Source organism: Lactuca sativa, chromosome 9 (genome assembly GCF_002870075.4).
Source record: "Lactuca sativa cultivar Salinas chromosome 9, Lsat_Salinas_v11, whole genome shotgun sequence".
NCBI lineage: Eukaryota > Viridiplantae > Streptophyta > Magnoliopsida > Asterales > Asteraceae > Lactuca > Lactuca sativa.
The window spans coordinates 205,926,972-206,048,867 of NC_056631.2; the positions used below are offsets into that span (position 1 = coordinate 205,926,972).

At 38.1% G+C, this 121,896-nt stretch overlaps 5 protein-coding genes, 1 long non-coding RNA gene and 8 other non-coding genes across 14 annotated transcripts; 2 read left to right on the forward strand and 12 right to left on the reverse strand.

Annotated features, from left to right (window-relative positions):
• Positions 1-67,645: 67,645 nt before the first annotated feature.
• Positions 67,646-69,798, forward strand: LOC111910930 (endo-1,4-beta-xylanase 5). Its single transcript, XM_052767882.1, has 7 exons — positions 67,646-67,649; positions 67,694-67,740; positions 67,808-68,030; positions 68,113-68,279; positions 68,385-68,483; positions 68,569-69,348; positions 69,430-69,798. Exons 1-7 carry the CDS (start codon positions 67,646-67,648, stop codon positions 69,796-69,798), a joined length of 1,689 nt encoding a protein of 562 aa, XP_052623842.1.
• A 12,002-nt stretch (positions 69,799-81,800) lies between these two features.
• Positions 81,801-81,888, reverse strand: LOC111910941 (small nucleolar RNA snoR114). Its single transcript, XR_002856686.1, has one exon. It is a non-coding gene; the product is annotated as a small nucleolar RNA snoR114 (small nucleolar RNA).
• Positions 81,889-81,896: 8 nt separating this feature from the next.
• Positions 81,897-81,967, reverse strand: TRNAG-GCC (transfer RNA glycine (anticodon GCC)). The gene has a single exon. It is a non-coding gene; the product is annotated as a tRNA-Gly (tRNA).
• A 1,029-nt stretch (positions 81,968-82,996) lies between these two features.
• LOC111910929 (protein ALP1-like) lies at positions 82,997-83,899 on the reverse strand. Its single transcript, XM_023906727.2, has one exon. It carries the CDS (start codon positions 83,897-83,899, stop codon positions 82,997-82,999), a length of 903 nt encoding a protein of 300 aa, XP_023762495.2.
• Positions 83,900-84,974: 1,075 nt separating this feature from the next.
• Positions 84,975-85,063, reverse strand: LOC111910938 (small nucleolar RNA snoR114). The gene has a single exon (XR_002856684.1). It is a non-coding gene; the product is annotated as a small nucleolar RNA snoR114 (small nucleolar RNA).
• An 8-nt stretch (positions 85,064-85,071) lies between these two features.
• On the reverse strand, positions 85,072-85,142 carry TRNAG-GCC (transfer RNA glycine (anticodon GCC)). Its single transcript has one exon. It is a non-coding gene; the product is annotated as a tRNA-Gly (tRNA).
• An 8,169-nt stretch (positions 85,143-93,311) lies between these two features.
• Positions 93,312-93,382, reverse strand: TRNAG-GCC (transfer RNA glycine (anticodon GCC)). The gene has a single exon. It is a non-coding gene; the product is annotated as a tRNA-Gly (tRNA).
• A 747-nt stretch (positions 93,383-94,129) lies between these two features.
• Positions 94,130-94,201, reverse strand: TRNAP-CGG (transfer RNA proline (anticodon CGG)). Its single transcript has one exon. It is a non-coding gene; the product is annotated as a tRNA-Pro (tRNA).
• A 1,073-nt stretch (positions 94,202-95,274) lies between these two features.
• LOC111910922 (uncharacterized) lies at positions 95,275-96,492 on the forward strand. The gene is made up of 2 exons (XR_002856682.3): positions 95,275-95,813; positions 96,184-96,492. It is a non-coding gene; the product is annotated as an uncharacterized LOC111910922 (long non-coding RNA).
• A 1,428-nt stretch (positions 96,493-97,920) lies between these two features.
• On the reverse strand, positions 97,921-99,912 carry LOC111910936 (uncharacterized). Its single transcript, XM_023906734.3, has 6 exons — positions 99,732-99,912; positions 99,365-99,572; positions 99,202-99,272; positions 98,921-99,100; positions 98,745-98,838; positions 97,921-98,250 (listed from the first exon to the last, which is right to left on the reverse strand). Exons 2-6 carry the CDS (start codon positions 99,458-99,460, stop codon positions 98,035-98,037), a joined length of 657 nt encoding a protein of 218 aa, XP_023762502.1. The 5' UTR covers positions 99,461-99,572; positions 99,732-99,912; the 3' UTR covers positions 97,921-98,034.
• A 4,742-nt stretch (positions 99,913-104,654) lies between these two features.
• LOC111910935 (uncharacterized) lies at positions 104,655-109,248 on the reverse strand. Its single transcript, XM_023906733.3, has 18 exons — positions 109,083-109,248; positions 108,701-108,785; positions 108,474-108,567; positions 108,288-108,396; positions 108,176-108,214; positions 108,014-108,097; positions 107,859-107,920; positions 107,672-107,774; positions 107,426-107,578; positions 107,283-107,351; positions 107,135-107,191; positions 106,790-107,035; positions 106,636-106,719; positions 106,447-106,557; positions 106,293-106,363; positions 106,027-106,194; positions 105,852-105,945; positions 104,655-105,012 (listed from the first exon to the last, which is right to left on the reverse strand). The coding sequence occupies exons 2-18, from the start codon at positions 108,759-108,761 to the stop codon at positions 104,776-104,778; spliced, it is 1,842 nt and encodes a 613-aa protein (XP_023762501.1). The 5' UTR covers positions 108,762-108,785; positions 109,083-109,248; the 3' UTR covers positions 104,655-104,775.
• A 3,617-nt stretch (positions 109,249-112,865) lies between these two features.
• TRNAG-GCC (transfer RNA glycine (anticodon GCC)) lies at positions 112,866-112,936 on the reverse strand. Its single transcript has one exon. It is a non-coding gene; the product is annotated as a tRNA-Gly (tRNA).
• A 1,064-nt stretch (positions 112,937-114,000) lies between these two features.
• Positions 114,001-114,071, reverse strand: TRNAG-GCC (transfer RNA glycine (anticodon GCC)). Its single transcript has one exon. It is a non-coding gene; the product is annotated as a tRNA-Gly (tRNA).
• A 2,447-nt stretch (positions 114,072-116,518) lies between these two features.
• On the reverse strand, positions 116,519-119,850 carry LOC111910934 (pentatricopeptide repeat-containing protein At4g33990). Its single transcript, XM_023906731.3, has 3 exons — positions 119,673-119,850; positions 119,219-119,329; positions 116,519-119,108 (listed from the first exon to the last, which is right to left on the reverse strand). The coding sequence occupies exons 2-3, from the start codon at positions 119,242-119,244 to the stop codon at positions 116,681-116,683; spliced, it is 2,454 nt and encodes an 817-aa protein (XP_023762499.1). The 5' UTR covers positions 119,245-119,329; positions 119,673-119,850; the 3' UTR covers positions 116,519-116,680.
• Between the last annotated feature and the right edge of the window lie 2,046 nt (positions 119,851-121,896).

Consider the following 121,896-nt stretch of genomic DNA (forward strand, 5'->3'; position numbering starts at 1 on the left):
CGGAGGGTCCACACCGAGACACATGAGACCATAGGGTCCATGCTGAGTTATAGCGATGAGAGGCTTATTATTTGTGTATGTGGTATTTTTGGGAACTCACTAAGCTTCGTGCTTACCGTGTTGTGTGATATGTGTTTCAGGTACTTCTCAATACCGCGAAAAGGCGTCGGCGTGATTGTACACACTTGCTCGAGATTATGTTAAGGATTCTCGGATTTGACTTTTGTTTGTGGATTTATGTTGACATTTGAGACACTTACGGTTTTTATGAAATACAATATATGAGTTTTATGTGTTTTGAAAATGAAAAATTTGGTTTGAAAATTTACGGTGTTACTGATAGAGCTTATCTGATTTGCTTTTCTAGCCTCTTCCATAATAAGTTTGTATCGGACTGTAGAGAAATCCGGAAGAGGGTCGTTCTGTTGTACAAAAGTCGCAACTCCATCAAACTGGTATGTGACTCCAACAATGAGATGGAGAAAAAGAGTTTGACTAGGTACATAAGGGCATTGACATTGGCTAATTGATCTGCCAATACTTTAATTTATTGACAGTAGGCACTACCGTTTAGAAAGGATACTAGTTTTCTATTTGTCAATTTGGTTTAAAGGAAGATAGCCCTGGAGTTAGCATTATCCTAAAATATATTGGCTATTGCTGCCCATGCGTGAACGGCTGTGGGAGCTGACTTGAGAATGGTGTGGAGTAAGTCATTAGAAATTGTACCATAAATCCATTGGAGTACTATAGCATATACTCTCGACCAAGAAGCGTCGGGTGTCGATGTAGTTGTTTTGTCTTTGGCGGCTTCTGTTCCAGAGGTTGGCTTTTCCGGAGTTGGCGCATTATTTGGAAGGATGTGATCGATTGCTTGAAATGCCCAACAGTGAATTTTGAATAGTTCCACCCATGATGCGTATTGAGCGTTTTCAACACTAGAATGACTAGAATAAAATTATTGATGTTGGTGACGGTTGCAGCTGGGTGTAATTTCTCCATGGTAGAGATAAGAAGGATCAAGAGATAAATAGAGACAAAGAAGATGACTGCCGACCGGAGGAAGAAGGTTCTTGCGGAGTTTTGGGTTTGGACGGAGCTAGTGAGCGGGAAATTAGGAATCTCTCTGATACCGTATTGGATTATGCTCAATAATTGTCGATCCTTCTCATCATACATAATCATATATAGATATAAGGGTTTGTGAGTTTACACTTTAGCACCTTATAGAATGTAAACAATACAATTCATATTCTATTCTAATAATAGCCTATAACCTAGTTGTAACGTGTGAAATGTAAGCTTGGAGTCATCCATGAATCCCAAATATCATAAACCATAGCCCTAGATAAAGGTTCTTATATCCACATATGTCAACCAAAAATAACTACAAATGATTAAACATGATTCACATAAAGTTATTTTTGAATGCCAATAGCTGAAATTTTTGTTTCAACTATAAGCCTATCTTTAAACAGAAAGCCCTTCGTCTTGTCATGGAGTTCACTCAATTTCATCATATCTGCATAACCCCAACTACGAGCAGATTTGGAAAACCACACATCAGTTCCTGCGAGGAAGAATTGGAATATATACCAACCATCAAGAGCTAATATATACATAATAATAAAGGCAATGAACTATATAAATAATAAAACATCAACTATTCAAATAAACTATTTCACTATATATCACCTCAAAGTCATTAAGAAAACGGTGTGGTATTAATTGTATATATGGCTTTTACCTATTACTGAATGGTCATAGCCACCGTATTTTTTAACCCGAATTTCAAATTTTCCATAAACTCTCCAATCAGCAGGAAGCAACTCAGCTTCATGTACTCGTAAATAAATTGATAAATGTGTATCTGCTCTTGTTTTGTTTCCTTTTGGATAGAGTGATAGAGTCCTGGAAGCAACAAACAAAGATAAGTCATGTGATCATCCAAAAAATATAATGCGCACGTTTGTGTCCTCCTAATTCACAAAAAGAAACCAATGTAACGGATAATGAATCAGAAACCGATGTACCACTTGACTTTCCCAACTTTGAAAACCTCAGACACTAATTTTTCTTCTTTTACAGAGGAAAATTTTTCAATAGTCCAGGAGTACGTATTCATAGTCGGAGGAGGCTTTATCATCGATAAGCATCTGTCTTGTTGTGTACACAAAGGAACTACAAAAACCTCAGCAACAAAAGCACGCATGAATCATTAAATAGGTACCTTCCGCTACTCTCCTTAAAATACTTTAGTGATATCAGTTTGTCAAAACCCCATTTCTTCTGCTTCTCATGAAACCTTGTCACATTCCCATGATCATTATCTAATTAATGAACACAACAAAATGACTTCATTATATACATTTTGTATATATGCAGGCAACAAAAAGAAATTAATTGAATAGAGGATAGAAAATTTTACCATGAAAGCTTACGTACTTGTGACCTATATGATCATACACAAAAAGATTTACATAAACTTGGATTGTCCATCCTTTTGGGGAACTTTTAGTGTCGCATATTTTCAAATACAAAGAAATGTGATTGGCCCCATTTTCCTCCTTATTTACATTTGGATACAAATCGAGTCTCCTACATGTTTTATGAATCTTAAGTTCATGTATAAAAAAGCAGATATGGCAATAAATAGATGAACCACATAAAAGAACTTACCATTTATGACCACTCGCTTCAAAAATGTCAGATTTAATTTTTTGAGCTCCAGCTTCGGAAACAACAGAGAAGGACCCGATCTTTAACATATAGTGGGCCGGTTTGTTTTTTTCTGTTTGATAATAACATATCTGCTGTACAAAAACTGTGTTGAGCAATAGGTTAGATACTTTCACTTTTTTTTTAAACGTCAACCAAGATACTCTAAAATATTAATTTGACACCTTTTTTCTCTGAAGACTCCTTAATAACACGAGGATACCACGTGACTATAATCTCTTTGATTGATACAATACGTAGATGGACATTTTCTTTGCCTCTACTGATCGTACCTGGTATATAATTGTGTTCACTTAGTTTAATTAAGAAAAAAATGTCAATACCATGTGAATGTAACTACAATTAATGGAGGTTCTACCCAATCTAAGGACGCTATGAATCCAGTTTCTCCATCTAAAGCCAAAATTCATTTGGAGCACCGAATCAAGAAAATCCCATGAGATAGAACTATACTTCTTATCAAGATCAACTTTGATGTTATTCAAAGTTGATCTTGAATTGTTGATTCGCTTCTATCTCTTGGGACTTTTTTGATTCCTTGCCTAAAATGAACTTTGGCTTTAGATCTCGAAATTGGATTCATTGCATCCTTAGATCGGGTGAAACCTCCATTCTAGTTACTTTCACATGGTATAGTTAAGACAATTATATACCTGTACTATGAGAGGCAAAGAAATGCCCATCTACCTATTGTACATATTAAAAAACTTGTTATTGGTATCCACATATTATTAAGTCACCCCACACGAAAAAAAGTCGTTAAATATGGGTAGTTTAGAGTAACTGGGTCGTTGTTAAAAACAACCTATGGTAACTTGAAGCTCTATGCATGGGTTTTAAAGATGAACATTGGGATATATGTTTTATAGGGTTTTTTTTCCCTATTAACTGTTTTTATTTTTAAACAGTATAGAAATAAATGATGTTGTGGTACCTGGTAAACAAATATTAGATATTTAGATGTATTGTATGAAGAATTTTTCTTCTTGTATTGTGTCATTTAAGTGTTCATCTTTCTATAAACAATCAAATATCCTTCTACGTTTTGTTTCTATGCAACTTCCTACTCATTAAATCAAATCAATTAATAAGGTGTCAAAATAAAAAAAAAATGATTATAAAAGAGCATTAATGGATTTCATATGTTATTATTTTATATAAAAAAAGATCGGTAAGTACAAAAGATTGGAGGATATTAATTTCTGGTCTTTACATAATCAAATACATTCCTACATTAATCTTCTACTCATTAGATCAAAACAAATTTTAAAATAAAAAAATTGGTAGGAACAAAAGGTAGAATGGTATTTAATTTCTCTAACATGAAGGTTATTTGTGGGCAAATCGTGAGCAATATAAAGTAAAGCAGTAAATGACAGAGATGTAAAACATACAGATGTAGATCATTATGTTCACTTGTATAAAACTTTAAAATATACCTCCAGTAAGTTACTGTCAAGCACCAATGGTGGGAACTGCGGTACCTAGGTAGTGGCAGCAAGTGATCACCAACCTAGTTGGTTGTGATGCATCCTGGGTTATAGGCCTCAGTGGGTGAGGTCAAGAGTTCTACTCTTGGCTGAGCACATTTGGGGGATTTTCCCTGGATTGGCGTGGGTTCGATTCTTCGTTCCCTTTAGTGGTGAGTGGTGCCCCTTTTGGTGGCCCGCCAGGCATTTCTGATCCATCGGGTCGGGTTACCCTCTATTTGCCGGTTCAAAAAAAAAAAAAAAAAAAAAAAAAAAAAACCTAGGTAGTGGCAGAGAGGGTGGCGGTGTAAATGACGAAACAGCTGTGAACGGTGGCGACTCGCACAGAAAGAGGTCAAGATATCAAACTGAATGAGTTAGATTGTGTAGTCTACTTGATTAGTATTATTATTATTATCATCATCATTATTATTATTATTATTATTTGAGTTATCGTAACAAGAAGTAGGAAGAAAGGCAAAGATAGTAGGAGATTCTTTAGGAAAAATTGGGATTTGCTGGATTCGTTACACTCTTTTCAGTTTCCAGTGCTCATTTGTTTCTAAGGTAATGTTTTGAAACTACAAAAATACCACAATCCATGAAGCAGTTATCAATATTCAGAAAAAAAAAAAAAAAAAAAAAAAAAAAAAAAAAAAAAAAAGATTAGTCATGAATATACCAAAATATGCGGATATGTACAAGTAAATTAAAATTCCAATTTAAATATTTATTATAAATAACAATTTCCTTCGTAAAACTGAATTTGTGTTTTGCTAAATTGTATAAGGAGTGCTTATTAATCAAAAATTGTAGATCGTGTAACTTGGGGAAATAACATCATTAATTTGTAAAAACATGTAAATGTGCAAAGAAATATTTAAAATACAGATAATCATTCAAACCCTATTTTGTTCTATGGTGCCTTAATGGGCCTCTCGTTGATTTTGGAGAACCTCTGCGAAAAAAAAAATTGGCTCTTAAATATAATTTTTTATATATAAGTAAATTTCATTAATATTAGGATAAGTCGATAATTGTTAGAAAAAAATAGTCATAATATATATTATATTAATGGCAAAGCTCTCATAGCATTATTAGAAGCGGAAATGTTGAATTGTTCACCAACTTTTCATAACGAATACTTCCCAGTATATTGTTTTCAATCTATAAAATACACTTTCATATCGTATCAAATTGAGGGAATATATATATCCGGGGAAACCCATGTTTACATGATGCACACATTATAGGACACTAATTATATGAACTCAAAATACATTTCTCAATCCAAAATACTCAGCTTGTAAGTTCATAAGCAAACCATGTTAATCTTAATAACTTAAATTGTCTTAGATATGTACAAGATACAAACCTCTTCAAAACCAATTCTGAAGCTATGAATGTAACGTTTGGAAGTTCATAAGGTATTATTTATTTATTTATTTGTCTAAATCATATAAGTTGTCTTGGGCTTGGTGGATTGGAACTTTTATGTGGGCTTAATCGAGGTCGTACGTTGGACGTAAGTTTGGTGTATGCAGCGCGTAGGTAGATCAAATGGAATGCGGGGATGCACGTACGCGCCACGTACAAGGATGTACGCAACGTACATGTTCAGACCCAAAACCCTAATTTCTAGGGTTCAAGCACTATATAATGTCATTAAGTCCCAAGTGTTAGCCTCCCTATCAACCCATATTGTCCAAAAACCCTAATATCGAACCTTATAGCATTTTTGATGTGTTCTTGACCTTGTTGGTCATATTTTTGGTAGTTTGGTGCCTTTGAAAGGAGAAGAAGTTGGTGAATAAGTGTTGTTGGAGTTTGAGCTTGTAGATCCAAAAGTTTTGCACCTTCCTCAGTTGTAAAAAGGTATAAAGTCTCAATATTGGCCATTGAATGCTTTGATCTCTTTATGTTATGACTTATGTCTTCTTAGTCCACAAATTTGGTTCTTGAAGTGTATGGGTTACTTCAAACCCTTTGGCCTGTCCTTTCTGATGTATTATTAATAGGTTTAGATTCATACAAAATAGAGCTTTGGACGCTAGTTCTCTTTCATGCATGAGTTTTAGCATCTTTAAAGATTAAGAAGTTAGGGTTTTTTGGTTAGAAACTCTATTTAAGACCTAGATCTTATTGTGAACGTGGACACTTAAAGGAATAAGTCACGATTTAAGAAGTTGGTTCAACCAGAGTACGCGGGTCATACTCCTGAGTATGCGGCGCGTAATCAATAAAGTCCCCGATTTCCGTTTAGTTATATGCTAGGCATACTCAGCGTGTTGACCAATGCTGACTTTTGACCTTTTTCCGGCTGTTGACTTTTTGACCATGGATCTTGTTCGACTGTTTTGACTCATGAAGGGCATTTTGGTCATTTGACCACTTTAGGGTTGCCCTTGGAGCTTTTGGGCCTTACGGCCCATTAGTTGGTGCTTGTTGGGCCTTAGTGGGCTTAGTGGATTTGGGCCTTAGTTTTGAACAAAACTTAACAAGGGGTGAAATGGTCTTTTTACCATAGTTATGGACTGAAGATTATGGTTTTAGACCAAACCAGCAGCCAGGGATTTTCGTGTGATTCACAAGTCTGAGGTAAGTTTCCTCATCATGTGTAGCGGGTCGAAGGCACCAATGCCGACCCATGATAAGATATGTTATAATACTCATTGTTTGTGTGACACTAGTATGTGGATGTGCTTATGTAACACTCAAAACCAGAAAGGCCAAGAAAGGAAAGAAAACCCTAAGTCAAAGGGTCAACTCGTCGAGTCCAGGGAAGAACTCGACGAGTCGGAGCGGGATCCGGGGGATCGATTAAGTAACCGACTCGGCGAGTCGGCAACGAGGACTCGACGAGTCTGGTCTGAAGAGGGAAACCCTAAATCTGGGACTTTGTGCACTATTTAAGCATCTCATTCTCTCCTTTAGGGTTCCTTGTAGCCTCTCTTATCCAGAATACGAAACCCTAAGCCTCCATTGTTGCACGTTCAAGCTTTCTTGCCATTTTGGGTGATTTGAAGGAAGAAGGAAGAAAGGAACCGTTGGGAATTCAAGGATTGGCAGTAGATCCAGAGTTTGTGGGATTTTCCAAAGCATTTGAAGGTAATGAGTCGCTACCTTCACTCTTTTGCATGTAGATCAACCTTTAACATGAGATTTGGGGCTTTTAGGGCAAGTTTAAGAACCATTTAGAGTTAGAAGCCCAGATCTAAAGTTGCTACTTCAGATCTAAGTGTATCTTGGCCTAGAGAATCATAAAGCATCAGTCTATAGGTTTATTGTAAAGCCTCTTTGTATTAAACCCTAGTTTATAGAGCCTAGATCTCCTTAGCTACACGTAAAGTTTGCCACTTTACGTGAGGAATAGGCTTTAGAAGAGTGGATCTACAGTTTGGAGTCCATACATGACTCAAAAGCCTCTTAATATATGAAGGACTGAATAGACTCGGCGAGTCCTTTGAGTGGACTCGGCGAGTAGTATGAAGATGGAGATGAACTCGACGAGTTGGATGAACAACTCGGCGAGTCTGTTGAAGATTGCCTTGGACTCGGCGAGTCAAGTCGCGAAATCCCAACCCCTTCAAGTTAAGACTCAGATCAATGAGTTGAGTGGGGACTCAGTGAGTTGGTCTGGACAGGACTCGGAAATCGGTAGACTCGGCGAGTCAAGTCGCGAATGAAAGGATTCTGAGCGTATGAACTCGGCGAGTCAGTAGGCAAACTCGACGAGTAGGGTTGACCTGGAAGGTTGAGTTTGACCAGGACTTTGACTTTGACCAAAGTGGACTTAGTTAACTTTCGAAGGACAGTTAGACTAAGTGTTATATTGATATTGGTAGCTCGGGGAGCTAGTGGAGCAGCAGTTCAGAGAGAGTTGTCAGACAGCGGCCAGAGGGATTACCAGCAAGTTCAGCAGTACCAGGTGAGTTTCCCTTTGTGAGAATGGGTCTACGGCCACAATGCTGGCCCATGTAGTTATGAGTAGGAAGACCCAGGGGTTAGCCCTAGGCGCAGTATGCTAGTACAATATTTAGGACCAAGGTCCAATGATAGCAGGCGGGTGCCCAAGGAATGGTCTATATGATAGTTTATACTTGTTGTATGTGTGATACATTTATGTGCTTGGTAGGAAGGTGAGTGTGGGCGAGGTCCCGTATCTCTCCAATAGCAGAGTGTGGACAGTGTTCCATATCTCGCTAGTAGTAGAGCAAGGGGAGAGGCCCAAGTTAGGAAATAAATGAGTGTGGGTTGGGCCTGTATCTCACTATCAAAAGGAGTGTGGACGGGGCTCCATGACTCATTAATAGCAAGACAAGGGAGAGGCCCAAGATAGGCGAGGCCTTAGGACAGGATTTAGTAGTATATGTTCAATTATGTGTTATGTGTTATATGCTATTTGTATTATGTGGTTAGCGGGTGACGCCCAGAGACAGGCGGGGCCTAAGAGAAACAAATATGTATCGAAGCGGGGCTCGAAGCCAGGCGGGGCCTGGAGCGGCAGGGTTATTGTAGCGGGCGAGGCCCGGAATAGCAGGCATGGCCAAGTATGTGCAGTATGTGTTTATACAGGGTATGTGGTAGGTTGGGGGAACTCACTAAGCTTCGTGCTTACGGTTTTCAATTTTGGTTTCAGGTACTTCCGGTAGCGGAGGGAAGAGCTCGGGGGATCGCATGGCACACACTATTGATTAGTCAACATGGGACGTTTTACTCTGATAATGAAATTATGTTTTGGAATTAATACTCTGAATTATGTCATGCTTTAAAAAAATTTGGTATGGATTTTTGGGACGTTACAAGCTGGTATCATAGCCTTGGTTTGAGGGCTTCGGACATACTCTCGGGTGTGTCTGAACTCAAACTAAGGGATTGGTATAAAAGTTTTCAAAATACAGTTTTGTAAAAAGAGTTTTGAGAAAGGAAACAATTTTAGAAAAGCAAAAAGCATTCAGAAAGAAAAGAATTTCGATAAGAGAAAAGGGTGTGGTGCATGCACTCAGCTGAGCTAAAGTAAGTACCCCAAAATACCCATACAAGTTATGTTATGATTATCAGTTAGTAGAACAACATGCTAGATTAGGACTAAGGATCTAGGGAGGATGCCTTATGTGCCTGTTATATGTGCTTTTGAGCTGCGTGATAGTACTGATTAGACTGTAGTAGGGTAGCCTGTTTAGGTTATGCCTGAGTTATGAGCTTATGTTACATGCTAGTGCAGATTCTTGATATGAGGTTGTGATTGCTTGAGTATGTTATGGTTAGATTTTCCCTTGTCTAAATGCTGCATGCTTTGTGCATTGTGGGATTCTGAGTGATGGGAGTTAGCCATTAGGTGAATATGTCACGTCACATGTGATCATGGTTGAATAATCTCAGAGTGCTGGATTTGGCCCTATTGCGCAGCTCTTATCTGAGTCCAACCATTATAGGGACGAGTCTTTTACTTGAAGGATTAACTGAGCCTCATTACATGTGATGGTATTCAGGTGATGGCTAATTGGCATCACAAGGAGGCCTTCAGCGGTTGAGGACTGGTGTGGTTGGAGTCAGAGGTTTCCCTAGGGTAAGCCTAGGATGAGATAGTGCTAGGAGCAGTAGTAGTAGAGAAAGGGACCTGGTGGAGTCGAAGCAGTTCTTGAGGAAAGTACAGATAGATGTGGAAGGTAGTATGGGCCTGTACTACTGAAAGCAGAGGATCCGTACTCGATTTGGGAAAGGCCGAGATGAGACCGGGAAACTTATAGTGTGTGTGGCTGATCGCGCAGCAGTGATGAGTATTCTGATAGTCATTGTATTATGTTTTCAACATGGTGACATTACGAGAGAGACCAGTGGGCGGATCAGGCGCCGAATAGGGATCATGCTCGGGTTCAGGGGCCGATCAGCTCGAGGAGCGGATGAGGGAGTTGATATCAGCTGAGGTTACGCGCAGTATCCTAGATCAGACTCCTGTGATCTTTGGCACGGTCAAGGAGGGTATACTGGAGATCTTGGATGAGAGGCTAGGAGCCTTCCGTACAGAGATGATGGCTTTGATGGGAGCTCGTACTTTAACATTCCGAGAGTTTAGGGTTTGCAGAGCGCCAGATTATCACGGGGCTAGGGACCCCACTGCTAGCAGCAGGTGGTTGGCTGATGCTGCCAACGCTTTTCGTACGAGCCGGTGTCCCGAGGGGGACAAGGTTAGACTCGCCTCCTGTCTTTTGAAGGACAGAGTGAGGAATTGGTGTAAAGAGATTGTTCATGCTTTGGGGGATGATGTCGCGTTGGACGCCATGACATGGAGTGATTTTTCAGCCAGGTTCAGGGTTGAGTTCTCACCGACTATTGAGGTGCAGTAATTGGCACGGGAGTTTCAGGGTTTGACACAGACCACCGAAACTGTGGCGGAGATCACCGCCAAGTTCAGGGAGAGGGCTCTTCTTGTACCGCAGTATGTTGCGGGTGAGGATATGAAGAAGGCCCGATATCACGAGATGTTGAGGGTTGACATCAGGGAGTTCGTGAGCAGGTCCGGCTGTAAGACGCTGAAAGATATGATTTCTCGGGCTCGAGAGAGGGAGATCGATTTGGAACAAATTCGGAAGAGGAAGTCGGATGAGGTTCAGGTAGCCACAGGTTCGGGCAAAAGGCCCACGGGGTCATATTCGAGATTGAGGGATTACCAGGGTCGCGGTCGATGCAGGAGGTGCGGCAGGACGCATGAGGGTGCGTGTAGGAGTGGTAGTGGTGGAGATTCGGGTTGCTTTAAGTGCGGCCGGGCTGGTCATCTTTGCAGGGATAGTAATGCTACCACCACACAGGGATCAGATTTGATATGTTTTCACTACAGTCAGCGGGGCCACAAGAAGGCCCAGTGTCCCAGTTTGCTTTCAGCAGGACGGGTAATGGTACCTGCCCCGGCAACTTTGAGGATCACAGATGGCCGTCAGGGCCGAGCAGAGGCGCTTACGGTAGGAGGCAATGCTTTTCAGATGACTAGCATGGAGGCACGAGCAACGCCGAACGTAGCAGGTATGCAACTTTCATTTTCTGTTTTCTTTATGCATGATTATGTTGTTATGGTTCTGCATCGTTATTGGTATGAGTAAATTTAGAATTGTGCGGCTTGCTTGTGATTTAGTCATATGTCATCAACATGCCTTGGATATTAAAATGGTAGTTGGGGGTTGTGCCCCATGGAAGCAGGTTACCTAGGATGCAGTAACTATAGCATGCTTATATGGGACCTGGTAGTGTTCTGCTAGATTCGGAAAGGTGTTATTGAGTGATGGATCAATTAGACCCCTAGCTATGGCAAGTTCGGTTCTCCAGCAGATTGATTGTGGTATAGAAGAAAAGATCGGCAATTCTTCTCAAGCATTGAGCAGTGGGGTAGGCAAGATCAAAGTAGAGGAGAACCCTCCGAGTGTACAAGGGTAAGAGCACGCAGATCCAGAATGAGTACACGACATTTGAGAAGGAAAAGAAGTAGCACAGTGATTGATGGATTGAGGAGTTCATTGTTGGGAGTTTGAGAGACTTCCCAACAGTTAGTTCATGTAATCAAGATGGTTAGTATCAGGTTGGAGGATCGCCTGTAGGACTCGAAAGAGTTGGAATGAGGATCTTGAGAACGGTTAGCATAGGATGCTTTCATGATAGTGGTTAGTATCAGAGATAGCATGTGGAGCATGGTAGAGCGGCGGGAGAGCCGCAGCATTTTTCCAGCAGCGAGTTAGTGGTGGGAGGTGTTGTAAGACTACGGGTAAGCTGTAGCATTCCCTAGCAGCTTAGTTAGCGGAGAGTGGGTGGAGGCCCGTATCTCCTAGTTAGTGGATTTTGAGCGAGGCCCTTACCTCCTAGTCATCAAGGTGGGGATCAGATATGGGTAGTAGATGAGAATAGTATGGAGCTAGCCTGCTTAGCCCCAGAAAAGTGAGACCTTGGGAGAGGCCGCTCAAGGATATAGTTGGGTGAGACCCATGGGCGAGGCCCGTATGTGAGTAGCAGTATAGGTGGGACCTGAGAGCAGGGTTGCTCAATAGTATATTTGGGTGAGACCCGTGGGCGAGGCCCGTGAGTTTTAATAGCACAAGTGGGACCTGGTAAGGACCTTAGGGTCAAGTTAGGGGATCGAGGATCCCAGGACTTGTAGCAATAGAGTGGCAGAGTAGAGGGGGCAATATTAGATAGCCTAAGTTTCTTCAGAAGTCGCTGGGAGCGACTAGGAGTTTATGTTGGGGCTAGCGACCGGTGGGAGCCGGTAATCTAGATATTGATAGATCAGTAGGGAACAGGGTGGTCTCGGTTCATCCGGAAGGCGGATAAGGGACATCAGAACTTTTCAGTCAGTGGCAGTGGTGTTAAGAAGTATCCAGTGGGTACTGGCAGTGATGACCACATTGGAAGTAGCATGGGTAATGACTCGGTGAAGGATAAGTCCTTCACAGCGATAAGGGAGGTAATTGGTTATGGAACGTTGCCTTGGGGAGGTCAGAAGATGCACAAGGAAAAAGGGGGCGAACCCCTAGGATGCCCAACATAATTACTCGGGGAGTACCAGAAGGATTGTCAGTTGAGTAAGTTGTGTTCACAGGATGGTCAGGGTGAGGGTGGACCCGAGAATATTATCCGCAATGTTAATGATAGTCAGAATGGTCATGCGAAAGGCCAACAGAGGTAGCCAGCGGGTGTTAGGTTTCCCATACAGAGTGTTGGAGGCAGATCATAGGTCAGTTGGCCATAGCGAACTTCAATGATGAAGTTTAGTTTAAGTGGGGGAGAGTTGTAACACTCAAAATCTGAAAGACCATGAAAGGAAAGAAAACCCTAAGTCAAAGGGTCAACTCGTCGAGTCCAGGGAGGAACTCGACGAGTCGGAGCGGGATCCGGGGATCGATTAAGTAACCGACTTGGCGAGTCGGCAAAGAGGACTCGGCGAGTCCGGTCTGAAGAGGGAAACCCTAAATCCAGGACATTGTGCACTATTTAAGCATCTCATTCTCTCCCTTAGGGTTCCTTATAGCCTCTCTTATCCAGAATACGAAACCCTAAGCCTCCATTGTTGCACATTTAAGATTTCTTGCCATTTTGCGTGATTTGAAGGAAGAAGGAAGAAGGGAACCATTGGGGATTCAAGGATTGTCAGCAGATCCAGAGTTTGTGGGATTTTCCAGAGCATTTGAAGATAATGAGTTGCTACCTTCACTCTTTTGCATGTAGATCAATCTTTAACATGAGATTTGGGGCTTTTCGGGCAAGTTTAAGAACCATTTAGAGTTAGAAGCCCAGATCTGAAGTTGCTACTTCAGATCTAAGTGTATCTTGGCCTAGAGAATCATAAAGCATCAGTCTATGGGTTTATTGTAAAGCCACATTGTCTTAAACCCTAGTTTATAGTGTTTTGAGCCTACATCTCCATTGCTACACGTCAAGTTTGCCACTATATGTGAGGAATAAGCTTTAGAAGAGTGGATCTACAGTTTGGAGTCCATGCATGACCTAAAAGCCTTTAAATATATGAAGGACTGAATAGACTCGGCAAGTCCTTTGAGTAGACTCGGCGAGTAGTATAAAGATGGAGATGAACTCGACGAGTTGGATGAACAACTCGGCGAGTCTGTTGAAGATTGCCTTGGACTCGGCGAGTCTGTTCTTGGACTCGGCGAGTCAAGTCGCGAAATCCCAACCCCTTCAAGTTAAGACTTGGATCAATGAGTTGAGTGGGGACTCGGTGAGTTGGTCTGGATAGGACTCGGAAATCGGTAGACTCGGCGAGTCGAGTCGCGAATGAAAGGATTATGAGCGTATGAACTCGGCGAGTCAGTAGGCAAACTCGGCGAATAGGGTTGACCTGGAAGGTTGACTTTGACCAGGACTTTGACTTTGACTTTGACCAAAGTGGACTTAGTTGACTTTCGGAGGAGAGTTAGACTAAGTGTTATATTGATATTGGTATCTCGGGGAGCTAGTGGAGCAGTAGTTCAGAGAGAGTTGTCAGACAGCGGCCAGAGGGATTACCAGCAAGTTCAGCAGTACCAGGTGAGTTTCCCTTTGTGTGAATGGGTCTACGGCCACAATCCTGGCCCATGTAGTTATGAGTAGGAAGACCCGGGGGTTAGCCCTAGGCGCAGTATGCTAGTATAATATTCAGGACCAAGGTCCAATGATAGCGGGCGGGTGCCCAAGAAATGGTCTATATGATAGTTTATACTTGTTGTCTGTGTGATACATGTCTGTGCCTGGTAGGAAGGTGAGTGTGGGCGAGGTCCCGTATCTCTCCAATAGCAGAGTGTGGACGGTGTTCCATATCTCACTAGTAGTAGAGCAGGGGGCGAGGCCCAAGTTAGGAAAGGAGTGAATGTGGGCTGAGCCCGTATCTCACTATTAGAAGGAGTGTGGACGGGGCTCCATGACTCATTAATAGCAGGACAAGGGCGAGACCCAAGATAGGCGAGGCCTTAGTATAGGATTTAGTAGTATATGTTCAGTTATGTGTTATGTGTTATATGCTATTTGTATTATGTGGTTAGCAGGCGAGGCCCAGAGACAGACGAGGCCTAAGAGAAATAGATATGTATCCGAGCGGGGCTCGAAGCCAGGCAGGGCGTGGAGCGGCAGGGCCGTTGTAGCGGGCGAGGCCCGAGGTAGCGGGCGAAGCCCGAAATAGTTGGCGTGGCCCAGTATGTGCAGTATGTGTTTATGCAGGGTATGTGGTAGGTTGGGGGAACTCACTAAGCTTCGTGCTTACGTTTTTCAATTTTGTTTTTAGGTACTTCCGGTAGTGGAGGTAAGAGCTCGGGGGATCGCATGGCACACACCATTGATTAGTCAGCCTGGGATGTTTTACTCTGATAATTAAATTATGTTTTGGAATTAATACTTTGAATTATGTCATGCTTTATGATATGTTTTTATAAATATGGTTTTAGTAATGATTTAAACAAAAAATTTTGGTATTGATTTTTGGGACGTTACAGCTTGTACGCTTTCTAGGCGGGGCCAAATGATTATTCTATATGTTATTAGTTGCTATATGATTTGTATATGGGTAGGGCCCATTATTCGAGTTACGGAGGGGCTCGTTATACTCTTTGGGCGGGGCCCATTATACTTATTGGACAGGGCTCTTTATGCGAGTTAGGGCAGGGACCGTGTGACATCCCCAAAATCTCGGCCAGAAAAGACCGATTTTCATTTATGCTTTTAAAATAATTTCAAAGTAAATCCTTTTGATTTGAAAGAGTTGCAGAATTCGTTCCCAAAAACAAAACATGATAAAACAATTTTTACCAAAGCATTTCATAAAAGAAATGTATTTTCATTATATAATCAAAACTCGGGGTGTCATGTTCCGATACAAACCAATAAGCATAAACGATAACATTACAAGTCATTCAACAAATATATACATATACAGAATTGTAAACAAAACAACTTGATGGTTCATCCATCTTATGCCCTCGCGCCACTTCCTGTAATACAAATAAAACTGAGTGGGTCAGGCTTGGGAGCCTGGTGAGCATATAGGGTTTACAATCCACAATAAGTAATTATATTTAATTCCACCTACCAACAATAACCCAATTACCCATTCCCGTTATTCTCACTTTATGTCCTTAAAATAACTAACACAAGAGACCTAGTCTAAGAATATTTCATCGGGGCGACAACACATGCTTCGGGGGTTCCTTAGCAATATAAGTCAAATAAGGCAACCATGAGGGGGATGGAGTACAGCGAATGAACACCCGAGTTCATTAACACCTACAGGTGGCGAACCTGCTAATGTTCCACAAGACTGTCTAGAAAACTCCGGGGTCGTCATCTAAACTCCGCTAGATGACTGAATCAAAACAACAACGAGGCCTCTCATCTGTTTATTACACACCAACTATCTACCCATGTTCTACCCAACATATTAGTAGATAAAAATATACATTTTTATACATAGTTTAAAAACCTGTATAGCATGCTTTAATCAATACATATTCCACATAACAGATGAGACACACACATAACATGTATTTCATAGAGAATAAATCATATCTATGAGATAGAAGAAAGTGAATACACATTCACACACATAACCACAAAATTATACACATAATAGGCATTCCGTATAAAATACTTCATAATTATGCGTTAGAAGAAAGTAACTACACACTCACACATATAAACAACAATATACTTAATACACTCAAACCATATTTGTATTATTATCGTGTTTATGAAAGCTAGTATACACTCACTTGATCAGAAGATGATTGGACAACACTACGGCGTGCAGAAGTAGTAATCCTCAGCAGATCTGGAAGATCTTCCCAAAACTCAAACTTCTCTCGGGCAGAGCTTCGGCTCGGGAATCGCACTTCTCGGGATCTTTGGGATCTCGGGACTTGCTTTGGGGCTCGAGAATATTACCGGGGCTTCGGGGTACTTCTGGCATGCAAATCGATGCAAAACGGGAGAGAGAAGAGAGAAAAATAGCAAAAGAGTCGGCTGCCCTCGCATCCTATTTATAGGAGGCTGGAGCCTCGGAGTATGTGGGGCGTACTGCTCCGAAACGTCATTGCTTACGTATCTGAAGTGCTCGAGTGCGAGTGTTGACATTCCTCGGTGTACGCGGGGCGTACACGAGTACGCGGAGTGTACTTCGGATGAGTCTGATGACTCCTCTTCGGATAATGCCGTATTTTCCAATTAAATTTAAATACAAATTATTTAATAAACTTCGGAAATTCATATCTTCTTCATACGAACTCCGTTTTCGACGTTCTTTATATCCACGCGAAGGTGAGACTACACTCTACAACTTTCGTTTAGACTCCGTCGGCTAATTTTAACTTTATTTTTATTATTTATTTTTAATAGGCCGAGACAGAAAAAAACTTCGTTATAAATTCATAACTTCTTCGTTTGACGTCCGTTCTCGCCTAACTTTTCATCGTTTCGATACCAACAACGAGATCTTCGATTCTCGTTTAGATTGTTTCGGCTAAAAACTGCTCAATCTCAAATCGAGTATTTCAGGCTACATACCGTTAAGCCGAAACTTCGATAAATCATAACTTCCTCATACGAAGTCAGATTTGGGCATTCTATATATATTCGGAAACCTCGTTTCAACTACTACAACATTATCCAAAGATATCAAGTTTATTTTACACTTAAATTTTGACGCTTATTTTTATTCTTAATTAATCAAACCACATAATTAAGCAATTAAGCACAAAACACATAATACTCAAATAATACACTTTTATTATTTCAAAACGGCTTACAAAGGTTAACCTAGACTATTACATCAACGAAAATGCCTAGCCTGGAAACGCGGGCGTTACAGACCGTTATATCCTATGTGTGCTGGTATATAGTTTCTTGGGGAACTCATTAAGCTTTGTGCTTACGGTTTACAGTTTATGTTTCAGGTACTTCCGGTTCCAAGGGGAAGAGCTTGGGATGACTGCATCACACACACCACATTGATTCCGCACTTGATATTTCACTATGATTTTATGATATTTGATACACTTGTTTTATTTGGGATGTATGGATGATGTTGGAATACTGTTTTACTTAAATTAAAAATAAAAGAAATTTTTGGATTGTATTTTTGGGACGTTTCAAGTTGGTATTAGAGCCTTGGTTTGAGGCATTTGGACACATTCTCGGGTGTGTCTGAACTCAAACTACGGATTTGGTAAAGTTTTTCCAAAGGAACATATTTTAAGAAAAGGTTTTTCTAAAATAAGAAAGGGTATGGTGCATGCAATCGGCTGAGCTCAAGTAAGTTTCCTAAAATACCCATACATGTTATTTGATATGCTTGATCTGTGAATCTATGAATCGCATGCTAGTTAGGGCTAACGATCTGCTCAGTTTTGCATGATAGAATGCTAGGAAAGAAGCCTTTTTATGTCTATTGTGTGAGCTTGTACAATTACATGCTAGTGCTGATCAGTCAGTGATAGGATGGCTTGATTAGGTTATGCTTGGTTTTGATTACTTGATTCCCGAATGCTACCTGTTTTGTGCTTCTAGGAGTTCTAACTAACTTTAGCTAACTAGTAAGCGAATATGCTAAGTTACATATTATGGGAACTAGATAATTTTAGAAGGTTAGGTTTTAACTCTATTGTGCAACTCTTGTTTGAGTCCAATCGTTGTAGTGTGAGACCTCTCATTCAAATAATCATCTGGTTTTTGTAATACGTAATTGTATTCGTGAGCTAGTTAGAGGAAGTTAGCGGGAATTCCTTCTACAGCTGATGGCAAAGAGTGGTGTGGAGTTTGACCAAGGAAAACGTAGGATGATATCTAGTGTTGGGAGCCTTGTCTGCGAGGGGAATTGTTTGGATATAAAGTAACTTGGTTGAGTCAAGGCACTTCTTGAGGAATGTATGGATAGATGTGGAATGTAGTATGGGCCCGTACTACTGGAAGCAGAGGATCCGTATTCGATTCAAGGAGGACAGCGACGAGGCCAGGGAGCTTAAGGAGTTGTGATTTCCCAATATATATATATATATATATATATATATATATATATATATATATATATATATATATATATATATATATATATATCGATGTGTATTCTGATGGTTAGTATTGGTTAGCTTCTGGGTTTCATCATAAGCTAGTTCAGGAGCTTTTGGACCTTTTATGTCCTCAAGTGCATGCCTTTCTTTTCCTTGCTTGCTAGATCTAAGTTTCCATGCATTTATGGCTTGTAATGTTGGTTAGCATGCATGGAGTCCATAAAGTTGGCAACTTTATGGATTATGATTACATCTTAAGTCTTATATGTTCTAGATCTGGACTTTGGTCATGGTTTTGGACTGAAAGTTTGAATCTTGGCCCTTTTTTCCTTCATTTTGACCAAGTTGGTGTTTAAGTCATATATTGGACATATGGGACTAAAAAGCTTCGATTTTTATCGTCCTTGGGGTCAAGGAAGACCCTGTAGACTGTCCCATGTTAAGGCTTAATGGATTCGGAGCTTAATTCTTATTTTTAGTCAGATCTGGACTCACGACGTGAGCATGAAGAGCTCACACCGTGAGCAGCCCCTATGCATATTTGGACTCTTTGATTATGGGCTAGCTTGGTATTGGACTTGTCTTTTGGTTTGGGCTCATAATGGACTAAGGATTTTAGAGTAATAGACTTCTGCTTGGGCTTGCCTTGTTGGGTTTTCCCTAATGGGCCTTGAATGATGAATTGGGCCTTAGTGGGCCTAATATAGTTAGGTCTTGATTGGGCCCAATAGGCTTGGACCTTTGGGCCATCGAAAAAATCATTCGTTCAGAGAAGTAAATGGGTTTAGGGAAAGGCCCATGTAAGGGTTTGGGCCTAATTTGGAAAATTGGGCCATTGATGGGTTTTTATGGATTATATAATTTTGGGCCTTAGTTATGGTCTTGTTGGGCCAGGGGTAAAATGGTTATTTTACCCCAAGATTTGGATTATGGTTCATGGCTTAGAACTTAGTGGCTAATTGGATTTTGTGTTGGTAATTGTTAGTTTGGGAAGTCGTCAGGGCAACAGCTAGGGAGTTCGAGCAATGAGTTTCAACATTCGAGGTGAGTTACCTTCTAGTAGAAGTGGGTCTAAGGCCACAATGTCGGCCCACTAGTAGGAGTTGTTTCTTAGATGATTGTCTTTGTGATAATTGTCTGGTATGCCACTATCTGTTATGCTTATGTGCTAGTATGGTATGATGTTATGTGATAGTGGTAGTAAGGGGAATAGTCCCCATATCAGTTGAAAGGACCAAAGGGGTAGGTCGGGCACCGCAATATGCCTGACAATATGATTATTTTATGTTGCTATGTGGTAGTAGTAAGGGTGAAATAGTCCCCGTAACTAGTTGAGATCAACCGAAGGGGGAGGTCGGACACCCCGGTATGTATGACAGGAGTAGTTTTGGCACCCTGGTATGCCTAGCAGGGGTAGGTTGAGCACCCTGGTATGCTCAGCAGGGTAGGTTGGGCACCCAGATTTATCTGACTGGGGTAGGTTAGGCACCCCGCTATGCCTGACAGTATGTTATTTGTATGGTATATGGTATAATGGGGGAACTCACTAAGCTTCGTGCTTACAGTTTGCAACTTTGGTTTCAGGTACTTCATTTTCAAAGGAAAGGAACTGGCTCAATCATAGCGCATTACACTATGTTTTCCGCATATGAGATCTTTGGGATTACACTTTGATATTGTTTTATGATAACTTGTTTTGATTATTGACACTTTGGTTTTGACATGGGATTTTATTATGGATGTTTTATTATTGTTGGTTTTATGAATTGTTAAACTAAAAATGAAATTTTTGGTCTCTAATTTTGGGATGTAACATGGTGCCTTATTCAACTTATCAGAACCCGCCACCTGGTACATTTTTTGTAAATCAAACTGAATCATATATATTTTATCATTTAAACTATAATACTAGCACATGATTAAACTTTTAATACACTTTATCAACCAACTGCAGATGTTGAAGGAGATGGGAATGAGTGATGAGAATGTTAGATATTTACTCAGGATGTGGGGCTATATCTACACGACTTTGCTTGGGTGCTAATATGGCTTATGTTAATCTTTGCTTAGGTGCTAATATGGCTTATGTTAATCTTTGCTTGGGTGCTAATATGTCTGATGTTAATCTTGTCACTGTAAGTATTAATAAAATGTTTTCTACTTTAATTGCTTACCTTTTAGCTTTATGATTCATAACTCTTCATTTTATTTTAAAACGTAAATAAAGAGGTGGGTTGTTGATTTGGTTATATAGTTAGGGAAAACCTATTACTAACAATGTTTGTAACATCCCAACTCCCAGGTACTTCATTTATTTATTTATTTATTTAATGAGTGACTCGACGAGTAGGGTGTTCGACTCGTCGAGTAGAGTTGGTTTGAGCACGTGGGTTTAAAGACCGACTCGACGAGTTAGAGAATCGACTTGCCGAGTTAGCGTTGTGAGATTAAACCCTCAATCTTCGGGGTGGGGACGTATTTAAAGGAACTTATGTCCTCATTTCTGCCTCACCAGCTACCCAACTCCCCTGTGTGAAACCCTCATCGGCCATTGAGCTAAGAGAGAGTGTTTGAGCTAATATTTGAGTGTTTTGGTGAATCTTTTGGAAAGGAAGAAGTGAGATACAAGCAAGGAACAAGGAGAGGTTGTGGGATCTAGCATTCTTTCACTTGGAGCTTTTGTTGAAAGGTAAAGGACATCGCCTTGCTCATCATGTTGTTCAGATCTTGATAATGAGGAACTTTTGGGGCTTTTTCCATATTTCCTTGAGATTTGGTATGACTTGTGCTTGCCAAGCATTCATATGTAAGATCTGGACCTTGTGAGGTTCATAGAGTCCAAAGGTCCCAACTTTATTCATCCATGAAACAATTATTGTGCTTAAACACCTTAGTTGGAGCTTATAATGGCATTATGGAGCAAATATGCCATGTATGAACATAAAGATCGAAACTTTACGTGACATTCGGACCTTGGGAGGCTAGATCTAGAGTTTGGAGTGGTAGATCTACCTTAAAAACATCTGAATAAGATTATGACTTAAGGGACTTGGCGAGTCAATGAGTTGACTCGACGAGTCGGCTAGGGTTTTTTACGATGAGGCTAAGCATGCGATAACTCAGCGAGTTGACGGGTCAACTCGGTGAGTTGAGTTGGACTTCATGAGGGTTCTGGGGGACCAAAGGGACTCGGCGAGTCACATAGATGCACTCGGCAAGTCGGGTCAACATGGACTATTGACTCGAGTGTTGACTTCCATTCACTTTAGGGTTTGGTCAGGATAGGGATTATGGCGACCATGGAGGGTTAAAATGGTAACCATTCCAAGAGTTAGAGAGAGAGAGAGAGAGAGAAAGAGAGAGGATAACCTTTGGTTTATTATAGTTGTGAATAGAGTATTAATTAGAGATAATTGTCCTATGTGTTAGGCGGAGGCTAATTCGGAGATTTGTGTACGAGATTATTTGCTTGCTTTCTTTCGAGGTGAGTCTTGTCACTATACTTACCTAGAGTGGTAACCTTTGTGTGACTGAAGGGTCTTATGTGCTTATATTAATGTATTGTGATATCCTGCATTATGTCTTTGTGATTTATGTTGTGTATTATCCTGAGCTTACTGAGTTAGGACCAGAGGGTCCACCCGAGTTGTGGGACGGAGGGTCCTACTGAGACACATTGACCGGAGGGTCTTACATCAGTATAGCCATGAGAGGCTAATGAGATATGTGTGGTATTTTGGGGACACTCATTAGGCTTTGTGTTTATCGTGTTGTGTGATATGTGTTTCAGGTACTTTTCAGGATATCGGGAAGGCACCGACTCAATTGTACACATGAGAGAAAGATTTATGTTCTGAGGATCCTTGATTTTTTATTAAACAATTATGGAGTTGTGTTTTGATAACTTGACATTTGGGATTTGGTGAAATGTGTTTATGAGAATTAAGTTATTTATAAAACGAAAATTTGTTTGAAAAGTTACTGTGTTACAAGTTGGTATTAGATCCTTGGTTTGAGGGATTCGAATGTACCTTTGGGTGTGTCTGAACTCAAACTGTGGATTTGAGAAAAAAAATTCAAAAGAAATTAGTTTTCTAAAATGAGAAAGAGTTTTAAGAGAACACGAGTTATAGCAGTGTGTAAAACAGCCAAAGCCCGAACGGTGATTTCCGAAAATACCCTTAATTAATTGTGATATGATATATTTATGAGATATTAGTGATGTATGGTAGAGGATAGGCTAGGTATTTCATATTTTAGGGCTAGAGTTTCCTGATTTGTGATGCCTTAGCCTAGGAGTTGTTGCAGTGTGTTATGTGCCTTGAGTATATGCTGAGTAGGAGTATCTAGAAGGAATATTTTAGAGATAGCTTTTAGTAGTGGAGTAATATAGGAGAGATACCTATATGTGCTTTTGGAGGAATCTACTGAGAGAGTAGTAGATGCCACGAGGGATGGGGTTGCCCGAGTCGGCGATGCCTTTTGAGTTGTGGATAGAGCGAGAAGAGTTATATGCCAAAGTGGTTTTACGTGCTGGTGGAGGTCATTTGATGCCTGAATGCTTCTTGCTTTGTGCTTTGTGGAACTCTTGAGCATAGGAGTCAGCTATTGAGTGAATGTGACGATATTCAGGAGGTAGATGGTTGGCATCATGAGGAGTTCTTCAGCAGTTGATGGCAGAGAAGTGTGAGAACCTAGGAAGATCCTAGGGAGATACGTTAGTTAAATGAGTACATTGATAGAGGATAGTATTTGCTGGAGAGCGACCAAGTGCAATGGGATTGGTGATCGAGAAGGTTGAGCAGCTATTTAGGAAACCTTGGACGATCTGTGTGGAAAGTATGGGTACATGTGGCATGTAGTATGGGCCCGTACTACTGAAAGCAGAGAACCCATACTCGAAAGAGGGAGGATTCCAGAGGATCTAAATGGAAGGTAGTAGGGAGATAACATGGTTTGGGTACCATGATTCGTAGCAGAGTGTGTTTCCATTTTTACCAGTTATCTGATGACGGGTGTTCAGACCGGGAATGGATATGGTAAACTGTGGGGCCAGAGGGCCATGTCGGTTGAGCTTCGATAGAGTGTACCTTGTGAGGGGATTGAGTTTAGATCCTAAGGAGTTGACTGGTGGGCTGCCAGTTGGAGTCGTAGGACTTGAGGAAAAGTGGAGGTGATGCGCGGAGCAGGATTGCGGTCTGGGTTGAGTGATCGACCGATGGTTGAGATGTCACATCCTATGACGAAGAGTACACTATTTCCGCTTCTCCTGTGGAGCGAACGAGATAACAAGCTTTCGGTTCCAGAGTTTGGAGGTAATTCTGTGGGGTATCATATAGTTGAGATGTTTACACAAGAGTAATTGGGATATGTTGTTGCGAGGTATTTCTTATACTGTGAAAGAGTCATTGGTGGGAACTGAGATGGATGAGAACAAGGATTTGCCTTAGTTGACTAAGGCATACTTTTTAGCAGCAGATTCAAGTAATCAAGAAGAGTATACCAGGGCAGCGGCCCTCATCGCCTACGTTGGATATCGACTGTGAGAGTGAGGTCTCTTGCTTCTATGATGACCCGTGCGATGGAATGTTCGTTGAGGGACCGGAGACACGGTGTGTGATAGTGCATTACTTCCAAATTGAGAGTCATGGCTAATTAGGGACAGTTGGGATATTATAAGTCTTGATTCTGCTTGTGTATCAATCAAATACAATTGATGGTGCCAAATCCCAATCAATTGGATGATGCAAGATTAAAATAGAGAAGAAGGAGAAGAAGAATAACTTGAATCTATGATGTATTCAAAGATATGAGTTATGCTCCATACATCTAACAACCCAAAATACGACCCAAAATTTTTTGTTTAAATAATACTAAAGATATCAACCATTTATAATATATCGTGAAATCGTACGTCATAAATCCCAAAAAGTTATAATAGATGTGTCATGACAAAAGAACTGTATCAGCATAACATGGTAATTGAAATAAACTCCCAAGAAAAAAGCTAAAACTGTGGTGTGTGCAATGTCATTATCCCGAGCTCTTCCCTTTGCATGCGGAAGTACCAACCAAACTGAAACTGTAAGCACAAACCTTAGTGAGCTCCCCCAAACTACCACATATCATACCAAAATACATATAAAACATACTGGGCCCCACCCACTAAATCGGGCCCCGCCCGGCATTAGACCGAAGTCCGGAATAACTTGGGCACCGCCTACTACATCGGGCCCCGCCCGACATCGGACCGAAGTCCGGAGTAAACAGTATATAACATATCAAGAACATATAGCATAATCACATTCTGTATCGGGCGTGCCCGACCTACTACACATAACAAAACATGCATGAATCACAAAGACATCAAGCATACATACTACTGCATTGGACCAAGGACCGGAACTAGTGCCAACTAAACGGGCTGGCATTGTGGCCGTAGACCCGTTCCTACTAGAAGGAAACTCACCTCGTAATGCTGGCTGCTGAGGTGCTAAATCTGAGACTGTCTGACTGCTGCTACGGACTCCCCGGCTACAAATCCGATAAACACTAAATCAAATACTGATAACTAATCTCAGGGTAAAATGACCATTTTACCCCTGCTATGGTGTGGGTCACAAACATGGCCCTAAACCCTTAATTCCTTCTAAGACCTGCAATGTCCCACTAAAGGCCCACTAATGGCCTTAATTTCTACATTGGGCCCAAATCTCTCTATTGGGCCTTACCCTAGGCCCAACACCTTTATAGGCCCATATTTACCGACTTCTGATGACTCCTAAGACCCAAAGACCCTAAGTCCAAAACATAGCCCACACCGAGGCCCAAATGCTCAAAGTCCAATCTGGTAGCGTACGCGGGGCGTACCTCTAGGGACGCTGATCATACCGACTGCTGGCTTGTACGTCGTGCGTACCTCCTTGTACGCCAACGTACAACCCAGTTAAGCCAACTTTCTCTTAAGTGCTTAATCCTTCGATTTAGAATCTACAATTACAGATCCACGTCTTATTCTACGTCCTAAGCCATAAAGTTGCTTATTTGATGGCTTGGATGGCTCAAAGAAGCTCAAACTTCAAAGGCAATATCCTAACTCCATAGAATGGCTAGATCTCATGCATGGCCTCACGCAAACCTTAAAGGTCGAAACTTTAATACTAAGAAGGTGTTTGAGTCTTAAATGATGGCAATCCCAAGCTCAAAAACGAATTTTCATGATCAAGGTCAAACCTTTGGACCTAAAAATGTCCAAAACTTCAACAAATCTAGATCTAGCATATGAGGAAGAAAGTTCAGTGCTTTATACCTCCTTTTGGTGACAAAGAGTGAGTCTAGTCCAGATCTTTGAGCTCAAGCTCCTTCTCCAACATTTGATTTCCTTCTTCACCACTTCTTCCTCACTAAAAACTCTCACAAAGATAGCGTAAGAACGAGTTAGGGTTTTCTTGTGGGTGAGGAGGCTAATAAGAAACCAAGGAGGGAGGATATAATGGGGTTTATATAGCTCTTAAACCCCGAAATTAGGGTTTAGTGTCTGACCGTGTACGCTGGGAGTACCCTATGGTACGATGCGCGTACGCCTCCCACAACCCGCGCATCCGATGCCACTACACCCCGCGTACAATGGGTTACGCCCGATGTACGGCTCATGGGCAACCTACAACTCGACCCAAAAGTCTAAGGGTCCAATCCAAGATGTCAATTTCAAACATAGCCCAACTATTCACTTAACAAAATTTAATTAATTAATACCTCGAAAGTAGATCGCTACAATACACATTAGATTCTCAAACACACACTATCGGGCGTGCCCGACCTACTACACATAACAAAACATGCATGAATCACGAAGACATCAAGCATACATACTACTGCATCGGACCAAGGTCCGGAACTACTGCCAACTAAACGGGTCGGCATTATGGTCGTAGACCCATTCCCACTGGAAGGAAACTCACCTCGTAATGCTGGCTGCTGAGGTGCTAAATCGTAGACTGTCTGACTACTGCTCCGGAACTCCCCAGCTACAAATCCCATAAACACTAAATCAAATATTGATAACTAATCTCAGGGTAAAATGACCATTTTACCCGTGGTATGGTGTGGGTCACAAACATGGCCCCAAACCTTTAATTCCTTCTAAGACCTCCAATGGACCACTAAAGGCCCACTAATGGCCTTAATTTCTACATTGGGCCCAAATCTCTCTATTGCGCCTTACCCTAGGCCGAACACCTTTATAGGCCCATATTTACTGACTTCTGATTACTCCTAAGGCCCAAAGACCCAAAGTCCAAAACACAGCCCACACCGAGGCCCAAATGCTCAAAGTCCAATCTGGCAGCATACACAGGACGTACCTCTAGGGATGCTGATCATACCGGTTGCTGTCTTGTACGTCGTGCGTACCTCCTTATACGCCCGGCGTACAGACCAGTTAAGCCAACTTTCTCTTAAGTGCTTAATCCTTCGATTTAGAGTCTACAATTACAGATCCACGTCTTATTCTACGTCCTAAGCCATAAAGTTGCTTACTTGATGGTTGAAAGAGGCTCAAACTTCAAAGGCAATATCCTCACTCCATAAAAATGGCTAGATCTCATGCATGGCCTCATGCAAACCTTAAAGGTCGAAACTTTAATACTAAGAAGCTGTTTGAGTCTTAAAGAATGGCAATCCCAAGCTCAAAAACGAATTTTCATGATCAAGGTCCAACCTTTGGACCTAAAAATGTCCAAAACTTCAATAAATCTAGATCTAGCATATGAGAAAGAAAGTTCAGTGCTTTATACCTCCTTTTGGTGAAAAAGAGTGAGTCTAGTCCAGATCTCTGAGCTCAAGCTCCTTCTCGAACTTTTTCTTTCCTTCTTTACCACATCTTCCTCACTAAAAACTCTCACAAAGAGCAAAATCACACAAAGAGAGGGTAAGAACGAGTTAGGGTTTTCTTGTGGGTAAGGAGGCTGATAAGAAACCACGGAGGGAGGCTATAATGGGGTTGATATAGCTCTTAAACCCTGAAATTAGGGTTTAGTGTCTGACCGCATATGTTGGGCGTACCCTATGGTACGCTGCGCGTGCACCTCCCACAACCCGCACATCCAATGTCACTACTCCCCGCGTACAACGGGTTACGCCCCGCGTACGGCTCATGGGCAGCCTACAACTCGGCCCAAAAGTCTAAGGGTCCAATCCAAGATGTCGATTTCAAAAATATCCCAACTATTCACTTAAGAAAATTTAATTAATTAATGCCTCGAAAGTAGATCGCTACAATTCACCCCCACTTGAATCAGACTTCGTCCTCGAAGTCCGCTGCTACTGAATCTGATAACAACTCTGGGTAATGCTCCCGCATCTCCTCCTCGGACTCCCACGTCCACTCTGAACCCTTCCAGTGCTGCCACTGCACCTTCACTAACTGAACCACCTTGTTCCTCAAGGTCTTCGTCTTTCGATCTAAGATCGCAACTGGTCTCTCAATATAATTCAGGCTGCTATCAACTTGAATATCCTCCAAGGGTACAACTTTTAAATCGTCCACCAAAAACTTCCTCAAATGAGAAACATGGAAAGTGTTGTGGATCTGGCTAAGCTCTGTTGGGAGATCCAAACAATAAGCAACCCGGCCCACCCGGGCCAAAACCCTAAACGGACCAATGAATCTGGGGCCAAGCTTGCCCCTCTTCCGAAAGCTGATGACACCCTTCCAGGGTGATACTTTCAGAAGGACCATAACGCCCACCCGAAATTCCAAGTCCGAACGCCTCCTGTCGGCGTAACTCTTCTGTCGACTCTACGCGGTCTGCAGTCTGCTACGGACCTGTTGATCAACTCTGTGGTCTTGAGTACCACCTCAGTACTCTCTATGACTCTCTGTCCAACCTCACCCCAATAAATCGGCGTCCTACACCTCCTTTCGTAAAGCATCTCGAAAGGAGGGCGGTCAATGCTGGCGTGGTAACTGTTGTTATACGAAAATTCCGCTAGTGGAAGATACGTATCCCAACTACCACCGAAGTCTAAGACACATGCCCGAAGCATTCCCTCGAGAGTTTGAATCGTCCTCTCGCTCTGCCCGTCCGTCTGAGGGTGGAAAGCGGTGCTAAAAGGAAGACGAGTCCCCATCTCGTCATGAAACCGCTTCAAAAACCTGGAAGTGAACCGGACATCTCGATCTGACACTACAGATACAGGCATTCCATGCCATGCTACTACTTCGCGCACATAAATATCGGCTAGCTTCTCAGCCAATATACTCTCTTGGATCGGTATGAAATGTGCGCTCTTGGTCAGCCGATCCACTATGACCCAAATCGAATCAACTCCCCGTGCGGTCCTCGGAAGCTTCGTGATGAAATCCATAGTGATGTCCTCCCATTTCCACACGGGAATGTCTAAGGGATGCATCTTGCTGTGAGGCCTATGGTGCTTCGCCTTTACCTTCCTACAGGTCAGGCACCTCTCTATGTACCAGGCCACGTCCCGCTTCATGCAGGGCCACTAATAATTGGGTCGAAGATCTTTATACATCTTCGTCGGCCCCGGATGGATGGAGAACCGGGACTTGTGGGCCTCATCCATCAACACCTACCGTACTTCTCCCCAATATGGCACCCAGACTCTTCCATGAAGGGTCAATAGTCCTCGACTGTCATAGTCAAAAGAAGCTACTCGGCCCACAATCCTCTCACACTTCTGCCTCTCCTCCTTCAGGCCCTCGACCTGTGCCTCTCTAATCTGCTTCAATAATGGAGTAACCACCGTCATCCTCGGACATATATCTCTAATCGTTGCTGCCACCGCCTTGAGGCTCAGGGCGTCGGCGACAACGTTGGCCTTGCCCAGATGATAAAGGATCTCACAATCATAGTCCTTTACCACATCTAACCATCGACGCTGCCTCATGTTCAAATTTTGCTGGTCCATGAGGTACCTCAAACTCTTTTGATCCGTGTAATGGTACAGCAGACCCCATAGAGGTAATGTCTCCAAATCTTGAGGGCAAACACCACTACCCCCAACTCTAAATCATGCGTCGGACAGTTCGCCTCATGAGGCTTCAACTGTCTAGAGGCATAAGCTATCACATGCCCTCGCTGCATCAACACTGCTCCCATCCATGTGATCGAAGCATCACAATAGACTACGAAGTCATCCACTCCCTATGGCAGGGTGAGAATCAGTGCCTCACACAATCGCTGTCTGAGGGTCTCAAATGTTGTCTGCTGCTCAGGCCCCCAACGAAACACCACCGACTTTCTAGTCACCCGGGTGAGTGGAACTGCTATCTTGGAGAAGTCCTGGATGAATCTCCTGTAGTACCCTACCAAACCTAGGAAGGTCTGAATCTCTGATGGAGACCTCAGGACCTCCTACTGCATCACGGCCTCGATCTTGGCTGGATCTACTAGAATACCCTTCTGGTTGACGTGGTGACCAAGGAACTGCACATCGCGCAACCATAACTCGCACTTGGAGAACTTCGCAAAAAGTCTCTCCCTCTTCAGCGTCTATAGCACCTCTCTCAGGTGCTCCTCGTGCTGCTCCTGAGTCTTGGAGTAAACCAAGATGTCGTCAATGAACACTATCACAGACCGATCCAACATCGACTTGCATACGCGGTTCATGAGATCCATGAACACGTCTGGAGCATTGGTGAGCCCAAACGGCATCACCACAAACTCATAATGACCATAACGGGTCCTAAAAGCTGTCTTCTGAACATCCTCACCCCTGACCCAGATTTGATGATAACCGGAGCGCAGGTCAATCTTGGAAAACCAAGATGCTCCCTGAAGATGATCAAACAAGTCATCTATCCTTGGTAGTGGATAACGGTTCTTCATTGTTACCTTGTTCAACTCCTAGTAATCTATGCACATACTGTGCGACCCATCCTTCTTCTTCACAAACAGGATCGGGGCTCCCCATGATGAACTACACGTTCTGATGAAACCTTTGTCTAGCAGCTCCTGCAGCTGCATAGAAAACTCCTGCATCTCTGGAGGAGCCAACCGGTACGGAGCCTTGGCTATCGGAGTCGCACCCGGAATCAGGTCAATCCGAAACTCAACCTGTCTCTCCGGAGGTATCCCAGGCAGATCCTCTGGAAATACATCCGGGTACTCACGTACCACCGGTACATCGTCAACAGTCGCCTATCCTTTCCCCTGGGCATCCAAAACATAGGCGACGTACCCCGCGTAACCCTGCTGGAAGTAGCGTCGAGCTCTCGCTGCCGAGCAAAGAATCGGACCGCGTTGTGGCCTCTCGCCCTAAATCACTAACTCTCCCCCACTGGGAGAGCGAACCCTCACTAGCTGCAGCTCACAATCAATCACTGCCCCATTGGGGCTCATCCAATCCATACCCACTATAACCTTATTCCCTCGCATGGAAATGGGAACCAAGTCCATTGAAAAATGATCGTCAAACAACTGCAGTGAACACGCCCTATGTACTCTCGCGACCCTGACGATCCTGTCATCAGATATCTCCACTTCGAGTGGGTAATCCAGCTCCCCCGGAGCTCTGCTAAACCTCTTGCTGAGTGCAAACAAAACAAATGATCGGGTAGCCCCCGAATCAAACAATATTGTAGCTGAGATGCCGTTCACTAAGAACGACCTTATACGCAAATACATATATAACATTAGAAATGTTCAATAATAAATGCGGAGATAAAAGTGAATACATACCCGTCACCACGTCAGGAGTCACTTGCACCTCCTCTACTGTCATCTGAAAAACTCTACTCTTCGCCATTGGCGCCTCAGCTCGGCCCTGACGACCGTCCGTAATCCTCAAAGTAGCAGGGGCAGGTGCCGACACCTTCCCTGCTGCGGCTAAACTCGGACACTGGGACTTTTTATGTCCCCTCTGATTGCAATGAAAGAAAATTAGATTTGCTGTTGTGGTGGTGGTAGTAGTAGTTGTACAGTCTCTGCTCATGTGCCCAGTCCGGCCGCACATAAAGCAGTCGGGACTCCCTGCCTTGCACACCTTATCGTGCACTCTCCCACACTTGCCACACTGATTGTGGCTCTGTTCTCCCCTAGACCTATAATCTGACACCTTGGGATTTTTGTCCAAACTCCCTGTGCCAGATACCGCCTCTGGCTTCCTCTTCTTCTCCATTTCTAGATCAATCTCTCTCTCACGAGCCCTAGCAATCATGTCATCCAGCGTTTTACAGCTGGACCGGCTCACAAACTGGCGGATATCACTCTGCAACATCTCATGATAACAGGCCTTCTTCATTTCCTCATCATTTGCGTACTGAGGAATGAGAAGAGCCCTCTCCCTAAACTTGGCGGTAATCTCCGCCACTGTCTTTGTAGTCTGGGTAAGATCCTGAAACTCCCTGGCTAACTGCTGCACCTCGATAACCGGTGCAAACTCGGCTCTGAACCTGGTAGAAAAATCATCCCAGGTTATCGCATCAATAGTTGCGTCATCTCCGATAACATGCCCTGTAACGCCCGCAGATCCGGGCTAGTCAATTTAGAGGCAATAGGGGTCGAAAACGACTTTTCGAAAAAATTATTATTTATAATAAATAATCTTAACCAAGTTGTAGAATATTTCACAAGGTTTCCGTACATATAAAGAACGCCAAAATCCGAGTTATAACGAAGAAGTTATGACCCGTCGAAGTTTCGCGTCGGAACCGGCACGGCACCGGTAAGCGTAAATAGTAAATTTATGATAGAGCGAGATTTAGCCTTAGCGCTCTAAACAAAAGTCGTATAATATGTTAAACTAAGAACATCGATAAAAAGAACGCCCAAATCTGACTTCATATGAAGAAGTTATGATTTTTCGAAGTTTCGGATTAGCAGTGTATAGCCCGAAATTCGAATTTTAGATCGATTGATTTTTAGTCGACACAACCTAAACGAGAATCGAAGATCTCGTTATTAGTAGTGTAACGATAAAAAGACAGACGAAAATGGACATCGGATAAAGAAGTTATGAGATTTTAACGGACCAATCCTGTCCCGGCCTGTTAAAAATATAACTTTAAAAATAAAGTCAAAATTAGCCGACGAAGTCTAAACGAAAGTTGTAGAGTACATCTCCACCTACGCGTGGATATAAAGAACGTCAAAAACGGAGTTCGTATGAACGAGTTACAAATTATAATAGCATATTTACGTATTAAAATAAAGTATAAATCATGTATACGTACACATATATATACATATGTATATATCATTAGAAAGGTATCGACGATGCGGTCATTATAAGACTAATGTTGAGTTCTTTCGACATTAGTTTAGTACAAATATCATTAAATCCATTTAAAATAGTATTATAGAGGGGTGTTTAGTTGTTTATATAACTAAAAGGTCATTAAGTAATTATGGAGGGTAGTTTTTGAAAATTCAATTAGTATAAATAAGAGCCTTGGGCTCTCATATTTCTTGCACCATTCTCTTGATTCAAGAGTCTTTCTCTCCTTATCCCCCGAGCATTTCGGTCCCTCGTGATTCGACTTCTCTTTCTGTAGTTTTAGTATAGTAAGGTGAGCGCTAAAGCGCTGCACGAATCTTTCTTAGAAAGATTCAGCGACGAAGTTCTGCCCCTGCAGAGCCCGACTCCTAGCTAAAATCCCCTTGTAAGTAAGTTATGCTTACCATATTTTAAAATATAGTTTATATTTAAAATTAGTATTGTTATTATAAATTTATAATAAATATTAGAGCTATTATTATGACTTATATAAGTGTCGTTATAATATCTTTTAACTACTCGCGGTACGGGGAATCTGGTTTAAAGGGCCGCATAGGGTTGTTGGATTTCAGAAGTGCTATACGCCAAAATGGTCCTGCCCTCCGGTATTTTATGTCTGGCCCCTGTCTGTACATAGTGGTTGGAAAGTATTGTTTAAACGCTTATATAATAATAATAATAAGACTAATAATTAGTCACGGTAATATTAGACTAAAATATAATGGTGATAATACTAGATTTCGTCGAAGGAAATTATTTTAAAGTAAACGAAGCGCTGTCCAAGTACCGAGTCACCACCTTCTCAAGTGAGTGCATAGTTACTTTCATCTTACACATAGATATGAAGTATTTAATATATATTACGTGTTGTGAGTGCATGGTCTCTTTCATCTTACACATAGATATGAAGTATTTTATTATAAATTACGTGCTATGTGTGCATATTGTCTGAATACTTGCTATCTATGCTGGTGAAAGATTTTTATACATGTTTTAAATGATGTAAACTGTATGAAGTATTTTATATCTACAAAATATGTTGGGTAAAACATGGGTAGATGAATAATGAGGGATAAAAGCTGAAATATAGGAACATTAGTAGCATGGACCTAGTGCCCTATAGGTATACATTGGCAGCAGTGGACCTAGTACCCTATAGATGGGCACTGGCAGCTGCGCCACAACTCATAGATGTTTTAGATCTACGGTAAATGTCCTAGCAGTTGCGCTCTAAGGACAGTATCGACAGCTGCGCCTAATAGGGAGCCTTATGACCATGACAGTGGCGTTAAAAGGTCAATACCGACAGAAGCGCCTCATAGGAAATGTCCCAATTCTGGCAGTTGCGCCTAAGTGACAAGATTAGCAGCTGCGCTTGACCAAAGTGTCATTGGCAACAATGGACTTCATGTTGTTTCCTTAGGATGATCCTTAGGAATGAATGAATGAGAAATAGCTGGTTCTTAGGGTAGATCCTTAAGAATAAAGAAGATAATAGGGATGGGTAATTGGGTTGATTGTTTGATTGTTAAAACATAATAATTATATTATTGTGGGTTGAAAACCCTATGTACTCACCAGGTTTCCCAACCTGACCCACTCAGTTTATTTGTATCACAGGTGTCGATATGAAGTCACATTACACTGAGAGATTTAAAATAGATGTAGATCATTAGTGTAAATAAATGTAAGTTTTGTTTATGCTTATGTTTCTGTATTGACGATGATATCCCAAATGTTTTTAAAAGTGAATAAAAATACATTTCTTTAGAAATGCTTTGATAACGCAATTATCATGTTTTTCTGGGAACAAATTCCGCAACATTTTTATTAAAAGAAGTACTCTGATTTTTATAAAGCATAAAAAAATCGGTCTTTTCTGGCCGTAAAAATGGGGATGTCACATGCCCAATCTCCTCCCACCAATCTCGTGCCTTGTCCTTCAGAAGACAGGATGCTAGTCTGACCTTGTCCACCTCAGAACATCTGCTGGTCTGGAATGCATTGGCGACATCCGCCAACCACCTGGTACTCGCAATGGGATCTCACGCCCCATGGTAATCTGGAGCTCCACAAGCCCAGAACTCCCTAAAGGTGAGTGTGTGCGACCCCATCATACCCGCCACCTCAACACGGAAAGTGCTCAACCTCTCGTCCATCAGCTCTAAAATACCCTCCTTGATCGACCCAGAGATCAACGGATTCTGCTCAAGTATGATGCGAGTAATCTCTGAAGAGAGAAACTCCCTAGTCTGCTCGTCCAACTGCCCGGCCTCCGGGCCTGGTCCTGATCCCTCTCCGGCACCTGAACTGCCGATTGCTGGTCTAGGGCGTAAAACCACCATTCTGAAAACACATCACGACAAATGTCAGAAACACTGATATATTTCGAGGGATCGCTACTACTGCAAGTTTCCTGGTGTCATCTTAGCTTTCCTTGGTTCAAGTACGGATCCTCTACTTTCAGTAGTATGGGCCTATATTACCTTCCACATCTATCTGTACTTTCCTTAAGTACTGCCTCAACTCCACCAAGTCACTTCTACTGCAACTGGTCTCTACTACTCTCATCCTAGGCTTTCCCTAGGGAATTCTCTGACTCCACCCAATCCAGTCCTCAGCTGCCGAAGGTCTCCCTGTAATGCTAATTAGCCATCACCTGAATACCATCACATGTGACGAGGCTCAGATAATCCTTCGAGTAAAAGACTCGTCCCTACAATGGTTAGACTCAAACAAGAGCTGCGCAATAGGGCCAAATCCAGCACTCTGAGATTATTCAACCCTGATCACATGTGACGTGACGTATTCACCTAACGGCTAACTCCCATCACTCAGAGTCTTACAAAGCACAAAGCAAGCAGCATTCAGACATAGGAAACTACTCAAGCAAATCTATTCTCATAACGAGAAATTGTACTAGCATACAATGTTAAGCTCATACTATCAGGCATAACCTAAACAGGCTATCTTACTACTGTCTACTCAATACTAGCATGCAATTCTCATAAGGCTGAAACACATATAGCAGGCACATAAGGCATCCTCCTAGACCCTTAGTCTTATTCTAGCATGTTGTTCTACTGAAACTGAAACTGAAAATCATAACATAAACTTGTATGGGTAATTTGGGAGTACTTACTTGAGCTCGGCTGATTGCATGCACCACACCCTTTTCTCTTTTCAAAACTCTTTTCGCTTTTTCTAAAACTCTTTTCTATATACGTTTTCTAAAATTGTTTTCTTTTCTCAAAATTCTTTTGTAACCATGGTTTTTCTCTTGAAAACTTTATACCACTTCCTTAGTTTATGTTCAGACACACTCGAGAGTGCACCCGAATCCCTCAAACCAAGGCTCTGATACCAACTTGTAACAACCCAAAATACGACCCAAAAGTTTTTGTTTAAATAATACTAAAGATATCAACCATTTATAATATATCATGAAATCGTATGTTATAAATCCCAAAAAGTTATAATAGATGTGTCATGACAAAAGAACTGTATCAGCATAACATGGTAACTCAAATAAACTCCCAGGACAAAAGCTGAAACTGTGGTGTGTGCAATGCCATCATCTCGAGCTCTTCCCTTTGCTTGCGGAAGTACCTGAAACCAAAACTGAAACTGTAAACACAAAGCTTAGTGAGCTCCCCCAAACTACCACATATCTTACCATAATACAGATAAAACATACTGGGCCCCGACCGGCATCATACCGCAGTCCCGAATAACTTGGGCCCCGCCCAGCATCAAACCGAAGTCCGGAATAACTCGGGCCCCGCCCGGCATCGGACCGAAGTCCAGAGTAAACTGGATATAACATATCATGAACATATAGCATAATCACATTCTGTATCGGGCGTGCCCGATCTCCTACACATAACAAAGCATGCATGAATCACGAAGACATCAAGCATACATACTACTGCATCGGACCAAGGTCCGGAACTACTGCCAACTAAACGGGCCAACATTGTGGCCGTAGACCCGTTCCTACTGGAAGGAAACTCACCTCGTAATGCTGGCTGCTGAGGTACTAAATTTGAGACTGTCTGATTGCTGCTCTGGAACTCCCCGGCTACAAATCCCACAAACACTAAATCAAATACTGATAACTAATCTCAGGGTAAAATGACCATTTTACCCCTGCTATGGTGTGGGTCACAAACATGGCCCCAAACCCTTAATTCATTCTAAGACCTGCAATGTCCCAATAATGGCCTTAATTTCTACATTGGGCCCAAATCTCTCTATTGGGCCTTACCCTAGGCCCAACACCTTTATAGGCCCATATTTACTGACTTCTGATTACTCCTAAGGCCCAAAGTGTAACAGCCCGGATTCCCAGGTATTATTCATTCTTATAATTATGGTGATTGTGAGGAGACTCGGCGAGTTGGAGCTCAAACTCGCCGAGTATGATCGCGACTATGGGCACGGGTTCGCGTCTGGACTTGGCGAGTCCAAAAGTGGACTCGGCGAGTCCACGCTGTTTAATGAAACCCTAATTCCCCGGGTTTGGAGCCTATTTAAGGGCACTTATAGCCTCCCATTGTGGCTACCAGTTCCTTGAGAGAACCCTAAGAGAGCTAAATCATTTTGGGAGAGAGGAAGTCACTTTTGGGCCTTTGTATTCCTTATTTAGCAAGAAGCAGGTGGCAAGAGCAAGGAGGAGGTGAGATTCCAGCAGATCTAGAGTCCAGAGGCTTCATTTTGAGGTAATAGTTCGAACCTCCTTCATTTTTAGGGTTGATCTTTAGAGTTAGGGTTTTCTAACCCCCTTTGGAGAGTGATTATGTGAAGCAAATGGTCCCTCTTCAAGTTTGTGCCTTGGATCTGGACTCAAAGAGGTCCAGAGACCCTAACCCTTGGAGCTTTTTGGGTTATTATGGAGTTATTGGACCTAGGTTGTCATTTTTGGGACCAAATCTCCTTTTGATCCCTTGTGGGGGTTATACAAGCATCAAGTTTCGAACTTTACGTGACATTCATGCTTGGGAAGGCCAGATCTATGGTTTGGGGAAGCATATCTGACCTCAAAAGGTCAATAGATTTTGTGCATGGCATGAACTCGCCGAGTTGTTCTTGAGACTCGGCGAGTAGGGTTGGGGTTTCACGTAAATTGTTCAGCGAGTAGACTCGCCGGGTTGGTGGATGACCCAGTGAGTTAGGGAGAGTCAATAGGGGGTTGAGTCAAGCCGGAACTCGCCGAGTTGTTCTTGAGACTCGGCGAGTTGAGTCGTGGTGGCCCCACGATTCATTCCAGGTGGAACTCGTTGAGTTAGGGAAGTACTCGACGTGTCAAGAGAGGATCCGAGGGAGTCAGTGAACACGTATAGACTCGCCGAGTCGCTCTAGTGCACTCGCCGAGTCCGGTCAAAGTTGACCGTTGACCATTGACCAGAGTTGACCAATGTTGACTTGATAGGGTTAGTCAACCTTATTTGTGAAAGTGTTAATTAGAGATATATTGTGTTATAGGAGGATTATAGCTCGGGGGATCGAGCGCGAGTGATTTCCGGGATTTGCGAGTTATCGAGATACGCGAGGTGAGTCTTCTCACTATACTTTACCTTGAGTAGGTAATCAGAGTTATGTGACAGAGTATTTGTATGCTATATGTATGTTATGTGTTGTACTGTATTATTTCTATGTGATTTATTTTGTGCATGTTTATAGACCTGGAACCGGAAGATTCACAGAGATACAACCGGAGGGTTCATAGACTTTGGGTGCACGGACCCACAGAGTTATAGCCTTGAGTGGCTAATATGTTTTAGAGTGGTATTTTGGGGAACTCACTAAGCTTTGTGCTTACAGTATTTCGTGTTAATTGTTTCAGGTACTAGTGATGACCGTGGGAAGGCGCCGGCTTGATCAGTACACACACACACGGGATTTTTATGTTATGAGATATTGGGATTTTTACATGGCATGGATTGAGTTTCAAACATTGATGTTTTTATGAATATTAAATGAATTATGTTTTTATAAAATGCGAAAAATTGTTTCGAAATTTACGATGTTACAAGTAAAGACCCTAAGTCCAAAACACAGCCCACACCGAGGTCCAAATGCTCAAAGTCCAATCTGGCAGCGTACGCGGGGCGTACCTCTAGGGACGCTGATCATACCGGCTGCTGGCTTGTACGTCGTGCGTACCTCCTTGTACGCCAGCGTACAACCCAGTTAAGCCAACTTTCTCTTAAGTGCTTAATCCTTCGATTTAGAATCTACAACTAAAGATCCACGTCTTATTCTTCGTCCTAAGCCATAAAGTTGCTTACTTGATGGCTTGGATGGATCAAAGAAGCTCAAACTTCAAAGGCAATATCCTAACTCCATAGAAATGGCTAGATCTCATGCATGGCCTCATGCAAACCTTAAAGGTCGAAACTTTAATACTAAGAAGGTGTTTGAGTCTTAAATGATGGCAATCCCAAGCTCAAAAACGAATTTTCATGATCAAGGTCAAACCTTTGGCCCTAAAAATGTCCAAAACTTCAACAAATCTAGATCTAGCATATGAGGAAGAAAGTTCAGTGCTTTATACCTCCTTTTGGTGACAAAGAGTGAGTCTAGTCCAGATCTCTGAGCTCAAGCTCCTTCTCCAACTTTTGATTTCCTTCTTCACCACTTCTTCCTCACTAAAAGCTCTTACAAAGAGCAAAATCACACAAAGATAGGGTAAGAACAAGTTAGGGTTTTCTTGTGGGTGAGGAGGCTAATAAGAAACCAGGGAGGGAGGCTATAATGGGATTTATATAGCTCTTAAACCTCGAAATTAGGGTTTAGTGTCTGACCGTGTACGCTGGGCGTACCCTATGGTACGATGTGCATACGCCTCCCACAACCCGCGCATCCAATGCCACTACGCCCCCGCGTACAACGGGTTATGCCCCACGTACGGCTCATGGGCAGCCTACAACTCGACCCAAAAGTCTAAGGGTCCAATCCAAGATGTCAATTTCAAACATAGCCCAACTATTCACTTAAGAAAATTTAATTAATTAATACCTCGAAAGTAGATCGCTACAATACACATTAGATTCTCTCACACACACTACTCCTCTCTCTAGTTTCTCTCTTTACAAGATGCTCTTCTTCTCTAGCCTTACATTCCTTAAATGCACTCCTCTATTTATAACACTCCCATCAGTACATGAGTGTACAGCCGCACACGCGTGTCCGACCGTACACAGCCACCCAACAAGCTACAAACACTATTACACTATAGAAAAATACAGTTTTCTAGAAAATCAAAGTGTAAACCATAATTTTAGACCCAACAATCTCCCCCTTGGTTTATAGCTTTCTTTTCTAACTGACCCAACAAACTCCCCCTAAAAAGGTAGTTGGCTTTTCTTTTCAATCTTCATTAGGAGCTTGGCTTCAGCATTAATCTTCAAATTCTTCACAACTTCAAGATGAACTTGATGAATCTTCAACGAATGACTTCATCTTGAGCAGTTGGGATTTTCTGCAAAATTTGACATTGAATGCACATTGAGTGAGGACGCTTCTTGATAATATTCTTGAAAGATAGCGTTTTCAGCTTGAGAATCTTCAGAGAGAACATCAGAGAAAACAAATCTTCTGGATCACTTCAGCATGTACATAGATAGCAGCAAATTGATTGAGGAGGCTTCAATGCAATCTGCCACATAATCTTCAAGTCAGCTTCACCTTGCTTCTAGGGTTGAAGGATTCAATGTTGAAAGAATAGTATTCATTTCTTACTCATTCGAATGAAAATTCTTCGATGATCACGGATGAAGCCTTGGCTCAAAAACTTTCGATACAGTCTCCATGAGTCTCATCTATATCTAAATTCACTTTTCAAGACAAAACAAAACTAAAAGATAAATACAAAACTAAAAGAAAAGTAAGCACACAATATTTTTGGATTTTTCATATTTTCTAGAAAAAAATAATAAAACAAAAACAAAAATATGTTTTTGGATTTTTGATTTTTCTGAACAAGAAATAAAACAGAATATAACATTATTTTTGGATTTTTTTATTTTCTAATTTTTTGTTCGTTTTTTGAATTTTTAAAATTTTTTTTTGATTTTTAAAATTTTAATTCTCCCCCTAAATTTGTGCATAGAGGAAAACTATGAACAAATTTAACAAAAAAAAAAAGATTTGGGATCAAAGTTGTGAGACAGTCTTAATTTTATTTATCAGTACCTTCACCTTCATGAATAGATCTGGTCAATTGTCGATATTGTTGTCCACTTAAACACAAAAGATAGTGACAAAATTTTCTAAATAAGCCATTTAGCTGATGACGACCATAGGTATTGTTGTCCACTTAAATTAAGCAGCGAGATCTACAGACAACCTCTAAATGGTTCAATTTTAGTTGCACTAGAACGTGTTCCCCACTTTCCGATATACCCTGATTATCTAGAACTTCCAAAGAACTTCTTACTTTAGGTGAATAGACAATTATTAAGGAGGAAGTCAGATTTAGAAATAGGTGCATATGTTGTGTCCCAGATCGGATCTCTTTCAATCACATAGAGGGGACAACATATGGCTAACTAGGATAGAGGGATTGAGAGGTAGAATATTACATATGTTGTGTTCCAGGTTGGATCATTTCAATCACGCAGAGGAGACAACATATGACTAACAGATGGAAAGAATTTTATAGATAAGGAGGTGCGTAGAAATAGATTTGCATATGTTGCATTCCAGGTCGGATATCTTCCAATCACGCAGAGGAAGCAACATATGACCGACAGATAGAAAGCAATACATACCTACTTTATCAGAACCCCCTAGTCGCCCTATCAGAACCAGAATTAAGGACATAAGTCCATACATCAAAGAAAAGTTGAACCATTGTTCTAGATGCGTATTAATTTCGTGTATCCCATGGGTTCCTGTGTTTATCTCACTGCTCAATCTACCCGAGCGTCGTATGGTCAGTCCAAATAATTATATCTAAATCCACACTATCAAATCCTCAGTGCCTATCAGCACATTGAACACAAAGTCTAGACAATTCAGATTTAGTCCCTTACACTGGTTTTAAATTGCCCGTATCACTTTATCTTTATATCACTTCCCAAAACAACCTACTAACGAAGGACTATAAGAAAATAAAATATGGTCTTCAAAACGAATCAGTTTAAGATAAACTCAGGATTATCAAGAAGAAAACTCAAACCATAAGTCACCGATTGAATTTACATCCAGAAGGTCTGAGAACAACACATATATCTCAAAACAAATCCGAAAATTCTTCACATCGTTAAGCACAAAACCCATAAGTGATCCCTTCCTTTCTTTCCTTTCCTGCAAAGGAAACATACTCTCACTTAAAGTTCTAAGTGATGTACAGTTGAGAGATGCCTCCTATCATGTGCCTGGAACAGCCACTATCAACAAACCAAAGTCTGATGATATGCCTTCATAGCTGTTCCGACACAGAGCGGGATCAGTTGGTCTTTGGAACCCAGTCCTTAATGTTTTGGTCCTTTAATCAATCACATCTGATTCTAATGATTTTTCCAAGCCTTGAATGGATTTTTAAGGGACTTTTGACATGGTTTTAGGAGTTTATGGCCCATAAACCCCCTCATGACTATGAACTCCTTAGAAGGGTGTTATAATATGTTTTAAGGTCCAATACTTGTTTGTAAACATTTCTAGAATTTATCCCAAGGCTTGTTATCTCTTCAAGGCATCAAATGAAATCAATTTAGGAGTTCACGGCCCATGAGTATATGCTATGGCCGTAAACTCTTATATGTCATGGTTTGTTATGTTTAAGACCCCCAAACTATTTTTAGATGGTTCTAGGATTTACCACAAGGCTATTGGTTAAGTTTCAAGGCATTCTAACATATCTAAAGGTGTTTTCTCCCCATGTTTGAGGAGTTTACGGCCCAAGCACATGCCTTGGCCGTAAACTCTCATTTGTTCCTCAAAAATTATGTTTAAACTGTTCTAAGTCTAATACCAATATTCTAGAAGTCATATCTATGTCTTGTTGGGGTCTAGGAAGGGTTTTAGGGCTTAAAAACCCCCTAACTATGTGTTTACGGCCTAAGCTCCTTCCTGGGCGGTAAACACATATACAAGGCCTTAATTCATGTTTTAATCCCGAATTTGAAGGTCAAATATGCTATACAATGAGTTTAGGAAGGTACCTTAGAGATTTGATGCCTTAAAATTGAGTTTTGGACCCTTGAACTTAGATTTAGGAGAGAGGTTAGAGAGAGAGTAGAGAGAGGAAGCAAAAGCTTCAAATGAAAGGTTTAATACGTTTATATAGGTCGTAAAACTTGGACATGGTGGAATTCTACTCGATACCAGCATTAAACGGGGCTTTTGGTCGCACCCGATTAAGTTTCCGTAATCCGGCGAGGACATTTCTAAAATTTCTGAAGTAACTATTTTGGGCTAATTTCATGAGTTCCTATGGGGTTTGGACACTCATTATCATCAAATAAACATATAAGTTTAATTAATTTAACCCAAAAACGAAATTGGAACGAATTGATATTCAGCAAGTTTTACGGGTAGAACGGATTTTCGGTGATGAACAACTTCGGGTTGTTACATTATCCCCCCGTTAGAGGGAATTTCGTCCCAAAATTCAAAGAATAAGATATAGATCATGAATTGGAATGAGACATGAATGGATTTGTTGCCTCGGATCTTCACGTTCTCAAGTGGAATCGGGTCTCCGCTTGGCGTTCCAGCGAACTCTCAATATCGGGACACGACTTTTGTTTCGCACATTGACTCTCTCTCAATCTACGATCTCAATCGGTTCTCTCATGGAAGTTTCAACCCTGGACGACTTCGGTTTCCTCAAAGGAAATCACTAGGGTTTCGTCGGGTATGTACTTCTAAGGATCCAAGACGTGAAGTACCGGACGGATGTTACCAAGTTCTGAAGGTAGCCGGAGTTGGAAGGTTACGAAATCGATTCTATGAGGATCACGAAGGGTCTAATGTATCACGAGGGAAGTATTTTACACTTCCCAAAGCATATCATGCTTTTCTAGGATAAAGCCATCAACAGAACACACGCTCCAACAGGAAAGCACATCTTCAAGGAGCCGGGTAGCTAAGGGTTTGATGGTTTTAGAAGAAATTTATGGGTAAGACTGCGATATTAGTCGATGGGACCCAAGAATCGACAGGTTTCTATGGGTATTTTCGGTGTCGACTAATTTCCTATCGCCTTAGACGTTGGAAAAGTACATGGTTACGACTACTTTGCTTGGCTACATGATCGAGGGAAAGAGATTTGACCTAAAGGATACCACTACTAATCCGTAGTGATCACATCAGTTCTTGGTCACTGTTTTGAACACATCATTCTCACTGAGGTTCGGTCACGAGGTAGATCCAGAGATTAGGCCGATGCAGAACTAAGCTAAACGTTCGAAAGGAATTCTCGGGAATTCTTCGGGAAAGACATTTAGGGGAAAGAGCTGTTGACTTCCCGTTTCTTAATGATCATAGAAACGAGAGATGCGTGGTAATTCATATCGGGAAAAACTTTTGAGCTTTAAGGCATGAAATGATACGAAGGTTTGATGCTGAAGATCATGAGAGACGGGTCGGGGAAAAGATCTAGACAAGCGACCCTTTCGAAACCAAGGATAACAACATGAATGAGACTCGGTCATTTCATGTCAAACATAGCATCAAAGTATTTCGTGAAAAGTTTCCCCCATTTAAATCGAATGGAATAGAATAATCCTCCGGTTTGAGGATATAATCTATAGGTACGAAGTTAGTGTTCTCTATCTCACTGGTTAGCCGTCTCGATTATACTCAATTTCGATTACAAACAAAGGATTAAGTTTAGAAATTGCTCGGATGGATAGATAACAAGTTTCCCTTCTGGTACTAGAATCGAAAAGAGTTGCAGGTATAAGAATTGTCAAAGAGGAGTATACCTGCGGCGACAGTGGGATCAGCGGTTGTAGCTGCTTTGGGGCAATTTCTTTTGAAGTGCCCTACTTCGCCACAATTGTAGCAGGCTGGACTGATTCCCACTCCGGATGGTTGGTTCGTTGATTTGGCTGGTTTTCTGCAGGTTCGAGCAAGATGGCCCTTCTTGCCACAGTTGTCACAGATCCTTTCGCGACATGGACCAGGAATGCGGTGATGGTAGCTGCACTTACTACACCAAGGAAGGGTACCAGTGTATCCACTGGTAGGAGTTTGGGCCGTGGACCCGACAGCTGAAACATCAACAGGGGCAGTAGCAGCATGGACTGCTACTGTTTACTGTTTCTTAGAAGACCCTTGCATACTCTGGGCCTTCCTCTTGTTCCAAAATTTCTTTTTTGCTTCCACCTCCACTTGTGACCGGTTCGGGAGTGGTAGTCTCCTCATTAGAGTTGTCTTCGTGATCGATCAGGGTTTTCGCAAGACATTTAGCGTTGTCATAGGTGTCTAGCTTTGCAGCCAAGACATTCCCTTTGGTTGGCTGAGTCAACCCCCAGATGAACCTCTCAATCTTTTTACTCTCCGGGGTAACCATTCCCGGACAGAGTAACGCCACATCATCGAATCTTGAAGTATAAGAGGCTATGTCGGAACCCTTCATCTTAAGGTTCCAGAGTTCGTATTCTAGCTTCTGTAATTCGCACCGAGGGCAATACTCAGCGAGCAGAAGCTCCTTCATAGCTTCCCAACCCATAGCATTTGCTACAGGTAGAGTTAAGGATTTGACTCGGCCGTTCCACCAAGTCAGGGCTTTGTCAAGGAAGGTGCTGGCGGCGAACTTTACTTTATCAGACTCCGAACAGGCGCATATTTCAAAGATTGATTCGATTTTCTCGAACCATCGGGTGAGGGAAATGACACCTCCAGTGCCATCAAAGGATGTGGGCTTCGTGTTCATGAAGTCTTTATAGGAACCCCCTTTTCGGTGTCCCTGACTGTTCTCTTAGTTTTGGGTTTGGGTACCACCGGAACCATCCGAGTTCCTTTGAGACATAGCAGCTGCCACCGCGGCATTGACAACTGCCTGGAACATCACAGGGTCGAATTCAGGAGGAGGTGGTGGCAGAGGGTTGTTGGTGTTCTTCAAGCTGGGTCTCTTTCTTGGAGGCATCGTGATCTAAAAAGATCAGGAAAGAGAGGATCATAAGTCCTCTGAATTGAATCAAGAGATATGGAATAGGGGATATCTCATCAAGACAGATATAGCATCATATTAAGCGATAAAGCAGGGAAAGAGTTATCAAGGCAGATAATTTTATCGCTAGAGGAATGATCAAGGAACAACGCGTATACGAGGATTTTCTATCAAGGATTGGCTCGAGAAATACTCCCATAGTATTTCATGATTCACTGCAACGACGACTCGTTGTTTGGAGGTATTGGGTAAGTTTTAGGTATGTTGCGTACCACAGTCACTCCCAAGCACATGTTGGTCGTGTCTCGAATGAATATAGTTGGCCAGGCTATATTGACCCTAGACACAACTACATAACTGCCCAGGTTTACCCGCAGCGTACAACACCCATTTACTTATGTTTCGTTCTACTTGTAGTGACGGATCTCGACAGCTCGGCATACTTGTATACTTTTTGAAAATACTTATATTTTGAAGGATACTTTTAGTTCAGAGCACTTAGGCCGCTTAATGTTTATAGTTTTATACCACGTAAGGTTTGGTATACTCCGTTCACTATAAACAAGGGCTCTGATACCAATCTGTCACACCCCGAAAACCAAAGGTGGAAACGTTTCCGGGGTTGACTCCACGTTGAGTATCAAATCCAATGCACATAGTAATCAAAGTAAACAACCATTACATTACATATATTTGAAAGTTTACATTTGTTTTAAAAGTAAATTGTACAAGTGTTATACATATATCATATAAACAAAAGTAGAGACAAGTCTTCTGAGCGCTCCGTCTTCACCAAAAGATATCATCGGGTACCTGTCTAACGTGGACCTGAGAATACAAGCGGTTTGAAAATCAGCATAAAGCTGGTGAGTTCATAAGATGTTTGTTTTCTGAAAAATGTATCGGTTTCCTTTAGTTTTGCGAAAAGGTTTGTTATCCAAGAAAATCCCATATTTTCTTATGTAAAACAGTTTAGTTATCTTTCATTACAGTTCAATTACGCGTTATATGTTACCCCAGGAAAATCCCATATTTTCCTAAATACAAGACCGATTTAATATCACATAGTATAGTTTAATACAATAAACTATATATTGAGAATCTTGGGATTACTATCCCGAATTAGATATAACATACTTTACTATACGTGAACTGTAGATGGAAAATAGTTTGAAAATCTTGAGACTAACATCCCGTACTACATATAGATTTAATACCATGGGACTATCATCCCGGACTAGATACAAGATAGTTTGATATACTTGAAAATATAGACTGAAAACCATGGGACTACCATCCCGAACTAGATACAAGATAGTTTGTTAAAACCATGGGATTACTATCCCGAACTAGATATAAAATAGTTTGATAAAACCATGGGATCACTATCCCGAACTAGATATAGATTCTAACCATAGGAATAACATCCTGTAATAGATATGAACCCTATAGACCAAAATCCATGGGATTACCATCCCGTACTAGATATAAGATCTAAAGATAGAGGATTGATATAAAATCAAATCCAAAACCAAAGTCGTGAATAATCTTATATTAATACGTATTGTGAGTCGGGTAACCATGCTGATACGACAATGAGACCTCCTTGACACTTGTCAGACGTCGGACGATATCCAGAATTTGTCACCCCAGGCGTGCCCACCTAACTGTAGCTAGCAGTTAAGGTGTGGGATTGTCAGTCCCGAATAGATCTATTCACAAATTCCTCGCTCTCCCTCCAGGAGACTCTGGTTACACTTCCGGGGAGGATTTACTGATCATCCATAAAGGGTAGTGACGAACTCACAAGCTAGTACTAAACTATTCACAGGGTTCTCATACGATATCAAACATACAAAAGATTATGAAATTTAATACAATGAATATGGATACATACAATGAAACTATCTGGCAATACATTCAAATGATGCAGAGATAAACTGAATTAGACATAGTTTATCTAATAACGTTATACACATATTAGTACATGATAAAATGAAAACTAAAGAACCCCAAATTATTCCCATAATAATTTGATAGTTTGGTTATTTCCTTAACTAAAATTCATTTAGTTATAATTGATAAATCATCCCTTATGCTCAGCATAATAGATAAGGGGTAAAAGTATTTATAAGTTTGCCAGATATTATTTGAAATACATCAAAGTTATGTTTTGAAAACATTTATAGTTTGCTTGTATTCCCCCCCTGAAAACATTAAAAAAAACATTTAAACAGGGTAGGCGTATGAACTCACCAGACGAGAAACGTGACGATTTCGGATGCTAAACGTGGGTTCGGGGCTTGCAAACGCACGAGGTTCCTAAGTATAATGCAAAGATACACATTTGTATCTAATTAGGACTTAGATTATTTAATCTTTATGGACAAACACTTTTAGTCGCGGAAACACCCCATTGCAAGTGTTTGGAGGGACCTGGGTGGCGTTTGGGGACACATATAGCTAGGATATTGAATTGGGACTTCAAGAGTAAACTCCTTAGGGAGTTTACGGCCTTAAATACCACACCCACATGAGTTCACGGCCGTGAACTCATAAGTGGTGTTTTTGGATGCTAAATGGCTTCTTAATTCATGGATAATTTAACTAGGATTGCATCTAAGGCATAGGAATGAATTTAAACTCACTTAGGGACCATTTATTGGAGTTTACGGCTGTAAACATGGAGTTTACGGCCGTAAACTCCCCCACACACAAGATCCTTAATGTTTTGGTCCTTTAATCAATCACATCTGATTCTAATGATTTTTCCAAGCCTTGAATGGATTTTTAAGGGACTTTTGACATGGTTTTAGGAGTTTACGGCCCATGAACCCCCTCATGGTCGTGAACTCCTTAAAAGGGTGTTATAATATGTTTGAAGTTCCAATACTTGTTTGTAAACATTTCTAGAATTTATCCCAATGCTTGTTATCTCTTCAAGGCATCAAATGACATCAATTTAGGAGTTTAATGACATCTCTAAAGGTGTTTTCTCCCCATGTTTGAGGAGTTTACGGCCCAAGCACATGCCTTGGCCGTAAACTCTCATTTGTTCCTCAAAAATTATGTTTAAAGTGTTCTAAGGCTAAAACCAATATTCTAGAAGTCATATCTATGTCTTGTTGGGGTCTAGGAAGGGTTTTAGGGCTTAAAAACCCCCTAACTATGTGTTTACGGCCTAAGCTTCTTCCTGGGTGGTAAGCACATATACAAGGCCTTAATTCATGTTTTAATCCCGAATTTGAAGGTCAAATATGCTATAAAATGAGTTTAGGAAGGTACCTTAGAGATTTGAAGCCTTAAAATTGAGTTTTGGACCCTTGAACTTAGATTTAGGAGAGAGGTTAGAGAGAGAGTAGAGAGAGGAAGAAAAAGCTTCAAATGAAAGGTTTAATACGTTTATATAGGTCGCAAAACTTGGACACGGTGGAATTCTACCCAATACCAGCATTAAACGGGGCTTTTGGTCGCACCCGATTAAGTTTCCGTAATCCGGCGAGGACATTTCTAAAATTTCTGAAGTAACTATTTTGGGCTAATTTCATGAGTTCCTATGGGGTTTGGACACTCATTATCATCAAATAAACATATAAGTTTAATTAATTTAACCCAAAAACGAAATTGGAACGAATTGATATTCGGCGAGTTTTACGGGTAGAACGGGTTTTCGATGATGAACAACTTCGGGTTGTTACATGTCAGCCTTGTGCATAGTTAGGAACGTACACTCGATTAGGACAATTTCAGGCAATGTGACCGGGTGTTCCACAATGAAAACAAGTATTTTTCTTCACCGGGAAATTGTTTATTCCTGTCCCTGGTGGCGTATCCATGCATTATCTCTTGTTGTTCCTACAAGCACAATTACAGCAAACACTCTGTTTCGCTTGTTTTGGTGGCCTGTATTTCTCAACAGCGGGTTGATCAGAAGTAACTGAGCTCAAAGAAACAGATTCAGAGTTCAAGTAGAAATTGGTTTGTTCAATAGTTTTCTCCTTGTTCTCATCTTCCATTACTTTACCTGCACAAGAAGTAGAAGCATTAGAATCGTTCATCTCAACACTTTCTGGCACAACCACGGCAGAATTATCAAAGATATCATCATATTTTGATACAATTTTATTATCAAGCACACTCTCTTCAGCTGCTTGCTTGGATTGACTTAAAGATTGATCTGCATGAGAAGTAGAAACATTAGTATTTTCAACCTGAACACCTCCTGACACAAATCCAGCTGGTTTGCCATATTTGAGATGTGCCTCTCTATCCATTTCCTCTTTTGTCAAAGGGTTATACTGATAGGTGTGATTAAAAGAAGGAGACACTTTATCATATCCTAGACCCTTAGACTAATTTTCTTTAAATCTCAAACTATTTTCCATCATTGACGCAACTACTTCACTCGACGCATTAAATTTTCTGAAATTAAAATCTGCATTTTCAAACTTATTTTTCAATGTGTCAAGTTCAGTAGTTAACTCAGCAAGTTGTTCTGTCACAAATCTATAGTTTGCACATTTATTGCTATACTCTTCCTGAAGCTTCTGAAAGTCCTTGGTTTTTGCTTCTAATTCAGCTTTAAGAGGTTTCTGTCCTTTCCTGAGTTGATATCCTTCGTATTTTAGGTCCTCGACTTCCCTTTTTAGCAAATCATTATATTCACAAAGAAATCTAATTGTTGCTTCATAAGATGGAGTACATAAAACTTCCTTGACCGGGAGGGATGAGGAACTCATTTTTTATCAAAAATGCCCTTTGACTTAAAAACTCAAAAGTCAACCTTAAAAGTCAAATTTAAAAAGTGAAACTTAAAAGTCAAACCGAAAAGCTAAATTTGAAAATTTGAAAGTTAAATGAGAAAGTTAAAGGTCAAACTAGAAAGTCAAAGTAAAAATTTTAAGTAAAAACTCAATTTAGAAATTTAGAAATTTAAAAATTAAAAGTTAAAATTTTGGAAGAAAATAGAATTAAAAGAAATTTGAATTTTGGGCTAAAAGTGTCAATTTTGCGAAAATAGGAGCGATACAGGACGCCTTATGAGTTAAATTTCGAAGGATTGGAACAAAGGACTTGCTAGTTCGACTGGTAAGGCGGAGGGGAAAGGAAGTGGGTGATCCGGGTTCGATTCTTGGCAACTGTAAAATCGTTTCCCCTTTTTTAATGAACACGGTACGAACTTTGGACCCTATGCGAGGACGAGATGCGATCCGAGGCGAGGACCGTAAAACCTTACCATACACGTGCGATGCTGCTTAGCCATACACCAATCCGTACACCGAGGCGGTACACCGAAGACCGTACACTCTGAGGCCGCACACGGGTCTACGACCGTACACCTTCAACTGGCCGCACACCTTCAACAGATGCGAAGAAAAAACGATGTTTTTTACCCGTTTTGCTCCAAAACTCGATCAAAAACTCGTTTTTATGACAAATGCAAAGAACAAACCCCCACCCCCCTAAATTTCAGAGATCTATCCGAAAACGCAAAAATCCTTCAAAAATAAGATCAAATAAGCTCCAGATCTGACAAGATTGATTGATACAATCCAAGCTCTGATACCACTTCTAAGTCCCGATTCTACTTGTGTATCAATCAGATCCAATTGATGGTGTAGAATCCTAATCAATTGGACGATGCAAGATCAAAATAGAGAAGAAGGAGAAGAAGAATAACTTGAATCTATGATGCATTCAAAGATATGAGTTATGCTCCATACACATTAGATTCTCTTACACACACTATTCCTCTCTAGTTTCTCTCTCTACAAGATGCTCTTCTTCTCTATCCTTACATTCCTCACATGCACTCCTCTATTTATAACACTCCCAGCAGTACACGAGTGTACAGCCGCACATGCGTGTACGACCGTACACAGGGTGTACGGCCATACACATTTGTCCGGCCGTACACAGCCACACAACAAGCTACAAACACTATTACACTATAGAAAAATACAGTTGTCTAGAAAAGCAAAGTATAAACCATAATTTTAGACCCAACAGATATCTGACGATGTGTCAGTATGAGATTTTGGGATGACTAGAGGTAGTCACATGGGTAGGATTTCGAGGATTTCATCTGAGATTCGAGATATTTAGAGTTGCTTGGTCCTTATCGGGAGGATCATAGAGTGTTACGTGGTATGATTCTGATTCAAGGGTGATGTACCTGGTTAAATAGTATGTGGATTAGATTGTTGGTATGCCAAATGGTGATGGTTCGAACCCTGAGCGGGGGAGAACTGGGTATTCTATTGAGAAGACCAGCGATTTGTTCAAGTGCGGTTAGAGAACTGGTTATGGAGATCTGCAGTACGGACACATGAGACCTGGGTTATTGGTGGATGAGGTAAGGTGTAGAGTGAGACGATGCAGGTTGTACGTGTTCAGAAAAGGATGAGTGTATCAACAGCGAGTAGCCGTTGGTCAGGGACCTTTTGCGGTTAGGGATTCTTCAAGTTTGTAGTGGTTGAGTTCGAGGCAGTTGGTTCGTTGGAGTCCAGTTTCGAATGTTGAAAATTTTTTGTTTGATGAATGGGTTGTTTTATGCACTCCATGAAGGGCAGAAGTTGTTTTGACAACCAACTTTAGAGTCGTTAGGAGTATTCTTGCATGAGTTTTGAGCCGTAGAGGATGAGTTTGGATTGTCATCAACGTATTCTTAGTCATTGACGACTCTCCGTGTTTCAATCGTGGGTTGGAGTATTTTGAGGATACGAGTTGTGCGAGAGGGAGATAAGTGGTCGTATGAAGAGGTTGTGAGATTCTGAGATGGTGTATTGTGGTATCCGAGTGTGATGTCGTGACTGAAGATCAATGAGCGATGCAAGACATCATGAGATTCTGAAATGTTGTATCGGGGTATCCGAGTATGATGCCCTAGATTGTTGGATCATATCGAGATCTGGGTTTATCAGACGGCAATTGGAACATCTGGTGGCTATATTTCTGAGTAAGAGGTCGTCAGATAATTATCGCCAGATAGGGGTTGTCCAAGGGTGTGATTGTGCTGAGAAAAGTGCCTTTCCTACGAGAATTTACATCAAGAGTGTTGGTGCATAATCTGGGGAGGTGTGTGCTCCTATCTATATTGGTCAGCGAGAGAGTGTTGTGGTACTGCGTGGAGCCGTAGTACTCACTAGTCAGCGAGAGAGTGATTTGGTACTACAGGGAGCCATAGTATTCACTGGTTAGCGAGAGAGTGTCGTGGTACTGCAGGAAGCCGTAGTATTCACCGGTCAACGAGAGAGTGTCATGGTACTGCGGGGAGCCGTAGTATTCACTGGTTAGCGAGAGAGTGTTGTGATACTGCAGGGAGCCATAGCATTCACGAATCAGTGAGAGGGTGTCGTAAGTCTGTGGGGAGCCGTAGCATTCATAAGTCAATAAAGGAGTGTCTTAAGACTATGGGGGAACCATAGCACTCAGTAGTCGGTAAGATAGAATAATGTCACTAAAAGGAGCTGTAGTATTCACTAGTTATAGTATGACGCAGTGGAGTTCTTAGGCTTGGGTAGCCTTACCACTTGAGTCTTCGGGAACCTAGTTGTCGGACCAGGGGCGAGACTAGGGTCTCCGTGACGGTCGGGAATCGTTATATCCCGGGTTGAGGAGGGATTATTGTAATCGGAAGGAATTGGAGAGATGGTGTGTGCATAAATTTTCAAATCTCGGGTCATTGGTTGAGTATCAGATTGGAAATGAGTGGTTCCAATTCTGCTGTTGAATCAGACTCTCGAGTTGAGTTTGGGACAATTTGAGTATTGAGTAGGAAGGTAATATTATGGATTCATAGATGGGATTCATTTTGAGGGGTATAGATTTCCATCTGATGTCTTAGACCTGAGTGGGTCAGTTCATTGGTATTCGAAGGACCACGAGACGCATGGAACTAGGGAGTAGTAAACGACAGGGGTCGGAGGTGAGACGGCTTCAGGGGGGTCGTAGAATTCTCTTGAGGTAAAGCGAACTTCGTGACTTGTGTTTCACGATGGGCCAAGATAGTTATTGTGATTAGGAAGCATGTAAGGTCGTTTTATTACGAGTGTGATGGGTAAACTTTGGGGGTTCAACTGCTAGGTCGGGAGCCGACCTGGTGCTCAGTGTTGGAAGGGATATGTGAGAGGGAGTTGGGGCTTATGCTCATAGAGGTCCGAGGATACTTCTGAGCGGACAAGATCATTTTCTCGTGTTGAGAATAGAGTATTAGGTTTCATTTTATTCAGATGCGTTCTGATAGCAGTGTACTTGATGGGTCTCTCGTGAGATGTGACCCTTACGTTCCTTTGGAGTACGATCTGGATCGAATGATATGTCAGGTATGAGTTTTCGGCAGTTGCTATGGTCAATGATCTGATTTCATCACTCGCATCAAGATAATTAGAGTTGGAGTTATGATTTTGAGATCAGTCATTCGATGAGCAAATGACATGGTGATATCTTGCATGGGCGGTCATGTAGGGAGTCAGACTACTAGAGTTCCAGGTTCTGAAGAGTAAGAACTAGAATCGCAACGGCGGAGGGGGGGTGTTGTATTAGATGTCTAAGCCCATAACTATTATTGGTATGTACTCGACCCGAGAGTAGCATGGTCCATTTGGGTTGCATATCATCAGGACAATTTGTTAGGATAGACTTTTGAGAGAAGAGGTTATATATGATCCATGTTTGACCAAGTTTATGGTCCATTTGGGTTGCATATCATCATATGAGTTAATTAGTATTGATCAAGAATTAATTTAGTGATCAAAAAAGACTAATTAAATCTACGGGGACTAATTATGTTAATTAGTTATATTTATATGTGTTGGGCTTATGATCCATGTTTGACCAAGTTTATGTATGGATACATAATGAGTTGGGCCACAAGAACCATGGATCATAAAACCCATGGATATCGTTATGGGTTATATCCATGACCTTTGAAATCCCACATATAAATACATACTTCGTTACCCTAAATCGCCACTAGTGTGTATTCTTGTAGTTGATGGTGTTTTGTGTGCATGGGAATTCTCTCTCAAGTCTCTCCTTTGTCCACGATGTGTTGTGATTCCACTTGAGGCTTCCACACTATTGGGGCTAAGCTCATTAAGGCCAAATACATCAAGAATTCAAGCTCCATCAAAAGGTATGTTATCCTAACTAGTATTTTATATGGTTTATTTCAAATGCATGCTAGTTGTAGGTTTAATACCTTGGAAACCATTTTCATGTATAATTAGTGAAAACATAGATCCAAAGTATTTAGGGTGGTATGTGCACCATAGGATGTTGTTGTATACTAAAACCCAACAAGGGCGCGCGGGGGGGGGGGGGGGGGGGGGGGGAATCCGTCATGTGGTAGGGTAGGGAGTTCCTATATGGGTTGGGTGTCTTTGGAAGGAGATTTTTGTATGACATGAGACGACAATGGTTCCATTAGAGAATATTCATATTGATGATAGTCTGGATTATATTGAGAGGTCGGTTGTGATCTTGTATCGGAAAGTGATGTTTCTGAGGAACAAAGAGGTGCCCATGGTTTAGGTCAATTGGCAACATCGAAAGGGGTCCGAGTGGACTTGGGAGCCGGAGTCCAAGACGTGAGAGCAGTATCCCAAGTTATTTCTTGAGCATGACTTCGAGGGAGAAGTCTGATTCTAGTGGGGGACAATTGTAGCATCCCGACTCCCAGGTACTCCATTTATTTATTTATTTAGTTAATGAGTGAAGCGACGAGTTGGGTGTTCGACTCGTCGAGTAGAGTTGGTTTGAGCACGTAGGTTTAAAGACCGACTCGACGAGTCAGAGAGCCGACTCGCCGAGTTGGCGCTATGAGATGAAACCTTAAATCTCCGACGTTGTGACCTATTTAAAGGAACTTATGTCCTCATTTCCGCCTCACCAGCTACCCAACTCCCCTGTTTGAAACCCTAATCAACCATTGACCTAAAAGAGAGTGTTTGAGCTAATATTTGAGTGTTTTGGTGAATCTTTTGGAAGGGAAGAAGTGAGATATAATAAAGGATCGAGGAGAAGCTATGGGATCCAACATTCTTTCACTGGGAGCTTCTGTTGAAAGGTAAAAGCCATCATCTTGATCATCATGTTGTTTAGATGTTGATAATGAGGAACTTTTGGGAATTTTTCCATATTTCCTTGAGATTTGGTATGACTTGTGCTTGCCAAGCATTAAGACATCAGATCTGCACCTTGTGAGGTCCATAGACTCCAAATGTCCCAACTTTATTCAGCCATGAAAGAGTTATTGTGCTTAAACACCTTAGTTAGAGCTTATAGTGGCATTATGGAGTAAATATGCCATGCATGAACGTAAAGATCGAAGCTTTACGTGACATTCGGACCATGGAAAGCTAGATCTAGAGTTTAGAGTGGTAGATTTGCCTTAAAAATGTTTGAATAATATTTTGAATTAAAGGACTCGGCGAGTCAATGAGCTGACTTGACGAGTCGGGTAGGGTTTTCACGATGAGGCTGAGCACACGATAACTCGGCGAGTTGACGGGTCAACTCAGCGAGTTGAGTTGGACTTCATGAGGGTTCAGGAGGACCGAAGGGACTCGGTGAGTCACATAGATGCACTCGGCGAGTCGGGTCAACATGGACTGTTGACTCGAGTCTTGACTTCTATTGACTTTAGGGTTTGGTCAAGACTGGGATTATGGCGACTATGGAGGGGTAAAACGGTCTTTTAACCATTCCATGAGTTAGAGGGATAGAGAGAGAGAGAGAGAGAGAGAATAACCTTTGGTTTATTAGAGTTGTGAATAGAGTATTAATTAGAGATAATTATCCTATGTGTTAGGCGGAGGCTAATTCGGAGATTTGTGTACGAGAAGGCACAGGCTCAATTGTACACACGAGAGAAAGAGTTATGTTCTGAGGATCCTGTATTTTTAATCAAATAATTATGGAGTTGTGTTTTGATAACTTGACATTTGGGATTTGGTGAAATGTGTTTATGAGAATTAAGTGATTTATAAAACGAATATTTGTTTGAAAATTTACAGTGTTACAATGTAAAAGAAGATCCCCTTAATATCAATGTATTACAATTTTTTGACATGATGTTATTGGATGAAATTGATTGTTTTGGTATATATTTGTTTATATATTTTTGTGTTATGCGTAAATAAGTATCATAAAGGTACATCGTATATGTTGGATAAGGTGTCTAAGTCCATAACTATATTTAGTACGTACTTGACCCGATTTGGCATGGTCCATTTGGGTTGCATGGCATTACAACAACTGGATATACAAAATGAGAAAAGGACACTTATGGTTTGTTCATATATTATAATTTCTAATATATTAATAATATTATTTAATTAGTATTGATCAAAAATTAATTTGGATATAATTTTGTGGTCAAAAGGAGACTATTTAAATATATGGGGATTGATTTGTAAATCATTCATTCTTATATAGAGGGCTTATGGTTCATAATTCACTAGATTGGGCTAGGACCCATTGGGTGCTCCATGGATGCTCCATGGAGGTTAAAACCCATGGATCATGGGGAAATGAAAAGCCATGCACATTAGAGTTTACATGGTGTAACCCTATATGTGGCACACTATATAAAGAGCCCCATAGCTAGCAAAATCGAATCTAAGACAATAAGGTGAGGGCTACCCAATTTTTGTGCTCAAGTGATCTTCTCTCAAGTTATTCCAAGAGTTGTGGTGTTGTATGAAACATTTGAGGCATCACATTTGGGGTGCTAGGCTCACAAAGTCTTAAGGAATCCACTCTACAAGAAAGGTGTGTCATTCTACTAGTTTTTATATTACAAGTGCCCCATGCCATGCTAGTTACGATGTAAACCTTGGAAAAACCAAATTTGCATAAATATTAGAGAAAACATAGATCCAAGGTTTCTAGGGTTGCATGTACACCATAAGAGTGTTAGAATGCTCAAAACCCATCAGTAGTATCAGATCCTAGGCTTGTTTTCTTGATACTTGATGCAAATTGTTGAAGAAAATCGAAAAATCTGCAATTTGCTCAGTGGACTCGCCGATTCCATGGGGGGACTCGACAAGTCCAAGCGTATTATCATCCTACTCGTCAAGTAGGTTCGTGCACTCGACGAGTGGGAGGCCCAGAGTGTAGTTTTTCGAGTTTTTAAGCTAGAATTAGATTAGAATCATTACACTAAACTGTTTTGGACTTATAAAACATGTTTTTGATGTGGTAATGATTATGCTAATCCAATTTCAAAGGTTATTATCAAAATTTCAAGTTTTTATGTGTGTTTATATGATTCTTGAAATTGTTGATATGAATGTTCATACACTTATGAGTTTTGGTAGATCATAGGAATTATTTGTAAATTGTTTGTTAGTTTATTTCTTGATCTAAATGTTTTTAATGGAGTCCATAATTTGTCCTCAAGTTATGGATTACCAAAAGTCATTTCCTTTAAAGATCCATTAAATAACTATTGGTTACATAAAATGAAGACTCTTCATTTTAATAGACCATTAAACTCATAAGTTATGAATTTGAAAGGTTTTGAATAGTTTCAAAACTTGCCCTCAAGTTTTGGAATTTGTAAAGTCACTTTAGAAAACTTTAATTCCAAACCCTAGAGTTTTAAAAGTTAAAATTCAACCCTTACACTTTATAGTATTATAAGTTAATTATATATATATATATATATATATATATATATATATATATATATATGTATAAGATCAAGTCAGTCTTACCGTTAGTAGGTCTCCTTCACGAAGCCGGTCTATAAGGGGGGTATAAGGTTGTTGCCTATAAAATGGCAGCTTAATGGGTGTCCACTCTCACCCACCGTTCCTTGACTGGTAGAGAGTCGTTAGCCGAACGGGTAGGACAAGGAATATAATTCTCATTAAAAGTATAATGAAAGCATAGAGTAACTAAACCTTTTATAAATTCCCAATCTTAGTTACTTTAGGAAAATGTGAAATTGGTGCTATCCCATGAAATTACACTTTGTACCTTACCAAGTCGTTGGTGGAGCGTGTGTGGGTAACCAACACACTAACATGGACTAGTAAGAGTGGAAAAGGGTGACTTAATATTTATCATAGATCGGTGGAGCGCATGTGGGTAACCGGCACATTGATTATGTGATAAAGATTAAGGGTACCAAGTAAATTTGCATGGTTATTCACACCTTGTTTGTGATCCTTGGCATCCCAGTCACAAACTTGAGAGGGCACAATCGAGATTTAAACATGCCATTGAAAAGATCAATGAATCTCAAAAGGATCTAGGAGTTTCAATCCAATTAAAACCTAATAATTCATTTCGTTTTTCACGGTGGAAATTGGTGAATCGTTATTAACCTACCTTCAAATATTATATAGCTTGGATTACGGCATCCCTCTTCCAAGTTATAAAGTATTGTGTTGGGTCCTAGCCTTAATGTTACATTTGGGTGTCTTATTACAGATTCTATATCTAATATAAACTTGTCTTTCTTCTTTTCAGATGTCTTCCAACAATGCTGCTTCTGGCTAAAACCCTACCGGCTCCTTCTTTCTCATGAACCTTTGTGGGAGAGTCATCTTTGATGGTTCAAACTTTAATGATTGGATCAGGAACATCAGGACGGTCACGCAGTACGAGGACAAGGAATATGTCCTCGATAAGGAGCTGAAAGATATTGATGAGTCAACTGCTACTCCAGAGGAGATCGCTGACTTCAGGGTACATGAGAGAGATGCTACCAAAGTGGCATGTATCATGGTGGCCACAATGACAGCTGAACTCCAGAAGTCCTATGAGGACTTTTACCCTTTTCAGATGCACATGGACTTGATGGACTGCTACCATCAAAGTGCTCGTCAAGAGAGGTATGAAATCATCTTTTCCATGATAATGACCCGAATGAAGGATGGTGAATCCATCACGTGCCACATGCAGAATATGCAAAGGTTTGTGGACTGTCTGTTGAAGTTGAATGTGAACTACCTGAGGAGTTGACTATTGATATCATATTGCACTCCTTACCTACTTGTTATGATCAGTTCCGAATGACCTATCACATGAACAAGGAGGAGGTTACACTCAGCAAACTTCAAGGACTTTTGAAGACCGCCGAAACTAGTCTCAAAGGTAAATCGGTTGTTAGTGCTCCTACTCCTAACATTGCCTCTTGTTCTGGAAATCGGGCAAAGTAGAGGGAGGAAGAGGAAGACCCCTTCGAAGGGTACCAAGTTTATATTGTCTAATAACTCATCACATTCCACTTCTTGGGTTCCTGATACAGGTTGTGGTATTCATATATTTTCTGATTTGCATGGCTTAAGAAGAAGTGAGGATGTGGAGCATAGAAATATAAACTTGATCATGGGTAATAGGAAAACTTCATCTGTCACCAAGATTGGAGTTTATTCTTTATTGCTAAGTAGTGGGCTAGTGTTAGATTTGAATAAGTGTTGCTACTTGTCTGAAATGGCGAGAAATATTATTTCCTTTCATGGTTTGTACAAACAATGATTTACTTTTTCATTTGATAATGAAGTTGGTGGTATTAATGCCTTTTATAATATTGCTCTTTATTTTAAAGCATTACCTTGTGATGGTGTATATGAAATTGTGTCGGTTGTAGACAACTTAGGAAATAATGTATTACCTATCGATTCTTCCACTAGTTTGGATAAATAATCCTTATGGAATTGTCGTCCTGTACATGTTAACAAGAAGCACATATGCCAACTTCAGAAGGCTGGAGTCTTGGAGTAATTTGACTGAAGGTCAGATGATAGTTGCGAGTCTTGTTTACTTGGAAAAATAACAAAATCACCCTTCACTAGTTCTTGTGCTAGGGGTGAAGGTTTGATGGACCTCATACATGTAGATGTGTGTGGACCCTTCAGAACCGCCATTAGGTATGCTAATCGCTTCTATATGATTTTTATTGATGATTACAGTAGATATGGTTATGTCTACTTAATCAAGCATAAGTCAGAAACCTTTGAAAAGTTCAAATAGTTTAAACAGGAAGTAGAGAACCAGCTGGGCAGGAACATTAAGATGCTCCGATCCGATTGAGGAGGAGAGTATCTAAGTACAGAGTTCCTTGACTATCTTAAGGAATGTGGAATTGTTTCACAGTTGACACCTCCTAGGACACCACAGCTAAATGGTGTGGTTGAGAGGCGCAATCAAACCTTGTTAGACATGGTTCATTCCATGATGAGTCGAGCTTCATTACCAATCTCATTCTGGGGGTATGCCTTAGAGACTGCATCCCATATCCTAAATCTAGTCCTTACCAAGAAGGTTGCCAAAACACCTCACGAGATGTAGACTGGGAAAGTTCCCAATTTAGACCACATCAAGATTTGGGGTTGCGAGGCTTTTTTGATGTGTGAGACCCACGATGAGCTCAAACCTCGAAGTGAGCGATGTATTTTCATCGACTACCCACAGAATTCTTTTGGTTACCTCTTTTATAGACCCAATGAGAATATGGTCTTTGTAGGAAGAATAGGGGTCTTTCGAGAGAGAGAGAGAGAGAGAGAGAGAGAGTTTATAAGCTAAAGAAATTGTGGAAGCCAAATTTACCTTGAAGAACTTCAAGACTCAAGCGGTGAAGGAACCTCAAACCCTAGCAATCAACTAGAGGAGGAAACTCCCATTGATGAGTCTGTACCTCTGAGGCGTTCCACAAGAGTTACGAATCCACCTGATCATTACTATGGTTTTCATATTACTGAGGAAGGTGATGCATTTATCAGTAATAGTACACTGGTAAATTAGGATGAGCCTAACAGCTTTAAGGAAGCCATGGAAGGCCCTGTGTCCTCCAAAAGGAGAGAGGCCATGGACAGCGAGATTCAGTCCATGTATGACAATCAAGTTTGGAACTTGGTTGACAATGTACCAGGTCGTAAGACGACCGAGTGTAAATGGATCTTCAAGAAGAAGACCGACATGGATGGGAATGTACACACTTATAAAGCGCGATTGGTTGCGAATGGCTTTACTCAAACTCCGGGACTTGATTATGATGAAACCTTCTCACCAGTAGCGAAGATTAAGTCTATTAGGGTTTTGCTAGCCATAGCTGCATTTCATGATTATGAAATACGGCAAATAGATGTCAAAACCGCTTTCCTTAATGGAAAGTTGGCTGAGGATGTTTACATGAGTCAGCCGGAGGGTTTTGTCGATGCAAAGCACCCTAATAGAGTGTGTAAGCTTGAGAAATCCATTTATGGATTGAAACAAGAATCTCGCAGATGGAATCTTTTTTCGATGAGAAAGTCAAAGAGTTTGGTTTTTCGAGGAGCGAAGATGAGTCATATGTATATGTTAAGGCTAGTGGGAGTATAGTTAGCGTTTTTGGTATTATATGTGGATGACATACTACTCATAGGAAATGACATCCCAAACTTGCAGGAGGTTAAATCCTGGCTTGGGAAGTGTTTTGATATGAAGGACCTTGGAGAAGCTGCCTATATTTTAGGGATAAGGATTTTGAGAGACAGGAGTAAGAGACTAATTGGACTTAGTCAAAGTACCTACTTGGATAAGGTGCTGAAGAGGTTCAGCATGCAGGATTCCAAGAAAGGTGACTTACCAATCCAGTGTAACACCAAACTGAGTAAGACTCAGAGCCCGAGTACAGAGGTTGAGATAGCTGAGATGAGTCGAGTACCGTATGGTTCCGTTGTAGGCTCAATCATGTATGTTATGTCTTGCACTCGCCCTGATGTGGCCTTTGCTTTGAGCATGGTCAGCAGATATCAAGGGAACCCGGGAAAGGCTCACTGGACTGCGGTGAAGAATATTCTCAAGCACCTACGAAGGACTAGGCATTGGGTCCTTACCCTTGGTGGGAGTGATGAATTGAGAGTGGTGGGGGTATAGTGATGATTGTTTCCAGATTGATAGGGATAATTTCTGCTCTCAGTCGAGCTGGGTCTTTACCCTAAAAGGAGGAGCAATTACTTGGAAAAGTTCCAAGCAGGAAAAAATGGATGATTCTACTTGCGAATCAGAGTACATAGCAGCAAGAGAGGAGGCAAAGGAGGCTATATGGCTAAAGAACTTCATTGGAGACCTTGGAGTTATACCAGCTATTAAGGAGCCTATGGAGATTTACAATGAGGGTGCAGTTGCCTTAGCTAAGGAACCAAAGGATCACGGCAGAACCAGGCACATCGACAGAAAATACCACTTCATTAGACATCTGATAGAAGAAGGACTTCTCGTGGTGAAGAGGGTATCATCGGATAAGAACCCAGCAGATCCTCTCACGAAGGAAATGTGTAGGGTTAAGCATTTGAAGCATGTAAGGCGCATCAGGCTGAAGGATGATATTAGCTTTACAGATTAGATAGTTATTTCTAAAACTTGTAAAATGTAAATTGACATTGATGATTGAATAAAAGTTGTTGTTTATTTATATGTAAGGTGTTGCTATCTTGTGTCAATTATTTACTATTGTTTCAATTTTGCATGTTTTGACTTCCAGAACAATTACTTTATTCAAACTCTCGACAGTCAGTAATATGTTGGAGGTAGATATGAATCAAGATTGTCATGAATTGGGTTTGTAGATGTCTAAGATGTTAGAGATAGCAAAAGTTTCTACATCATTCACGAGTGCTCATAAGTTATGAGTATTGGATTCAACCCACGCTCACTTGTATCACTTCATGGAATTTATCTCGAGTGATCATGAGAAGGTAATATCATATAAGTCTTCAAACCTAGAGATATGAGTTGTTGATTATGAGTTAGTTGTGCATTGATTGTACGAAAACACATCGGTAACTCGATGTTATAAAACATGCTTTTGTGTATCATTCAACAAGTAGTTAGTACAAGCATATGAGTCGAAGTTTATCTAGTCCTTTTAATCCTTGGAGGATTAAAAGCGATATTTGGGCCCCTCGATGATTTTTTTTTGACCTATGTGTCGGGCCCAGTCATAATCAAATTAATTTTTTCAGTTTAGTTCTATGTCAAACAAATCGAAAATCGGGAAACAGACTATTGGACAATAAGTACGACATTATTCCATGTATTTGTCTTGCTGATATCTAGAACAGAGGATTATATGATCACTTATCTTAAATGGCGCATCATCATCTTAGTTCCGCGAGACTTTAAAAGAGCTACGATTGTTGGTCGGTTCCTGAAGTCATATATGTAGCTATAGTTATTAGACTTATACAAGTGGGAGACTGTTGGATAAGGTGCATAAGTCCATAACTATATTTAGTATGTACTTGACCCGATTTGGCATGGTCCATTTGGGTTGCATGGCATTACAACAGTTGGATAGACAAAATGAGAAAAGGACACTTATGGTTTGTTAATATATTATAAGTTCTAATATATTAATAATATTATTTAATTAGTATTGATCAAAATTTATTTTGGAATTAATTTTGTGGTCAAAAGGAGACTAACTAAATATAAAGGGATTGATTTGTAAATCATTCATTCTTATATAGTGGGCTTATGGTTCATGATTCACTAGATTGGGCTAGGACCCATTGGGTGCTCCATGGATGCTCCATGGAGGTTAAAAACCATGGATCATGGGTGAAATGAAAAGCCATCCACATTAGGGTTTACATGGTGTAACCCTACATGTGGCACACTATATAAAGAGCCCCATAGCTAGCAAAATCGGATCTAAGACAATAATGTGAGGGCTAGCCGATTTTTGTGCTCAAGCGATCTTCTCTCAAGTTATTCCTAGAGTTGTGGTGTTGTGTGAAACATTTTGAAGCATCACATTTGGGGTGCTAAGCTCACAAAGTCTTAAGGAATCCGCTCTACAAGAAAGGTATGTCATTCTACCAGATTTTATATTACAAGTATCCCATGCCATGCTAGTGAGGATGTAAACCTTGGAAAAATCAAATTTGCATGAATATTAGAGAGCACATAGATCCAAGGTTTCTAGGGTTGCATGTACACCATACTAGTGTTAGAATGCTCAAAACTCATCAGTATATGCATATCTTAAATGGTTGTTGAAGTTTATGGCACGAAAATGTGTGTCATCTTCATTTATGATAGGGGTTTTAATGATACGCAATGCGTGTCCTAAACGCACGACGTGAGGTTATGACACGCAAATGCATGTTGTCTTCCTTTATGATAGGGTCGTCCTTGATACGCATTGCATGTTGTAAATGCATGTCGTAAATAGACGACATGTAAAAGTGTGTTGTCTTTCGTTATGACATGGCCTTCCTTGACACGTATTTGCGTGTCGTCTGAGCGTTTTATGACACACATTGTGTGTCGTAAAAGGCAGTTTTTGTAGTAGTTGCTTGTGTATGACAATACTAAGTAGTACATGAGTTTGTGAAAATGTTAGTATATTGGACCAAGATTGCTAATTACATAATAATTGGTAACCAACTTTATTAATCCATAAATAGTAACTAACCATCGGAAAGAGATGGATTCGAAACTAAACGAAAGTGTTTTTAATATATTGAGTAAAACATATTTTAGTTGAGTGCTTAAGTTTTCTTGAACTTGAAAAATCAGATAAAACCCGTTTTTAATTATTGTTTACTTTTAGATTAGTCTTTTAGTAGTTACTTTAGTACACTAAATCCGTTCCTTGTGTTCGATATCCGATTATTCGTGTTATACTATTTGCGATTAGGTCCACTGCCTTAGACGTAATAGTTAGTTAATTAGTTGGTTAAAACTAGGAGTAGGATATAAATTTTTTGTACATCGTGTGCCAAGTCATCTAGGGGAGTATCTATGACGACCACTAACTATTCTAATGAGTCATGTGGAACACTGGCAAGTTCATTACATATAGGTGTTAATGAACTATACATTCATTCTTTGTACTCCATCCCCCATATGGTTGCCTTATTGATACATATTGCTAACGGAATCTCCGAAGCAATATTGTCTACTCATTGCCTACAAAGATCTTTTTTGATAGGTCCCTCGAGGTCATCATATTAAGATCTGGAAGTGAGGATAACGGGAATGAATAATTGGGTTATTTGATTGCTATGAAATATATATTTAAAAGATTATAGTATTGTGGGGGAAAACCTTATGTACTTATCAGGCTCTCAAGTCTGACCCACTTAGTTTTTTGTATAACAGATAGCGGTACGAAGTTTCACGGAAAATGATATGTTGAATTTGCAAAGATATTTAAAGAGTTTTTAATCCAGTAGTAGAATAAACTATTGTAAGGCCTATAATGAATAGTATATGTTTATGTTTTTTGTATTGGTTATGACATCTCAAATTTTTAAATATTATTGAAAAACATTTTTTTAGAAATGTTTTTAAATTGAAATTATGTTACATGAATAATATTATGGGACAAATTCTGCACTGATAAAATGAAATAAGCATAAAGAAAATGTGTTTTTTAGGCCATAAAATTGAAGATGTCACTAGTAAAGTACAAGGACCATATCCACAACGAATTGCAAACTTGTGGGCTACAATGGGATGATTTCAAATTTGGACTGAACTTGCAATTTTAAATGAAGCATAGGGACCAAAGTTGTAACTTTCTCTTTAATTTTTAATTTATAGTATATATAATTATCTTACGTTTTATTGTATGGTAGCTTATTTTCCAATTTTGTTAATAAAATAAATCTATTCCATCTGTGATTCTGTGTAATCATGATTCGGGCATTTTAAGCAATGCAATATTCGTAATTACTCTTGATCAAACAACACATGTTTCAATTCTTGAACACTGCCCACATTATATAAAGACATAAGAATTCTTTGAAGTTAAATCATATAATTCCTTCCGATTGGTATTTAACTTAACACGTAGGAGAACTTCTTTAACCTTTTCATGTGTCTTTTGTTTTGGTATATGTTTATCATTTTGTTAACTTGTTTCAGGCCGGGTATTGTAAAAAAAATATCGGGACTTGATACAATGATGATTCAAACACGGTTCCATTTGTTTTGCTTTTTATTGATTTCAGGTAACGAACTTATATTTTTCTGTGTACGTAGGAATAGATAATTGTAAAATAGTATTTTATGTTAATTTTAAGTAAAATCAAGTCAAGTTTATTTATTTATCCCTATTATAAGTTAATTAAACTAGCTAATATAACATATTGCTTTTCATGTTTTAGCTTTTTTTTCTTGGTTTTAGATAACGAATTTATATTTTTCTGTTGTAGCTAGGCGTAGATATGTTGTAAAATGTTTTTTTCTTTTATTAATTTTAAGTAGAGTTCCAAGTCAATTTTATTCACTTTTTATCCCTATTAAATGTTAATTTAACTAATATAACATTCTTTTTCATTTTTTGATTTGTAAATTTCTACATAGCCAATCCTATATATTTAAGTAGCACTCAAACTTTTCAAACTATTTCATGGAGATGCTATTTCAGATTTGGTATGTTTTACTTCAAATATTTTCTTATTGCCGAATTAAAAGTGTTCTCTCAAATTAGTAAAAGCTTAGAAATAAAATCCAAACCTACTAATTTGAAGTAATTAATGATCATTATTACTAATATAATATATGATTGTACTACTTAAATCGGTATGGGTTATCCTTGTTTATGTGTGTTCTTAATTGAATTTTGTGCGCAGGAATCGTAGCACATGCAACACCATATGATTATAGTTTTACCACCGAGGTAATTAACTTTAAACAATTTTTTTTTACAAGGAACCATAAAAACCAAATTCTTGAATGTTTTATAGTGTTTAGAGAACCCAAAGAAGCCTCAATACGATGGGGGAATAGTCACGAACCCTGAGCTCAAAGATGGGTTAAGAGGATGGGTTTCTTTTGGCAATCCAAAACTAGAAGTACGAAGATCAAAAACTGGAAATGAATTCATTGTTGCTTATCAAAGGAACAGATCAGTCGATAGTGTATCCCAAAAGTTTTTCATGGACAAGGAAAAACTCTACACATTTTCTGGTACACTTGTTGATCAAATCTAGAGAAAATGTTATATAGTTTCTGTCAAGTTTTTGCATTTAATGGAATTCGAAATATACAGCTTGGGTGCAAGTAAGCCATGAAGATGATGCTATTGTGGTTGCTACATTTAAAACACCATCAGGCTTCTATAATGCTGGTTCTACCATAGCTAAGTCTGGGTGTTGGTCGATGCTTAAAGGTGGCCTCACTGTTAACGAATCTGGCTCAGCCCAACTATATTTTCAGGTAAAATAATCCTTTGATCACTACTAGAATCAGTGAACTAGAATTAAACTCACAATTTCTATATCTTGCGAATGCCTTTTTTCCCTACGTTTGTTGTTTTCACAGAGTGAAAATGCATTCATTGATATATGGGTGGATAGCGTATCTTTACAACCCTTTACAAAAGCGGAATGGAGATCTCACCAGGATGAGAGCATTGAGAAGGTGAAAACTGAGTGAATCATCTTTCTTAATCACTATATTATATATATGTGTTCGATTTAATGTATGTAAGCGTTTCCAATGGTAGGTGAGAAAGAGTAAGGTGAAAATTCAGGTAGTTGATAGCGAAGGAAAACCACTAGCGAATCGAACACTAACCATTGCGCAAAAGTTTGCAAGGTTCCCATTCGGATGCGCCATCAACAGCAACATTCTAAACAACCAAGATTATAAAAACTGGTTCACTTCAAGATTCAAGTACACAACATTCGAAAACGAAATGAAATGGTACTCAAACGAACGTATCCAAAACCAAGAGGATTACTCCAAATCCGATGCATTACTTTATTTCGCAAAATCAAATGGGATTTCAGTGAGAGGTCATAACGTGTTCTGGAACAACCCGAATGATCAACCATATTGGGTTCCAAATCTTGCACCATGGCAACTAGCGGCAGCAGCCACCAAGAGGATAAAATCGATCATGCGAAGGTACTCGGGTCAAGTGATTGCATGGGACGTTGTTAATGAAAACATGCATTTCAATTTTTTTGAAAGTAAGTTAGGAGTGACTGCTTCTTCAAAGTTCTACACAACAGCTAGAGCTCTTGATAGATCCGCAGCTTTGTTCTTGAACGAATATAATACGATTGAACAACCTGGTGAGGGTTCAGCATCACCAGATGCTTACCTAAGGAAAATTAGACAGATTCGAGCTGGAGGTTATAAAGGGCCGTTATCCATCGGGTTAGAAGGTCATTTCACCCAAGTGAACATACCATACATGAGATCCGCCATTGATAAAATGGCAAGCGCAAGACTTCCTATTTGGATCACTGAACTAGATACCCAACCCGGTTATGATCAGGTATTTATAAGTGTTTAACTTTAAACCTACTCTTTCTGGACTTCAAACACTAATTTTTCTTAAAAATCATGTAAATTACAGGCAGCGTTTTTGGAACAAGTTCTGAGAGAAGCTCATGCACATCCAGCAGTGAATGGGATAGTTATGTGGTCTGCATGGAGTCCGAATGGATGTTTTAGAATGTGTTTAACGGATAATAATTTCAGGAACTTGCCCACAGGTGATGTGGTGGACAAGATTATTGGGGAATTCTTTGGTGCGGTTGTCATGGCCACCACGGATGGTGAAGGTGTCATTGAGACTTCGCTGATTCATGGTGATTATGAAGTTCGATTTGCGGATGCGTACCTATCTGAAAAAGATACCCAATCCTCACGTATGTCTTGGGGGTTTAAGGTTGAAGCGATGGGATCTTCCCAGGATGTCTTGAATATCAACATTATGGGTTAACAAAAAAGTTTAATTAACGTATTTTCTTGGTATTAAAGGAGTATAATAAGATCATCTTTGTATAGCAATTGGTGTTGGAAGCATGTTTCGAAAACCATACCTGATCAGTGAAATGGGTTTCAGTTTCCGATTTTTGTCTAGCTACTCCAAGTATACGAAATATACTACTCTTATTAATTAATCGAGTATGATAAATTTGTGTTTTATTTCCAAAGAGCTCAATTTAACTTGAAACTGAAAAAATGTTTCTATTCAACCCTTAATATCACTTGTCACTACTAGAAAAACATTGATTTATCTACGAAAATCTTCTAAGGAAAATTTTCGTAGATAATTACTGATGGATATAACTAGGGATGAGCATATAGACCGAGGAACCGGCCGAAACCGGTACCGGAACTAAAACCCGATGGAACCGGTCAGGCCGGGATCGGGACGATATTCTTATGGATTTTTAGAACCGGTAAAAACGGAACCGTTTGTTGCTATTTATCGATGACCGGTTCCAACATTGAAGACACGTCAATAACCGGTAGGAACCGGGAACCGGTAAAACTAGTTATCTGGTTTTAGTAATATGTAATTGTATTTGTGAACTAGTTATAGGAAGTTAGCAGGAGTTCCTTTTATAGCTGATGATGGAGAGTGGTGCGGAGTTTTCCTTAGGAAGACCTAGGATGAGATCTAGTGTTGGGAGCCTTATCTAAGAAGGATAATTATTTGGTTATAGAGTGACTTGCTGGAGTCAAAGCAATCCTTAAGGAAAGTACAGATAGATGTGGAAGCTTGTATGGGCCAGTACTACTAAAAACAGAGGATATATACTCGATGCAAGGAGGGCAACAATGAAACCAGGGAACTTGTAGCGTTTGTGTTTCCCACGATATATATATATATATATATATATATATATATATATATATATATATATATATATATATATATATATATATATATTTGGATGTGTATTCTAATGGTTTATATGGTCTATTTTTAGTATGGTGACATTGAGAGGTAGATATGTTGGTAGTTCTGGTGCTGATGAGGGTAGTTCTGGTGCTGATGAGGGTTCAGGCTCAAATTCTGGAGCTGGGCAGCTTGATTCATGTCGTCTGAGATTACCCACAGTATCCTTGAGCAAACTCATGTGATCTTTCTCACGGTTAAGGAGGGTATATAATAATTTATCCCTGTGACATCCCCAATTTCACGGCCAGAAAAGACCGATTTGTTTATGCTTTGTTTTTTAAAATCAGAGTAATCTTTTACAGAAAACAGTTGCGGAATTTGTTCCCAAAACAAAATATGATAAGAATTTATCAAAACATTTCTGTAAAGAAATGTATTTTCATTATATAACAAAATCTCAGGATGTCATGTTCAATACAAACCAAAAGCATAAACAGAACAAAATAGACCTTACAACAGTTATTCATAACTAGTGGCCTATAATCTAAAATCTCCCGTTATGTCAGCCAACTTATGCTCTCGTGCCATAACCTGTAATACAAAGAAAACTGAGTGGGTCAGGCTTGGAAGTCTGATGAGCATATAGGGTTTTCATCCCACAATGTTATACTACCTCCGTCCCAAATTGATAGTCCACTTTTGAGTTTTGAAGTCTTTTTTCTTCAACTTTGACCTTAAATATTTTTGTTTTTGATACATAATATTTGCTGCAAAATATATGAATGCATTTTATTTTAAATGTTTTCTCATTGTTATAAGTTTTATCAAGTAATATATAACACAAATAAAAATATTTAAGGTTAAAGTTAAAGAAAAAAGACTTAAAAAGTCAAAAGTGGACTATCACTTTGGGACGGAGGGAGTATCATATATATATATATATATATATATATATATATATATATATATATATATATATATATATATATATATATATATATATATATTACAACTCACAAACTTATATAATTTCACCATATAAAAGCAACTCTTATGTAACACCCAAAGTTTGGAAGGCCAAGAAAGGAAAGAAAACCCTAATTTTAAGGGCGACTCAGCGAGTCCAAGGAGGAACTCGGCGAGTCCGAGCAGGATCCAGGTCGAGGAGTAAGTGACCGACTCAGCGAGTCGGCCAAGGAGACTCGGCGAGTCTGGTCTGTGCGAGGAAAACCCTAAATTCGGGACTTGGAGCCTATTTAAACGTCTCATTCTCTCCCCTAGGGTTCCTTTACTGCCTCTTTCACCCAGAACATCGAACTCTAAGCTCCATTATTGCCCATTCAAGCTTCCAAGCCATTTTTGAGTGATTTGAAGGAAGAAGAAGAACGGGGAATCATTGAAGCTTCAAGGATTGGCCTTGGATCTGAAGATTGGGGAAACTTTCTGAGTTATTGAAGGTATTAAGTCGTTTCCCTCCTTTAGATCTATTTTGGTTGTGAGTTTTGGGGGCTTTTTAGCCATGATTAGCTACCCCTTTTGAGTTAGAAGTCAGATCTGAAGTTGCTACTTCGGATCTAAGCATATTATGGTCTTGAGAAGCATAAAGTATCTGCCCTTGAGTTGATTATGGAGCCTCTTTGCCTTAAACCCTAGTTTATGGTGTATTTTGCCTAGATCTCCTTCTCTACACGTAAAGTTTGCAACTTTACGTGAGGAATAGGCTTGGGAAGGGTAGATCTACAGTTTGGAGTCCATGCATAACTCAAAAGTCCTCTGCATGTATGGAGATCTGAATGGACTCGGCGAGTCCTTTGAGTGGACTCGGCGAGTTGCATGAAGATTTGGAGGAACTCAACAAGTGGGATGAATAGCTCGTCGAGTCAGATGAAGTTGGGCAGGAACTCGGCGAGTTGGAAGAACAACTCGGTGAGGCTGTTGAAGATTGTCTTGGACTCGGCGAGTCTGTTCTTGGACTCGGCGAGTCAGGTCGCGAAACCCCAAACCCTTCAAGTTGAGACTCGAATCAGTGAGTCGAATGGAGACTCAATGAGTTGGACAGGTCAGGACTCGGAAATCGGTAGACTCGGCGAGTCATGGACTGACTCGGCAAGTCGAGTCGCGAATGGAAGGACTCTGAACATATGAACTCGGCGAGTAGGGTTGACCTGGAAGGTTGACTTTGACCAGGACTTTGACTATGACCGGAGTTGACTTGGTTGTCTTTCGGGGGTCAGTCGGACTCAGTGTTGCATTAATATTGGTAGCTCGGGGAGCGAGTGGGGCAGGAGTTCAGAGAGTGTCGGGCAGTGGCTAGTGGGATCGTCAGCAAGTTCAGCTAGTGCAGGTGAGTTTCCCTTTGTGTGAATGGGTCTAAGGCCACAATGTCGGCCCATGTAATTATGAGTAAAAGACCCGGGGGTTAGCCCTAGGCACAGTATGCTAGTATGATATTCAGGACGAGGTCCAGTGGTAGCGGGCGGGTGCCCAAGGAATGGTTTATGTGGTAGTTTATACTTGTTGTCTGTGTGATGCTTGTATGTGCCTGGTAGGGAGGTGAGTGTGGGCGAGGTCCCGTAACTCACCAATAGCAGAGTGTGGATGGAGTTCCACATCTCATTAGCAGCAGATCAGGGGCGAGGCCCGAGTTAGGAAAAGAGTGAGTGTGGGCTGGGCCCGTATCTCACAATCAGTAGGAGCATAGACGGGGTTCCATGACTTATCAGTAGCAGGGCAGGGGCGAGGCCCAGGATAGGCGAGGCCTTAGTACATCATCAGTTGTATGTGTTTAGCTTATGTGTTGTGATATGTTTATGTGTTATTATTTGTTAGTGGGCGAGGCCCTGTGACAGGCGAGGCCTAATTGAAACAGATCTGTATCCGAGCGGGGCTCGAAGCCAGGCGGGGCCTGGAGCGGCGGGGCCGTTGTAGCGGGCGAGGCCCGAGGTAGGGGCGAGGCCCACGTTAGCGGGCGTGGCCCAGTATGTGCAGTATGTGGTTGTGCATGGTATGTGGTAGGGTGGGGAACTCACTAACCTTCGTGCTTACGGTTTTCAGTTTTGGTTTCAGGTGCTTCCGGTAGCGGAGGGAGGAGCTCGGGGTGATCGCATGGCACACACCATAGATTAGACAGCCTGGGAATGTTTACTCTGATAACGAACATGTATTTTGGGAATTGAAACTCTGTTTACGTTTTGGAATGATGAATTCGCTTAAAGTAATGTTTTATTAAAAGAAATTTTTTGTCTCGAATTTTGGGATGTTACATCATTTCCCACCCCATCGATCCTCACAACGACACGATCTAAACTCTCGTGTCTAAAACCTTCCTCTTTACCTGATCCCTACTCACGGATCTAAAACTAATCTCTTCACCTGATCCATACTCTCGAATTTAAAACTAATCTCTTCACCTGATCCATACTCCCGGATCTAAAACTAATCTCCTGATCTGATCCATACTCCCGGATCAATAATTGTGCCCAATCCATACTCCAGGACTAGGGACAATTAACTTAGTCTTAATCCATACTCCCGGACTAATAACAAGTTTATCTCTTTACCTGATCCATACTCCCGGATCTAAAACTAACCTCATGATCTCATTATCCAACTCATCATTTATCACCCACCAACTATCACATCTACCCATGTTCTACCCAACATATTTGTAGATATAAAATAGATATACAGTTTAACTCATTTAAAACTATATAAAACATCCATTCCGCATTCATCTTAAATAAACAACAATATATAAACACATAGCATGTATTTCATAGCAAATACTTCATATTTATGTGTTAGAAGAGAGTGACTACACACTCACCCAAAACATATACTTAATACATTCAAACAATACTTGTATTAAAATCGTGTTTTTGAAATGGACTATACACTCACCTGATAAGACGATGATCTGACAGCACCTCGTCTCTTAAAATAATATTATTCGCTGAAACCGGGATGTTTTCTCCAAAACCAGGCTTCACGTGGGCAGAGTTTCGGCTCGAAAACTATATTTCCTCGGATCTTCGGGGATTTGGGACTTGCTTCGGGTGTCGGGATTGATATCGGGGCTTCGGGGGGAAAATTGCCAAATAGAAGAAAGAAAAGGGTGGAAGAATAGAAAATTAGCAAACAATCCGGCTGGGGGTCGCATCGTATTTATAGGGGTTGAACCACGGGTTACGTTGGGCGTAATCAATGGTTACGCGGGGCGTAACACCTCTTTCATGTGTACGCTGGGCGTACTTCTGGTACGTTGGGCATACCGGGTGGATAGGATCGGCGCGTCACGAATTCGGGTATTATTCGAATTTATATTTTATTTATAAATTTTAATTATTTAAAAACTTCAGAAATTCATATCTTCCTCATATGAGCTCCGTTTTCAACGTTCATTATATCCACGCGTATGTGAGACTATGCTCTACAGCTTTTGTTTAGACTCCGTCGTCTAATTTTGACTTTATTTTTATTATATTATTTTTAGTAGGCCGGAACAGGAAAACTCTGTTATAAATTCATAACTTCTTCATCTGACGTCTGTTTCCTTCTGTCTTTTTACCGTTGCACTACTATTAATGAGATCTTCGATTCCCGTTAAGATTGTTTCGGCTAAAAATCACTCGATCTAAAATTCAAGTTTCGGGCTGCATATTGCTAAGTTGAAACTTAGAAAAATCATAACTTCCTCATACGAAGTCAGATTTGGACGTTCTTTTTATGCACTCTCTCGGTTTAACGAACTCTACAACATTCGTATAGATCGCTAAGTCTAAAAAGTATTTTATCATAAATTCACTTTTTACGTCACATAGCGTCGTGTTGGTTCTATCGCTAAACTTTAACATGTCATAACTTCTTCGTTATAACTTGGATTTCGGCATTCTTTATATATCCGAAATCCTTGTCACGACCACTACAACTTAGTTAAGATTATTCATTCTAAATAATCTTCTACCAAAAACTCATTTTTGACACTTATCGTCTCTAAATTGACTAGCCCTGATCTACGGGCGTTACAACCCCTAACGTAGCTTTATTCAAGCCCAAGGCCCAATCCAAAGGCCCAAAAGTCAACTATGAGTCAAAGCCCAACATATGGCCCAATTTTCCAAATTGGGCCCAACCCTCCACATGGTCTCACTCAAGGGCCAACCATTTATTCGAGTCCAACATTTGACATTCTAACGGCCCAATATCATATAATCATTAAGGCCCAAATTGGGCCCAAACCCCTTACATGGGCCTTACCCTAAGGCCATTAAATTATTTTAGCCCATTTGGTTGCTCTTGGATGGCCCATTATTATCCCAATTATCAAAGCCCAATAAAAAGGCCCAAGTGAAATTAGGGTTTCACATAAAATGTTGATTGGGGTTAAGTTTCCTACTTAACCCATTAATGACTTAATCCATTAAGTCCAATATTGCTTAGATTAATTTGCAGTGATTATTAATTAATATTTAAATTCATTAAATAATTCTGATGCGGTCCCGATAAGTCGCAAACCCAAAAATCCAATATTAGGGTTTTCTAAACCCTAACTAGGGTTTCCAATCTCATCTTAGCCCAATAGGCCCAAAACCAAGTCCTTAAGCCCGTTAGGGTTTTCCTTAGGTCAATTAGGGTCTATTAGACCCATTAGGGTTTTCACTAGGCCCATCAGTCTCATGTTTGGGCTTTTAGTTCCAATTGGGCTTCATTGGGCCCATTAAGGTTTCAAGCACCCCAAGCGATTCAAACTCAACAAGGCAAGCACACCGCCACCTGACACGACGGCCGGTGGCGGCAAGAGGTGGTGGTTTCAGATTTCTATTATTATTTTGGCACCATTACAATGTACAACTCGATAATACACACACACTAATAATAACACACATGCACACACATAGCCACATTGTGGTGGCCGGCGGTGACGCATGGTGGCAGCCACCACCCTATGGTGGTGGTGATGCCATTTCTGAGAGCTACAGTTATACACACACACACCAACTAAAACGCACATCTTTGCTTCTTCACTCGAAAAGGAAAGCCAACCACCCACCTGGTGGCGTATGGTAGCAGTGGTAACACGAGGAGACGGCAGAAACAACTCTTGCACTAACAGCCACCACCTCACGGTGGTGGCGGCGGTTCTGTTGATTCCCAGCCAAGAAACACGCCCATAACACCAAAAGTTGCACATCCATCTCCGAATACGCACCACCCCCGGCTGGATATCGACGGTCACTTGCCTTCGACGGAAAGAGGCAACAGCGGAGCAGCAGTGCTACAGCGGCGGCGAACCGAACAGTAGCAGCGACGATCCACAGCAGCCTCCTGATGGCCGTGCTTACTTCCGACGTAGAGGTTGGATCTGGCAACTTGGCTTCAGTGGTGGCGATGAGGAAGGCAGACGCGGCGACTGGAGATCTCTCGATGATGGTGGTTAAGTGGTCGGAGGAGCAATGGTGGTCGGAGGAGCAAGGGTGGTCGGTGGTGGAAGGCATAAGGGGGAAAGGGGGTGACGGTTGCACATGCTCCTTAGGGTTAGGGTTTGCTTAAACCTTTATACCTGACTCCACTCAAGAGTTTGCCATAATGGCAATAATAGTCCCTCCATGCCCCTTTTTATTCAAATGTAATCCAATATTTACTCTTTCAACCCTGGCTTTGGAATTCTTCTTCAAATTTAATCCGATAATTACCATTTAAACCCTCAGCATCATAATCCTTTACACCTTAGGTACAGAATTTACTATACAGCCCCCAATATCTTTATTATGACATAATCAGCCCTTCCACCTCATTTCCTTTTAAATTAAATCCAAATAATTACCAGGGATCCCCTTGTCTTCATAAATAATTATAATTGAGTCCAGAACATACACTTTTAAATCCTCACTTCTAAACTATGTCAATTAGCTCTTCGAGACCATCCTTTTATATATAATTATTTATTTTAGGGCTAATATTCGCTCATTAATTTATTTATTTATCTAATAAATAAACGGGGTGTTACAGAGACGGTGGCTGAGATCACCGCTGTGTTCAGGGCGCTTCTGGTTCCACATTATGTGGTGGACGAGGAGACGAAGAAGGCCCGGTATCATGAGATGTTAAGGAGTGACATTCGGCAGTTTGTGAGTCGATCTAGTTGTAAGACGCTGGAGGATATGATTGCTCGATCTAGGGAGAGGTAGATTAACTTGGAGATGGAGAAGAAGAGGAAGCCTGATTATGTGTCAAGTGTTGAGGGTTCGGGCAAGAGGCCCAGGATATCTGATTCTAGATCGAGAGACCATCAGGGTCGTAGCCGTTGTGGCAATATGCACGAGGGGTCATGCAGGGTGAGTGGTTCTAGATGCTTCAAGTGCGGCCAGATTGGTCATATTAGCAGGGATTATACTGCTATCACCACCACCACCCCGGTATCTGATCTGATTTGCTTTCATTGCAATCAGAGGGGCCACAAGAAGACCCATTGTCCGAGTTTAGCTGCATTAGGACCAATATTAGCACCTACTCCTGCAACTCTTCTGGTTACTGACGGACACCAAGGTTGGGCAGACGCACATATGGCGAAGATCCGGGCTTTCCAACTGACGGCAAAGGAGGCGTATGCAGTTCCCGATGCGGTTATGTGTATGTATCTTCTCTTTGTCTCTTTATTTATATTGAATTTACAGCTTATGTTTATATGTTTTATTTTAGGATCGTTCCTGGTGAACTGTATTCCTGCTTTGGTATTGTTTGATTTGGGGGCTACCCGATTGTTTGTATCGCTTGCGTTGAGCAAGAGATTCGTTGGAGCTCTGGGGGAGCTGGATTGCCCTCTTGATGTTGAGATTGTTGACGATAGGATTTTTTAGGTTGTGAGGGTTCATCCGAGGTGTACTCTTCAGTTGTTCAGTAAGCAGTATTTGGTGGATTTCGTTCCCATTCCATTACATGGGAACAAGATCATTGTAGGCGTGGATTGGCTGATCCCTAATGAGGTAGTGATCGACTGTAAGCAACATTTAGTTCGGGTTCGAACCCCAAGTGGGGGAGAGTTGGTGATTTATTAGGAGAGACCGCAGCATTGGCTGGTTTTGTGTTTTGCAGCGAGGGCCTGGCGCTATCTTCAGCAGGGTTGCTCCGGTTATGTTGCCTATGTTATGGATACTCGGGATAAGGGTAAGGCGACCGTGGACAATGTGTCGATTGAGCAGGATTACCGAGAATGGGGTGCCTCCAGAGAGACAGGTTGAGTTCAGGATTGATTTGGTTCCAGGTGCGGCTCCAGTAGCCAAAGCACCATATTGGTTGGCTCCTCCTAAGATGCTGGAGTTGTCTACACAACTACAGAAGCTGTTAGACAAGGGATTTATTATGCCGAGCAGTTTGCCTTGGGGAGACCCGATTTTGTTTGTAAGAAGAAGGACGGGTTTCACCATATGTGTATCGACTGTCATGAGCTTAATAAGGTAACGGTGACGAACCGCTATCCACTCCCGAGGACTTAAGATCCCTTTGACTAGCTTCAGGGTGCACTTGGTTCTCCAAGATTGATTTGTCATCGGGTTATCATCAGATGCGGGTCAAGGATAAGGATATGCATAAGACAACTTTTTAGACTCAATATGATTATTATGAGTTCGTGGTGGTGCCTTTTTGGCTCACCAATTCTCCAGCCGTGTTCATAGATCTCATGAACCACGTGTGCAGACCGATGTTGGATCGGTCTGTGATAGTATTTATTGATGATATCTTGGTTTATTCCAAGATTCAGGAGTAGCACGATGAGCACCTAAGGGAGGTGCTGGAGACAATAAGGAGGGAGAGACTTTTCGCAAAGTTCTCCAAGTACGAGTTCTGGTTGCGTGAGGTGCAGTTTCTGGGGCACATTGTCAACCAGAAAGGTATTATGGTCGATCCGGCCAAGATCGAGGTCATGATGCAGTAGGAGGTTCTGAGGTCTCCATCTGAGATTTGGAGCTTTCTTGGTTTGGCTGGTTACTATCAGAGATTCATCTAGGATTTCTCCAAGATAGTTGTTTATTTGACCCGACTGACCAAGAAATCGGTCATATTTCGATGTGGGCCTAAGCAGCAGGCGGCTTTTGAGACTCTGAGACAGCGATTGTGTGAGGCACCGCTTCTGACCCTGCCACAGGGTGTTGATGATTTTGTGGTTTATTATGATGCTTCGATCTCCGATTTAGGGGTAGTATTATGATATCTTCTTTTACCTAATCGACATATTTTCAATATACGTTTCGCCTAAAATAAATGAAATTAGGGACTTCGAATGCGCAAGAGAAAAGTTAAGGCCCCTCAAAGACGAAAATTTCACAATACTTCGTTATTTTGTGAAAATGTTTTTTTTTTAATATCTTAATATGTAAAATCAGTAATAATAGTATAAAAAGTAACTAATAAGTGGTAATAAAACAAAAAACGTCTTATGACTAGGGATAGAGTTATACATGTTATATTGTTGACCCATTTGCCTAAGTTATCCAATAAAAAACCATTTTACAATTAGTAGTATATCTTCATTTTTGTGAGAAGTCAAAAATAAAACCAATTCTAAATAAACATAAAACCAAATAACAAGTTCTCACACACACACCAAAAAAAAAATCATAACCTATTATGAATCAGGTTCCATTCAGATTAAAGATAAAATCTATTAACATTCTCATATTTCATAATTTCGAATAAAGACAGATTCTATTTTTAGAACAATAAAATTTCATTACCCAAATTGATCCAAATTACAAATTTACAATTTATTAATGAACATATTGGAGATTGAAGACACTTAGATAGATTACATAAGCAAAATGAAAAACAAAAACTTGATGTAAAACAAAATCACACATTCAGATTAATCTAGATAATAAGATAATATAGAAACTATTATTAAACTTGACAGATCTATTCAAAATTGTGATGTAAAACAAACAAAACTCATAAAATCAAATTCCTCATATCGGAATCCCTTTTGTTAGCTCCCTACCTTTTTCGATTTTCAATTTCTAAGTTCCAATGTACGTGATGCATTCCTTCTTCATTTCTTGATCATCGTGTAGACGATCCAATTCTCTTAAGCCACCAATACAAGCGTTAATAGAATAATACTTCACCTACACTATCATTCGGGTTTGTTGATTTTGATGGCTATTTTATTTAGTTAGTTAAAAATGGTCTGATAGTTACAGAATTTGCATGGTTAACTGATTTTTTTGGTATTTAAGAAGTGTAACAAGTTTATCATCGTATAGCAACCTGTGTCAGAAGCATGTTACAAGATACCTCACCGAAATGGATTTCCATTTTCAATTGTAAATATGTACAAAATATGCTGAATGAGGTGAAATGATGATTGATAATTTTTGCTTTATACTATTCCATGAATAAATAAGAAAAAAAGAGCTCAGTAAGGCCTAGAATGTCTTCAGCTTGATATCGGACACACTGGTGGACCCCTCCACCAAGAAGGCATGAATCATCATAGCTCCAGTAATGCACGAACCGGGAATTGAACCCCGGTTTATACCATGGCAGGAAACTCTATTCTACCACTACACCATTAGTGCTTTTGTGTTCATTACATTTTAAAAAAAGACTAGTTTTTCCAATTGCTCTTTGAAATGCAAGAAAAAACAAAAAAATCCACTTTGACGTTTTCTTTCTTTTAAAAGGAACCAAACCCTATATAAACTACATTAACGGTCTGTTTTTAATTTTTCCTCAAGGTTGCATAGATAAATAAATGATACATTATGTCTAAAGAAATATCAAGTGTTTGTATAGATACCTCATGCTTGCTTGTTTGAATTATGTAACCATAAATACATGTACTTTTGTCAAAAGTGGCTTGGTAACGACTTTGCTAAACATGTATTATACATAATGAAATAAATTTTAAAGGTTGCGCCTCACTGTCGAAGTATATCATAAGGCATATATAGGAGGAGAGAAAACCTAATGCATATTCCAACAGTCAATGGGATTTCAGGAAGTTGGCCACAAGATAATTTATTAAGGGCTATCTTTCGTATAAAATGAGTATAATAAGTTCATGTTTGCACGGAAAATTGTGACAACCAAAAAAAAAAGAGCTCAGAAAGGCCTTTTGTCATCACTTAAAGTTCAGAATACATTGATGGACCCCACCAACAGAAAGGCGTGAAAACATCATTGCTCAATAAACATGCACCAGCCGGGAATCGAACCCGGGTCTGTACCGTGGCAGGGTACTATTCTACCACTAGACCACTGGTGCTCTTGTTTTAATTTTTCCGCAATAACCATTAAAAAACAATACTTTTTTTCTTTTCAAAATGGAAGCAAAAGCAGCATGATTACACAATCATGGTTCAATTCTTTATAATTCATGAATCAAGCAACAGTAACATGGTAGAAATGAAAACATCAACAAATTAAGGATACATTATGAGATTTGCACTTGAAAGTTTATTGCTATTTTCCACTGTTTGCCCTTATAAATCATCAATCTACTTTTCTCTTTTCAATTCAAGAAAAGCAATAAATTAAATGTTTTTTGTAACACAAAACATGAATTCATTTCAAGGCTCCATTTTGCAATTCAACCAAGCATCAAATTAATACCATCAACTATTTGAATGGAGTGATGACATATACCAGTAAGAAACTATTATGTCTCGAGTACACGAAATGTCATCAACTTTTTAATTATATATTGCAGAAAATTAAATGGAACACTTTTTACAATTAATCTCTGTGTATCAAATTCCTGACTAGGTTTTTTCACCTTACCCAATGGCCACAAATTAAAGTCAGCAGCATTATATTTTTCATTAACTCAATTACCAACCTTCACGTGTTGAGAATTTAACAAGTTAAAGTTAAATGCAAGTTAATGAAGTTTGTTATTTCTTTTTAATTTGCCTTAAGCATTCAAAGGTTTAGTGAAGGATAAGGTTGGAGGGAGTGGTGCCACCGAAACCGCACTCCCTCCCTCGCCACGTAAGCGTCACGTCACATTTTACCACTTAAGTGTGGTTTCTTGCCACACCAAGGGTGTGGTGCCACACTTTTCATTTCTTTTATTTTTTTGTTTTTTTTAAAGTATTTTAATTTAATAAAACTTCTTTATTTTTTAACTAATTTAATTTAATATACCTTCTATTTTAATAAAAAAAAATATAATTCTTCATTACTTGAAAATAAAAAAAAACAGTACATTGCATTACTAAAAAAAAAAACCACACACATGACATTTAAATAACCCTATAAACTTAAAAAACATAAATAAAATAACTAAAGGAAACTACATAAAGTCGTTCTCCGAGAACTCGTCTTCGGGGTCATCCGGTGGATCCAAATTAAGGTTAATGTTTTGAACCCCGTAAATGTGTTCCACCAAGTCATTGCGAAGATTATGAAATGTTTCAGTGCAACGTATCTCTGCTCTTCTGTTTATATACTCTTCGCCACCAATTTCTATTGGCTGTGTCTCTGGTATTATTTCTTCCTCGTCAAACGCACATATCGCTCTTCCTTCGTCTTCAATAATCATGTTATGCAATATAATACACGTATACATGATTTCTTGAAGTTTTTCCTCGCCCAAATAAGCTGCTGGTTTTTTCAGTATGAACCACCGTTTCTTCAGAGCTCCAAAAGCACACTCAACATCCTTCCTAGCTCTTTCTTGAGCTCTCTTGAATTTCTTTCGTCTAAAACCATGTGGAGCTGAAAACGACTTAACAAACACAGCATACTCAGGATAGATTCCATCGACCAGATAATAACCATACTTATATGGCGTTCCATGCACTTGAAAAGAAGAATCTGGTGCGGATCCATCGTATATGTTGTTAAATATTGGTGAACGGTTAAGAACGTTGATGTCGTTAATCGAACCAGGAGAACCAAAAAAAGCATGCCAAATCCACATATCTTGTGATGCAACTGCTTCAAGTACCACCGTTGGGTGACCATGATCACCTCGTGTAAATTGCCCATGATATGCTGTAGGGCAATTTTCCCATGTCCAATGGAGACAATCTAAGCTTCCTAGCATTCCAGGAAACCCATGCACACTAGCATGATGAGCTTGCAATTGCAAGATGTCATTACGTGTAGGCTTACGTAAATATTTTGGACCATAAAACTGAATGACAGTTTTGCAGAAAAAATGGAGACTGTCTCGTGTTGTCCTAGCAGACATCCTAAAACTTTCGTCTAACGCATCAGGCGGAATGTCATATGCTAACTGACGAAGTGCGGTCGTGCATTTTTGTAACGGAGTGAAACCGGGTGTACTTCTAGCATCGTAGCGTTGTTGGAAAAAAATTGCACTCCCTCGTTACATCTTCAACTATACGTTCGAATAAACCTTTGAGCATTCTGAAGCGCCTACGAAAATAATACCCTTGGTAAGTGACGTTCTCTGCAAAATAGTCTTGCACCAAACGTTGGTTGGCTTCTTCACGATTTCTGTAAATGTATCTTCGTGTTCTCTGTTGAAAACTTGCAGTTGCGTTGTTACATACAACGTTGTATGTTTGTTCCGCCATTTGAACACACGCAATAGCGGTATCAGAAGATGAAGAAGATGACATTTTTTGGAGAGTTGTGATTTAAAAAAAAAATAAAAATAAAAAAAAAAAATTGAGAGAGAGAAGATTGTGTTGTGAAAAAAATTAAGTTTGATATATGTATATATATAGGAAGAAAAAAAAAAAAAAAAAAAAAAAAAAGGACGAAATTGCGTTCAACGGTCAAAAATTTGACCCACCAATCAAATTTCGCGGTCTTCAAAGACCGCACTGCGGTCTCAATGGCAAGAAACCGCACCCTGGGGGCGGTGTTCCCTGCTGAGGTGGCACCAAGATGCGGTCCCAAACCGCACCATACCCTCTAGTCTAAGGGATGGCCCACACATGCGTGTAGCCTTGTCGAGAATGTGAGGTTTGCGAAAAGAGAATATATATACATCTAATTAATAAGTTAATTGTGTTTTATATTGTAACTAAAAACTAGGACTTCGTTAATGAATTTTGTTATTTCCTTTTAATTTTTCCCCCACATATACACACATGATTTTGATATTAATATCAAATGTTTCACAACACTTGATGATCTTTGGCTGCAGAAGGTTTAAGATGTAAATAAATTCAAACAGTAGTTAATTTTATTTAGAGATTTCTTCATAGTTACAAAATTCTACTGATAATTTTTTTACATATTTTTTATAGGTGAATGAAACACATGAAGGACCCAGAAATGGAAGAACAAAAAAAGAGCTCAGTAAGGCCTATTAAAGTCGTCTTTTAGCATCAGATAATAGTGATGAACCCCTCCATCAAGAAGGCATGACACATCATCGCTCAATAAAGATGCACCAGCCGGGAATCGAACCCGGGTCTGTACCGTGGCAGGGTACTATTCTACCACTAGACCACTGGTGCCTTTGTCCCAAATCTATCATCTGATATACAAGTAGTTTAAAGTTTGAAAAGGATTTACAACTATTTTTCATTTCAAAATGCAAGTATAAACAACACAAATCCACGTGAATTTAATCCGCCTATATTAACATGGTGAACATACACACATCAACAAGTTATACATTATGGTATTTGCACACATCAAGGTATTGCTATTTCCCAAAATCTACCCTTATGAATTTTCAGTCTACTTTTTTCTTTTTAAATACAAGCAAAATCAATAAAGTCACTTTCTTGTTTTCTTTCTTCTTAATGCAAAACATGAGTTTATGTTTTCATTTTAATCTTCCTTGACATCGCACCTTATCTAATTCTTTCAATACAAATTTGAAATATAGATAATCAACACATATTTCGTTCATAGAATAATACTACAACTTGACTTATCTCAAAAAACATCTAGCAAAATTGTTTAATATTTGTATAAAACTGATATACTTTTTTTACGGCAGCTTATTTACCAAAAAGTAAAAAAAAACAAATCCATTCATTATATATAATCACGATACGTGCATAATGTAAGCTATGCAATGTTAGTTGCTCTTGATCAAAGAATAGATATAAAATTTCAAAACGCATAATGCTTAGTATATAAAAGCATAATACATGGGACTTTTTGAAGTTGTTAGAGTTTCTTCCACGTAAACTTCTTTTACCCTTTTAGTTTTTTTCGAGTGTATGTTTATCTTTGTATTGTGTTTTGGTATTTGGTAGAGGCTTTGAGGATATATTACAAACGAAAGATCGAAACATGGTGTTATTCAATTTTGAAGGAGTAGACCTAAAATTCCTCCAAGAGTTTCACCTAACAGGAATGGAACCTAGGGCCAGGATACTATTCTATCAACAGACCACTTAGGCTGGAGGGAGTGATGCCACACTCCCTCATTTTACCACACCCCCTTACCACACTCAAAGAGTGGTATACCATAGAGAGAGAGAAAAGAGAAAGAAGAGAGAGATAGAGAGAAGGAGGAAGAGAGAGAGAGAGAGAGAGAGAGAGAGAGAGAGAGAGAGAGAAATGAGCGCTCCCAAGAATGGCCACACTCCCAAACCGCACTCCCCAAACCGCATAGAGGGGGCAGTGTTTCCTATGCCACATAGGCGTCATGTCATCCTTACCGCACTCCACTCCCTCTAGTCTTATGCTTTTGTGTTTGACATCGTCAAGAATGAAACCTATCACCAAAAATAACCATATTTGTAGAAAATTACCATTATCTGAAACGACCTTACCCAAATTGGTATCCCCATAAATCTTACACACACCTAGAAGTAGGGGTGAGCAAAAACCGAACCGAAAACCGAAACCGCGCCAAAAACCGCATTTACCACTACCGCAAAACCGTAAAATACCAAAACCGCAAAAATCACAACCGCAAAGTATGGTACGGTACGGTTTTAGCTTGAAAAACCGTGCAAATTTACCGAAACCGCACCGCAAAATTTATTATATAATTAAATTATATATATATATATATATATATATATATATATATATATATATATATATTTGATAATTTAATAAAATTAAAGTATAAGATAAATATACATATCTGTTTATTTTTATCTATTTACAGTTGAAGAAATAGAATTAGAGGGAAAACTGAAAATAAATGGGGGGAACAAAAATACCACGTCCTTATCTTTTCACTTTTTCAACCCCTCAAAACTCTAACCCTAAAATCACGTATGCTAATTTTCTCTTCCAGCCGACATCCAAAATTGATCAAAATTTCTTGTGTTCTCTTCTCTCAAATCTCAATCGTTGTCATCAAAGTCGAGTCGCTGACCCCTCGCAACTTCGTTCGCACCAGCAATAGCAATTAGCAAGCAGTGAGCTAGCGACCTATATAAGTGAACCCAACGACTTGCTCACTAGCGACCAGCACTTCGGTCTTCGACGCATCTAATCGACACTCTGAATTTAGGTAAGATTAATTTTTTTGGCTGACTCGATTTACAACTATTCTGAATATGTTCGCATGATCACAGTTAGTTGAATTTGAGATGCTTTGAGTTTTGATTTCTATTGAATTTGATTCAATTTGAGCTGATTTGAGTTTTGATCTAGTCGAATTTGAGCTGGTGTCTCTTGAAATTAGTTCAACTTCAACTTTTTTGGCTATGGTGTCCAACTTTGATAACCTCTCATCTATTTTCTTTACTGCTATAGGCATAGCTTCGATATTGTCCCAGTTTTAGGCATCAGATGACACATTTGTATATTTTCTTTCATTTTGGAAGGATTGGGCATCCATTTCTTGATTAAAAGTCATGAATAGCTCATCTTCTGCAGCAGATTTGTACATCAAAGTCTTCAAATTTCATAGTTGTCTGTGTGTAATTGTGTATGTTTTTAACAATATGGCTCTAATTACAGTGTATGTTTGTTGTTTTAGAATGGCTACAAATGAAGGTGTAATAGATGTAGATGATCAAAATGATGAATTTGAAGTCCCTGAAGAAGAAAACAAGCCAAAGTTGAAGTCGGTTGTATGGCAACATTTTCCATATAAGAAAGGTGCTAAAAAGTCAAAATGCAAATATTGTAAAAAGGTTTTAGCTTGTGGAACTAGAGATAATGGTACCTCCGGGTTACTGAGGAATTCTTGTGTAAGATCACCCCTTTATAATAAGGAAAAAAAAGGTTCAAAAAATCAGTCAACCTTAAACTTCAAGCCCAAAGAGACGGAGGGGGTGGGTCTTTGGCTAAGCATTTCTTTAGCCAAGAGAAGGGCAGACTAGGCATTGCTAAAATGTGCATTAAGGACAATCAACCCTTTAGTATTGTTGATGATGAAGGCTTTAAGGAGTACTCATGGGAATTGAATCCTGAGTTTATTATGCCATCTAGATGGACTGTTGCTAGAGATTGTATATCTCTTTTTGAACAAGAGGTAGAAAAGGTCAAAAAAATGTTAAAAGGTCAAACAATATCTCTAACTACCGACACATGGTCATCCGTTCAAAACATTAATTATATGTGTCTTACGGCACATTGGATCGACGACACATTTGATTTACAAAAAAAAAAAAAAAAATCCTAAATATTTGTCCTATAGAGAATCATAAGGGTGAGACCATTGGGAGTTTGGTTTATGAGTGTATAAAAAAATGGGGGATTGAGATCGTGTTTACTGTCACAGTGGATAACGCGTCTTCCAATGATGGGGCTATAAGATATTTGAAGAGGATGTTAGCGGGGTCGAATGATATACTAGATTGTAAATACTTGCACCTACGTTGTTGTGCACATATTATCAATCTTGTTGTTAGAGATGGACTGGAAGAGCAATTCGATTTTGTTACTAGAATTCGAAATGCTGTGACGTACGTGCGATCATCACCGGCTCGATATAAAAGTTTTGAAGATTGTGCTGCTCGTGTTGAAGTAAAATCCAAACTAAAACCCTCTCTTGATGTTGATACAAGATAGAACTCCACATATCTAATGTTGGAAACAGCTGTAGTGTATGAAAATGCGTTTGACAGGTATAAGTTTTTTTTTTTCTGTTTTTCTAGTTTTTTGTTTGTTGTTTATGTTTTTTTTGCTGTTTTTGTTTGCTATTGTTGTTTGCTGTTTTTTGTTTGTGTTTGTTGTTGTTGATTGCTGTTTTTTTTTATGTTTTTTGTTTGCTGTTTTTGTTTGTTGTTTGCTGTTTTTTTTTTCTATTTTTTGCAGTTTCTGTTTGTTGTTGCTAATTGCATTTTTTGTTTGTTTGTTTGTTTTTTTTTTTTTTTTGCTGTTTTCTGTTTTTTAAGGGTTAAAGTGTTCTTTTTATGTAGGATTTCTTTCCTTATTAGTTATTAGTTAAATATCATTGTGTTCATGTGTTATTTTCTTAACAGGCTTTACATAATAGATCCGTCTTATGGGGCTTATTTTCGCACCGAAGGGGTGGAAGATGTGGAAGGGAGCATAAGAAAAAGGAAAAGAAAGCCTAGAGTAGTTGCTGCTCCGAGTGGTGCTGATTGGCAAGCAGCTAGGTATGTTATTATATATGATTTATTTTGTTAGTGTTTTATATTTATCATTTGAATACTTACACTTTGATATTTGATTGTTAAATTAGGAATATGCTCGAGTACTTGAAAATATTTTCCGATGTTACAACTAAGATATCCGCTTCAAAGTATGTAACATCAAATATATTTTTTTCTGAACTTGTGAAAATGGAGGCCACCATCACTCGGATGACCTTGAGTCAAGATGAACAAAAGAAAAACATGGCACTATCGATGAAAACAAAGTATGATAAATATTGGGACAACATAGATAATATGAATTATCTCTTGTATGTTGCGGTTGTTTTGGATCCACGCAACAAGCTCGCATACATTAGTTATTGTATTGATTTGATCCATGGTACGGGTTCGGAGAAAAGTAAAGAGATAGTGGGAAAGGTGACTAAGACTCTTGATGAGTTGTTTAATCATTACAAGGGCAAAGCGGAAAATAAGAATGTACCAAACTCACAATATCCGATTTTTGGTGAAAAGTCAAGTATTAGTGAGATGGATATTGATTTGGAGCTAGAGTTTGACAAGTTTGATGATGGGGGTCAAGACATTAAAATTGAGGTTGATATCTATCTATCGGATAGAAAGGAAAAAAGGGACCCAAAGTTTGATCTTTTGGGATGGTGGAAAGTAAATTCAATCAAATTTCCTATACTCTCCAAGCTAGCTAAACATGTTTTGGCAATGCCAATATCAACAATTGCATTGGAATCGGCGTTTAGTACGGGTGGTAGAGTTATCGACAAGTATAGAAGTTCACTTAATACCGAAACCGCAGAAGCTTTGATTTGTACACAAGATTGGATAAGATGTACAAGGGTTGATCTTGAACTCGGTTGTTCTATGAAGAATAAGGACATAGATGAGTTTAATGAGAAGATGGCGAGTTTAAAAATTGGTAAGGTTTTCTTTATATGTTTGTTCATATTTCAAATATACTAATATAATTTTTTTTTTGCTTTTTTTTCTTCTAGGAAGCACCGGTGGAAAATGATGGATTTTGGCTAAGTTGTGGAAGTTGTGGAATTTGGTTATAGATGTCTATTAACTGATCCATAGTTGGAAAGTGAAAAAACTGGAAAAACTTTATTTTTGTTCTTTAATCTGTTGCAATTTTATCGATTTTGGGTCAATCTAGTGGCTATGTTGTTGACTTGTTTAAACTTGTAATTTTCTACTTTGACTTGTTGCAATTTATGCCATTTAAATGGCTATTGGCCTAATGCCATGGTTAAGTAGTAAATGATATTATTGGCTTTTAAGATGCTAAATGAATATGGTTATTTACTTATTTTAGACATACAAATTTTCCTAGTATTGGGCCATTTTAGTAGTTTGCGGTTTAAAACCGAAACCGCACCATTACAAACCGCAACCGCAAATAAAACCGCAAAAACCGTACAGCAAAAAAAACCGCACCTAATGGTTTTACATAAAGAAAAACCGCACCTAGCGATATGAGTTGCGGTTTTAGGCGAAAACCGCACCATGCTCACCCCTACCTAGAAGAACACACCCAAACATGTGCATCGGGATTAGCATGTAGATATCCTAAAGGGTGCACGCCACGTAGACTAACTCCTAGCTTTCAATATTGGAAAGGCTTGCAAGAGATATTTAATGTTAAAATAATGTTTCTCTTTTAAGAATTTTCTACTTAATCATATTCTTATTACATTAACATATCTATACTACCTTATAAAAGAAATCTTATTATTTCTATAAATAAAACTAATATAATAATAATATTTTTTTAAGACGTTCAAGTCTTTAAACTTAAAGTACAACCAACTATTAATATAATAATATTATAATATATATCTTACAAATGATAATGCTAGGGATACAAATATTAAAAACACATTTAAATTAGTATTTCCTTATTTTTAAGGATTGAATTAGTATTTTCATCAATTTTGACCCAACTTGTACTCCTAAAATATCTCTTCTCTGGTATCTGGTGCATTCGAAATCTGAAACATTTTTTTTCGACAATTCGTTTGAAATTTAAAAACTCATTCAAATTAGAGTTTCCTGATTTTTTGCATAAAATATAATTGACTGGAGACTAATTCAAATCTTCATCTCCTTTTCCTCCATGGAATCCACCACCACAATATTTTTTGGTTTTGACATTGCACTTTTTATTTTTGTGAAACCGAACGATAATGGTGCAAGTGTTCTTAGAAATATAACATGTCTCCGAATGGAACTAATTGCTTGAAAGAAACTATTCGCCGCCGCCGTTTTGTGTGGGCAAACGGCTAGTTAATATATATACAAATTTTGTTTTTCGAATTTCATTTTATTTGTGTTCTTTTATATGTTTACGTTAACTTTAATTATTATTTAATTAACAAATATTAATTACTAAGGCTTATTTAAAACATATAATTGTAAACATATTAAATTATAAGGAATACAACTATTTAATTTAAATGTAGACCATAAAAATACACGAAGAATTGAACCTAGAACCGGTCATCAGACCGGTTCAACTAAAAAACTAGTTTATATATATATATATATATATATATATATATATATATATATATATATATATATATATATATATATATATATATATATATATATATATATATATATATATATATATATATATATATATATCAATTTTTTAACATCATAGTCATAGTTGTCAAAATCGCGATCCTGATCGTAGGATCGTACGATCCTATGATCCTAGGTATGAAAAACGATCCGGATCGTAAAAGGATCGTATTTGGGGTAGGATCGCAGGTAAGATCGTAAGATCGTAGGTAGGATCGTAGGATCGAGATCCGATCCGATCCTACCTTCCTTTGATTTTTTATTTATTTTTTTTTTTTGCAAATGAAATTTTTTTTACCACTTTATGCCTTTTATCCTTTATCAATCTACTATTTATCATTTTTTATTGTGACTTATGACTAATATTTTGAAGTTTTTATAACTTTTGAATGAAAAACTAAATGTTTGAAATAGTTTTCATGATTAAATATTATAAATTAAAATTATATTCTATTTTGTGGGATCTTAGGATCTCGATCCCGATCTTGCAAACCCAAAATCGATCCTAAGTAGGATCCCGATCTTGACAACCTTGATCATAGCCCTTGAAGTGCACCAACCGGGAATTGAACCCGAGTCTATAACGTGGAAGGGTAGTATTCTACCACTAGACCGTTAGTTGGTGTCTTTGTGTTTATTATCGTCATCTGTGGAATCTAGCACCCAAAACAACCACATTTGCATAAATTACCACCATTTTCAAGACTAAAAAAAAAAAAAAAAAAAAAAAAAAAAAAAAAAAAAAAAAAACTTTGAAGAGTGACAAAACAGAAATAATTGACTAATCGAACATGCCCATGTACAGTTTATTTGATCATAAATAAAACTAATCATAACAAGTTCACAATCTTTACAACCAATCTTTAATGTTATAAACCTTATGATATCAACTAGTAACAAATACAACTAATGATCTTCAATGTCTCTTCAGCTCATAAAAACCCAGAACCACAAGAAGCTCAATCCAAGATTCCATTCCACATCCGAAATTACCAATAATCAACCGAAGAACATACACCATCCATATAAATTATGAAACCGATCAAAATCCCTAATAATCCCATATGCAATCCCCAATCTCTCACTATGACTCATAAGAATACAATATTTTCATCATTTTCATAAATCCTACACACACCTAGAAGCGCACCCCAAAACACTTGTAATACTTCAAACCTCATAGGCATTTGGTTGAAGTATGTAACTATCATAAAAACAATTTCATTGATACAAATCTAAATATATGTACTTGTCCATAGACCATAGTGGCAGTGTATACAAGTTTAACAGTCAATGGGATTGTTATACGGGATAGTTTCTTAAGAGATATTTTTGGTATTAAATGAGTTTAATAAGTTCATCTTTGTATAGAAAGTTGTGCCCAAAGAAGCATTGGTTCATAAGTACTAAATATGTTTATTTTCCAGCCAAAAAAACAAAGAGCTCAGTAAGGCCTGCAAAGTCTTCACTCACAGATCAGACAAGTCTAATGGACCCCTCCATTATAAAGGCGTAAATCATCACAGCTCTTGAAAATGCACCAGCCGGGAATCGAACCCGGGTCTGTACCGTGGCAGGGTACTATTCTACCACTAGACCACTGGTGCTTTTTGTTTTATATCTTACATCTGACGTACAACACTAGTAGTAGTTTAAAGGTTGAAATATATTTACTAACTACTTTTCTTTTCGAAATGGAAACACAAATCAACAAGCATGTTTCATTTCTTTTGAATTTAAACTACATTAACATGCTAAACAATATCACATCAACAATTAAGGGATATATTATGGTATTTACGCTTCAAAGTGTATTGCTAATTCCCACAATTATTTACCCTTATGAATTTTCAGTCTACTTTTTCTTTTTCAAATGCAAGTAAATGCAATAAACCAACCTTTTTATTGCAAAAGATGAACTCATTTCAAGGCTCATTAATTTCAGTTGAACCCTTTTAATTGCACATTACAGATCATTAAAGTGAATAAATTACTACCAACAGGATTTTTCTTTATCATATCTTATTAGAAAGATTGTATAATAAGTGTGGTATATCAAGATGTATTTCAAAATTACACAAAATCTCCTAATTAGAAAGATAAACCCTTATCAATTATCATGGATAAGAATAAATTACTATACATCTACACTCAGTTTTTTTTTATTTTATTCAGCAAAAATTACAAACTAATCAGTTTCTTTTGCTTGAACAAATCCCAAATCATATTATCAAAATAGTTTATTTCGATTTACTTTGATCTTACAACAGAAGGTAAGGTTTAAGTGATTTTTGGAGAAAGATAATAATTATACAAATAAAGTACTTCAATAAAAATTACAAGATTGAAAAATAGGGGCATTCCGAGAATCGAACTCGGGACCTCTCGCACCCGAAGCGAGAATCATACCACTAGACCAAATGCCCGATTGTTGTTTTTATGTATTTCAGTATCCTTCAATAATACTCATATTTCTGACTGACGTATGTCTTTTGGTTCTTTCTAAGTTCTAAGTTATTTTTTTGTCATAAATATTAAAAAATTTCAGATACTGAAAATTCAAATGCTTATATACTAACATGGATTATATTTTCTCACATGCATATTCATGTATATCATCTGTTTGTTCTTATTTTTACCATTAATGAAATAGGATTTTTGTTAAAAACAAATAACCGGATGATGCATTACTTATCAACTAAATTCATTGCTAACATTCATAGTAAGTTCCTTTTTCACATAGCTTTACATCTGGAACTTACAAAGACAAGAACTTTGTAAACTTAGCGAATTAAAATGAAAATTTCTTTCACTTTGATCTTTTAGGTGATTCATTTTATTGTTTGGTTTGCTTCCTTCCATAATGATAAAGGTGAGCAAAAAACAAGCCTAATCGAATGTTCAACCTGTCTCAAGCTTAATCGTAAATCTTATAACTGATCATGGGCCTAAAGTCAAGAAAAATGTAGTATTTATTTAACCACGGACACATAAGTGATTACAAGGCACAAGCCTTTTTAACTAATTTCCTAAAAAAATATTTATTTAAAGTTATCACCTTATAATATTTTTCAAAAAAAAGACGTGTTCGAGCTTCATTATGATTTTCGAACTCTAATTTTCTAACAAAAAGCAATTTTGATAATTGTTTTTACTGAATCTTCAAACCCCCTTTTTGAACATGCTTTTCTTTCGTAATTTCGAACAGGCCAAAAAAATCAAACTTGAAGGTGTTTGTTTTTCTATTTAACGTTGATGTTTTATATAATTTTAAATGCATAACATGTTTTAACTTCCAAATTTCCATAATGTCATGGAATGCAATATATCGTTGTGGAATGTCATATAACTGTTTTGCAAACTACATATATAATTTCCGTGTAAAATGTGTAGTGTGAAATTAGGTTTTTCACGATTTAGTTTTTATCAGTGTCATCAGGTAAAGAAGACAGTGCATGAGGGAGTTGCAGGCTAAGGACTTGTAACATGCAAGGCCGGCCCAAACACCTGGGCGAGTGGGGCAAAGGCCCAGGGCAGCAAGCTGGGAAGGGGCATCATTTTAGGCCTGGTACTTTTAGCATGTATAAAATTTAGCCCAAACTTAAATGTGGCCCAAAGCTCTAGAATTCCTTAATCAGTTCAACCACTTAGGGTGGGCGCTAGAATTGAGAGACGGATGCACGCCAGCCACTCTTGCACAATAAACGAGAATCACTTCGATTCTTGAGCATCGATTGATTTCACTACAGATGCATCACATATAGTGGTTTGGTGGAGTAGAGAAGATGTTAAGATTCAAGACGTCAAGACTCAAGACGAGACTCATGGCTGCTTTTAATATCTAGGCTCCAGCATTTAAGATAAGAAAAAAAAAATAGAAAAATCAATATCCCATCCTCTTTTTCCTTTGATTTATTTTTATATGTTATCTAATTTGATTTCCTACGTGCAGTCTTGCTAATTAATTGATTTCTGGAGACTTGATTGTCGGAGAGATTCTTTGGAGACTTGAGAAGCAGGGATGGAATTTTTTGTAAGGTATGATTCATATTTCTGGAAAAGTGGAAATCAAATTTATGAAATATGGACTTTTGTTTCTTACTTCGGTAAATCTCATTTCTTTCTTATTTATGGAGTTCATTAATTTAATATATTTTTTTATTTCCTGTAAATTAAATATATTTTTCTGGAAATGAAAGTTCCATTGTTTCATAATTATTTTTCTGAAAATGAAAGTTACATTGTTTCCTAATTATGTTTCTAGTTACATTTTTCCTGGAATATTGAGTTCATTAGTTGAAGATTTGTAATTTGTCCTAAAATTACATTTTTCCTCATTCAGAAACAACTTTAGTTTTTAATGTACTAATTTCTATGTTGTTTTGGTTTTAACATTGTTATTATTTAGATTGTGGACCGGAGCAATGATGAAACCAAAGAAAACAAAAGAGAATCACGAAAAAGGAATAACATTGAGTGTTGTTGATGCTATTTGGAAATGAGAAAGGGCATCTAGTTTTTCAAGGTCAATTAAAATGCAACATGGCACATGTGATTAATTTTATGTTTTTAAACGAAGTATATTTGTGTTAAGGGACTCAAGGTTTATTTATTTATTTTGAATAGTAGTTTAATGTTAACAGTCAAAAGAATATTACATACTCACATTCGATTTTGATAAGTGTTATAAGCAAAAGTAGTTGTTTCGAGTTTGTTACTATTATGCCTATGCTATTTCTAGTTTTATAGTTATTTTTACCAAAAGTATTGAAGGTTCGGTCTTGATCCTATATATAACCTCTGACTTCACCCACTTTTGAAACGCAAATGAGTAAGGGTCCGGTTAATGGAAAGTGATTAATAAACCATGTTCTTTATTCGTTTACCTCCATGTTTTCTTAGAAACTATAAAACAGGGGCATTATTTTCTTATCTCGCCCTGGGCATGGAAAACCAATGGACCGGCCCTGGTAACATGTTGTCCCAAATGAAATGCCTCACAGGCAAAGGAAACTCGGTTTTAATGTCATGGTTGTCCTATCAATTTTTACTTATGATTTGATCTACAGTTATTTTTTTACCCAAATGCCAAAAAAAAAGGAAAAAAAGTTGTAAATTGCCCTTTGTTGGTTCCCATCAAAACAAGATGAAATGGTGTGAAATGGCTAGAAAAATAAAAACTGTAAGAAGAGATAATAAGATCCCCAAATATTTAGGAATGTGTATATAGTTCTTGGTTCAATGTATGTGTCGGCGACTAATCTTGCACTCGAGTTGCCATTGTCCAAGAAGTAAGTATTTATTCCTAAATCTTTGAAGCTATTGTTATTAAACCAACATCTATCCTCATTAGGGAACTATTGTAACATGTACATATTGTGTTCAACTTATAATATGTATGCATTAATTTCCATAATTCATTATGTTTTGGGAAATATTTCTAATATTGTTACAACTATTTTGTATAAATTAAAGAATTTATTACAAAGTAACACACCAATTACATATAACCAACATATACTATTGAATTTAAACGTCTCATAAATTGATTAAATAATATAAATAAGTTCCATACAAACAAAAAATTTCCTAAAGATCTACCAGGTTGTCCAAAAGAGCTAGGAATGACATTTACCTCTTCGGTAGATAAGAACTCACCAATACATTTCACCTAAGTTATCATCAAACCAAACCAAGAGACAAATAAGCATTTGGGCTTATTTGGAATGTATTCAGGATCTTGACAATTTTTTAACGGCGAGTTAGTATATGTTTGGAATTGAACCCAATACCTCTTTATTAGAAACATCTTATTAGACATCTTGTTAGCCAAGTGGGCTGGCCCCAATTTGTCTTCAAGATATGGACATTAGGAAGCGTTGATCATTATGTCAATGAATAACAAGGACCTTTTTATTCTCCTCAGTTTCGAACATATTTTCCCAATGATTTTCGACCTCGTTCTTTAAATATGTCCCAAAAGAGGTCATATGCACTTTTCTAATGGCATATATAATAGTTAAATTAACGAAAACTTAGTACATATTTTTTTCAAACTTGTGACCTTTATGTTTCTTCTATCATACTCCATACTCCATATCACTACTTATAGGATTACAGCTGCTAAAAAAATTACTAAATAATCTTAAGTTAATAGCACACAAAAACAATATAAACATGGACCAAGGGATATGTCTATACAAACTATTCACCATCAAACCACAAACCAATTTATTATCTATCTATCTCTCTTTCTGTTTCAAGACATCGAGCTTTTTAATAGTTGTGTGGCTAAAATAAGCAACTCCACCATCTCAAAACCAGTTGCTGACACGGCATCAACTTTCCCCTCACTTGTATCCAACTCATCTGACCAACTTACAGGAACACAAACCGTCTTTAAAAGTTTTGCCTCTGTCTCAACATTTTCAATAATGTCTGAAACCGTATTCGATATTGAAACAGATTCTTTAACCTAACAAGTTTCACAACAATTTATTATTGATCAATTATCAAATATTCCAATATTTAATCTTTTAAGCGTACACTTCTTTTTTTTCAATCTAAATTGAATATTGTAATTGTCTATTTATAAATGTGAAACGAACATTGTGACTACACTTACATCCCAAGTGTGAATTTTTTATTGTTATCGAACTTATAAGGTTAAAATATTTTTTTATAAGTTGATAAGAATAATAAATTTGTTAGGACTTTGTAATTTAAAACAAAAAATTACCAAATTATATTTGTATTTGAGTTAACACTCCCTAGGGTTTTTTTTAGACTACAATGTTGTAATAGGAGGAAACAAACTTGGATGCTATAAGCTTATAATTAACAAATAAATGAAAGAATATTCGTGTTACTTGCATTTTACCTTACTTAACTTGATAGAAAAAATAAATATAATTTATATAATTAGGAGCATATAAATAAACTATATATTAACATAAATGAAATTATTACCTTAATGAGTGATAAACGAAGTCTACGAACTGTACTAGCTAAATGTTCCATGCTTTTCAAGGTCTCCATGTGTGATATATATTCAACCTTCATTCTGCATAACATATTATCTAAATATATAATCAATAAAAGAATATAAATACATGAAAAATTAAAAAACAAGAAAATCCACAAACTTTGCAAAATCCGTGGTAGCACTAGAACTGTTCTTGCTGATATTTTGTGCATAATCTTGTTGAGGATAAAAGCACTCGCTAAAGTATGTCTTTTTTAACAAACTTTTTAATCTTCCATCTTTATCATGAATCATGTTTTTCTCTTCTTTATCAATTACAAGCTTATCCTCATTGAGTTTCCTATAGTCATGTCACAAACTCTAAAATCATAAATAAATAAATAAATAAAAATGTTGGATGAAAATTATTGTTTAAAGACGGAAATAAAGAATTAAACATACTCTTGTAGTAGATTGTATTCCTGCTTCAATTGTGCCAATTCCATAAGAGCAACCACCTTTTCATTTGTTACCTATTCAAATATTGTACACATAAATATAATATGAAACTAATAATATTATAACAACTATTGAATTAAAAAAAGGGAATGAACATGAAATTTACTCGAGTTAAATTTTTTTGTAGCGTCTCCATTTCACTTTCAAGAGCTGCTTTTTCGTCGCTCTCTAACAAATATCTCTCTTTTAGGGTGTTCCACATGATGATTTTAGCAATTAAATTTTATTCCTCTATTTTTGCGCTGTCTTTGAACCCTTTTAATTAAAACTTGAAAGTCCCACAAAATATTTCATGCAAGCATTCACGTCGTATTCTGAATGTCACAAAAAGTAATAGTGATCATCAAAATTACAGCGTAATCAATGAAACTTAAACTAGGTTAAACAATAACATATTGTGTAATTTTTGAACATGGTGAGATGCAAAACCCTGTGGATGTAAAATTAGGGCATATAAGAGCAAATAAAGTTACCTGAGGAGAAAAATTCGAAGCCCAAATAATCAGAATTAATCAGATGAACGAGAAGGAAGAAAGACAGGTTCTTGTTCGTTTATTGCTTCCTGGCGGGAGAGGGCTTCTATATTAATGAATTTGCTTTTTGTTTCATTTCTTTTTCGTCAACAAAATAATGAACTTTAGAAAATAAACAATTAAAAACTGAAAAACATGTTTACTTTTAGATGATGAAAGATACCATTATATAGATAAGAGTAAATTACACAAATGGTCCCTATGGTTTAGGCTAATTTGTATATTTAGTATTTACTGTTTGTTTTTGTTACGTGTTTTGTCCATTGCTTATCTAAAAAGACTATTTTGTCCTTTTTTTAATTTATTTAAATAAACACACCCACAACCAAACCCCCCCCCCCCCCCCCCCGTTCAACTTACCTTATCTACATCATTATTTTTTTCTATTTAAATAATAATCTTTTTAGATAATACATAGACTAAACGTGTAACAAAAACAAATAATATGGACCTTCAAAGTTAAAAAAAAAAAATTAAGGATCAAGCACTCAAATTATCTCAAACCATAAAAACCATTTGTGTAATTTACTCATAAGATAAAGGTATTTAAGGGTGTTTGAGGTCACAACTAGTTAATCTAGCTTATTTTTTGAATTTTTTGAATTTTTTAAATTGTTTTGTTTGACTAATTTAATGTAGCTTATTTTTTGAATTTTTTAAATTGTTGTGTTTGACAAACCTAAAAATAGTTTATCAGCTAGTTTTTCATAAGTTTTTTTAAAAAAATTCTTAATATACTCTTAATTAATTATAGAAAAAAATATATTTTTTTAAATGTTCTTTTATGTTATTTTATATCTTTCAGCTAACTTATCAACTAATTTTATCAAACTTGATTTTTTATCAATTAGTTTTTCAGCTATCAGCTAATGTTCCAACTATCAACTAGTTTTTCAGTTAAATGTTATTACGCCAAACATAGCATTAGTAAGATTCCAGTTTTTTTTCTAAGACTCTAAGTTATTTTTAGTCGTAAGTGTTTAACATTTCTAGTTAATTAAAGTTCAAATACTTATAGAGTAATATGGATTATAATTTTCTCATATGCATATTCATGTATATCATCTGGTGTTCTGTATTTTGTACAATTGATGAAAATAGAATTTTTGTTAAAAATTAATAATAATAACTTCACGGTGCATTATTTATCAGCAAAGTTACCTTTTTAAAAAATTTTACATTTGGAACCAACAAAGACAAGAACATTGTAAACTTAGCAATTAGCAAGCAAATTAAAATGCAAACTTCTTTCACTTTTAATCTTTTAGGTGATTCCCTTCATAGTTTTGTTTGCTTCCTTCCATAATAGGTAGAGGTAAGAAAAAAACCGAGCTTAATTTGATGTTTAAGACTACTAGGTATGGGCAACATGTTATTACATGTTACCACACCCAAAAAATGTCATGTCAGCATCCTACTCATACATGGGTGTTATAACACCCAAGGTGGAAATGGGCAACATCTAATAACATGTGATAACACCAATTATTTTCTATTTATTTTTTATTTTATTTTTTTGATGTTTTTTTTCTATATTTCGAATTTGTTTTTTTTTTATTTATATTTTAAAAGTAAAAATAAAATTTTAATAAAACTTAAAGTAAAAACAACATTAAAAAAATTACAACAAAACACAAAAACATTTAAAAACCTAAAAAAATAAAAAATAAAAAATAAATGATAAAACCTACATTTTTTGGCCTAAAACTATTCATCTTCGTTTTCGTGACCAACAAAGATGTAATCCGCCAAGTTTTCACGGAGTTGCTTGTGTTTTCACTGATTTTGAATATCAACCACTCTATGTAAATATTCTGATGTCCCTGGTTGAAATTGCACATGTCTTGGCTCCGTAGGCGAATACGTTGCAATATTGCGTCCTTTATCTTCGACAACCATGTTATGCATTATGATACATGCATACATGATATATCGTAGAGTATCTAACTCATAATGTATCGCTGCATGTTCAACTATGTGTCTTTCAAAACCCCAAAAGCACATTCAACATCCTTACGTGCTCCTTCTTGTCGTCTCTTGAAATATTTGTCCCTTGGATTTATTGGGTGTCGAAATGCCTTCACAAACGTGTAATATTGTGGATATATTCCCTCTGTAAGGTAATACCCAAACTTATATTCGTTTCCATTCACTGTGAATAGAGCATCCAGGGCTTTTCCTGACAAAAGATCGTCAAATATTGGTGATTGATCAAGAACGTTGACGTCGTTGATAGAACCCGCAACCCCAAAAAAAAAACATGTCAAATCCATAAATCTTGTGAAGTAACAACCTCTAAGACCAACGAAGGCGCTCCATGATGACCACTCGAATACTGGCATTTCCACCCCACGGGGCAATTTCTCCATTTCCAGTGTGTGCAGTCAATGCTCCCAAGCATACTCGGAAAACCATGTTTTTCTTCATGCGCCGCATATAGTTGTTGCATACATGCAACGAAGGTTTGCGTAAGTATTGGTCACCGAAGGTTTCAACAACACCTCTTGCAAATAAATACAAACTTTCTTGTGTGGTCCTCTCAGACATTCTCATATAATCGTCAACAGAATCGGGGACTCTCTCATTGCCATAAGTTTTATTGCAGCAACACATTTTTGCAACCATGTGAAGCCTCGTTTGCCTCTAGCATCATATCTTATTTGAAAAAATTCATACCTAAATAAATATTAAACATGTAAAAATTGTATTTATTTTATCTAAAAGTGACATTTTATAGATTATAAAAATTGAAACAAACAATACCTAAATAAATATTAAACATGTAAAAATTATATTTATTTTATCTAAAAGTGACATTTTATAAATTATAAAAATTGAAACAAACAATACTTAAATAAATATTAAACATGTAAAAATTGTATTTATTTTATCTAAAAGTGACATTTTGTAATTTATAAAAGTTGAAACAAACGATACATTGCTTCCATAGCATTGGCTATCCTTTCAAAGACATTTTTTCGCAAACGGAATCTTCTTTTGAAATCGTTTGGCTGGTAGACACAATTTTCGGCAAAGTAATCGTTAACTAGCCGTCTATGCCCTTCCTCATGATGTCTATTTAACGCCGCACGTCGCGTGAGTAGTGGAGTTGGATCTGGCTGTAGTAGATTGTCTGTATAATATTGGTACATCATAGTCACGTACAAATCGTCTTCGTCGTTATCATCGTTGTACGGATGAGCCGGGCGATTCATATTTTGGTTTTGAAATATTGAAAAAATTATGTAGTTGAAATATTGAAATATTGAGAGAAATTTATGTTTTTTGTATTTAAAAATGATATAAGTTGTATGTATTTATAGTGTAAAAAAAATTTTAATTAGTTACCGTTTGAAAAAAACGGTCGAAATTATGACTGTTTGCATCAATTATACGCGTTATGGCTCATTGTCGTGATAACATTTAGTAACATAACACCTAATAACGGCAAGCCGGGGCGGTGTTCCACCTGTTATGGCGCCGTTATTAGGTGCCATGTCACCTATAACGGAAAGCCCCGTTGCCCACACCCGTCTCTCTGACATATCCCAAGCCCATTCCAAGTTTTGTAGGAGAGCGTCCCACAACCAATCATGGGCTTTAACCAGGGCCAATCAAGAAAATCCTAAACGAGGCCACATAACCTATTTACAAAGCACGAGCAATTTTAGATGATTTAAAAAAAATACTAAAACTTATTAAATTATAAAACTCTTCGTGAATTTGAGAAGGAATATTCACCAAATGACCGCTTTTCATGCTTAAATAAGTAAATATTACAAAATGATCTTTTGTATTGGAAAAAGCCTAAATGACCATTGAGTTCGAAAAATGACATTTTCGAGCTTCGATTCTCAAACACTAATTTTTTGAAAAAAAGAAATTTTGAAGATTGTTTCCATCGATTTTCTAACCCATTATGAGTTTTGGAGCTGTAGTTCTGATAACGGTATTTCACAGTTTCAAACGGGTCAAAATATTCACATTTGAGTCTTTTTGTTGATCTATTTAACGGTGAACTTTATATAACTTTAAATGCTCAACATGTTTCAACTTTTAAATTTCCAGGATGTCATGGAAAGCAATATATCGGTGTATAATTATTTTCCAAAGTGCACATATAATTTTGGTGTAAAATGTGTAATTTGTGAAATCATGTTTTTCTCAACTTAGTTGTTATCAAACCATCAGGTAAAGAAGACGGTCATGAAGGAGTTACAAGCCAATGACTTGTAACGTGCTGTCTAGAATAAGTGCATAACAAGTAGTTGAAACTTAGTCTTAATGACAGAGTTATCCTAACAAGAACCTTGCAGGTGGGTTCTTACCCACCCGAACTTTTTTTTTTCTTTTTTTTTCTTTTTTTGTAAACAAATGCCAAAAAACCAACTTGTAAATTGTCATATGTGGGTTTCAATTGAAACAAGAAATTGTCTAAAAATTATATAGTTCACGATGCGATAAACATGTCAGACTAATCTCTCATATAAGTTGTCATCGTTCAAGAAGTGTTTATTCCTAAACCTTTGAAGATATTGTTATTTAACCATTTGTCCTTATGGGGAAACTATTATAACATGTACATATTTGTTTATGAGTTATAATATATACTCATTAATTTCAATAATTCATTATATTTTTGTAAGTAATATTTTTACATTTATCTTGTATAAATTAAAAAAATTGCTACCAAGTAACACACAACTTACATATAGCCAACATATATTACTGTTGTTGGTTGTAGTAAAGGCCACATGGTTGTAGTAAAGACCTCACATGTGTAGATTTTTTTATGGTTTTTTGGTTTATTTCATTCTCTATAGCCCTACCTATAGGATTACAGCTACTAAATAAACTAGTAAATAATCACAAGACACAAAAACAATATAAACATAAAACAAACAATTTGTCTATACAAACTATTCACCATCAAACCACGTAAACCAAATTGTTATCTATCTGTCTGTCTGTCTATCTATCTGTTTCAAGAAAGACAGACGGTCTTTTCTTTTAACAGATGTGTGGCTAAAATAAGCAACTCCACCATCTCAAAACCAGCTGCTGACACACCATCAACTTTTTCTTGACTCGTATCCAACTCAGATGCTGACCAACTTACAGGAACACAACTCCCAAGAGCCGTCTTTAAAAGCTTTGTTTCTGTCTCAACATTTTCAATAATGTCTGGAACCGTATCCGTATCCGTATCCGATTCTTTAACCTAAAAAAGTTTCACAACAATTTATTATTCATAAACTATCCAAAATATTCTTTTTTTCTTGTATTTTACCTTAACTTGATGGACAAAAATAATAGAGTAAATTACACGAATGGTCCCCTATGGTTTGGGGCAATTTGCACGTTTGGTCCTTAACTTTTTTTAACTCGGAAGGTCCCTACTGTTTGTTTGTTGCCCGCTTGGTCCCTGTGTTACATAAAAAGACTATTTTGCCCTTGATTTTTTAATTTATTTAAATAAACACACCCCCAACCTGATACAGATACACGTCTAACAATCAGAAAAGGGAGCACGTTGGGACCACTAAGAGTGTATTCTAGAAGGGGAAAAAGGGCAAATCCGGAAAGTGGCTAAGTTGGTTAGGGAGAGAGAAGAGAATAAAAGGGAGGAGAATATTTGGTTTTGATCATCTTGTTATTTGTTATGTTTGTATTGGCTCAGGAGTATTCATGCTCTATGAGAGAGGGACCATTCCCTGGACAATCTTTTGATTGGTTTTGATTACGTTTAATCAATAGAAATTATCTCTCCTTCCATTCATTTCAGCTCTTACAAAATTTTCTTACATAAGCTAGTATTCTATCAATTTCCATTCTCTATCACAACCCGACTTCCACCTCACATTACTTTACCTTACCAACCCCACTTTATTTAAATAAATTAAAAAATCACGGGCAAAATAGTCTTTTTAGGTAAGACAAGGACCAAACGCGCAACAAAAACAAATAGTAGAGACCTTCCGAGCTAAAAAAAAATAAGTTTGGGACCAAACGTGCAAATTAACTCAAAATAATATAATTTATATAATATAAAATGATTACCTTAATGAGAGACAAACGAAGTCTACGAATTGAATTAGTTAAATGCTCCATGCTTTCCAAGCTCTCCTTGAGAGATATATATTCAACTTTCATTCTACATAACATATAATAATAATAAACATATAATCAATAAAAAAATAAATATAAATACATGAAAGAAAGAAAATCCACAAACCTTGCAAAATCCATGGTAGCATTACAACTTTTCTTGCTGATATCTTGTTGAGGATTAATCCATTGACTAAAATATGTCTTTTTTAATAAACTTTTTAATCTTCCATCTTTATCTTGAATCATGCTTTTCTCTTCTTTATCGATTACAAGCTTATCATCATTCAGTTTCCTATAGTCATGTCACAAACTCTAAAATCATAAATATTTTTTTTAAATGTTGAATGAAAATTATTGTTTAAAGACAAAAATAAACAATTAAACATATACTCTTGTAGTAGATGGTATTCTTGCTTCAATTGTGCTAATTCCATAAGAGCAACCACTTTTTCATTTGTCACCTATTCAAATATTCTACACATAAATATAATACGAAACTAATAATATTATAAACAAATTATTGAAGTAAATAATGAAATTTTACTTGATTCAAATTTCTTTGTAGCTCCAACATTTTACTTTCAAGAGCTGCTTTTACATTGCTTTCTAATAAATATCTCTCTTCTTGTTGTGATAGAAGCAACAATGCTGAAACCTGAATAAAGTTTAACCTTTTTAATAAAAAATGAAAACCCCACAAAAAATTTTATATTTTTTATATATAAACACAAACCTTCTCTTGTAATGCTTGAGCAAGTGGTTCAGAAGCATCCCCTAATTCAGAACTACAGCTTTCTTGTAATTCAGAAACATTTTCCTACAAAAATGTAAAATAGAATTTTATATTTTATCTTTATTACATTAAAAAATAAATAAATATTATATACCTTAGTAATAGTATCTGAACCAATATCAGGGCTTATATGTACATCACGACAATCATTTTCTTGAGGAGATAAATGTTTAAGTTCTTCATTTATATTAATTTGCCCCATATTTTCTTTAATAAAATCAATAACTGATTTAAACTGAGAAAATTCCTCTTGAAGCAAATTTACAATATCAACCCTGTGTTGAGAATATAAACCACGTAAGACAGATATGTCCCTCTTCATCTTTTCTTCCAAAAAGATCTGTATTCAAATAAAAAAAGAAATTATAACTTATCAAGAATTTAAACATCATAAGTTTACTTATCATTTATCAATGAAGATTTGATCAATTGATCTCACTTTCTTGTTTTTTAAATCACGAACAACTTTCTTCAAATGTTTCTCAATCTCCAATCCCTGTTTCCCAAAAAAATAAAAAGGTAAAAAGTTAAGTAAAATGACAATAATACCCTTTTAAAATTTGTACAATTTCATTAAAATGTTTTACCATTTGTAACTTGCTTCGAAGATTGATTACAGATTTTCTCAATGCCTCCACTTCTTCCTCTAATGCAGTCTGTCTAAATGAAAAGTCAAAAATGTTGAAAGTTTAAATTACTAAATTGCCATTACAAGTTCTCTATAACTTACAATGTATTTACTGGTTGATGTTTCCTCATCTTGTCTATTGAAACTCCACATGTCTTCTGAATCATTCAGTAAAGTGATACACTTTTCTTCCAAATTAACATCATTGTATTCGTTTGAAGAATGTTGTCTGATGTCATACAACTTAGTGATCACCTATAACATGTAAAATGATAATCTTTAGGTGTTTTTTTCATCGAACATGTATTTAACTATTTATAGATAATGTAGCCAATGTAAATTAATCACCTGTTTGAATATTTCATTTTCCTTCTTTTGATTTTCTAGATCAGTCTGAAGGGTAGCTGAAAATTTCTTTTCTTCAAGAACAATTGAGGTGAGTTCTTCTATCCTGGTTTATATAAAAACTTTAAAAAACATAACAGAAATGAATAAAAGATAATGCCTTTTTGAAGTATAAATATAAAGTTCTTACTTTTGCTGGATAATTCCCAATTCTTGTGTTGCAAGTTCCTCTTTTTCTTTGGCTATTTCAGCCTATCAGAATTCAGAACCATATACACGATTCAAATTACAGGATTTATAGAATAACAATTTATGTAATTAATAGATAGAATCAAGAAACTAGACCTCCATTATTGCATTATCACGTTCAGAGAATGCAGCACCAACACAGCCTTGGAAAAATTTAATCTGCTTCTCTGCTTCTAAGCTCTGAAGAGGTTAAAAGACAAAATTAACCTCACTAGAACAAGTTGATATGTATTCCAACAAGCATATATATACACTAACCTTCTTAAGCTCTGAAGCATGTAGATCAGCTAACTGGTTCTGTAAAAAGAAATAGCATTATAGTAGTGATGGATGTCAAATAAGAAAAGTAAAATGACAGAATTGACCTTACTTTGATAAGGTAAGACTGTGAAAGCTCTTCTTGGAGATTTACATTCTCTCGCAGACAAGAAGTTAACTTTTTCTTCAAATCATCTATTTCCTGCTCCAGACCAGCTGTCCTAATTGAGTATTAATATCACAATTAAAGATTGTTACAATGGGGAAATGTGTTCATAGTTTTTGTATGATGATGTACCTTTGAAAATGCATTCTTGTAGCAACAGCAGCGTAACTAGGTCCAGCATGTTGCATACACATTTGTTCGATATCACTCCGTAGTTCATTTCGTTCTACAAAGCAAAAATCGCAAGAAAGAAATTTATAACAAGTAGAAATTCAAATCAGTTTGTATTTGATTTGAGATAAAGTGAACGATGTTCTAAAATAACGAAAACATAGAAAAAAAAAAAACAGAGCACAAACCTCGCTCCAATACTTCAATGCGAGAAAGCAAAGCGGCTCGATCTTCTAACCTTTCATCCATGGTCGCAGATTCCTATAACACAAACTAAAAGTAGAATAATTATCACTAGGGATACAAAAACAATAATCAAAACAAAAAAGACCTTCATCCAGTAATCACCATGGATAAAAACTTGCTTAATTGAAATCATATATGAATTCAGGCAAGCATTCATGACATATTTTGAATGTCACAAAAAGGTAACAGGGATCTTCATCAAAATTACAGCTTAATCAGTGAAATTCAAACTAGGTCAAACAATATTGTGTAATTTTTTGAAGACGGTGAGATGCACAACCCTGCGGACGTAAAATTAGGGCATATAAGAGCAAATAAAGTTACCTGAGGAGAAAAATTGGAAGCCCTAATAATCAGAATTAACCAGATGGACGAGAAAGAAGAAAGAAAGGTTCTTGTTCGTTTATTGCTTCCTGCCAGGAGGGGGCTTCTATATTACTGAATTTGTTTTTTGTTTCGTTTCTTTTTCGTCTAACAAAAATAATGAATTTTGGAAAAGAAAAAGGAAACAATTAAAAACTGAAAAACGTGGTTAGTCTAGATGAGACATACCATCTTAAGTCTTAACCCAATAAGAACTCGATACACGTAAACAGTTTTAGCAAGGTGGTGTTTGTTTTTATCGAGGAAATCGACAAATCGGTATTTTTCTATATTTGCATAATAAGATGTTAATCAAAAGTTTTTTTTTAATGTTTTTAGTCTTTATAAAAAAATTGTTTTTTAAAGTCTTCATAAAAAAACATGTTAGTATTGGTGTTGTTGGTGGAATGGTGGCGGAGAAGATAGTGGTCAAGGTGGCAGATTCGGAAGTGGTGGTGGTGGAGGAATTATCGAATGCGGTGGCAAGGTTACGGAGGCGGTAATGGTGGCAAACGTGGGGTGGATGTAAAGGTGGCAGAAGTGGAGATAAAGGTGGTGACAGAAGAGATGGCAAAGGTGATGATGTCGGTGGAGATGGTGACGGCGACAATAGCAACAACAACAACAGTGTTTGAGGCACGATAGTGGCGACGGTGGTGACAGCAGTGGTGGCGGCGACAGTGGTGGCGGAAACAAAAATATCACATTATGGTTAGAACTTAAAAAACATCGTCCAAAATCATAATCTATTTTTTATGAAGAAAAAAAATATGTCAAAAAGACATTTTTATGCCTGGTTTTCTAAAAATCAAACAACTTTTCATCAAATGTCTTTATGTCCGTATACATAAAATGTCAAAAAGACATTTTGCCAAAAAAAACAAAAACAAATATCACCAAAGAGATTTCAATTTGCTTAGTTAAAGAGATTGACATCATAAAACACAAAAAATAAACGACTAATATTAAAATCAGAAATCTCAACTCGAAAATGACATATTTACTTATATGCATTTTCTTATTCTTAAGGTATATCGGATAGTCCCAAACTTAAAACCACATAAAAGAAAAACCTGAGATTGAACCATTTTGTAATGTGGAAGTTGTTTAGCCATCTAAATCATTATTTCACTTTCAGATTTTTTAGTTTCTTTTATTTCCCATTCCACACTCTAAGGCTCATAGCAACAGCTACGAGAATCACATAAACCAATCAAAAGTCTAAAGCTCAGAACATCCAAGTTTGACCAAAAGTCAAACTGGTTAAAAGTTAACGGTCAACCTCCATTGACCGGCGTGACCAGCTCCTTGGTTACACGGTGGTTGCTAAAAGACAAAACAGTCGCAACTGAATCTTTTGACCTGCGTCGCAACCTACCACCCACTGCGTCGTGGTTAACGTCCAAAATAGCTTAATTCATTAAGCTCTTATCCCTTAACATCCAGAGCTTAAAAGCTCGGATCTAATGCTTCTAAGGGACTTAATGGATCAAGTTCATAACTTTATCCATTACACAACCAAACCAAGTCTAAAACTCAAACCCTAACTCCTCTAGGTTGTTGTTAGGGCGATTACTTGTACATGGTTCCAAGGGAACCAATGCACACCTCTTTTCCTTCAAAAACAAGTCTAGAAATGAAACCAAACCAAGCCTAGAGTTGCCCAAAACTTTGAGCTTTATACCTTCCAAGGCTCCAGAGGGTGCAAGAGATGCAAGATTTAAAGTAAAAATCACTCTCCAAGCAAAAGATCACCTTATTTTTTTCTTGCAAGAGCACACTAAGGCTTGAAATACCAAGAACACACACACAAGGCACTTAGGGTTAGGGATCTCTCTTCTGAATGGGTGGAGACTAAGAGAATCAGCAAAGCCTAGAATTTATTGCACTTATGGCCCACAACCTGAGATTTAGGGTTTCCACCACCGCGTCGAGGTCCGACACCTGACCGTGGTGTCGCTTAAATGATGTGGTCGTGTCGCGATGGGTCTCCACCGCTGCATCGCAGCCGATCAAAACCCCCAAAACTCTGAAGTTGAAGAAAAGAAGTGTGGAATTTACCTTTTCAATAATGAAATTGATAAAGACTTATATACGCAACAAATGGGTAATTAGTTTTTGAGTGGTAGTTTATTGTCGTATATTGAAAAAAAGTGTTTTAGAAAGTATCGATAACAATATAGTTATGAATATATCTCAAGATATAAGACGTCGTCCGACTCAATTGTAAGAATTTTATTATAACTACTGAAATTATGTTTAAATATTTTAAGACATACAACCCGGCCCGTTAGTAGTATTTTGTACTCTCATTTTTTTCAATTTCACTTACGTAATGAACCACACGATTTTTTGTTCTAGATTCGCCACTGGCAAGGTACTATTGTATCACTAGACCGCTAGTGCTTTGTGTTTGACATCATCAACAATGAAAGCTATCACCCAAAACAAACCATATTTATAGAAAATTTCCATCATTAATTATCAAGACTAAACAGAGTAATACCAATTTCCCCCTTTTGGATGCCAAATAAGTTGATTGTTTATTTGGCATAATTCAAATAAAAAAAATAGATTTTAGAAGAAAAAAAAACTTTGAGGGGAGATTAAAAAAAAAAAAAAAAAAAGAAGAAGAATCCAATATGCCCATGTACGGTGTATTTGACCATAAACAAAATTATTCATAACAAGTTGAAAATCATTACAACCAATCTTTCATGATACACCTTATGCTTTCAACTTTAAGTTACAAGTACTATTAACGATCTTTAATGTCTCCTCTGCTACATAATGACCCGTTAGGTGGCTGACTCTGTACCCACAAGAAGCGAAATCAACACTCAAATTACCAATAATCACAACAAGAATAAACACCATCTTTAAAATTATGAAACTGATGTATTAGAATATCTAACAACAATCTCCCTTTCACTATAAACTTAGTAGCATTATGACAATCCCCACACACTCACAAATTCTTATGAGTGTCTTAGGTGGCTCACTAATAATCTCATACACAATCGCCAATCTCTCACTATGACTCATAAGGAAACAATCTTTTTCATCCTCTTCAACGTCTTGCAACATAAAACTATAATAGCCAAGAATCTTAATTTTCATCCTTAAATCAGAGTAAATACCCATTTTCCCCTTCCAATAATTTATCTGAAACGACCTTGTATCTGCATAAATCCTACACACACCTAGAAGCACACCCCAAACTGATGCTTCATACCTCATGGTCACTTGGTTGAAGTATGTAACCATCAATATCATAAAAACAATGTCATGGATACAAATCCAAATACATGAACTTGTCGAATTAAAGTGGCTTGGTGACGACTTTGTTAAACTTTAGTTATATAGAATGCAAGAATTTTTATGGTCGTGCTTCATTGCTAAAGTGTATCAAAAGGCATATGAGGAGTGAAGTTCATGCATATCCAATAGTCAATGGGATTGTTATATGGTCACCATTATATGTAGTCCTAAACGGTGCTGCAATTAAATGGGTTCAATAAATAACAACTTTAGGAAGTTGGCCACATAATAATTTCTTAAGGGTTATATTTAGTATTGAATGAGTGTAATAAGCTCATCTTTGCCTAGCAAATTGTTCCATTTCCAGCCAAAAAAACAAAAAAGAGAGCTCAGTAAGGCCTGATAATGACTTCACTTACAGATCAGACAAATTGATGGACCCCACCAACAGAAAGGCATGAAAACATCATCGCTCAATAAGCATGCACCAGCCGGGAATCGAACCCGGGTCTGTACCGTGGCAGGGTACTATTCTACCACTAGACCACTGGTGCTTTTGTGTCTTTCATTGTCATCTGTGAAATTTATCACCCAACACAACCATTACAGAAATTACCACTGATGCCAAATAGAAGTTGATTGTTTGTTCGACCAGAGACAAAAACAGAAAGAATTGGATAATCCAACATGCCCATGTACAGTTTATTTGACCATAATTATAACAAGTTCACAATCTTTACAAACAATATTTCATGTTTTACACCTTATGATATCAACTTTAAGTAACAAATACTACTAATGATCTTCAATGCCTTTTCAGCTCATAACAACCCAGAACCACAAGAAGTTCAATCCACACCGCAATTACAAATAATCACCACAAGAACATACTGACATACACAATCTTTAAAATTATGAAACCGATCAGAATCCCTAATAATCCCATACACAATCACCAATCTTTCAGACTTTCACTATGAATCATAAGAATACAATCTTTTTCATCATCTTCAACATCTTGCAACATGAAAACTATAAGCCCAAACGTAAGCATGTTTCATAAGAACCAAATATGTCAGTCAAAAAAAAGAAAAAGAAAGAGCTCAGAAAGGCCTATAATGCTTTCACTTAAAGATCAGAAAAGACTGATGAACCCATCCACCAGTAAGACATGAAACATCACAGCTCTTAATAAAATATGCACCAGCCTGGAATCGAACCTGGGTCAGAAGCGTGGCAGGATACTATTCTAACACTAGACCACTGGTGCTTTTGTTTTTGAAGTTATTATCTTCTTTGATATCAATAGATAACTTGATAGTTGAGAATGAGTTAATATCCACTTTTACTTTTCAGAATGGAATTATGCAAGCAAAAGAAACACAATCCTCAATCATGTTTCCCACTGTTTTCAGAATAAAAAATATAGAGCCGATTTGGAGTGTAACGTAAGTTTTCTATACTTCATTTTTGAAGTATACGCATCAGCAGAAGTAAAGGAGATAGAAACAAAAAAGAAAAAGGAGAGCTCAGTTAGAACCTAAGTCATCATTTAAGATGAGAAAATACCGATGGACCCACCACCAGAAAGGTAATTTTCATCATCGCTCAATAAACATGCACCAGCCGGGAATCGAACCCGGGTCTGTACCGTGGCAGGGTACTATTCTACCACTAGACCACTGGTGCCTTTGTGTTATGATTTATCAACTGAAAAATATATTTCTTAGAAGAATCCAGATGATGGCCATTTAAAACTAACTGCAATCATTTTTTCTTTAAATTCCAAGCTAACACACAACCAAACAGTGAAACAAAACGATGGTCCATGTGTCTACTTTTATTTTTTCATCAAATGTTGTATTGATAAAGGGTTATATGAACAAAGACTCTTTGCTTACAATATTAAATAAGAATAAATACCCATTTCCCTTTCTAGATGTCAATTAAAACTGACTGTTTATTTGACCACAGAATAAGTTAAACAAACAAAAGGAATTAAAGAATATTTTGAAACAAGATGAAAAATAAATAAATAAAATACAAGATACCAATGTACATAATATTATTAGACAATAATAAGATGGTCCGTTCAAAAAAAAAAGACCATAATAAGATGGCAAAGCCTAAATCATCAATGGGGGGATGAAAGATTACATTAACGAATGCTAAAAACAAATATCAAAGGAAACAATAAAACTATACGTCATCACAACATACACTTCCTACATGGCTGTCTTTTTTGATTTAAAAAAGATTTAAATCAAAATATTGTTAGATTTATTGACTAATACGAACAGTGACAAAGTCATGATCAAAGTAAATGGGTATTCCAAACCGATGGATTCGGTTTCTTGGTTTTTCGGTTTTCCAAACTCGGTTGTTGGTTTAAACTCAAACCCATTCGAAAAGTTTAAGTTGCTAAAAACTATAAAGCCTGTGTTGCTTATATAATAGATGTATAGGAGCTATGTTTCATGTTATGACCGATGTGAGATAATTTTAAAATTATAAGAAACAAGTTGAAAGAATATAAGATAGAAACTGATAGAAAAAATACACCAGTATCAAAGCCAAGATTTGAAATAGAGACATTCAAGTTAAAAGTTTAGTTTTACCACTTGGACAACTTGGTACTTGTATTAAATTTTCACAACATCATAATATAATAGGTATAAAATCTGGATAATGTTATATAAGATCATTTTATATAGTTGTGGAAATAAAAGAAAAGAAATGTTAGAAAGAAGATTCGAACTTGCAACCTCCATAAAAACACCCTATCACCATAACTACCTGAACCAACTATAACTTTTATTATTATTTTGCTAAACATATTTATATACATTACATAAAACGAAATTTTTTAAAAAAATCACACTACTGAAAAAAAAGAAAAAAAAAATGTTAAGGGGTATCCCGGGCTACCCCATGCTCTACATTGGATCTGCTCCCTAAATACAAATAATTGAATGAACATATGTTGTACCTAGGATTCACGATTATGAGTTATCTTGCTTTAGTATTTTACAAATGTTTTAAAATTCGGTCGCCGTGCTTTGTTCGTTTGATATTTATTCTTTTCAAAACCATATGCACTCCGTGAATTCGATATCGCTTACAATATATACTTAGGTTTACTGGATTTTATTTTTTTCTTACATTGGCGACATGGGATCAAGCATACTAGTTTCAATGATACATTGTGCTTACATTCTTCCATAATCTATAACATAAGTATTAGATAACATACTCATTCCAACTATCAAATGACATGTTTACACTTTACATACCTTCCTATTTATGATCCTCTTGTCAAGAACACACCTCTTGGTCGATTATCAACATGTATGCCCAACGATTTATCTTTAAGGCATTATACTTTGTTAAAGACTTAGCTTTTAATATTTTAATTACTTTATCAGTATATTAATCCCACCAACTGTTATTAAAATACAAATAGAGGCAATGATGATTTGCTATTCATTAACACAAAATTAGTCTTTAACAATACAGAGGTCCGTGTTGGAGCTTGTTTGGCCTCCGTTTTTGTTGTTTTGGAGAGCCCAACCCAAATCATGTATTTGGGTTTAATTCAATCCTACTCTTTTTCAATGGCGAAGGTTATATTATCAATGGGGATTTTTTTGATATTAAAGGAGTGTAATTAATAACGGCATCGTTTGATACCAATTTATATTCCCACCAAAAATAATAAAAGAAGAGCTCAGTAAGGCCTAGACCACTGGTGCTTTTGCTTATATTTTCGAAATATAAAAAAGATGGCTCAAAACAACCATAAATCAACTTTAATAGTTGCAGAATCTCCATCAAATATGAATAAATATTCTTTTTCAAGACTAAGAATAAAGACCCATTTTCTACTTGTAGATGCCAAATTAATGTTGAACTTTTTATTTGCCCACAATTCAAATCAAACAAACAAAAATAGTTAAATACATATAAAGACAGGTAAAACAAAAAGAATTGAAGAATCCAACATCCCATGTACAGTTTTATTTGACCATGATGAGAGATGAAACAATACATTAAAAATTAAAAGAAAGTAATAAAACTATATTACATATACTTTGAACTTTGAATCAAGAAAACAAAAGGCTAAAATAGCACAATACTAGAAAGAAAAAAAAAAATTAATCATAGCAAGTTCACAATCTTTTCATGTTACACCTTATGATCTCAAACTTTAAGTAATAAATACTATTTATGATCTTAAATGTCTTGTCAGATACAAAGTGACCCACTAGATGACAGTCTGATACCTATCCACACTGAAACTACCAATAATCACCACAAGAACAAACACCATCTTTAAAATTATGAAACCGATTAGAATCCCTAACAACAATTTCCCTTTCGGTAACTTTCGATATAAACTTAGTAGCATTATGACAATCCCCACACACCCGTAAATTCTTAAAAATTCTAATAACCGTCTTAGGTGGCGTACTAATAATCCCATACGCAATCGCCAATCTCTCACTATGACTCATAAGAATCCGCTCTTTTTCATCCTCTTCAACATCTTGCAACACAAAGCTATAATCCGGAACATAACCAATAATCTTAATCTTCATCATCAAATCCTCTAATTCTCTATATATTTCATCACATTTCGAATGCGAATAATTCCCCGTATAAAAAACTTCCATTCTCTTATCGATTTCAACCGAACTCCACCCAGGCGTCTTCTTCAACCCCTTTTCATTAGCCATTAACCTAACCCTATTCACCCCTTCCCATTTTCCCGCATTCGCGTATATATTCGATAACAAAACATAATATCCAACATTTCCTTCATCAACTTCCAATAACTTATCCGAAACCACTTTTCCCAAATCGGTATTCCCGTAAATCCTACACGCGCCTAAAAGCGCGCCCCAAACCGATGCATCGGGTGTCAAAGGCATAGATTTTATAAAATCATACGCTTTTTCTAACTCCCCGGCTCTACCTAACATATCGACATAACACCCGTAATGCTTCAACCCCGGTTTAACCCCGTAATCTTTTTCCATCGCGTTGAAACACTGCTCGCCTTGTTCGATTAACCCCGAATGACTGCAAGCGGATAATAACGAAATGAAAGTTATCGCGTCCGGGTGGGCCCCACTCTCGATCATATTTTCAAAAAGTTTCATACACGTTTCCCCGTGTCCATGGATGCCTAAACACGAGATAACCGCATTCCATGGGACCGAATTCGTTTTCGGGACTTCATCAAATAACAACATCGCATCTTTCACTTTTCCACATTTTCCATAGAAATCGATTAAACATGTCCCAATATAAAGGTCGAGAATTAATCCGGTTTTTAATACGTTCGAATGACATTTTTGCCCTTCTTTTAACGCTCCGATATGGGCATAAGCCGGAATTATACTCGCCCAAGTTCCTTGATTTGGGGTTACGAAATTTTTTTCCACCATATTTTGAAACACTTCAATGGCGTCACTTGCAAGACCGTTTTGCCCATACCCCGTAATCATCGTGTTCCAAGAAACAACGTCTTTTATCGAAATTCTTTCAAAAAGTTCACGGGCGTTTTCGACATTTCCCAATTTCGCGTACATGTCAACCACCGCGTTCCCAATTATAACATCTTTCACAAACCAAGATCTTCTTAGGATAAAACCATGGACACTTTTGCTACCTCGAGTGTCCCTAGACTGCGCGATACTAGAAGCAACACTTACTAATGTCAACAAATCGGGGGCGAATCCGTCTTTTTGCATCTCACGGAAGAACCAAAGTGCACGATCCGGATTTCCATTTTGCTCGTACGCGGATATAATCGAATTCCATGATACCAAATCTCGAGTCACCAAACTATCAAAAAACTTTTGAGAAATTTCAAGTTCACCGAATTTCGCGTAGAAATTTATAAACGCGTTTCCAACAAAAAGATCGGATTCGAGTCCGTGTTTTATGACATACAAATGGATTAATCTTCCTTGTGACATATCATCCATTTGTGCACAAATGGGAAGAACAGTTGAAACTGTAACAGAATCCAATTTAATCCCTTCAAATTTCATCTCATCCAAGATTTGTAATGCCTTTTCGCCTTTTCCATTTTGACAAAACCCTGAAATTATCGCATTCCAACAACCCATGTCTCGAAAGGGCATATTTGTAAATATCCCATAAGCAGCATCAAAGATACCAAAACGACAATACATATGAACCAAAGAAGCAGCTACAAAGACATCCCATTCCAACCCTGTTTTTGATATCCATGCGTGAATCTTTTTTCCATTGTTTATATCACGACATGCTTTTATCACAGGGGGGAAAGTGTAAAAATCAGGTTTGACTTCAAAAGTCAACATTTTGTATAAACAAGTGATAGCATCAGTATGCGCACCATTGTGGACATATGCAGATATCATGGAGTTCCAAGTGTAAACATCTTTTTGTGGGATTTGATCAAAAGTTTGTTGGGATAAAGAGATGTTACCAAGATTGGCGTAAAGATTGACAAGTCTTGTGGAAATGAAGAGACTTTGGACTTTTCCCAATACGATAAGTAATGCGTGAAGGCGTTTTGCAAGGTGGGTTTTTGTACATGAGTGAAATAGAAGGTCGATGTTAAGCTCTCTGTTATTGGTCCAGCTGTCATCTGATGAAGAAGTTTGGGTATGAAGAAATCGCCCAGAAGAAAGAATGTTTGGAAAGTAGTTGCTTTTGTGATTTGGCAGAAATCTGGAAGAGAAAAATAAGATCTTTAAGTACGAAAAACTGAAATCAAAAGATTATAATAACATGAGAATGAGATGATGATGGATGACAAGAATAAAGTCTTAGTGTCTTACCTACCTCCAATCAGAAGCCTGAGCATCGAAAGAATGGCTGAGGGCACTATATAGAATATACAACTCTTTCAACACCGATACAGAATTCTAAGCCTTTGGATAGTGATTTTCCTGTAAGTTTTGTGTAATTAATGAGCAATGTGTAAGAGAAAGAGGAATGACAGGTAAAATTACACACAGAACTCACTCAGGAGTTTTGTCAAACACCTTGTATGCAATGGAAAGCAAAGCTATATCTTTATAAAGAAAGCATAGCTTGTACCTGGTAGAACACTTATTTTGTTGTCATACGCCGTTTCTAGACCTACTCATAGTTTTTCCGGTCGTTTCATTCTAAGAATTACAACTTACCAATTCATGTATGTTGACAAATTGGTTTTCGGCTCAAAGAAACACCGAAATAAATACAAAATGGGATCCAGCAGAGTTTTCGTGGGAGAAAGGGGGTGTTTACCTGACTTCCACCGAAAAGATGGACGGCGACGGCGATGGATATTTAATGCAACGATAAACGGAGAAGATGATGGCGATGCAGGGCGATTTCTTGGGTCATGCGGGAAAAAAGGCCGGGCGAAAAAGGAAGAAATAAAGTGTTAATGACGTAAAAGCCCTAACATTTACATTTTTTTTTTTCTGATGGTTACCCCAATTTTAATTTTATTCTTGGAAAAACTCATAACTTATCAAGCGAGAAGGGAGTCATTCCCTCTCAACCTATTTAACCCATTGTCACATCAGTTTTTTCATCTTCTCTCTTCCATCTTTTTCAACCCACAACGTATAGAAACCCTATCTTTTCCAACCCACTCAACCCACTTGCCACATCTTTATTTTTTATTTAATTATGCTAAAAAATAAAAAATAAAATAAAATTTAACATTTTTTCTAAAATCATATTAAAAATATCAGTTAATTAAAATAAATATAATTTAATGAATTATAAAACAAATATAAATTATTAAAAATATTTGAAGTGAATACTATTTTAATAAAATCTATAAACTATAGGGACTAAAATGAAATTTATATATGAACTAGATAATACTTTACCCTTAACCTATTTCGAGAAATATGCCGCCTCCATTTATCTTCTCTCCATAACCATCTCTGCTCATTGTAACTCTCTTTTTGCTTTCCCCATCATCAAAAAATAAAACAAAGAATTTTGTTAAAGAAGAATAGAAGAATAGAAAGAGAGAAAGGAAACGGCTTCACCAACCCGTTGAAAGCCCCGTTTCTTCCAACCCGTTGTTCCCGCTGGCCGACGGTACCACATCCCAGCGGTACTGCCGGTACCCACCACCCAAACCGCCACGACTCCCTCCTCCCTAAGGGTGTGTTTAGGATTCATTTTTTAAGTTAAAAGTCATTTTGTAAAAAGAAGTTTTTGTAAAAGAACTTTTTTTTGTTTAGAAGAAGATATTTAAAATGTGTTTGGATGGACTTTTAAGACTTTTAAGATATAAAAGCCAAAAGTCACAAAAAGATGGGATTTCATGATTTTTTAAAAGACTCCTTTTTAGGCATGGCTAAAAGTTAATTTAAAAGGACTTTTCTATTTTGCCAAACATCTTTTGGATTTTTTTAACTTTTTAGAAAAGTTAAAAGTCCAAAAGTTGTTTTAAAAGCAAAGCCAAACACCCCCTAAACCTTTTTCATTTATGTCGATTAAGATGTCACCAGCTCTTTACCTAGGGATGACACTCGTGTCGGGTTCATGTTGGTATGTTAGAATGCATTGATTTGTACACGTCCAATATAATTATATGTCACATGTTGGTGGGTTATAAACATCAACCGGACACACGACCCGTCTAACTCGTTTAATTATATGGGTTCGTTGGTGCGTGAGTTAGATTCACATTTGTGGGTTAGATTCGGATTGGTAGGTTGGCGGGTTAACCCATGAACCCAAATATTATTTACATAATAATGATGATCGGTTTGATTTATGGCAAGCAACACACATAGGTTGATACAAATGGTTTTCAACAGAGTTTTCGTGGGAGACAGAGAGTGTTTGCTTTAATTCCTCCGAAAAGAAGAACGGCGACGGTGGTGGTTGTCAATGCCAACAAAATTAATATACCTTAAATCTTACACTAAAAATATTGTATGGTCTGAAAAATTATATAGTTCATGGTTCGATGCAACTTGAATGAAGTGTGTCAGAGAGACTAATCTTTTCATGCGAGTTGCCATCGTCCAAGAACTATTTATTCCTAAACCTTTGAAGATATTGTTATTTAACCATGTGTCCTTATAGGGAAAATATTGTAACATGTACATATTTGTTTCCGAGTTACAATATATGTAACATCCCAAAAATACAGGCAAAAAAAATTCATTTTTAATTACGTTATTATAAACCAACAATATAATAAATCATCCATAATATCATGTCATGTCAAAACCAAAGTAGAAGTAATCAAAACATGTTATCATAAAACAATATCAGAGTGTAATCCCAAAGATCTCACGTGCGGAAAACCATAGTGTGATGCTCTACGATCAAGCCGACTCCTTTCCTTTAAAAACGAGTACCTGAAACCAAAATTGAAAACTGTAAGCACGAAACTTATTGAGTTCCCCCATCATACCACATACCACATAATGTCTGTCCCTCGGTATCTCTCAACCGGTATCTGTCTGGCATAACTGGGAGTTGGACTCCCCTT

Excerpts from the sequence above, each read along its gene's own strand:
- LOC111910936 (XM_023906734.3), bottom strand. The coding sequence starts at position 99,460 with ATGTGGAACACCCTAAAAGAGAGATATTTGTTAGAGAGCGACGAAAAA. Across the intron at positions 99,273-99,364 it reads TACAAAAAAATTTAACTCGA|GTAACAAATGAAAAGGTGGT; the intron begins GTAAATTTCATG and ends ATATTTGAATAG. Across the intron at positions 98,251-98,744 it reads TTCGTTTATCACTCATTAAG|GTTAAAGAATCTGTTTCAAT; the intron begins GTAATAATTTCA and ends GAAACTTGTTAG.
- LOC111910934 (XM_023906731.3), bottom strand. The coding sequence starts at position 119,244 with ATGCTCAGGCTTCTGATTGGAGGTAG. Across the intron at positions 119,109-119,218 it reads AGGCTTCTGATTGGAGGTAG|ATTTCTGCCAAATCACAAAA; the intron begins GTAAGACACTAA and ends TTTCTCTTCCAG.
- LOC111910930 (XM_052767882.1), top strand. Across the intron at positions 68,280-68,384 it reads CAGCCCAACTATATTTTCAG|AGTGAAAATGCATTCATTGA; the intron begins GTAAAATAATCC and ends TTGTTTTCACAG. Across the intron at positions 69,349-69,429 it reads CCCAACCCGGTTATGATCAG|GCAGCGTTTTTGGAACAAGT; the intron begins GTATTTATAAGT and ends TGTAAATTACAG.
- LOC111910929 (XM_023906727.2), bottom strand. The coding sequence starts at position 83,899 with ATGTCTGCTAGGACAACACGAGACAGTCTCCATTTTTTCTGCAAAACT.
- LOC111910935 (XM_023906733.3), bottom strand. The coding sequence starts at position 108,761 with ATGGATGAAAGGTTAGAAGATCGAGCCGCTTTGCTTTCTCGCATTGAA. Across the intron at positions 107,579-107,671 it reads AAAATGAAATATTCAAACAG|GTGATCACTAAGTTGTATGA; the intron begins GTGATTAATTTA and ends TACATGTTATAG. Across the intron at positions 107,352-107,425 it reads CATCAACCAGTAAATACATT|ACTGCATTAGAGGAAGAAGT; the intron begins GTAAGTTATAGA and ends TCATTTAGACAG.